General features: G+C 43.2%; 2 protein-coding genes across 4 annotated transcripts; both read left to right on the top strand.

The window, feature by feature from the left end:
• Nucleotides 1–14665: 14665 nt before the first annotated feature.
• Nucleotides 14666–37305, top strand: hspbp1 (HSPA (heat shock 70kDa) binding protein, cytoplasmic cochaperone 1). Of its 3 annotated transcripts, none has more exons than XM_060849350.1 (8): nucleotides 14666–14807; nucleotides 20093–20236; nucleotides 21768–21954; nucleotides 22191–22415; nucleotides 25273–25428; nucleotides 30127–30223; nucleotides 32532–32643; nucleotides 35906–37305. In XM_060849350.1, exons 2-8 carry the CDS (start codon nucleotides 20111–20113, stop codon nucleotides 35978–35980), a joined length of 978 nt encoding a protein of 325 aa, XP_060705333.1. In that variant the 5' UTR covers nucleotides 14666–14807; nucleotides 20093–20110; the 3' UTR covers nucleotides 35981–37305. The 3 variants fall into 3 exon arrangements, with proteins under 3 accessions (XP_060705333.1, XP_060705334.1, XP_060705335.1); XM_060849351.1 differs by having other exon boundaries at nucleotides 14671–14731; XM_060849352.1 differs by having other exon boundaries at nucleotides 14672–14711.
• Nucleotides 37306–43853: 6548 nt separating this feature from the next.
• LOC132831473 (serine/threonine-protein phosphatase 6 regulatory subunit 3-like) lies at nucleotides 43854–136824 on the top strand. The gene is made up of 23 exons (XM_060849636.1): nucleotides 43854–44017; nucleotides 62884–63116; nucleotides 74888–75074; nucleotides 80996–81133; nucleotides 81969–82034; nucleotides 89528–89640; nucleotides 91302–91415; nucleotides 93545–93710; nucleotides 95537–95689; nucleotides 97556–97723; nucleotides 99741–99805; nucleotides 103384–103499; nucleotides 104209–104294; nucleotides 105620–105709; nucleotides 106455–106552; nucleotides 107793–107850; nucleotides 108674–108807; nucleotides 111010–111128; nucleotides 114145–114310; nucleotides 115872–115984; nucleotides 123603–123792; nucleotides 126057–126179; nucleotides 136609–136824. The coding sequence occupies exons 2-23, from the start codon at nucleotides 62890–62892 to the stop codon at nucleotides 136610–136612; spliced, it is 2694 nt and encodes an 897-aa protein (XP_060705619.1). The 5' UTR covers nucleotides 43854–44017; nucleotides 62884–62889; the 3' UTR covers nucleotides 136613–136824.
• Nucleotides 136825–139596: the final 2772 nt, after the last annotated feature.

Raw genomic sequence — 139596 nt, 5'->3', positions numbered from 1 at the left:
AAATTATTCTTCTTTGTTTAGTTGCTGCAAAGCAATTTTGATGTTTTACATTGTTAAAAATGTTGAGTAAATGCACAGTGTCTGTTATGCAAGTTAATCTTGTTGCATGTGTGTATCAATCCTTTCTCAGTTGAGTTCAGGAATCTAAAAGCACTGATATCTAGGAATAAATATTGGAATAATTGCATTTCCTGCTATAAGTAAATCTGCAATAACCCCTTTTTTTACAAAAAAGGATGTTATTATATTTCTTTTCTAATTTATCCAATCAATATGAGAATATTGATCCCGGCTATCAGATTCTGTGGCATTCTCAGAGTGGAATGGAATTGTAGATTGGATACAGCCCAGGAAGAGGTCATTCTGTTTGAGGTACTCACAGCAAGTGCAACTCAGCGAGTCCCACATGCCTGCCTTTTCCAGGAACCTCTGAAATGTATTTCCTGTTCAGCTAATTATCTAAATTGGTGCTGCCTTGAAAGCCAAGATTGAATCTGCCTTTGCCACGTTCTCAGTGCATTTAGATCCTAACCCACTTGCTGCATAGATATAATTTTCCTCATCTCACCTTTTTGATTCTTTTGCCGTTCACCTTAAATTGGTATTCTCTGGTTCCTGACCCTCTTACCGATGAGAAAGGTTTTTCCCTGTCTACTCTGTCCAGACTCATCCTAGCTTTGAATGAAAGGCTCCAGCTTTTTCTGTCCATCTACAAAACTGAAGTCCCGCATCCCCTAAAACCATTATGTTATTCTTTGTTTTGCATCTTCTGTAATTCTTTCACATCCTCCTTAATGTGTGGTGGGCAGCTTGCTAGTTTTGAGCACTTCATCAAGCATTTGTTGTTTGGATAAGTGTATATACACACACGTACACAGACACACTGTTCTTTATTTTAAAAAAAAATTACAGTTCAATCACTGGTTTTGGTTCAAGACCAATGTGGGAATGTTTATCCCATATATCAGATTTAGCATCCTTTTGCTTTTGTATCCATTGTTGTTGATGTTTTAACATTTATATCACATACCCGTTGGCTTCATAATCAAGTGGTTTGAAGGGAACAAACTTATTGCACACATCTAAACATAATGTTTTTAATTGTCAAGCTGTTCTGATCTTTGTCTTCTCCCCTGTTGCGGCCTGCCTACATGCTACACACCATTCCATGGAGAAAATACTTTAGAAATTAAAAATTAGGGCCAACAAATATTTATGAATCAATCCAGTCGGAAATTCAGGAGAAATGTCTTTATTGAGAAGCTGATATGAACATGGAACTTGCCGCCACAGGGAGTAGTGAGGTAAGTTGAATTGATCTGCTTTAGTGGCTAGCACTGCCTCACAGCGCCAGGGACCCGAGTTAGATTCCGATCTGGACGACTGTTTGTGTGCAATTTGCACGTTCTCCCTGTGTCTGCGTGGGTTTCCTCTGGGTGCTCCAATTTCCTCCCACAATCCAAACATGTGCAGCTTAGGTGAATTGGCCATGCTAAATTGCCCATAGTGTCCAGGGATGCATAGGTTAGGTACATTAGTTGGGGAAATAAAGGGTAGGGGAATCGGTCTGAGTGGGATACTCTTCGGAGGGTCGGTGTGGACAAGTTAGGCCAAAAGGCCTGTTTCCACACTGTGGGGTTTTCGATGAAACTAAGTGGAAGTTAGATCAGTTCTCCTGTGTGGTGCTGTCGAAGGAGACTTTCTGAAGTTATACAAGATGCACTACAGAAATTCACCAAGGCTGCTTAGACTGCACCTTTCCAACCTATGACCACTATCATCTAGAAAGACAAGGGCAGCAAGTACAGTGGAACACCACCAGCAGCAAGTCCCATTCCAAGTCACTCCTCATCCTGATTTGGAAATACATCATTGTTCTTCATTGTCACTGAGTCAAAATGGTGGAACTCCCTAGTGTGGGTCTACCTACAACACATGGACTGCAGCAATTCAAGAAATCAGGGATGAGTAATAAATGAGGGGAGATACATGACTTTTGAAAAAAAGAATAGAGAGATTTTCTGGTCTGATTTATGGAGAGAAACAGATAATATCTCAGGATTGTGACATTATAACAGATCTGAAAATGAACTCTCTTCTCTCTGCATATGCTGCTACTGCTCCCTGCTGTGTACTTCCAGCAGTTTCTGTCTTTTATTTCAGATTTCCAGTATGTGCAATCCTGTGTTTTGAATTCTGGTAATAATCAGTAAAGTAATGAAAGGAAGCATGTGTGGATTTAAGCATATAGCGGACCACTGAGTGTCCTGTTTCAGTTTGTTAAATTCTATGCAGTCACTTATTTGGGAGAAGTCTTTTTTTTCTCACCAGCATAGCTGCTATTTGAGGGGAAAAACAAACTCTATCCTCAGTTAGTTAACTGACCAGGAGTCAGTAGTATCCAAGCCAGATGTCAGTCTCTGTTTCACCTTGGAGTACGATGACAAAAAGGCATGACATTATAGAGTTTTGGGGAAGAGAAAATTGAGCAGGAGTTCACATCCTGGATAAATGGATACAAAAGAGTAGATAGAACTTGAGGATATAAAACTTAAAGTGGGACCCTTTAGTGAAATTAGGAAACTTCTAACTTCAAAATATGGTTCAAGTTTAGAACTTTATTCTGCAAATTGTACTTAAAACTAAAACAAAAGCGAGATACTGCAGAAGCTGGAAATCAAATAAAATAGCCTCCAAATGAAAGGTGTAGATATGGATACCCACACAGGCCTGGTTCTGCCTGTTTGTTTTTGTGCAACACCTTGATCCAATCCTACGTGAGGACCTCCTTCCACAACACACACTCCGGTTTAATTGATGATTGTTGCTTTCTGATCTCATCTGGAACTTGAAAAGGAAACAAGCAGTTTGCTTCCAATTCCCATCCCTCTCACTTTTCTTTTATCTGGTCAGAAGCGAGAGTGTGGTGCTGGAAAAGCGCAGCCGGTGAGGTAGCATCCAAGGAGCAGGAGAATCAACATTCGAGCATAAGCCCTTCATCAGGAATGAGGTATGTGGGCTGGGTGCCTGAGATATAAATGGGAGAAGGTTGGAGCTTGGGGGGGAAGGTAGCTGTGAATACAATAGATAGATGAACGTGGAGGGTGAAGGTGATAGGTCGAAGAGGAGGGTGGAGCAGATAGATGGGAACGATGATGGACAGGTCAAAAGGGCAGTGATGAGTTTGAGGTTTGGGACTGGTGTAAGGTGGGGGGTGGGGAACTGAGGAAACTGGTGAAATCCACATTAATCCTGTGTGGTTGTAGGGTCCCAAGGAGAAAGATGTGGTGTTCTTCCTCCAGGCGTCAGGTGGTTAGAGTTTGTCAATGGAGGAGGCCCAGGACCTCATGTTCTTGGCAGAGTGGGAGGGAGAGTTGAAGTGTTCAGGCACGGGGCAGTGGGGTTGGTGGATGCAGGTGTCCCAGGGGTGTTCTCTGAATGGATCTGCATATTGGCATCCAGCCTTCCCATTGTAGAGGACACTACGTTGGGTGAAACAGATACAGTAGATGACATTGGTGGAGGTGCAGGTAAATTTCTGTTGGATGTGGAAGGGTCCTTTGGAGCCTTGGACGGAGGTGAGTACAGATTTTGTACTTCCTGTGGTGGCAGGGGAACGTGCCAGGAGTAGGGTGTGGGCTGGTGTGGATCTGACGAGGGAGTCACTGAAGGAATGGACTCTCCGGAAAGCTTTTAGGGGTCGGGAGGGAAATATATCCCTACTGGTGGGGTCTGTAGGTGGCAAAAGTGGCGGAGGATGATGCGATGGTTACAAAGGCTACTGGGGTGGAAGGTGAGGACTGGGGTGGGGGAGTTCTGTCCTTGTTGTATTGGGAGGGGTGGGGTTCAAGGGCGGAAGTGCAACAAGTGGAGGAGATGCACTGGAGGGCATCAACCACCACGTGAGAGGAGAATTTGCGATCTTTGAAGAAGGAAACCATTTGGGATTTTCTAAGGTGGAATTGGTCATCCTGGGAACAGATGCAATGGAGGGGGAGGAATTGGGAATAAGAAGATGTCGTTTTTACAGGAGGCAGGGTCGGAGAAGGTGTAATCCAGGTACCTGTGGGAATTGGTGGGTTTGTAGAGGAAATTCCTTCTTCAGAGATTGCGATTTCCCCTCTCACGGGATTGATGATGCCCTCCAGCGCATCTCCTCCACTTCCCACACCTCTGCCCTTTATCCCCACCCCTCCCAATGCAACAAACCAGAACTCCCCAATCCCACTCCTCACCTTCCACTCCACCAACCTCTGTATACATCACATCATCCTCTGCCATTTCTGCTACCTACAAATAGACCCTACCACTAGGGATATATTGCTCTTCTGCCCCCCCCCCCCAATCCCCAAAGTACCATAGAGACCATTCTCTCTGTGACTCTCGTCAGATCCACACACACACACACACCCCACCAGTTCACACCCCACTCTGGCACCTTCCCCTGCCACCACAGGAAGTGCAAAACCTGCACCCACACCTTCCCCTTCACCTCCGTCCAAGGTCCCAAAGGATTCTTCCACATCTGACACCTCCACCGATGTCATCTACTGTATCTATTGCACCCGACGAGGTCTCCTCTACATCGGGGAGACTAGACGCCAACTTGCGGATCATTTCATAGAACATCTCTGGGATACCCGCACCAGCCAAACCCACTGCCCTGTGGCTGAACGCTTTCAACTTCCCCTCTCACTCTGCCAAGGACATGAAGATCCTGGGCTTCTTCCATCGATGAACCCTAAAACCTTGCTGTCAATGATGTCCACTACACTTACTGCATTTCTGCCCTCCCCCTTCCTCTCCTTCCCAGAAGCAGGAAGTAGGGTTTCCCTTGTCCGTTTAATTTACATCCCACCAACCTTTGCATTCAAAGAATCATCCTTTGCATTTCAATCACCCCAGTATGATACCACCACTAAACTCATCACCTTCCCCTCTCCCCATCTGTAGGGATTTCTTCCACTGTGACATCCTGGTCCACTCCTCCATTGACCCCAATATCTCATTTCCGTTTTGTGACACCTCGTGCAATTACTGGAAGTGTAAAATTTTCCTCTCTGTCGAAGGCTCCAAACACGACTTCCAGATGAAGCAGTCTTTTGGGACCCTGCAACTACATGGGATTAATGTGGATTTCACCAGTTTCCTCCTTCCCCCCCCCCCCCCCCCCAACGTCACCTAACGTCTGCCTTCATCTAACTACCACATTCTCAGCTACCTTCCCCTGCCCTGCACCACTCGCATTTATCTGTCAGCCCACAAGCCTCATTCGTGATGAAGGGCTTATGCCAAAAACCTCGATTCTCCTGCTCCTTGGATGCTGCCTGACTTGCTGTGCTTTTCTAGCACCACACTCAACTCTGATCTCCAGCATCTACCATCCTCACTTTCTCTTTTATCTGGTCTGCCTCTGATTCTTCCCTTCCTTAACTTCTGTACCTTCATTTGCCATGAATGATTGTCAGCTGATATTCATTACAATTTCCCATCTCCAACAGATACATTGACTACACTTCCTCATACAGTGCTTCATGTAAGCATTCCAGTCTCTCAGTTTTTCCATTGCATCTGTGCCCATGATGCCACCTTCCACAAGAGTCCTTCCAACATGTACACATTTTCCCTCAGTTAAGGAGTCCTCCATTGTCCTCTTTCCCCCACCTGAACTCTGGGCAGGGCCTTCAACAAGATCCACCACATTTATTGCATTTCTGCCCTCACCCCATCCACTGCTTCCCAGAAGCAGGAAGTAGGGTTTCCCTTGTCCATTTAATTTTCATCCCACCAACCTTTGCATTCAAAGAATCATCCTTTGCCATTTCAATCACCCCAGTATGATGTCACAAATAAACTCGTCATCTTCCCCTCTCCCCTGTCAGCATCTGCTGGGGTTTCTTCCACTGTGACATCCTGGTCCACTCCTCCATTGACCCCAACACCTCATTTCCTTCTCATGACACCTCATGCAATTACTTTTTTTTTATTTCAAAAATATACTTTATTCATAAAATATTCATAAAATATTAGATACACTGTACATTTGGTAATGCCATACATATGTAAACATTTACATACACAGCTCAGAATTTTCATTATTACATACAGATCTGTGCATTTCTCACTCACATATTGAGCTGAGGCGTCAGCAGAGCCCAAATGACTGCAGGGCCCCCTGATCTTCTTTAGACAGGCAGATGTTACCCGGTGGTCTTTCCCCACCGCGCCTTGGCGGCAGCTGCCCCAAGCTTCAGCGCGTCCCTCAACACGTAGTCCTGGACCTTGGAATGTGCCAGTCTGCAACACTCAGTCGGGGTCAACTCCTTCAGCTGGAAGATCAACAGGTTTCGGATCGCCCAGAGAGCGTCCTTCACCGAGTTGATGATCCTCAAGGCGCAGTTGATGTTCGTCTCAGTGTGCGTCCCGGGGAACAGGCCGTAGAGCACGGAGTCCCGCGTCACGGCGCTGCTCGGGACGAACCTCGACAAATACCACTGCATTCCTCTCCAGACTTCCTCTGCATAGGCACATTCCAGAAGGAGGTGTGTGACAGTCTCTTCCCCCCCGCAGCCGCTTCGAGGGCAGCGTGCGGTGCGGCTGAGAGTCTGGGCGTGCATAAATGATCTCACAGGTAGAGCCCTTCTCACCACCAGCCAAGCCATGTCTTGGTGCTTGTTGGACAGTTCTGGCGATGAGGCGTTCTGCCAAATTGCTTTGACAGTCTGCTCAGGGAACCACTTGACAGGATCCACCCTCTCCTTTTCCCGAAGGGTCTCAAGGATGCTACGTGCTGACCACTTCCTGATGGACTTGTGGTCAAAGGTGTTTTTCTTCAAAAATTTCTCCACGAAGGACAGGTGGTACGGAACGGTCCAACTACTCGGAGCGTTCCGCGGCAGCGAGGCCAGGCCCATCCTTCGCAACACCGGGGACAGGTAGAACCTCAGTACGTAGTGACACTTGGTGTTTGCGTACCGGGGATCCACGCACAGCTTGATGCAGCCACACACAAAGGTGGCCATCAGGGTGAGGGTGGCATTGGGTGTATTTTTTCCCCCGTTTCCCAGATCTTTGTACAGCGAGTCCCTTCGGACCTGGTCCATCTTTGAACTCCATATGAACTGGAAGATGGCCCGGGTGACTGCAGCGGCGCAGGTTCTGGGAATAGGCCAGACCTGTGCCACGTACAACAGCAATGACAGTGCCTCACACCTGATGACCAGGTTTTTTTTTCTGTGATGGAGAGCGACCGTAGCCTCCATCTGCCCAGTTTCTGCCTCACTTTACTGATACGCTCCTCCCAAGACCTGGCGCACGCCCCAGCCCCCCCGAACCAAATACCCAGCACCTTCAGGTGGTCGGTCCTGACGGTGAAGGGGATCGAGGATTGGTCGGCCCAGTTCCCGAAGAGCATGGCCTCGCTCTTGCCTCGGTTTACCTTGGCCCCCGAGGCCCGTTCGAACTGGTCACAAATGCACATGAGTCTGCGCACGGACAGCGGATCCGAGCAGAAAACGGCGACGTCATCCATGTACAGGGAGGCCTTGACCTGCAGGCCCCCGCTGCCCGGAATAGTCACCCCTCTCAGGCTCGCATCCTTCCCGATGGACTCGGCAAATGGCTCTATGCAGCACACAAACAAGGCAGGAGAGAGAGTGCAGCCCTGCCTGACTCCAGATCTGACTGGGAAGCTATCTGATTCCCACCCATTGATTGAGACTGCACTGACGATGTTGGTGTAGAGCAGTCTGATCCAATTGCAGATACCCTCCCCAAAGCCCATTTTGGAGAGAACATCTCTCATATAGATGTGTGATATCCTGTCAAAGGCTTTCTCTTGGTCCAGGCTGATCAGGCAGGCGTCCAACCCTCTGTCCTGCACGTAGGCGATCGTATCTCTGAGGAGTGCGAGACTCTCAGCGATCTTCCTTTCCTGCCCAGCACAGCACAGGTTTGGTCAGGGTGAATCACCGACCCCAGAGCAGACCTGACCCGGTTGGCGATTACCTTTGACAGGATTTTGTAATCCGCATTCAACAGTGTGATCAGTCTCCAATTTTTTGAGTTCCTCCCTCTTCCCCTTCCGCTTGTAGATGAGGGTGATGATGCCTTTCCTCATGGATTCGCTCATGGTACCCGCCTGAAGCATACTGACATAGACCTCCGGCAGGTCCTGGCCAATCAAGTCCCACAGAGCGGAATAGAGCTCGACCGGTAAGCCGTCGCTTCCGGGAGTTTTATTCTTTTTGAAGGACTCGAGGGCCTTGGTCAGCTCGTCCAGAGATAGCGGCTGGTCCAGCCTCTCTCGTGTTCTGTTGTCTAAGACCTCCGTGATAGACGACAGGAACGACTGGGAGGCCGCGCTGTCGGTCGGCTTCGCGTCATACAGACTGGCATAGAAGGATTTACTGATCCTCATGACGTCAGCCTGAGGTGACGTTATCGAGCCATCTTCTTCCTTCAGGCTGCTGAGCACAGAGCTCATGCAATTACAGACAGTGTAAAATTTTCCTAACTATCAAAGGCTTCAAACACAACTTCCAGATGAAGCAGTCTTTTGCTTGCACTTCTTTCAAGTCTAGGTTACTGTATTCACTGCTCCTAATGTGGCCTTTTCGATATCATGAAGACAAAACACGAACTGCGCAACCGTTTGGTGGAAAACTACTGCTTGGTCTGTAAATGTGACCCTGACCTTCTGGTCACTTGCCATTTCAATAAACTTGCTCTCATCCAAACAAATATATGCCCCAGGTCTGCGGCAGAGTTGCCCAACATAAGCTGCAGCAGCAACAACAGCGCTTAAATCACGATTTCGCAATTTACGGCCTTTAGGACTCACCACTGAACTCTAATCATGTTTCTCCTCCCCCGCTCTTTGGTTTTCTTGGTTTTGCCTTTTTCAGCAGAGGTCACGTATATTCTGTCATTAACACCTACGCTGGACCTCACTCACTACCCGCCAACTGTTACCTCTCCCATGGTGATCTCTACTTTCACTTATCCTCTGATCTTCCCTTTCATTCCACTTGCTGTTTCTGCCTTTTTCAACGGCATATTACCACTCACTTCTCTACCTGGCTTCAGTTCTGAAGAATTCATCATGGTCTCAACATTTGTTCTGTTTCCCTCTTTGATACTGCCTGGCCTGCTGAGTTTTTAATATATAGCATAGGTTTGAGCTAAGAGGACAGTTGAGAATTATTTTCACTCTGAAGGTTGAGAGAATGTGAAACTCAGTGCCTGAAAGGGTAGTTGATTAAGGTCTCCTATAATATTTAAGCAGCATTCATACATTCACTATTCACAATCACTTCCATTCTAGAAGGGCAAGAACAGCAGATACTTAGGAATACCACTCACGGTCCTGACTTGGAACTATACTGCATTCCCAACCATGTCAGTAATAGTTTTGTGGGCTTCTACCTTAGTTAACACTCATTCTCCATGCCAAAACATGCCTTCTCTACACAGACTGCCGATGTTCAAGAAGACAATTCATCATATTAGAATAGATTCCCTACCGTGTGGAAACAGGCCTTTCAGCCCAACAAGTCCACATCAACCCTCTGAAGAGTAACCCACCCTCTTCTGACAATGAAGAAGGGCTTATGCCTGAAACGTTGAATCTCCTGCTCCTTGGATGCTGCCTGACCTGCTGCACTTTTCCAGCAACACATTTTCAGCTCTGATCTCCAGCATCTGCAATCCTCACTTTCACCTCTTCTGACAATGGACAATTAACCTTGGCCAATTCACCTGACTTGCACATCCTTGGAATGTGGGAGGAAACGGAGAACCCGGAGGAAACCCATGCGGACACGGGGAGAATGTACAAACTCCACACAGACGATCGCCGAGGCTGGAATTGAACCTGGGACTCTGGTGCTGTGAGGCAGCAGTGCTAACCACTGAGCCACCTCAAAATGCAGAAATAGTGATTTGTATTTCACCTGAACGAGGCAGGTTTTTACAGTAAACAACAATGGTCACTATTTCATTAGCTTTTAATCCCAGATTTTTATTCATTCGAAGTTTACCATCAGATATGGTGGGATTTGAACCCTTGCCCCAAGAGCATCAGCTTGGGGTTTTTGCCCTGTGTCATTACCATTACACTACCACTATTCTATTCATTTACAGGACACGGGTATTACTGGCCAAACCAAAATTTATTGCCCATCCGTAATTAGTCATGAAAGATGAAGAGAGATTGAGTATATTGGGCCGCTACCCATTGGAATTTAGAATAATGACCCATGTCTTATAAATAAATAAATAAACAAAAGAAAAGGTTTATAACATGGCAAAGACCATAATGCATGGGAGCAGAAGTAGAATATTTGACTCTTCAGACTATTGCACCATTTAATGAGATTGTAATTGATCTGATATTCCTCAAATCCACTTTCCTGCTTTATACCGTAACCTTTGATTCCCTTCCTGATTAAAAATCTGTTAACCTCAACTTTGAACGTACCAACCCTTTGGGGGAAATAATTCCACAGATTCAATACTGTCTGAGAGAAGAAGTTCCTCTTCAAGTCTGTCTTCAATTGATCTCTTACTCTGAGATTTATCCCTTCAGTCCGAGATTGTCACACAAGGAGATACAACCTCTCAGCATCCACTCTATCCAATCTCTTCAGAATCCTATATTTTTCAATAAGGTTTTTGTCATTATTCTAAATTCCAATGGATAGCAGCCCAACATACTCAATCTCTCTTCATAAGATTAATCTTACCATATCCAGAATCAATTATCAAAGTAATTGCTCTGCAAACTCAATTCTTTTTATCTTTAAGTTCATGTATTCCATCCCCTCCCACTTAATTCTAAGCCTACCAAATGAAGGATTCCGACCCCACACCACAACTCACCAATAGAATAAACAACACACTAAGGAATCTACAAAACAACGGACAGATAACCAAAGCGGACCAGCAAAGAATGAAACCTGAAAGCAACAGCACCCCGAGATTCTATGGACTACCCAAAGTACACAAACCAGATATCCCACTCAGACCCATAGTATCACTACCAGGGACAGCAGCATACAAACTAGCTAAAGAACTACAACAAAAACTGAAACACCTAGTCAGCGGATCCAAACACTCCATACAATCAACACAAGAATTCTTGGACGTCATCAGGAATACACACATAGACAAAGAAGAAACCATGGTATCATTCGACGTGACGGCACTGTTCACTTCAATTGACAAAACCCTAGCCAGAGAAACAATAGCCAACCTACTGGACATACATAACAGAACACAGGAGGCCGAACCTATCAACAAGGACGGCATACTTAAACTACTGGACCTGTGCCTCACCACACACTTTACATTCAACAATCAGATATACGAACAAATCAACGGAACACCCATGGGATCACCAATCTCGGGACTCATAGCAGAGGCAGTTATGCAAAGGTTAGAACATACAGCCATACCACAAAATCCAACCCAAACTCTGGATCAGATATGTGGATGACACCTTTGTAATCATCAAAAACACAGATATAGAAAAAAAACACACAGAATCATCAATGCCACACTCACAGGAATCCAATTCACACGAGAAGAGGAAAAGGATAGCCAACTCCCATTCCTAGACGTGTTAGTAGAGAGAACACCCAACGGAGAATTCACCACAAGGGTACACAGGAAACCAACACACACAGACCAAGTCTTAAACTATGAAAGTAACCACCCCAACACACACAAACAAAGCTGCATCAGGACACTATTCAAAAGGGCCACAACACACTGCAGTACACCAGAACTGCGAAAAGAGGAAGAGGAACATCTATACAAAGTATTCGCCAAAAACGGATACCCACGCAACTTTATCACCAGATGCCTAAGAGATAGACCGAGGAATGAGGACATGCCACAACCAAAAGGACTAGCCACTCTACCATATGTCAGGAGTGTCTCAGAACTGACAGCCAGACTACTGCGACCCCTAGGACTCATAACAGCACACAAGCCAATATCCACGCTCGGACAACAACTCACTAGAACAAAGGACCCAATACCCAGCATGAGCCAAACTAACGTAGTTTACAAAATACCATGCAAGGACTGCACAAAACACTATATAGGACAAACAGGAAGACAGCTAACAATCCGCATCCATGAACATCAGCTAGCCACAAAACGACACGATCAGCTATCTCTAGTAGCCATACACTCAGACAACCAGCAACATGAATTTGACTGGGAAAACACCACTATCATAGGACAAGCCAGACAGAGAACAGCCAGAGAATTCCTAGAAGCATGGCATTCATCCACAAACTCCATTAACAGACACATTGACCTGGACACCATATACAAACCACTACAGCTGAAACTGACACCCGGAAACGGCAAGAACGTCCATCAACAGACACATCGACCTGGACCCCACATACAAATCACTGCAGCTGAAACTGACACCCGGAAGCGGCAAGAACAAACCAATATAAATACCGGAAGAAACATCAAAGCAGCGCTTCACACGAGGCTCCAACAGCACTGATGATGTTCCCTAGCCAGGGAACAAAACGTTTGCAGCAAAAACTTCCAGCTCGGCGAGCAGAACCACAATAATTCTAAGCCAGCTAAAGTTATGCGTAAGAAATCTGATTGAACTTTTCAAGGCAGTGACTAGATGTCAGTTGAGGGTAGTGCAATTGATATAATTTGTGAACTCCACTAAGGCTTTTGACCAAGGTCTTACATTTCAGTCAGTTTAAGAAATTAAGAGCCCATGATATATAGGGAATTTTGACAAATGGGATCTGAAAGCAGAAACAGAGAGTTTTGTGACTGGAAGCCCATGTCAAGTGGCATACCACAAGGTTTGGTGCTGGATCCTGTGCTGTTCATATGCATGTTAATGATGTAGATATGAATTTAGGAGAATGAATCATTATGTTTACAGATGACATGAAAACTGGTGTTGCAAATAAAAAGGAGGAAAACCTTAGGCTACAGGACAATATAGATGGGCTGATCAGATGATCTGAAAAGTGATAAAAGGAATTTAATCCTGAAAAGTGTGAGGTGATGCGTTTTGAGAGGGCTAACAAGGTGAGAAAGTACATATTAAATGGTAGGATCCTCGGAAGTACAGAGGTGTCTTGGGTGAGCATGTCCAAGAATCTTTGAAAAGCAGTGCCACAGGTTGATGAGGTGGTTAAGAAGGCAAATGAGATTGTTGATCAAGAAGAGCAAAGCAATTATGATGGAGCTTTTGTCCAACATTAATTAGTCCACAACAAGCCAGGCAGCCTCAGAAGGTGGAGAAGTTGACATTTCGGGTATAACCCTTCTTCAGGAATACCCCAACCTCCATTTTAGGTATAACCCTTCTTCAGGAATACCCCAACCTCCATTCCTGAAGAAGGGTTATACCTAAAATGTCGACTTCTCCACCTCTTGATGCAGCTTGTCGACTTTGGATTCCAGCATCTGCAGTCTTTTTGTCTCTAATTAATCAGTCCTCAGCTGAAGTTTTTTTTTGCCGTTCTGGTCACTGTACTATAAGATGTAATTGTACTAGAAAAGGTTCAGAGGAGATAAGCCTTGGTGTTTCCTGGGCTGGTGCAACTCAATTATGAAGAGAGATGAGATCAGCCAGGATTGTTTTCCTTAGAACAGAAATGTCTGAGGGACAGATCTGATTGAAATGTGCAATTGTTCTGATATACATAGGGTAGATATTGAGAGCCTTTTTCCCCTTAGTAGAGGGGTCAATAAAGAGGGGGCATAGTCTTAAAGTAAGGAATAGGAGGTTTAAGGGGGAACTGAGGAAAGAATTTTTCACCTGGAGTGATGGGAATTCGGAACTCACTGCCTAAATGTATGATAGAGGCAGTAAGCATTCAGACATTTTGAACAAAATAAAACAAAGAACTGTGAATGCTGGAAATCTGAAACAATTCATATTACTGGAGAGAGAGAGAGAGTTTATGTTTTGAGTCCAGTGACCTTCAAGCATTTGAAGGAATTTCTGTTCTTGTTTCTGAAGAAGTCACTGGACTCAGAACATTAACTCTCCCCTGTCCACAGATGCTGCCAGGCCTGCAATGTGTCTCCAACAATTGTTTTTGATTTTGGTTTGAGATGTTCGGTATTTGCAGTTCTTTTGTTCATACCCTAATCCGGGACTGGACTCATAATATTAACTCTGTTTTCTCCCCACAAAATATTTACCAAGTATTTTGATGACCACTTGGCCACACACAGGCCAAGTGCTGGAAAATGGGACTAGAATAGATATAAACGATGGACTGAAGGGCCTTTATTTGTATTGTTAAAAACTCTTTGGCTCTGTTGATTTGAAGCATCAAAGTCCAGTGTCACCCTAATGGTTTATATTAAAAAACTGCTGATGATTTGAAACAAAAACAGAAATTGTCGATGAAAATAAACAGGGTCTGGCAACCTTTATGGGGAGAAAGCAGAGTTAACGTTTTTAGATTCAATGATCCTGCCTCCCCTCTCTGGCTTCACTGAGATAAAGGCCTCAAGGATGGAGAGGCTGAGGGGGGCAGCTGGCTTTCAAAGATGGCGGGTGCTCAGGCGGCAACATACGCGGACAGTTGCCCCGCAGTGGCGTCACGTCCGGCCCACTGACGCAACAAGGCAACCGCGACGCGACATCCGGCAAGATGGTGGCGCCCATTGGGCTGAATGCGCTGGAAGAATCTGGAAAGGTGGAGAAGCTTCGGTCGCGGTAGGGAGTGGCCGCACGGCCGGGAACGCTGACCGGGCCAAGAGGTCGTGTTGGGAGGGGGGGGGAAGAGATTGGGGTAAGTGACCTTCTCCTCCCCGGTAACGGGGTGTTGAAATGGGAATGGGATCCCGTGGAGGTTTTTGGGTGGCGACCATTTTGAAGCGTCTTGTTGATGGCGGAGGAGGAGGTGGGGTAGGGGCTCAGGGTAAGTGTGGGCGGCCGGGATTTTAGCTCCCGATTGGCAGGCGATCCCTCTCACTAATGGGTATGGCTGTTGGAGTGAGGGGTGGGGAGAAGAAGGCCATTTCTGCAGATCATGTTTTTGTAGCTTTAGGTCACAAACTGAAGCCAGGACAATGTGCCCACTATCATATCACCCTCAGTCTCGTTAAGTGGCAGTGCAGGTTTGAGTGACCCACTTGTCTGTCTTGCACAGCTTCCAGGAATAGGAAAGCTGCCTATAACAACTGGCTGAGTGAAGTGCACATGTGCTGCAGTTGCAGTATGCCTACTTCTGGACCAGGAAGCATGAGTTCAAGGCTCTCCCATTCTAGAGATGTGTAATAACACCACCTGTTGAAAATGTGTTGCTGGTTAAAGCACAGCAGGTTAGGCAGCATCCAAGGAATAGGAAATTCGACGTTTTGGGCATAAGCCCTTCATCAGGAATGCCCGAAACATCGAATTTCCTATTCCTTGGATGCTGCCTAACCTGCTGTGCTTTAACCAGCAACACATTTTCAACTGTGATCTCCAGCATCTGCAGACCTCACTTTTTACCCTAATAACACCACCTGAACAAGTTGATTTGAAATTATATAATAATTGGTTGAGACTGGTCTGTACAGATGAATTTTTTTTAAATCAAGTACTTTTTTTTTAAATCCCCATATTCTCCTGGCTACGATCTATCATTGAGACGCTAAAGACCCAGCCAAAACCGATGAAACTTACAATGGATTTGAACAAAGAGGATGTAAAAAGACAGGTTCAGTGTCAAGTGTTTGCAACCGAACTGGGAAGAACCAGTTGCATAGAATGAATTCTGAGAAATAAGAGTTTTGCATTTGAAAATTGAAGGATGTTCTGTTCGAGGTGTTTAAAATGGTAAAAATAGTTTAAATAGATAGAGAGCAAATGTATTTGGGGGAAGACAAGGACAAAGCTTAAGTAATTTCAGAGAAAGCTCAGCAGTTGAAATTTCCTTATGAAATCACTGTCTGTACTTCCACCACACTCGTTTCTTTCTTAAATCTGCTTTGCATCTCTTGCCTAAAACCTTTAATTGGTGTTCCTGCGTCTTTGTACAATCAGCTTTGCCTACCTTATTTAAATCAGGTTATAATTTTGTACTCTTCCATCAAAATTTCCCTTGATCATCTTTGATAATTCTTTCAACTTAGTATGGCACAAAAAGCTATTAAAATCATTTCAATTCCACCATTGGAGCAAATCTTTATTTGATGTTTCCTGTAGCTTGTGCAACCCTGAGTTATGTCTTGCCTCCTGACGATACATTTTTCTCCTGCAGCATTCCATGTGTATGTTACAAGGAGGAAACAAAATGTAGGCCAGATGACATCTTTTTTTAAAATTGAGGGATATGGGTGTTGCTGATAAGGTCACCATTTATTAACCATTCTTAATTTCCTTTAAGTTAGTGAGCTGCTGCCTTCAACTGTCGTAATTCCATTGGGTATTGGGAAGAGAGTTCCATGATTTTGACCCTGCCACAGTGAAGAATTGCTAAGTCAGGATGATGTGTGAGCTTGTAGGTTACGGTGTTCCTATGCCTCAGCTGCCTCTGTTGTGCAGGGTGGTGGAGATTGTGGTTTAGATGACTGAAGTCATCTTGTAGAGGGTTAGTGGTTAAACTGATGGATGGGGTGGATGATGAGCTTCTCAAGTGTAATTAGAATGACATTTGTGTTCGATAGGATGAAATAGATTTTATTGCTACATATATTCAATTAAAGTTTGTGAGAAGATTTGTAGCTCGGGTGCTCGTTGTTGTGGTTCTGCTCGCCGAGCTGTGCGAATATATTCACAACAATATATTCAATTAGTATAGTCACAGTTTTTTTTTGTCGCCAACTACAGCACTGCCTTAGATACAAAAGTACCTAGGCATAGATGCTCTTATTACAAGATTTCAGACAATACGGAAACAAAATATGCAGCATTACAGGAAAGACTTCAGTACAGCAGACCATGGTGTCACTTAGCTGCCAGTCTGCACCAGGCCCTGACTGCACATTGTGCTGGCGACTAGCCGCAGCAGGGGGCCGGAAGGTTGCCACAGCATGCTGGGTGACCCCTATGAGAGGAGGCTGGAATGTCACTATGCCATGCTGAGAGGAGGTCACAGTGCCAGGCCAGGAGGTTGCCATACCATGACAAGAGGCTGCTGGTAGATTCCCACGCCAACACCAGGGGGTTGCTATGTGCCAGGCCAAAGTTCATCGTCAGAGGCCAGGAGTCAAAGCAAAAAAAAGCACTAGGGAGAAGGAAAGAAGGGCAGGTGGACCGGACCAGCTCTGGCTGGCACATCCTACTCTGCCATCTTGCAACAACAAAAGTAAGTGGAGAGTATTCTGGTACACAAGCTTTGAGGAGTTGAGAGATGTATTATTTAGTTAGATATCTTTGAATCCATTGCTGTTGTAGTCACAGTATTTGAATGGCTGGTCCAATCCAGACTCTGGTCAGTGGTTAATTCCCCACCATCACCATGCCCTCTTCTGCCTGGTGTTCAAAATGGATGTTGACGACGTGGGATACAGCAATCACAATGCCAGTGAACAGGATGCACCTTGTTGGAGGTGGTCATTACCTGGCACTCCTGGTTGTGATGTTGCAAATGCAGTCAACATGTATAAAGCCTTTCTCCTTCATGTTTACTGACTGACCTACGATGTATTTCTTTAGCATGTGCAATGAGAGCCTGAATGTTTGTGAATCCGGGCATGGGAAAGTAAAGATGTGATAAGACCACTAAGTCTGTCTACGGTTACTGCATCCACATGACAGTACAACCCTACTCTGCCTGTCTTTTTTTTAATTATTCATTTGTGGGATTTGGGCTAGCCAGAATTGATAGCCCATCCCTATTTGCCCATGAGATGCTGGTGATGAGCTACCTTCTTGACCCGCTGCAGTCCAGTTGCTGTGAGTTGACTCACAATACCAGTAGGGAGGGAATTTCAGGATTTTGACCCAATGACTGTGAAGGAACAGCGGTATATTTCCAAGTCAGGATGGTGAGTGCGTTGGAGGGGAACTTGCAGGTGGTAGTGTTCCCAAGTACCTGCTGCCCTTGTCCTTCTGGGTGGAAGTGGCATGGGTTTGGAAGGTGCTGCCTAAGGATCTTGTGAATTTCTGCAGTGCATCTTGTAAATAGTACGCACTGCTGCTACTGAGCACCGGAGATTGAATGTTTGGAGATGTGGTGCCAATCAAGTGGGTTGCTTTGTCCTGGATGGTGTCAGGCTTCTTGAGTGTTGTTGGAGCTGCACCCATCCTGGCAAGTGGGGAGTATTCCATCAAACTCCTGACTTGTGCCTTGTGGATGGTGGATAGACTTTGAGATGTCAAGGAGGTGAGTTATTCGCTGCAGTATCCCTAGCCTCTGACCTGCTCTTGTAGCCACTGTGTTTATGTGGTAAGTCCAGTTGAGTTTCTGGTCAATGGTATCCCCCAATGATGTTGACAGTGGGGGATTCAATGATGATAATACCATTGAATGTCAAGGGGCAGTGGTTAGAGTGTCTCTTATTTGTGATGGTCATTGACGAGAATTTGTCTGGTGCGAACGTTATTTGCCACTTGTCAGCCCAAGTCTGGATATGGTCTAGATCTTGTTGTATTTGAGCACAGACTGCTTCAGTATCTGAGGAGTCACGAATGGTGCTGAACACTGTGCAATCATCAAACATCCCCACTTCTCATCTTCTGATAGAGGGAAGGTCATTGATGAAACAGATGAAGGTTGTTGGCCCTAGGACACTACCCTGAGGGACTCCTGCAGGGATGTCCTGGAGCTGAGATCACTGACCCTCCACAACCACAACCATCTTCCTTTGTACCAGGTATGACTATAACCAGTGGAGTGTTTGCCCCCTGATACCCATTGATTCCAGTTTTGCCAAGGCTCCTTGATACCATACTCGTCAAATGTGGCCTTGATGTTGATGGCTGTCTCTCTCCCCTCCTCTCTGGAATTCAGCTCTTTTGTCCATGTTTGAACCAAGGCTGTAATGAGGTCAGGAGCTGAGTGGTCCTGGCGAAACCCAAACTGGGCATCGCTGAGCAGATGCTGTTTGATAGCGCTGTTGATGACCCCTTCCATCACTTTACTGATGATGGAGAGTCCACTGATTGGCTGGGGTTGGATCTGTTCTGTTTTTTTTGTACAGGGCATACCTGGATAGTTACTGGCTGCCAGTAATCAAAATTCTGAGAGAATTCATGTACAACAGTGTCCTTCAGGGAAAGAAATCTGCCACCCTTACCTGTTCTGGCTTAGGTGTGACCCCAAACCAATGGAACGTTTAAGACTGAGATTAGAGAAGTGTTTTTCTCTGAATGCCACTAATGTAGAACTTTGTTCTCCAGGCTGTAGTGAAGTCTGGGACTTCAAAATCTAACTTTGCTTTGAGTAAGTTCCGATGGAGAGCAGACGGGAAAATGGAACCGATACCACAACCATATTAGCCGTGCTCTTCTAGCACATACAGCTGGGTCAAAACAGCCTACACCTATGTTGCTACATAGCTAACTCTTAACTGTCCTCTGAAAGAGCCAAGCAAGTCGTTTTCTCAAGTGCTGTTAGAGATGGTAACAAATGCTGACCTTGCCAGTGACACCCACGTCTCGTGAAGAATAGAGAGAAAAATCCCGACACAATGATACTAATGCACTCTGTCTCAATGGAGTGGTGGAAAGAATGAGAAGGTTTTCCTCCCATTCCTTGCTTGAAAGAAAGACACAAGTGAAACATTTCCGAATGTCAGCACCCTAAATAAAAATCAGAAAATGGTGGAAATACTCAGCCAGTCTGGCAGCATCTTTGAAAAGAGAAGCAGAGTTATGAGTTCAAGCAAATGAACTTTTGCTAAGAGGTATAACCAGTTTTGGGTAAGCACTGAGGCAGAAAAAGTGGGTATGAGGAGAGGGAAAGAACCAAAGGCAAGGTTTACGATCAGGTGGAAGGCAAGGGAGATGAATAGCTGTGTGAAGTAAAATCAGATAGTTGTGCAAGTGACTAAACCAGACTGCAGTCTGCTTTTCCCATTCGTTAAGTATTTCTGGCATTTTCCATTTTGCTTTAACAGGTTGCTCTTTGGTTTTCCTTTCTTCCAGATTGAGGCTTTTTTAAAAATGGCGGACGGTGGACCTGAGAGAAACAGGCAACATCCCAACAATCTGCAGGGGCTGCTAAGGCTTGCCGTGGAAGCTGGGTCAGTGGGGGATACAGCTCCTGAATTGCATCCCATGCCAGAGGAAGTATGTGTGAATTATTTGTTATTTAACCCACCTCCTGTTCCACACCCGACCCGATGGCCTACTGTTTAAGAGGCATTACAAAGTTAGACAGGTTAGCTGACTTGGTACTCAAATACTGGCATTTACCAAGTTTGCTGTTGAGTGTCTGGGTAGCAATAAAACTATAACAGAACATGTTGCAAATACACGAAAAGCAAGCACCATATCTATGGAGAGAAATGGCAAGTCAACCTTTGACTAATAGCACATCACTTGAACCATGCCCTACCCAATATTTCCAAAGCTTATTTAAAATTTTGGGAGAATAACGATTAGCTTCAATTGTAACAGCAAGTTCTTGTGAAGAATGCATGCACGATGTGGACATGATCATAACTGAAATGAAAAGAAATTCTTACGTTTTATATTGTTTTGCAGTCAATGAAACACTTTTAAATTTGCCCTCTTGTAAAGCTTGAAATGCAGCAGACAATTTGCAACCAACCCAGCTCTGAGATACAACAATGTGCTAATGGTCACACCATTGGCTTTTTGTGATGAAGGATAGATATTGACCAGGACTTTGGGGATAACTCCCTTGCTCTGAACCATGGCCGTGAAATTGTTTCATCCCACTTCAGGAAGCTGACAGGGCTTTAGTTTAAAGACATTACTTGTGACTTCATGACAAACCCTCAGTACTGTGCTGGAAGTGTCAGCTGAGGTTTTTGTCCATGTCTCTCGAGTGGCACTTGAACCCATGTCCTTCTAATTCCGAATGCTATAGCTGACACCAAAACCAGTTGCCAATTTGTGGCAGATAATAGAATCCCTGAAGTGGAGAAGCAGGCCATTTTGGCCCATCAAGTCCACACTGTCCTTCTGAAGAGCATCCCACCAAGATTTCCCCCCCCCCCCCCCACCACCACCACCACCACCACCAAAACTATCCTGTCACTGTAACTCTGCATTTCCCAAAGCTAATCCACCTAGCCTGCACATCCCAGGATACTGTGGGTGCTTTAATATGGCCAATCCATCTAACCTGCACATCTTCAGACTGTGGGAGGAAACCCATAAAGGCACTGGGAGAACTTGCAAACTCCACACAGAAATCTCCCGAGGCTAGAATTGAACCCAGGTCCTTGGCTCTGTGAGGCAGCAATACTAACCACTGAGACACCACGCAGATATTCAGTTTAGTGATCTACTCAAAAATTGGGAAGAAAGGTGATGTATGGCATGACCTGCAAGGATTGTTGTCTCCTGTAACTTAAAAGTTGTCTGTCTGCATTAAATATCTTTGCAGACTCACTTCTCACTTCAACTTTCTAAATTTCATATCTCCCACCTAAATTTTATCTTCACCTGAATACATCAAAATCCAGGAATCAGGCTGGGGAGTGTCAGGTTAATGTTCAATGAAATCCAGCTGTGCTAATTAAACTGAAGTAGTCCAATGATGCAGAGCCTGACATCTGTCCTGTACGTGTGTTACTGCTGTCTGACCTCTTATTTCTTGCTCACACTCTCTTCCTTTTTCCACCCAAAGCGAAGACAGTGGCTGCAGGATGCACTATCGGATGTGTTTAATGGACACCTTGATGAACTGAAACAGATCAAGGATTGTCTTCAAATTTTGAGTGATGCTTCTGAAGATGACCTGAACGAGGATGGAAGGAGGAGCAATGCCCTCGATACCGTGGCTGATCTGTGTGAAAACCTAGACAATGCAGGAGGTAATTAATGTTGCCTTTGAACCCTGGGAATCTTTTCCAATTTCTAAAGACTTGAGGAGAGTGTTGGCTTTTGTTTAATAACTTTCACACTCTCATTATGTCCAAAGTACTTTATCACCAATGACGTTCTTCAGTGTGTAACTGGTATTATGGAGACTGGAAACCATGACTGATTTTTTTTTTAGCCTTATGTTCAACAAAGGGAGGTTTATTAATGCTCTTTTTGCTTTATTTAGATTTCTGTAAGCTGGGTGGCATGCAGATTGTGGTCCAGAACTTCCTGGAATGCCCGGACCCGGAGCTCCGATGGCGAGCGGCGCACCTCATTGGCACCTGTAGCCAGAATAACCCCTTTGTCCAGGAGCACGTGTTGAACCTGGGCACCATGTCCAAACTTCTGGAGCTTCTGAACAGTGACAGCAATGACATGGTGCGAATCAAGGCCCTCTTTGCTGTATCCTGTAAGTGATGCCAGTTTTCCCTGGATGTAGTGGAGAAAGGGATAGGAGTAGCCATGGTAACATCAGGCTTCTCTCCGTGCTAGCTCCATGACTATAAGAATGACTGGTGTTAATTTACCATCTTTCATGACTTCAGAATGTCCTAAAGTGCTGCAGAGATATCCAAGTACCTTTTGAAGTAAAAACCCTGTTGTGATTAGGGAGAAAAGCAGCAGTCAATTTGTACACAGCAAACTACCACAAACAGCAACCAGACATTTTGTTTCTTAATCGATTGAATTACAATATAATTAGACTTAGCTTTATTGTTACGTACTCACGTAAGTACAGTGAAAAGTTTACAATTTGCCACTTACGGCACCATTTAAATACAAAGGTATCTTGGTACAGATTCTCCAGTACAGTTTCTTCGGGGGAAAAAAAATCAGCAAGTGAAGAAATTAAAGTGTCCAGCAACATAGACCTTCAAAAGTACAAAATCATAGGAATAAATTAGAAAAGTGAAGAGATAAAAAGTTCAGAATACCAGTACTTCCACGATAATATAGTAAAGAAAAAATAAATTTAGAAGGAGATTTTTGACAAAGTTTACAGTCTGTTTCACAGCTCTGAGCTTGAGGATCCACCTCCCAATGTCCAGAATTCCCGCGCTCCTCTTCAAAACAGCATGGAGTCCTTTGTGTGCATCTGAGGATGTTCAGGCCATATTAGAATGCACAGTGTGGAAAACTGGGTGGGGCTGTCAATAACAAGCATTTATGGAGCACCTTTACTGTAGAAAGAGGCTCCCAAGGAAGATATGTACACTGAGAGACGTACAAGAAAAAGCTTTATTGATGGCATGGGTCTCTCTCTACACTGCTGTCTTAAAGGTGGAGACAAGGTTTAGAGAATTAATATCCAATGGATGGACCTTAACAGCTGCTGGTATGGCCAGAGCCCAGGCCCACAGGGAGGGATGTGCACTTGAGGAGACAATGTTGCAGTGGTAATATCAGTGAGCTAGTAATCCAGAGCTGAGCCTTTTTTATTATTGCAAAAGGATACTTTATTCATCAAAATTATCAATAAGTATATAGGTCCTAAAAATAACATTGGAATTTGACATTCCTCTAGAGTTTTCCTGCAGTTGCAAAACAAGATCATTTTCTACTCTTGCAAAGGTGTCTTGGACCTGAATACACTCTTGTTATACTTTTTCTCTTTACCTGTAGTTCACCTTACTCCTAATGAAGAGCTCATGCTCGAACCGTTGATTTTCCCGCTCCTCGGATGCTGCCTGACTGGCTGTGCTTTTCCAGCACCATACTCTTGAGTACCCCCACCTCCAGTCCTGAAGAAGGGTTGTTTCTGAAACATGAACTTCACCACCACCTGATGCTGCCTGGGTTGCTGTGTTCTTCCAGCCTCCTGTTTGGCAGAAAGACCGAAGACAGACAGTGGTCTTTTCCCACTGCGCTGTAGTGGCAGCTGTCTTTAGTGTGCCCCTCAGCACGTGGTCCTGGACTTTGGAACGTGCAACTCTGCAACACTCAGTCACCTCTTTACCCTGCAAGACCAACTGTTTTAGACAGACTGAGAAACATCTTTCACTGAGTTAATGGTCCTTCAGGCGCAATCAACGCTAGAGGTTCAGGCTAATGCTTTGGGGGCAGGAGTTCAGTTCTTACCATGGCAACTTTAAATTCAGTTAGTTAATTAGGAATTGAAAGCTAACCACAGTGATGGTGACCGTGACCAGTATCATTGTCCAATAAGTCGATGTGGGTCAGTAATGTCCTTTAGGGAAGGAAATTGACAGCCCTTCACCTCATCTGACCTACACATGACTCCAGATGCACAGCAATGTAGTTGAGCCCCTCACTACCCTCTCCAATGGCATAGTATGCCACTCAGTTCAGGAGCCGTTATGGGATGGGCAGCAAGTGCTCTTGGCAGCAACATCCCCATTGCAGGCAGGCATTTGACTGGGAGTTTGGGCAGAAAGTATAAATGGTCGTTTGTCTTTTTTTAAAAATTTCTTCATGGAGTGCGGGCATCGCTGGCAAGGCAAGCATATTTTTAGCCATCTCTGTTCACCCTTGAGATGATGTTGGTGAATTGCCGCCTTGGTTGCTGTAGTTCATATGGTGAAGTTATACCTGTGTTGTACAATGTCCAGGTCTGATTTCTTGGGGAGGGATAAAGATTTTGCATTTACAATACACGCCGTCATCAGATATCACCTTATCCTTGCAGATGAAGAACTGGACTGTGCTTTTGAATTAATACCTGTTGTGCTTTGTTCATTGTTTCACCAACAGTAGGTGTTGGATATCGTTTGCTCACTGAGCTGGAAGGTTCATTTTCAGCCGTTTTGTCACCATACTGGGTAACATCTTCAGTGAATCTCCGGACAAAGCACTGCTGGTGTTTCCTGCTTTCTGTTTGTGTTTGGGTTACTTTGGGGTGGTGATGCCGTTTCCTGTTCTTTTTTGCGGGGGAGGTGAGGGTGGTAAATGGGGTCCAAGTCAATGTGCTTGTTGATAGAGTTCCGGTTGGCCCCCATTTACTACCCACAAGAAAAAGAACAGGAAATGACATTGCCACAGGAAATGGCATCACGAACCCAAGGAAACCCAAACACACAAATAGAAACAGGAGACACCCAACAGTGCTTCGTCCGGAGGCTCACTGAAGATTGTGCCTAGTATGTTGACGAAACGTCTGAAAATGAATCTTGCAGCTCATCAAGCAAACTTACATCCAGAACCTCAACCTGAGCTACCAGTCTTCTCAAGACTTGCTGACAGTTTGTCATACATTGGAAGGTTGACCTAGATACTAATGCAACCCCCTCTCCTCCCACTTCTTTTAGGTTTGGTGCGTGAGCAGGCGGCTGGTTTACTGGAGTTTGTCGACCGCGATGGTTTCTCCGTGCTGATGAGAGCCATGCAGAGCGGCATTGAGAAGTTGAAGGTGAAAGCTGCATTCCTGCTGCAGAACCTGCTCATCAGCAACCCTGAGCACAAAGGTCAGAATTTGCCTTAATCAGGGTGTAGATAGATGGGTGATCCCACATCATCCTAGCCCAGACTGAAATTGTGGTGCAATTGGGTTTGAAGTTTTATTTCTTCATGTTCTTCCCCCCTCTTTATCTCCCCTCTTCTACTGAAGGTGCTGACTCATGCTAGGAGGCAGTTCCACATTGGTCGTTTATCCCCAGTAAGTATTGGCAGGCAGTTTGATTTTGCCCTCCTGCATGAACACACAGTGACAGAAAGAGTTGGGGAGTACTAGTGTAGGAGGCTTGTTTATGACTTCTTGCATCAGTCAGGTTTGTTGTGGTTGAGGCTTGTTTTGGAATCTGGAATCAACTGAAACATCAAAGTCCAGGTTTTATATTTGGCCACTCCAGTTGGTATACTTGTCCCCACAGCTTGCACTTAGTGTAACAACAAAGCTTGTATTCATATGGTGGCCATAAGGGGGCAGGAGAAGTTGGCAGGTAGGATCAAGGAAAACCCTAAAGCTTTTTATAGATATATCAGAAATAAAAGAATGACTAGAGAGATACTAGGGCCAATCAAGGATAGTAGTGGGAAGTTGTGCATGGAGTCCGAGGATATAGGGAGAGCACTAAATGAATATTTTTCATCAGTATTTACGCTGGAAAAAGACAATGATATCGAGGAGAATACTGAGATACAGATTACTAGACTAGTTGGGATTAACGATCACAAAAAAGAGATGTTAGCAATTCTGGAAAGCGTGAAAATAGATAAGTCATCTGGGCCGGATGTGATTTATCCTAGGATTCTCTGGGAAGCCAGGGAGGAGATTGTAGAGCCTTTGGCTTTGATCTTTGTCATCACTGTCAACAGGAATAGTGCCAGAAGACTGGAGGATAGCAAATGTTGTCCCCTTGTTCCAGACGGGGACTAGAGACAACCCTGGTAATTATAGACCAGTAAGCCTTACTTCTGTTGTGGTTCTGTTCGCCGAGCTGGGAATTTGTGTTGCAGACGTTTCGTCCCCTGTCTAGTTGACATCCTCAGTGCTTGGGAGCCTCCTGTGAAGCTTCACAGGAGGCTCCCAAGCACTGAGGATGTCACCTAGACAGGAGACGCAACGTCTGCAACACAAATTCCCAGCTCGGCGAACAGAACCACAACAACGAGCACCCGAGCTACAAATCTTCTCACAAACTTTGAAAGCCTTACTTCTGTTATGGATAAACTATTGGAAAACGTTATAAGAGATAGGATTTATAATCATCTAGAGAGGATTAAGTTGATTCGGGATAGCCAACACGGTTTTGTGAAGGGTAGGTAGTGTCTCTCAAACCTTATTGAGTTCTTTGAGAAGGTGAGCAAATAGATGGATGAAAGTAAAGCGGTTGATGTGGTGTACATGGATTTCATTAAGGCGTTTGATAAGGTTCCACACGGTAGGCTATTGCACTAAATATGGAGCCCTTGGATTGAGGGTGATTTAGTGGTTTCCATCAGAAATTGGCTAGCTGAAAGAAGACAGCGGATGGTGGTTGATGGGAAATGTTTATCCTGGAGTTTAGTTACTAGTGGTGAACTGCAAGGATCTGTTTTGGGGCCATTGCTGTTTGTTATTTTTTATAAATGACCTAGATGAGGGCATTGAAGGCTGGGTTAGTAAATTTGCAGATGACACATAGGTCAGTGGAGTTATGGATACTGCTGAAGAATGTTGCAGGTTACAGAAGGGCATATAAACGCTGCAGAGAGGTGGCAAATGGATTTTAATGCAGAAAAATGTGAGATGATTCACTTTGAAAGGAACAACGGGAATAAAGAATACTGGGCTAATGGTAAGATTCTTAGTGGTGTAGATGAGCAGAGAGATCTCTGTGTCCACGTACTTAGATTCATAAAGGTTGTTAGGGTTGTTAAGGTAAATGGTGTGTTAGCTTTTATTGGTAGAGGAATTGAGTTTCGGAGCCACGAGATCATGCTGCAGCTGTACAAAACTCTGGTACAGCCACATTTGGAGTATTGTGTACAGTTCTGGTCACTGCATTATAGGAAAGATGTGGAAACTTCGAAAAGGATACAGAGGAGATTTACTAGGATATTGCCTGGTCTGGAGGGAAGGCCTTATGAGGAAAGGCTGAGGGACTTGAGGCTGTTTTCATTAGAGAGAAGAAGGTTGAGAGATTACTTAATTGAGACATATAAGATAATCAGAGTTAGGTACTGTGGACAGTAAGATCGCTTTTCCTTGGATGGTGATGGCTAGCATGAGGGGACATGGCTTTAAATTGAGGGGTGATGGATATAGAACCGATGTCAGAGGTAGTTTCTTTACTCACAGGAGTAGGAGCATGGAACGCACTGCCTGCAACAGTAGTAGAACTCGCCAACTTTAAGGGCATTTAAATGGTCATTAGATAAACATATGGATGAAAGTGGAATAATGTAGGATAGATGAGCTTCAGATTGGTTCCACAGGTCAGCGCCACTTCGAGGGTTAAAGGGCCTGTACTGCTCTCTGTTCACGTTCTTAACATAACACAATGGTGAAACGCCTCATTGTATAATGAAACAACGTGCGATGCCAAGTGGCATGAGGAAATTTTAGAACAGTTTGCTTATTTAAAAGAAAATAAAACAAAGAACTGCAGATGCTGGAGATCTGAATCAAAATCTAAAGGTGCTAGAAAAAAGCAGAGTGAACGTTTTGAGTCCAGAGACTATTTGTCGGAACTCTTATTTAAAGGTTTGGGCTTTGAAGAGCAGCTTAAAGGAGGAAAGAAAGCCAAAAGATATAGAGGAAGAGATTTCCACCTCCATTCACGGGACAGTCAGGTTTCACCAGAGGCCAGAATTACAGGAGGCCTGACAATTCAGAGATTATTGGGGCTGTCAGATGTTATAAAGATGGGAAGGGTGAGGCCTAAAAATGAGGTTGGGAATTTTAATGTTGCTTAATAGGGCGGTTAATGTAGTTCATCATGTGCAGCAGCAATGGATGGTCTGGGCTTGAGACCATTTGGAACATGGGCAGTGAAGGTTTGGGTGGCATCATGTTACTGGCGAGTAAATTTGGAAGGCCACCTAGGAATGTGTTAGAATAGTCTGGAAGTAGCAAAGCTTTCCTGAAGCAGTGGGAAGTGTAGACAGACTCGATGGAAAGAAGGTTTGAGTTTTGTGATAGATTGAGCTGCATTCACAATTCTGTAATTTCTTGCAGTCACGGGTGGAGCAGATATCTGTAATGCATCCGGATAGGAGATGCATGTGTAAAAATTGTTAAGACTCATTGTGGCCATGCCGAAGTTCCTTAGCCTTCTGAGGAAGTAAACTTTGAACTGAATGTTCAAGCCATCTCAAAGGGCATTTAAGAGTCAACCACATGACTGTGGGTGGGAGTGGAATGTGGCCAGACCAGATAAGGCAGATGTACTTCTTTAAACTATGTTGGTGACTTCCTTTTGATAAAAATCATTGATCATTTCTTGACCACTATTACTACTACAGATTTTGCTAATTGAATTTAAATTTCACCAGCTGTAGTGGTGTGCTTGAAACCATATCAGGGCATTAGCCTGAGCCTTGGAATTGGTGATCTAGTGACGTTACCACTATGCCAGCGTCTCCCTTAGACAGGCAATGTTACAAAGGTAGAAATAGGAATCTGCACAGAACTGTTTTATTCTGCAGCCACTCTAACTCTGGTAAAATGCGACCAAATGTGACCTGATGCAGGAGCGGTTTAGGCTTAAACACTCGGTTTACACACCAGAGCTTTCACATTAGTACAGAGCCTTAGTATTGTAGTGGATTTAGGGTCAGTATGGGAGCTGGGTATGGTGGTGTTTGATGCTGCCTAGATTTGTTCTCGTACCATTAATATGTGACGTTATCTTGGATAAGGATTGCATAGAGAGCATGTAATTTAATTCCTTGTGTGGCGTTGAAGGCACGGATCTCGAATTGCTCATCAAGGTCCTCATTAACATGGCTGCTGATAATGGCAGATCCCACTGATTTTCTGCTTCGTAGACCAGGAAGTTCCACATTACAACTCCAGTGTGTGCTGACTGAGTTTTTTTTATGTGGAAATGACACTTAACTGTAGCGTTTTCTAACCCCTCCCCCCAAAAAGTCCCTCAAATCTTTACTGGAGGTACCTTTGCAAAGTAGATAGGATTGGGCTTGTTTGTGATGCTGTGTTTGAATAGCCCACTGACTCTTGGATGGGATTTTTGTCAAATTGGGATAGAGCTGACACAGCTGGAACTGGAAGCCAGCACTTCATAAAGGGAGGGGTGAAACTTGGGTCATATTGAGAGAGCAACACTATAGGAACTGTTAAAAATGTGTTGCTGGTTAAAGCACAGCAGGTTAGGCAGCATCCAAGGAATAGGAAATTCGACGTTTCGGGCATAAGCCCTTCATCAGGAATTCCTGATGAAGGGCTTATGCCCGAAACGTCGAATTTCCTATTCCTTGGATGCTGCCTAACCTGCTGTGCTTTAACCAGCAACACATTTTCAGCTGTGATCTCCAGCATCTGCAGACCTCATTTTTTACCCTTATAGGAACTGTTAACCCTGCTTCAAGCAGTATTTTAGGGGTTTGCAGATCCTTCATACATAATTTAAAATAGATCAAGAAGAATATTTCTTACAATGCCATTGAAATCATTGTCACAAGGCCGTTGGATTACAAGTTTGCATTTTTCCTTCCTACAGATGTTCTCTGCTCAATGGGGATGGTACAGCAATTAGTGGCACTCATACAGACAGAACATGATTCCTTTCATGAGCATGTTCTGGGTGCACTTTGCAGGTGAGTGAGATAAGCCTTCTTTCCCTCTCACAGTATCATTACTACTGTTTACTGTCCTTGCAGTTACCCACTTGTGCATCTATTCCTCTGAGTGAGCATTGGTGGACTGTTTACCCGTGGGGACTTTATAGCTGAGCTGGATCCTATTCAGGCTCAATCGTGCACTTTCCTGCTGTGATTCCTTTAGTTAGCAGGTGGAGACAAATGAGTTCAAATAGCTAACTAATTGAAGTTTCAGGATGGAGCAGATCTGTTTGATGTTATGTTTGGGGAGCTTTGATAAAACTGTGGAAGATTGTGACAGGTTTACAGAGGCTGACAAAAGCAGTTACAGTTAGCTGATCACCCAAGGACTCGGGGACACGGATTTGAGCATTTGGGCCATGGAAGGAAGGTGGAGTTTGAAAAGAACTTGCCTGATGCAGCAAGTGTTAATGGCCTGGTGCTTGTGGCTCATAACGTAGTGGAAATGGAAACGAAGAATAATTTCAGAAGGAAGTGAGCAAAATAAATTTGTCGAACAAGATTGCTCTGCAGTGAGCTGGTGTGAACTCGATGAGCTGAATCACTGCTCAGCAAGTTGTCATTATTCTTTAAGTTGGAACATTGGAGGCATAAAAGGAGACAGGAAGTGCTCACCTTTGACATTTACCTTCAGTCTGTGGGAGGAAAGAGTGGGTCCAAATTGGTATTTTAAGCTTAAAGAACATCAGTTATGAGCACAAGGAGGTAGGGCTGGCTGGTAAATTAGAATGAGAAAGAGGTGAATAGAGATGCAGTGCAGACTCAGAAGAAATGCATTCCAATGAGAAACAAAAATTCCAAGGGGAGGTCCCACTAACTTTAAAAAAAGCTAAAGACAGTTTCCAACTTGAAGGAAAAACACATAAATAGAGAAGGCTGGTGAATGGGAGTAGATTAATCCCTCCTTCCTTAATTATTTTTAGTCACTCTTTAAACAAAATAAAACAGAAAGAATGACAAAAAAGCTGCAAGGGTTTGTTTAGATACTTAAAAAGAAAAGAGATAGCTGAGTGAGTGTAGATCCTGTAGGAAGTGTGACTGTAGAGTTAATAAGGGTAAGTAGCAAAATGGCAAATGAATTAAACAGATATGTTTCATCAGCCTTCACTGTGCAAGGTACACAGGTAATATCCCAAAAATAGCTATAAGTCAGGAAATGGAAAGGAGAGAGGAGCTCACAATCACCAGGGAAGTGGTATTGAGCAAATGAATGGAGCTGCAGACTGCCAAGTCCCCACATTCTGATGAACTTCTTCCTAGGGTCTTTGAAATAGTGTGTCGTGCGATAGATGATGCAGGTCTTTCTGCTGTAACAACGTGTTTCTCTAGCACAAATTCACTGTAACATGATTGGCAAATTGGGCAAGCTGTTTCTAAAGTGCCAGCTTTTTGAAGTGTGCTGGCTGTGATGCAATTACATCGCCAACACTTTAAGTGCTGCATCTAAAGTGTGATTTTTTTAATATATAATGCGGGGGGGGGGGGCTGTTTGTATTAGAACACAACCGTTGCATTGTAGAGCTGCCCATGTGTCGGTTTTCATTTTCTAAAATTCTCTAGATTTGGGAAAGGTTCCATTTAATTGGAAAGTAACAAATGTAGCTCCTTTTTTGTTATTGATAAAGGAATGGAGACAGGAAGCAGCAAACTGTAGCCGAGAGTGTGATGTTGGAAAGGCACAACTGGTCAGGCAGTATCCGAGGAGCAGGAGAATCGCCATTTTGGGCGTGAGCTCCTGCTCGAAGCGTGAACTCTCCCGCTGCTCAGGTGCTGCCAAACTGGCTGTGCTTTTCCAGCTTTTCAGCTCTGATTTCCAGCATCTGCGGTCCTAACTTTCTCCTGCTCTGGTTGTTAACCCATGATGTGCTGTTTTCTGAGATGGAGAAAGTGAGGACTGCCGATGCTGAAGATCAGAGCTGAAAATGTGTTGCTGGAAAAGCCCAGCAGGTCAGGCAGCATCCAAAGAGCAGGAGAATCGACATTTCGGGCATAAGCCCTTCTTCAGGAAGGGCTTATGCCCGAAACGTCAATTCTCCTGCTCTTTGGATGCTGCCTGACCTGCTGCACTTTTCCAGCAACACATTTTCAGCTATTTTCTGAGATGCACAGGATCAGTGTGTTTTTTTTAATTTAAAAGTATGCTTTCTGTTGTACCTTCCCTCGTTTTTATATGTGTGCGTGTGGGGGAAGGAGAAGCAAGCGCAGAGGTTGTTGTATGTGATAGGCCCTGACCAGGTTTCTCTGCTTGAATGGCTCTGTGTTTTTTTCTCTTTCCCCTCTGCAGCCTTGTGACAGACTTTCCTCGTGGCGTGAGGCAGTGCCAAGAACTGGAACTGGGTCTGGAGGACATTCTGCTTGAGAGATCACAGATGCTGAAAGATCAAGAAGAATTTCGGGTGCGCAGGAGGTTTTACATATGGCTTGACATTGGAAACCCAAGCTGGTTGCTATTGTATTATTGTTAGAATTATTATTGCACACTTATTCTCCCAGAAGCCACTCGGCTGAATCAGTCTATGCTTTTTTTTTGAAGGAGTCATAGGCGTTGTTGGCGAGGCCAGCATTTGTTGCCCAGAAGAGGCAATGGCCTAGTGCTATGATCACTGGACTATTAACCCAGAGACCCAGGTAATGTTCTGGGACCTGGGTTTGAATTCTGCCGTGGCAGATAGTGGAAGTTGAGCTCAATAAAAATCTGGAAGCAAAAGTCTAAGGATGACCACAAATCCATTGTCGATTGTTAGAAACTCCCATCTCGTTCACTGATGTCCTTTTAAGAAGGAAATCTGCCATCCTTTCCTGGTCTGGCCAACATGTGACTCCAGATCCACGGCAATGTGGGTGACTCTTAACTGCAGTTAGGAATGGGCAATAACTGCTGGCTTGGCCAACTACATCGTCATCCCGTGAAAGAGTTTTTTTAAAGACCATAAGACATAGGAGTGGAAGTAAGGCCATTCAGCCCATCGAGTCCACTCCGCCATTCAATCATGGCTGATGGGCATTTCAACTCCACTTACCAGCGTTCTCCCCGTAGCCCTTAATTCCTCGAGACAACAAGAATCTATCAATCTCGACCTTGAAGACATTTAGCGTCCCGGCCTCCACTGCACTCCGCGGCAATGAATTTTTAAGCAATCCCTAATTGCCCTTCAGCTGAGTGACTCACTTGGCCATCAATTAAGAGTCAATTACATTGCTTTGGATCTGAACTCACAAGTAGACTAGACCAGACAAGGACTGTCGATTCATTCTTTAAAGGGCATTAGTGAGAAAAATTGAGTTGTTGACACTTGGGCATAATTGTCAGTTTTACCATTATTGATTATTGTTAGTCATTAAGACTAGATTTATATTCCAGATTTATCTTTTAATAATTGAATTCAAGTTCCATCCCCTGTTGGAGTCATCTCCATGACCCAGGCTCACCTGGCCAGTGACAATAACACTACGTCATCCTCTATCACGAGGATCCACATGAGCCTTCTCTCTCCCTTTGTATTCTTTTCTCTCCTGTGTCGCATGTAAGCAATAGCAACCGTTTCCATGCTACAGAGTATAGAGGTTCCTGGTGAACCCTTTGTTGCTTTTATTAGAATCATGCATTTATGGCCCCTACTTGAAAATATCTGTACGTCCAGCTTGACCTACCCTCTGCAATCTTAACCTCTCCCAGAATCTACCTTCAGCCATCTCATTTATAGGGAAAAGAGCCTCAACCTGTTTAAACTTTTCTGATGCTTGTAACCTCTCAGTCCTACCGTTCAAACCATTTGCACTTCCTCTGCTGCCTCTATATTAGATTCCTTACAGTGTGGAAACAGGCCCTTCGGCCCAACAAGTCCACACCGACCCACCAAAGCACAACCCACCTAACCGGCACTTTTTTTTTGGACTGTGGGAGGAAACTGGAGTACCCAGAGGAAACCCACAACATTGACACAAATTGAAGGTGTAGTGAACAGCGAAGAGGGTTACCTCCGATTACAACAGGATCTTGATCAAATGGGCAAATGGGCTGAAGAGTGGCAGATGGAGTTTACTTCAGATATATGCAAGGCGCTGCATTTTGGAAAAGCAAATCTTAGCAGGACTTGTATACTTAATGGCAAGGTCCTAGGGAGTGTTGCTGAACAAAGAGACCTTGGAGTGCTGGTTCATAACTCTTTGAAAGTGGAGTCGCAGGTAGACAGGATAGTGAAGAAGGTGTTTGGTATGCTTTCCTTTATCAGTTAGAGTATTGAGTACAGGAGTTGGGAGGTCATGTTGTGGCTGTACAGGACATTGGTTAGGCCACCTTTGGAATTGTGCGTGCAATTCTGGTCTCCTTCCTATTGGAAGGTTGTTGTGAAACTTGAAAGGGTTCAGAAAATATTTACAAGCGTGTTGCCAGAGTTGGAGGATCTGAGCTATAGGGAGAGGCTGAACAGGCTGTGGCTGTTTTCCCTGGAGTGTCTGAGGCTGAGGGGTGACCTTATAGAGGTTTACAAAATCATGAGGGGCATGGATAGAATAAACAGTAGTTTCTCTGGGGTGGAAGAGTCCAGAATTAGAGGGCATAGGTTTAGGGTGAGAGGGGAAAGATATAAAAGGGACCTAAGTGGCAACGTTTTCACACAGAGGGTGGTAAGTGTATGGAATGAGCTGCCAGAGGAAGTGATGGAGGCAGGTACAATTGCAACATTTAAAGGCATTTGGATGGGTATATGAATAGGAAGGGTTTGGAGGGATATGGGCCGGGTGCTGGCAAATGGGACTAAATTGGGTTGGGATATTGGGTCTATTTCTGTGCTGTACATCTGTATGGCATCAATTTTAAAGGTGATGGTTCTGACCATTTATTTAAAAATTGGTGAATTAAATGCTGGCATCTTTGCAGCCATCTGTAGTACCACAACGCTCCTGTTGACAATGCTGTACTCAATCAACAGATTGCTCAGCATCTCACAGGTTCAGGAAAAAACAGGTGAAAGTTTCAGATGTGTAGGTTATGTCAAGTATCTTCCATCATACCTGACTAACTGACTGTAATTCAAAACCCAAAAGTACTGCACATTGAGTTGTGGACAAGAAGATAACTTTGTTTTATTATAATCCATTTCCTTTGTCATTTGTTGAAGTGCAAGAATTTATAATAATTGAAGAGCCGTGGATGCTGGAAATCTGAAATAAAAAGGATTATGAATTACAAAAATACTACTATTAGTGCTTTAGTTTTCTCTCACAGTTCAAAGATGTGCAGGTTAGATGGATTGGTCATGATAAATTGCCCATAGCGTCCAGGGATGTACATATTAGGTTGATTAGTCATGGGAAATGTAGGGTTACAGGATAGGGTAAGGGGCTGGGTCTAGGTGGGCTGCTGTTTGGAGAGTCGATGTGGACTTGATGGGCCGTATGGCCTGCTTCCACACTATAGGCATTCTTTGAAACATAAGCTGTAACCCCTTTATCCTAAATACGCACGCGTTTACAAATAGGTCAAAAGACAGTTTTGGGTGGAGGAGAAAACATATTTGGGACAATACTGTTTTGTAACACAAGGGCAGACCACTAAAGTAGAATGGGTTGTTCTCAATTTTTATGGATGATTAGAGCATGAGGAGATAGCAGAGATGCTAAAAGAATGTAATCTGTCTGATTTTAATCTTTCAACAGGAAGAGTTGGAGTTCTGCGAGCATCTCCTGCAAACTTGCTTCAGCCAGCCAGAGGAGCATGGGATGGATCGGTGATGTGCCACAGCCCGTTTCCTACTGCTGCTGCACTGTCAGAGAAAAGTGCTTTGATTTTTCAAATGGCTTCCCACCATTGGAATCTGTAAAGACTCCAAAGCCTAGAGTGTTTTGAATGAGCCTACATATTACACGTATTTAAAAATGTGGACTGTTTAAAAAACTTTTTATTTGATCTTTTAATGTCGGTTCCAGGTAGAAATGTACAAAACTCCCAAAAGGAGCTTTTCCCGGTTACCCTTTATAATGAATTCCTGTTCGGCGTTCAATTTGTTTCCAACCACCCTAATTTTCCTTTAGTCAACTGTAGGATAAATACAGTCAGCAAGTTGTGATTGGTGTTACTTATACTTTGTCACTTGCTGTCTAAAACCTTTAGCTGCAAATGTTTTATTTCAGGTATTAAGTTGCTGACAGACTGCTAGATAGAGACTGTCCTCAGTTATGTTGTGTACAGTTGCTGGCCTGATAGTACCAAGAGCCACTCTTGTGGTGCTGTAGTAGTGTCCCTACTCCTGGACCAGGAAGCCTGGGTTCAAGTCCCAGAGATACATGAATAAGTTGATTTAAAAAGTACCTTTAGTGCAGCAATGAAAAGACACAGTTGCAATTTGCATCAGTTACCCCTCTCTAGCCTCTGCTTGGCAGCTTTCCTGCAGCCAGCCCAGGGACGCACGATTTGCTTCTGACTGTCTGTCTGTCTGTCTGTCTGTCTGTGTTCTCGGGCTGCTGTGACGCACAAACCCAGACAAGTGACTTCAATCTGGTGAAGTTGCAGAGAACGCTACCCTAGTCTCTGATCTCGGGACACCTTTCCCCACACACTGGTCTATAATTTGAAGTGCTCGCTTTAGCAGTTCAAATGAAAACATTAGTTGAATTTTAAGCAGCGAGGGGCATTTTTAAACTGTCATCTAATGCAAGCATTTTAAGTTACCTCCTTAGTCTGGAAACATTAATCAAGCACTGTGTGCAGAATGACAGGGGTGTGATTCATTAGTGTGTTGATGACCACAAGGGTTGCTGACTCTGACTAGGCTGTGAGTTAATGCTTAACCTGCAGCTCGAAGGATTAGCTGCAGCTCTGCTGAGAGCCTTACGTGTCTCCAGCTGTCAGGTGGCCTCTGTGCATCTTCCAGGATCTACACGATGCCCAATGTGTTACTGATCACTCCACAGTTCAGTCAAGCAATGTTGTATGTTGATTTAAAAACTGAAGCAAAGATATGACTGTAGTAACCCAGCTGTATTTGAAGTCTTTATTTTGTTTTTCTGCAAAACGTTATGATTCAGTTTCTGTGAAAAAAATATACTTTTTGAATACATTCCAATCTACATTTTTCTTTGACTCTGGCAGTCATCAAATTGACACGATCTCCCTTCTGTGTTTTTTAAAAACATAATCTTCACCTGTCTCCAAAATGGCTCAGTGTCAGTCATGATATTGGTCCCACTGTTCAACAGACTATCATCAGTAAACAACAACTTTCATTTATATGGCTCTTCTAAGTAAAACGTATTGCTGAGAAAAGACACAGTTTGTCAAAAACTTTTTGTCTTGCACTCATCAGGACCCTTTGCAAGAATGCCAATTCAGGATGTAGGTTTGCTCACTGAGCTGGAAGGCTTGTTTTCAGACGTTTCGTTACCATAACTAGATAATATCTTCACTGAGCCTCTGGACAAAGCACTGCTGGTGTTTCCCGTTTTCTATTTATATGTTTGGGTTTCCTTGGGTTGGTGATGTCATTTCCTGTTCTTTTTCTCGGGCCATAGTAAATAGGATCCACGTCAATGTGTTTATTGATAGAATGCCAATCCATTGTGAAATCCAGCATTTTCACAATTTGAGAGAAGAATGCTAATTGGTTGACACGTGGACTTTGGTAAAATTGCCGTGATGATGTTTGATAATTAAGTGCCTGGCTTTGTTTCAGTTTCTCACAGATTGATGATAAATCAGAGTCAACATTTTAAACCCTCCAAGTGACCTCCTCAACCAGTGAATGACTATTACTTATTCATTGACTTGAAACAGGTGCAGTGCGTGGATGTGCTCTTTCTTTCGGCAAAGAACAGGGTCCTGTGCATTAAGATACATATCTTCCAGTACACACTGAGAGATTGTTGTAGTGGTTCTGTTCGCCGAGCTGGAAGTTTTTGTTGCAAACGTTTCGTCCCCTGGCTAGGAGAACAGAACCACTACAACAAGCACCCGAGCTACAAATCTTCGCACAAATTTTGAACACTGAGAGATCAATTGACAATCTGAACTTTGTCAGCATAACTCTCAGGAGTCTCCAGCAAATGAATTCGCTTTATTGTCACATGTACTCAAATGAGTACAGTGAAAAGTTTACGAACCACCACTTATGGTACCCATCTTAGGTACATATATGCAGATTCTTGAGTACAAATTCTTCAGAAAGAAATTAGAAAAAAAAGAAATAAAAAGTCCCGCATTAAAATACAAAATCATAGCAAAAAAAATTAAAAGATCAGAAATAAGTCTTTCCATGATAATATCATCAAACAAAAAGTTTGAAAAGAGTATAAGACAACACCCAATTGGTCTGTTTCTGGGATTGAGGGCATGACCTTTGTCTGTGTTGGAAGTCTGAACTGGACCCACCCTGCTGCCAAAGAAAATGCTGCATGGAGTCACAGACCAACCCTGATGAAAGCAACCACACAATGCTGCTAAAAGTTTGTCAGTTATCTCCAATGTTGCACACTATTTCATGTTTTGCAAATGTAGGCTGGTTGGTTGTTTTCAATCCCTTGCTTTTCGTGAATAGGTCAAGGAATATGTTGTTTGGTACAACATGCCTGTGTGTGGGTTGCAGGACATACATACCTGATATCAGACCAAGACTGAAATTTATATACCACAATACTCATTTGTGCGATGGACTGAATATCTTTTGGCATTATGGCAGCATCCTGTAAGAGGCGAGTACCACTTGTTCCTAGTATATATCAGAATGAACAACCAAGCTTCACTTTTTTTGCTGAAACCTTTGAGATACCTTGCCCTGCCTCAGTAATCTGAGGTAGACCCAGAGTCTTGAGATCTTTTATGCATTTATGAGCTATGCAGCAAGAAGTGCTCTGATCAGGATAACCATATTACTGAAGGTGGCATGAACACATGGTCTTTCTGATCATTAGTTGGTACATTTTTCATGGCAACACGTCTACAAATCAGAATCCAATTCTCAACCAGTTGGCACATTCAGACATTATAACTCAAAGTATTCTTGTGAATTGTTCTGATGGGTGTTGATGAAAAAAAAAATACATCACCCTTGCTAAAGGTGCACATGGTACGCAGGACAAGTCTTGTGAATATGGCTGTATGTGATGCATCCAGGTCAATGATTGATTTCACCCAAGTTAATAGCAATCTACCTTCCTCCAATTTCCAAGTACTTGTCAACACCCCATGGGATCTCGGTATCTCCCCACTCAGACCCATTTAAGCTGCCTTCCTGTCTCCATTTCTCTTTCCACACACTTACGGTCAATCTATCAATGCAACTTTGTGGCCATCAGCCATCAAGTCCTGGAGTGGTACTTGAATCTAGAAGTCTGACTCTGAGGCAGAGACATTACCCACTCCTCTCTGAGACTGTTATATATTTTGCAGAAGTTTGAACTCCAAAATTACAGGAAGCACAATAAAATTCAACTTGACACCATACTGGAGCTCAAAATGTTTCTGCTTTTGTCTCACTAACCCCTTCGTTAGGTGTTGTAATTGCTTAGTAACATTACCTTCTGTGGTTAGTACTGCTGCCTCACAGTGCAAGGGACCCGGGTTCGATTCCAGCCTCCGGCAACTGTCTGTGTGGAGTTTGCACATGCTCCAAGTGTCTACATGGGTTTCCTCTGGGTGCTCCAGTATCCTCCCACAATCCAAAGATGTGTAGGTTAGGTGGATTGGTCATGCTAAATTGCCCATAGTTTTCAGGGATGTGTAGGTTAGGTGCATTAGTCAAGGGTAAATGCAGAGTAATAGGGTAGGGAAATGGGTTTTGGTGGGATACTATTCAGCGAGTCGGTATGGACTTGTTGGGCCAAAGGGCCTGTTTCCACACTATAGGGATTTGATGATTTGTGTTAATGTTTGGGGTATTTTGACTCTGTCATCAGTATCCCCAATAATTATCACTGCTCCCTTAATGTACTAGGTAAGCATAATTTCCCTAATACTACAGTATTTAAATCAGCATCACACATAGGTATAAATTGGCAACATTTAAAAAAAATACATATTTCAAAACATCATAAGCCATCATTCTAAACACACTTCTCATTGACTGGTGGGATAACCGCTAAACCATTGCATGTCTTTCTCTAACAGCCAGATCTCGAGTAATTCACAGTATGTAAGGTGTTTTGACCTATACCATGTAAATGCAAATATTTAAAATCATAGAAATGTACAGCATGGAAACAGGTCCTTTTGATCCAACTCATCCATGCCGACCAAATGTCCTAAATTAATCAAGTCCCTTTTTCCAGCTTTTGGCCTATATCCCTCTCAACCCTTCCTATACATATACCCATCCAGATGCCTTTAAAAGTTGTAATTGTACCAGCCTCCACCACTTCCTCTGGTAGCCCATTCCATACATGCACCATCCTCTGTGTGAAAACGTTACCCCTTAGATCCCTTTTAAATCTTTCCCCTCTGACCCTAAACCTATGCCATCTAGTTCTGGCCTTCCCCACCCCAGGGAAAGGATCTTGTCTGTTTATGAATTGAAACAATTGTACAATTGACATTGTTCATTAAAATAGCACCCATTTCATTTCCCCATATATTGATTCATGTAAGCATAGGAGAGAATAAACCTGTGACTGAGGGAGTAGCTTCTCACCATTTCCATCCATTCTATTTATGGGGGTGTTTTTATTCAATTGAGGTCTCGAGGTGAAATTTAGGCACAATTTGCCAAATATCCCTTCCAACAATCGGTGCATTTTGAACATTTTTCACTCTCAAAATTCCTCACTACAATTGTAATCGTAATACTTGAGGGGGAATGTTCTGATGGCAAACATTTCAAACTGAAAACTGGTGTCAAGTGAATTAAAATGCGGCTTTCTTTGACATTGAAAGTTCCACTCTAGTGTCTTGATACAGGAGTAATGTTCTTAATATTTATGATATACATTGTGTGTCTGCACTGCATGTTATTCGCTGGTTTGCATGTATAGATATATTTAACTGACTTGTTCATACGTCTATTGATATATGTCTGGGGTAGGTGGGACTCGAACATGGATTTTCTGGTGCAGAGTTAGGGACACTATTAATGCACCACAAGACCCTCAAAACAATGGCAAATATGTGTCTTGAACCAGTGCCCCTGAGATTAAGGTGCTTGAACCATACCAACTGAGCCAGACTGCATACAATTGAAAAGCTGTGGATGACACTTCTGTAATGGACAGATGGTATTCAAGTGATCATGAGCCAGGAGACCTTCTCAAGAGGTGTGATAGAGCATCCATGTGCAGGTTGACAAAAAAAAACTCCAATCAATCTGCTCAGGGATATTATTAAACAACTCTGGAGAAGATGGAACTTGAATGCAGATGTTCTGGCCTAGAGGTAAGGGCATTACCACAGTGTCACAAGACCTGCCACAACCCAGCTCTTTTACTGAACCATTCTGTTCAAACAGATTACGACAAAACACAGGAGCAGTTGGGACTTGTATCTAGGTCATTTGGCTTAGAGTAAAGACACTATTGCTGCACCAGATATTTTTTGATTGGAAGTTGCTGGAGAAATTCAATAGGTCTGCAATCTAGTGAGAAAGCAGTTAACTGCTTCACTGAAGAACTGAATAAGGGTTACTGGATCCAGAATGTTAACTCTGTTTTCTCACCACAGATGCTGCCAGATGTGCTGAGTATTTCCAGCGATTTCTAATTTTGTTTCAGATTTCCAACATTCACAGTTCTTTGCTTTATTTTGTGAGCAGAGATGATATGACTTTTCTCTGGGGCAGGTGGAATTTGAAACTAGACCTCCTGGTATACTGGTAGGGACACTTCCACTGCGTCAAATATCTTTCTGATCAATCTGTTCAGTGGTGTTATAGTGTAACCCTGGAGCAGGTGAGAGTTGGGGCACCTGGCCCAGATGTAGGGGCAGTACCACTATGCCATATATTTTTCTGATCAACCTGTTTGGAGATGGGTTACGGCACACCTCTGGAGCAGGTGAGATTTGAGCCTGAGGCTGATGGCTCAGAGTTAGGGACATACCACAGCAATATATTTTTCTGATCAGAAAACAAAAAATGTCGGAGATCACAGCAGATCAGGCAGCATCCCATGGAGCTGAAAATGTGTTGCTGGAAAAGCACAGCAGGTCAGGCAGCATCCAAGGAGCAGGAGGATCGACGTTTCGGGCATAAGCTCCTACTCCTTGGATGCTGCCTGACCTGCTGCATTTTTCCAGCAACACATTTTCAGCTCTGATCTCCAGCATCTGCAGTCCTCACTTTCTCCTGGTGAAGTGAAGCTTCGGCTCTGATGAAGAGTCATCTTGAGTCGAAACATTAGCTTGCTCTCTCTCCATGGGATGCTCTTTGAGGAGAAAGTGAGGACTGCAGATGCTGGAGATCAGAGCTGAAAATGTGTTGCTGGCAAAAGCACAGCAGGTCGGGCAGCATCTGAGGAGTAGGAGAATCAATGTTTCGGGCACCACATTCCTGATAAAGGGCTTATGCCTGAAATATCAACTCTCTGCTCCTCAGATGCTGCCTGACTCGCTGTGACCTCCAGCACTTTTTTTGTCTCCAGCACAGATTCGAACATCTGCAGTAATTTGCCCCTATTTTCCTGATCAACCTGGCACGCCTCTGGACCTGATGAGACTTGAGTCTGGGGCTGCTAGCCCAGAGGTAAGGGGCACTGCCACAGTGCTACAACCCAGCTCTTTTATTAAACCACTCTGAACTAAAAACGTGGGCGGCACGGTGGTTAGCACTGCTGCCTCATAGCGCCAGAGACCCGGGTTCAATTCCCGCCTGTGGAGTTTGCACGTTCTCCCTGTGTCTGCGTGGGTTTCCTCCCACAGTCCAAAGATGTGCGGGTCAGGTGAATTGGCCATTCTAAGTTGCCCGTAGTGTGAGGTAAGAGGTAATGTAGGGGTATGGGTGGGTTGTGCTTCGGCGGGTCGGTGTGGACTTGTTGGGCCGAAGGGCCTGTTTCCACACTGTAAGTAATCTAATCTAAATTTCTGGAAGAGATCAGTCATTATTAGTGGAGAGAGAAAAGGAAAAGAGAATTAAGGTTTTGAGTCTTCCTCAGCTCTTTGGCACTTCCCACTGCTCTGGGCACATGGTCTCCCAGGCCATGTCCCAGCTAACGAGGGTGCAGGGGGGTGTAAGATGGTCAGCCTCTCCCTCCCCCACGCAACCGGCTGGCGAGGCACCGCGGTGCATGTCGGGATACTGGAGGACCGGGTCGGGCGGACATGTTGTGTGAAGGGAACCGGAGCGAGTGAGCGATAGTAAATAGCAACGGGCGAGCGGGAGTGAGTGAGGGAGACGGACACACACACACACACAGCCACCTTTCCAAACTACCCCCACCCTCAGCCTTCCCCCCCCCCCAACCCAAACCCCGTTTTAATCTTTTTTTAAAAAAAAGATATTCGCTCTTGGTCTTTCACCATCTCCGACCGACACAGGGGGGAGAGAGAGAGAGAAAAGAAGTTGGTCGCCGAGGCCTAGCGGAAATAGGTCAATCCCCGGGCTTTCCTGGCGAGCGGGGCCGGGCTGCGGGTGAAGGAAGGCGGGCGGGGAAGGGAGGGACGCGCGGGGCGGGTTGGGGGGGGTGGGGGGATAAGCCGGAGGGCGAGTTGCCGTCAGGTTTGGGAAGTGGACCAGACGGGCGCCCAATGCAGCTTCTCGGCGGACGACTGCTTCGCATTTCACCGTCTCCATCCAACCAGCAGCACCTCCATTACCGTCTGGCGGCGGGGACCTACCCGCTCACCCTGATTTAAAAGTAAGTGTCTCCCTCTCACAGCTTGGAGCCTCTTCACTCCTTCTGTTTGTTTGTTTTTTTTGGGGGGGGGGAGGGAGTGGGGGTGATGTGCCTGTTCAACCTGTGGATACTTTTACATTCACTTTCTCCTCCTATGTGTCCTCCCTCCCTCTCCCTCTCTCTCTTCCTGGTACCACTGGGGGAGGGGGCGGCTGGCCAGATTATCTTTCAAACGTGAAAAATCATTGCACGAAGCATTTCAGGACACATCATGTTTTGCTGATTTACTGAGCAGTGCAGATTGCAGGGTTCTGAAAGGAATGCATCATTTGTTGGGAGTGCAGAGGGCACTACTCAGTTGAGGTGCACAGAATTATGAGGGGCCGAAGTGGAGGTGCATTTCCCTCGGCAGCAAACGCATATAAACTGGAGGTGGAAGGTTTCGGTGAAAGTTGGGGTTCTGTTAGCCAGAGTATGGTACAGTCTGGAGCCCGACCTGAAAGTGGCAGAACCCCTGTGCTGGAAATGCTGGAACCAACATGATTATGGACCAAGATCAAACAGTGGGGTAACGTGGATGGTTCTTCCTCGGCTGTCATTGAGGTGATGGGCTGAATAGCCTAATCCACGCTTTAAATTTCTTAATTGTTAGCTCAGTCTGAGTTCTATAAGACAAGTGCAGAATTAGGCCCATATTGGGTCTGCTCCGCCAATGTAGATGCTCTTCAGGAAAATAAATCAACTTGACATCTTTTTCCAGTTCACTATTCAAAGGCCAAAGCAGTTTTATAGAAAAAAATTGATGTTCAGCGTCAGTTGAGAGGGAAATGAGGCTCAACTGTGATGCAGTTCACAGTTAAATAGTTGTCGATAGCTTTTGTTAAAATCTATGCAGAAAGAACAAAATTTGGATGAGGTACTTGAGAAGCTGGTGGCTGTGGATTTCAATGTTAGTGGAAGTTAGTGTGTTCATTGAGTGGCCCTCACTTGACTATATCCTATTTCTGCGAAGGATGTGAAGGCATTAGAGACAGCGTATAGGGCTGCACGGTGGCTTAATGGATAGCACTGCTGCCTCGCAGAACCATGGTCCCAGGTTTGAGATAAAAACAATGACTGCAGATGCTTTTGCCTGAAACGTTGATTTTGCTGCTCCTTGGATGCTGCCTGAACCGCTGTGCTCTCCCCGGTTTGATTCCAGTCTCAGGCAACTGCCTGTGTGGAGTTTACACATTCTCCCCATGTCTGCGTAGGTTTCCTCTGGGTGCTCCAGTTTCCTCCCACAGTCCAAAGATGCGCAGGTCAGGTGGATTGGCCATGCTAAATTGACCATAGTGTTAGGTGCATTAGTCAGAGGGAAATGGGTCTGGGTGGCTTACTCTTTGAAGGGTCAGTGTGGACTGGTTGGGCTGAACAGCCTGTTTCCACACTGTTGGGAATCTAATCTAATTGAATCATAAAATGTTTACAAGAATGATTTCAGGGATGTGGGGTGTGGATTGAGTGCAGATGCTGGGGCAGTTGAGAGTAAACAAAGCACGTGGAATTTTTTTTGTTGAAGGGCCAAAAACCAGAGCAGGCCAATTGAAGGTCAGTGGCAACAATACTGACAGCAACATGAAGGAAATAACTTTGAGAAATAGTTTTTCTTCGTGGTGAGTGGACTAGGATTCTGAATGCTCTACCAGAGTGTGTGGTAAAAATGTGTTCAATCTTTTTTTTAAGGGAGTTAGATAATTGTTTCAAATAATTTGTGGCCTGTGGGTGGGGAGAAAAGAGTTGGACTAGCAGAGTTGTGCTTGCAGTGAGCTGGGCTGGAGATGATGGACCGAGTGGCAGTCATATCCGTTATGATGATAGAGTTGATCTAAACATTGGGTTAGAAAGAATGTTTTTTGAAAAATCAAAATAGTCATTTAATCCATCAGAACCTTATTTTTGGAGATTGGCTCATCCATCCTGAAATCTGGTTGGATTTTAAATAGACTTCGTGCTTTTCTTTTTCTTTTATCCCCCAGCAAATTATTCCAAACAATTGCTGGTGAGGATGAAAGATCTTTCTCATGTAAGCTTTTCTATGATTTGTCAGTCTGCTGTGCTGCTGAGGAGGCAGTTCACAGCCTGTTTCGAGTTCCCATAATTTAAAAGGTGTAGACTTCAATGTGTAATTTCCTTTAGTTGCTGGATCTTGGTTGTTCAGTGGAATGGAATTTGGTTTATTTAAAGTGTTGATAGTGAGGGGGAAAGGAGTATATCATTGCCAATGTGTGTTTTATGTTCATTTTCTTAACCACTATTCAATGATTTCTGCTGGGAAACTGTCTGCCTTGGATTAGAATAGGTTCTACTTAGTCTTGGGCCCCAAAAGGCTCACAAGAACAGAGCAGCATAGGGGTGACAGCTGAATTGATAGGTCATCACCTGCAGGAGATGAGTGTTCCTGAACAACTGAATTTAGAATACCTGCAGTAAGTTCCCTGCCTGCTGAAGCAACTGGTCCCACACAGAGGTTGCAGGATAGGAGGTTGTAATCTATCTTGAATTGATAACTTAGGCACACAACAATTACTGGAGACCACTGAGGTTGATGGGAATAATTCCTTGCAAAGATTTAATATCACAGGAGAAAATCAGAGGACAGAGGGGCAAAAGCAATTGGAGAAATTTAGAATTACATGTGCTGAATAATGTGTTCTACATAGCAATGAAGCTTCACAGTTAGTCAGGTTGTTTGGACTTGAGTGATGTAATGTGACAGATTGTTTCAAGCATTTCAAAATTGTTTTATATCTCTCCATTATCATGTCATAGTATGCACCATGAAGAATGTCAAGATGATTTAATATTGGAAGATACGTGCAACATAATGGGAGGATTTTTTTTGTTTGTGCTCCGAGTGGCTTCCCGGTGTTTACCCAAGTGGATTGTACAAGACTTGTGCATTCCTGATGCAGGCATGTAAAGTGGTACTGAGGGAATGCTGTATAGTCTGAACTACTGTCCTTTGTTTGAAACTTCAAACTATTGTCCTGCCTGTTTAGTCCAGTAGATATTCCATGTCAATGTTTGAGCAAGCATATAAGGGAGTATTCTTATTTAATCAGCACCACAGTAAACAAATGAACTAGTCGTTTATATTATTGCCGATATATCGCCAATGTAGAATGGCTACCAAGTTTGCACTATAAAGAAGATTGTGAATTTTGGAGAGATTTAATCCAAACTGTATAAAGGTTCATTTGTCTTATTTACACTGGTTCAGTTTTGGTTATGGTATGTGATGTGGTGAATTTGCTGATTTGTGATGAGAAAGATAAGGCTCTTATCGCTTAACTGAGTCATCGGGTGTAAAGTATTCCATATTGTTTATTTGACAAGTATAGTTCAACTGAAATGACATTCTCAGTCACAAAGGTCCATGCCTGATGTGATTCTGTGTATATTTAATCTAGAATTATGAACTATTAAAATGCCAGTGACTAAGATGTGTCCTCACCTGTGATACTTTGCTGATATGGGCAGGGAATAAGTGCATTATCTTAAGTGCTCTGATCTGGAAGAGAGGGAGATAGGTTTGTGATGAAGGAAAGGTTTGATTTGGGAACAGTGGTAGTGTAATAGCTGGGCTGATTAATTACATGGTTTGACCAGGGTGTAGTTTCTGCAGGTTAACTTGCAACTCTGAAGAGAGATTTAAGGTTAAAGTTTGCTCCCAATGTTCTAGAATCACTGACCATTATCGACGAGGAAGCTGCTTTAGTTAGGCTGCCTCTTAGTTTTAATTGCCTTAACAATGTCAAACAATAACCCTTACTTTGGCAAATATTATACAACTCATTCAGTGTGTTCTATATCCTAAGTTGGATTGGTTTACAAAGGGACTTCGATTATCTGAAGGACACGGGCGGGGAGTATTTTGTTCAGTTAATCGAATGTCGGATAATCGAATTCTGGATACATGGTTTAGCTGAGCATCGGGACATTGCGATCCTGCCAGATAATCCGATACTCGGATAATCAAATTCCAGATAATCGAGGTTCCTCTGTACTTCACTAAGGAAAGTTTTCTGATGGGGCTAATTTAATTTTGTATGTTGAATTATTTTTAATTGTTAGGCACTTTTCTATCTTTCTCTTACTGTCAGTGTTGGTTGAAAGATTGGAACAACCGAACTGGTCAGCAAAGTAATAGATGCTAGTCTTTTGCTAATGGAGCGTTGTTTGGGGATGTTGCGTTTGAACCCAGAACCTAAAATGAATTCCACTGCTGATCACTTTGGAAAATGTGCACGAGGCTGTTGGAAGGAGATAATTGAGTTTGGCTCTAATGTCATGTAAAGTCGGACTGTGGGCTGATGCTTTCTGCAGGTAAATGCACAAAGGATGAATGATTGCTTGAGGTTGAAGGGGTACTTGTGGCTATGTAACTTTATCCCACTGGAGTGGGAGATGGGAATATCGCATGAGATTTCATGATTCCCTAGCCTACCTCGATCAATGTCTCTTTTTTTTTAATCAAGTGCTTAAAACATGTTGCTGTTTAACTAATTCACAGTGACCTAGTTACACCACCTGCAATAATGGCAGCTGGAAAAGGAATTAATTCGATCTGAAATCTTACTAGAAACGACTAAGAATAGCTTTTAACAGTCATCTGAATGGTAAACCAAGTGCTGCCTAAACTGCTTTCCCTAGTTCAGCCTTCATTGCTGTGCCTTGTTCTGTACCTTAAGAAAGACTGTTTATCATTACTGCTTAACAAACTCACATGAACTTTCAGGAAGAAAAGATTAGCTCTACAAAGCTTATTCCATTTGGGAAACTGTCAACCCTATGTAACCTCCATCTTGTACCACTTAATCCCTGGTCTGAATGTCTCCTGAACCTGTTTATATTGTTTTGGAAGATTTTCTTTGGCAATTCGTTTTGCAACACACACATCCCTTTCTGAGCATCAAAAGAAATTACCCAAACTTCCCTTGGCTGAGTTGTAGCCCTGGTGCTTGGAACTTTTATATATTTTGTTTAAACATTTGCCCAGAATCTTGCTTTCACTGGCAGCTCAACTGAGATTGGAAACTCGCCATGTTTGAGACAGTACATCTCAATGACTCATAACGTCACTGTGAACCTAGGCCCAACCATCCCATAGTGAACTTGTTTGTACTCTGACCTGCCCCATCCTCTTACGAAGCTTTAGCTATATCCCCACCTTCGGTGATGCTGGAGGGAGTAGTTGAAGGGTTGAAGAGATGTGCAGCTTTGCAGGGTGGTGCATGTTCTCCTAAAACTTGGCTCTTTCTGTTGCACATAACAGTACGTTTTAATTTGAACCATGCACATGAGAAAACCACGGGTTTAACATTCTCACCTTACGTTGAGTTATCTGATCTCTGAATGTATGGCTGTAAAAATGGTATATTCAGCGTCTCTGGCAAGTGATCGCACTGGATTCTTGCAGTCTTGTCCACTGATTTTGTAGTGAAATGGTGCGTGTGCAGCATTGGATGAGTTTGTGGTTCAAAGTGGTATAATTAACCTGTGCGTAAACACTTGGACAATATGACTACACTCTGGCCAGTGTCAGCACACAACAGGAGAGCAAGGAAGAAAACAGCTGAAAGAAATCTTTCCTTACCTGCTTCACAGGCTATCCACTGGTTTGGTTCCAGAAACTCTGAATAATTCTCTCCCCTCCCCCCTCTTGCTGGTTTTGTTTATGAAATGTTACAATAAAATCACCTTGGTAACAATACATAACCATGTAGTTCTTGCAACATCCACTATATCTAAAGTAGAGCATTCTTGGCACGCTGCACTGCTGTTGTAAGGCCCACTGCCAGACTTGGTAACAATATTAAAGTACATGTGTTTCCTGAGCTGCTGAACTATTTGGGCCAGCAACATACCCCCGTATTGTGTGTTGTCTGAGCAGACCTGTTGGGGGAGGTGTTGATCTGAGGTTAGGCACTGTTCTTCCAGATAGGGCCGAATGGGAGGGGCTGCTGCTTCTGCTGCTAACGTGCTGAGCTGGTTACATTTGTCAATGACGCAATGTTAGAGGAGTGACTTTTCCAGGAAGAAGGATGCAGCATAAAATTTGCAAAGAAACTCCAATTACATATTCAACTGGGCAAACATTAAACAATCGTGACTTCTTCCGTGTAAGTTAAAAAGAGCAACCACTGCATGAAATGAGATTGGCACATGGAGAAAGAAATTGAGAGTAACTACCTGTATAAAGCTGACATCTTCAGGATAAAAGACAAATACAATGAACTAGTTTAAGAAGCTTTAAATAAAAATTGTTATATAGTCAGGAAAGAGAAGGGGCTCTTGTGGCTCTTATGTCCAGTCATAGTGTCTGGGCCAGAAAGGTTGGGTACAGGTCTCACCTGCCCTGGAGGTGTATAGTCAGGAGAGCTAGCAGTTATAGAATGCACTGGTTAGCTATGCTTAGAGTGCAGTTCAGTGGTAATACCCCACACAAGCTAAATTTACACCAGAGAAAAGAAACGGTACAGGCCCCAGGTGAAAATGCAGTGAGCTACAAGTTAAGGTTAATGAAGCTTAACCTTTGCAGTTAATAACAAAATCAGCTAAGTAGATCCATCAATGTATCTAAATATTAAAATATCTAAAGTTCGACAATACTTCAGGCCACTGGAAAGGTATAAATTGAAATTGGTGAATTGAATTTTCAAGGAGTTAACAGAAATATTGCCTACACAGATTGTATATTTGGAATAATTTAACTCCTACGTAATATGGTGATTGTTCACAGCCAAAATGTATGAATGAATGTGTTAAGAATATGTGGCATCAGATGTTTGATTGCACCCTGACATTTCTTTTTTTCGTTAGCTACAAGAAATTGTCCTGAGCAGATGTCTTGGAGCATAATGCATGGCTGCTTTCTTGTCTGTGCTTGCACTCAACACAGAAATCTAAGATAGCTCAGGAAAAAAAATGCGTGAGTGGCTGAAAATTTTGGTTACTCATATAGTTGACATTTGCAAGGCACTTGTGAGCAAGTTATCCTTGTTATAGATTGCTCTGGTCATATTTCTTGAAAGGAACATTGCCAACTACCTATAAATAGGACTTGGATAAATAGTGACTTTTAACTGTGGAGGAATCCGTCACAAACTCTTGTGGTTGAGTTGACACATTCAAACTTCTTCCTCTCAGCTTTTGCCAATGGTGAGCAGTTTGATGAGGAAACAGTGTTGGTTTTACTTATTTCTCGTATCCGGTGTCCCTTACGTATACCTCCAAAATGTCTGTCCTCTCAGACAAATCAAAATCGGCATCTTTTCCTTTGCATTTTCCTGATAATCAGTGCTCCCTTGGCTAGTTATGCTTTCTGTAATTGCAGCATTATTGGAGAGGCATTGATGTTATCAATGTTGCAGAGACTTAAACATTGCTAAAAGGAGGCGGGAGGTCAAAGCTATTTGTCTTGCAGTGATCAGGACTAAGATGCAAAATGATAAGCATCAACTTCTTGTCTCCTTTTTGTAATGCAGAGACCTCAACTCTTTCAGTTATGCTTATGTAACTTTAGCTTCTGTGCTACTTATCTCCATGGTTGCGCTCTCTTCTTGGTACCCCTTCTTAGTATTCGAAGTGAGAGTCTTTGTTTAAAATCAAGGCCACTCATAGTTTTATATATAGAACATAGAACAATACAGCACAGAACAGGCCCTTCGGCCCACGATGTTGTGCCGAACATCTATCCTAGATTAAGCACCCATCCATGTACCTATCCAATTGCCGCTTCAAGGTCGCCAATGATTCTGACTCTACCACTCCCACGGGCAGCGCATTCCATGCCCCCACCACTGTCTGGGTAAAGAACCCACCCCTGACATCTCCCCTATACCTTCCACCCTTCACCTTAAATTTATGTCCCCTTGTAACACTCTGTTGTACCCGGGGAAAAAGTTTCTGACTGTCTACTCTATCTATTCCTCTGATCATCTTATAAACCTCTATCAAGTCACCCCTCATCCTTCGCCGTTCCAACGAGAAAAGGCCGAGAACACTCAACCTATCCTCGTACGACCTATTCTTCATTCCAGGCAACATCCTGGTAAATCTTCTCTGCACCCTCTCCAAAGCTTCCACGTCTTTCCTAAAGTGAGGCGACCAGAACTGCACACAGTACTCCAAATGTGGCCTAACCAAAGTCCTGTACAGCTGCAACATCACTTCACGACTCTTGAATTCAATCCCTCTGCTAATGAACGCTAATACACATAGGCCTTCTTACAAGCTCTATCCACCTGAGTGGCAACTTTCAAAGATCTATGTACATAGACCCCAAGATCCCTCTGTTCCTCCACCTGACTAAGAACCCTACCGTTAACCCTGTATTCCGCATTCTTATTTGTTCTTCCAAAATGGACAACCTCACACTTGGCAGGGTTGAACTCCATCTGCCACTCCTCAGCCCAGCTCTGCATCATATCTAAATCCCTTTGCAGCCGACAACAGCCCTCCTCACTGTCCACAACTCCACCAATCTTCATATCATCTGCAAATTTACTGACCCACCCTTCGACTCCCTCATCCAAGTCATTAATAAAAATTACAAACAGCAGAGGACCCAGAACTGATTCCCGCGGAACTCCACTTGTAACTGGGCTCCAGGCTGAATATTTACCATTTACCACCACTCTCTGACTTCGACGGTTAGCCAGTTTTCTATCCAATTGGCCAAATTTCCCTCTATCCCATGCCTCCTGACTTTCCACATAAGCCTACCATGGGGAACCTTATCAAATGCCTGACTAAAATCCATGTACACTACATCCACTGCTCTACCCTCATCCACATGCTTGGTCACCTCCTCAAAGAACTCAATAAGACTGGTAAGGCAAGACCTACCCTTCACAAATCCGTGCTGGCTGTCCCTAATCAATCAATATATGTTACTACTCCCTGAATCTAACTCCTCCCTTCTCCTGTTTCTTCCTCTCCTGTTGTATTTTGTCAATTAAACTCCTACTCCCCCTGATCTGGAGGTGAGGTTATAAAACTATCTTTCTTAAAATCCTTACTTCTGTCAAACCAAATAACTTAAAATCATGCTTAAACCATCTTTTTCAGTTATTGCTCTATCTCTCCTGCATTTCTCATGTTTCAGATCTATTTTTGCCTTGCATCTAGGTACCCAGCCCTCTCATTGTCTATTTGGGATTCTGCAGCATTGTCTCTTTCCCCATAAGACACAGATGTGATGATTAGAGTCACACGTGACCTTGTGTTTGGTCACCTTGGCTATTTTTATAATCCCTTTATCATCCACAATCTCTTGCTTTGATCTTTCTAGCCCTATTCAATGTCTTGACAGCATGTCTCTACGAGTCTGTTCACCATTTGGTCCAGTCGATACTCAAGGCTGCCTTAAATAACTTCCAGTGAATTCCCTCAATAAGTGTACCAGGGATAAATCCTAGTTTCTTTCCTTTTTCAGCATTTGTATGTTACCATTATATCAATTAAATACACCATTCTGCTACCTCTTGACTCCAAGACTTACTTCACTTTAACTATCTGTTCCAATTTTTAAATTCATCATAATTTCTGGCAGCATTAAAGATGTAATTTTGAAATCTCATCAGCTCCTGCCTTCCACTTCGTCTTGGGTTAAATCCAGTGGTATCAAAATCTTGATGTCTTCCTTTCTGACAGTCAGGTTTCTATCCTATGTCATTTGTAATAATACTGTCTTTCATGATTAGACCAACTTCTACATCTTCCCTTTCTCCTATAGTGTTGATGAGATTCTTAACTTGAAGTGACAAAGATGGGTCTTAAAGTATCTGCAAAAATGTTTGTGTGTCACTTCCCTAATGGTGATTCAGAGCAAGTTCTCTAGCCTCAACCCAACATACTTCCATCATCCTGATCTCTGCTTGAGTTCCTATCTCATTGTTAGTTTCAACATCCTTGTCCCTTTATTTCTGAGTACCTGCACAGGCTTAGCACATGTCCTGAAGAAGGGCTTATGCCTGAAACATCGATTCTCTTGCTCCTCGGATGCTGCCTGGCCTGCTGTGTTTTTCCAACACCACATTTTTCAAAATTAAATAAGTGTATACATCTATGCCTCCAGGACCACTAGCCCATGTTCTACTGGGTGCCTCCTGGCAATTTGTGGTTCTGTCTTAAAAGCTTGCCTAATACTGTTTTGTGAGATTGTAATGGTGTCAACAGTCTCCTGCTCAGTGAAATATTCACGTATTCCTGTAGTCGTCCAAGGCATTCCTTAGGCAAACATATTTGGGGAGGGGTGATTGTGTGAATCACTTAAACTTCTGCTTGGTGGTTAATGACTGTGATGGGAGTGTGTCTGTTTGGATATGAATTGAAAGCAGGATTTTAACACTTAAAATACTGTTTTCCTCTCCCTCTGTCTGCCCCTTTCTGTCTCCTCCTATTTGAAATTCATTATGTCAGTTCACTAATGATGAATGGACATTAAATTGATACACCAGAAGACTGGCTCTTTCTTACTTGATTCACCACTTTCAGCAGAGATGTGGCTGAGAGAGAAATGTTGGTGGAGACCAGGATCAGAAGTAAACTTGAAAGTAATGCATGTGTCTTTCAGTCTTACTTCTATATGTTTCAGAGAATATAGAACATGTCTACAGTTGGCCTATTGGGCCAGGGTAGATCGGAACATCATCATAGTTGCTGCTTGCAGTGGAAATGCGAGAATGTGCTTTGATTTTTTTTGTTGAAATGTTTGTACTGTGCCCGAAGATCAGTGCATAAGTTGGACTGGACATTTATTTCTCTCCTCATTGTTCCACACTCGAGCAAATGCTTTAATGGTTTGCAATTCTATGGGAAAGCTGTTAGTCTAATACTATTGAGAGCCTAGTGATGGGTCTTTTCAAATCACTTAACACTGCACCAATCAATACCTACAAATCCCTGTCTAGTCAGCTATTATGGAGGAAGAAACTTTAAATTTAAAGTTTGTCAAAAACAAATAATTATTAGGAACAGGTTACAGTTGAATTTGGGCCCTTAATAACTTTCTTTCAGCACCTGGTTGAGGAAAAGAAACCGAAGCAGAGCTAAATAGCAGCCAGTAAAATTCACTTTTTTTTCTTTATTTATTTATTCATGATATGTAGGTAGTGTTAACAAGTTCAGCATTTGCCCATCTCTAAATGCCCTTACATTAAGTAAATTGCAAGATCCATTTCAGATGGCTGTTAGGAGTCAACCACATTGCTATGGGTCTAGATTCACATGTAGGTCAGATCTTGCAAGGGTGAACCAGATGGGTTATTACAGCAATCCATGATAGTTTTCTGGTCACCATCACTGAGTCTAGCTTGAAAGGTATTTCCTAAACCACTTACTTGGAGGTGTTATTGTTCACTTCTGGAAGAGCTGGGACTTGAACCTGGCCTCCTGGTTCAGAGATGGGGATAAAACACACCACCACAAGACCACTGAGATTATCCTTAAATTCCAGATTTGTTAATTGAATTCCTATTCCACCAGTTCCTGTGGTGTTTTTGAACTCATGTCCCAGAAGCATCAGCTAACTTTAGTTCAAGCCAGTAGTAAAGTGCAGGCAAGGAGTTTATAGGTATTTCAGTCAGCCTTTTCAGACATGTTATGACACACCTCTGGAGCAGGTGGGACTTGAACCCAGATCTTCTGGCTCAGATGTAGTGACAATATCACTCTGCCACATGAGCCCAAAGTATCTGCGACTTGGTCAGGAAGTGACAATTCAGCAAGGCTCACTTGGAATTTGAACCCAAGTACTTTCATGTACTCAGTCACTGATCATTACAAAGTGAGAATTAAACTCCTAGATCAACAGGTCAGCTATACAAGGAATTATAAAACTCCTGACCAGAAATTGTGGCATGTCATTTGGCTGGGGTGAAGGTGAATTGTTGCACCAGCACCGGCAGGGACAGGCAAGTATCAAAGCCATGACAGTCTGGGAGCATGGATGTCACTGATATCTAAATAACAATTTTAAGAGGAAAGTGCGTCCATAAGAGAGAATTGTCATTTCATCTGGATGCCAGTGATTGTCGTTTAGATTAAAGCTTGCCATGCTGTCTTTATTTTGCAGCCTTCCAATGTAAGAAATAAATGGCAAATGATGGTGGGCTCTTCATCTGCGATGGGCATCACGCCAGCATGTGCATTTTCATTTGGTCATGGGAATGTGATCTAAAAGATAGAAAGCTTGAGATTTTATTTCCTTCTTGCCTAGCATCTGTGTTCTTAACTGCTAACCAAATTGAATTAGCTAAACCAATATATCATAAACTGAGCTTGGGACCTAGTGATCTATGTACCTCAGCACTGCAACTTCAGTGTAACTGTTTCCCTTTGCTTTAAAATTAAGTGCAACTTCAATTAATCTGATGCAGCACGTAAACCAGTCCCACATCAGAATGCCTGATCTCACACCAAGCTTTCAGTTAACTGAGATTTCTAAACCTTTGTGGCGGCAAATGAACATACAAATGCTTGATTGGAGAAAGATAGGAGCTTGGAGTTGAAGTCCTCTGTCGTATCTGACCTGCCTGTAGTCGACATTTCGATTATACTGAGTTGCACCACTTGCAAGCGATGGCCCGTCAAATAGTCAGCTTTTTCAGGATAGGATGTACAATGGCAAAAATAGGAAGGAGCATCAGAAGCTTGTTTTAACATGCCCATCAATAAATGGGCCTTCAGGGATTGCATTCATTTTCTCATTTAATAAGGCAAACTAAATTCCATCTTTAAAAGAACTCCAGGGAATGCTCCCAAATACTGTAGCTGTGACCTCACCCTCCCTCTCGTCACCTTGCCTCTTAAAATAAAGCACAGCAGGTCAGGCAGCATCCAAGGAATAGGAAATTCGACGTTTCGGGCATAAGCCCTTCATCAGGAATGAGGAGAGTGTGCCAGGCAGGTTAAGATAAAAGGTAGGGAGGAGGGACTTGGGGGAGGGGCGATGGAGATGTGATAGGTGGAAGGAGGTCAAGGTGAGGGTGATAGGCCGGAGTGGGGTGGGGGCGGAGAGGTTAGGTTTCTTCCTAACCTCTCCGCCCCCACCCCACTCCGGCCTATCACCCTCACCTTGACCTCCTTCCACCTATCACATCTCCATCGCCCCTCCTCCCTACCTTTTATCTTAACCTGCCTGGCACCCTCTCCTCATTCCTGATGAAGGGCTTATGCCCGAAACGTCGAATTTCCTATTCCTTGGATGCTGCCTGACCTGCTGTGCTTTAACCAGCAACACATTTTCAACTGTGATCTCCAGCATCTGCAGACCTCATTTTTCACTCTTAAAATAAAGGCCTTTTTATATATTGTTTGGAAAAGCTCCTCCAACAGAGACCTGTACACCTATATAGAATGATGAAGAGTATCCACTTTGCGCACAATGTCTGGAGACTTCTAAAGGGTAAGTATCTGTTTTTCTCTCCATTTTACCAGTTTAATGATGTGAGGGAATTATTGGGAGTGCAGAGGTTTTTAATGACATGTCTGCCAGAAAAGGAAATCTTCATTCAACCTTGATTCTGCTTGTTGGCTTTAGATGTGGCAGATGGTGGTGAGTGCAATGTGTAAATCATGGCATGCCGGAAGAGCAGGATACTGCTTTATCACAAAATCATCAAAGGATTGCTGGCTTCGAGATGTTTTCCTGGCCCGTTCACATATAAAGTATAACAGCACCAAGCAGTATGATTTGTTTATAGATTTGTCTGCTTCCAAACTTGGATTGGATCTTGAGTGTATTTTTAGCTCCAATAAAGTCCTGCTGATGCTAATAGGGAGCTGATTTAGCAAAGAAACCTCAATAAAAATGGCAATCTCTGCTAGGATTAATGTTAAAATACGTCAACTCGAGCACTGTTTCTTCCTCCTGCGCTGACTTTGATTTCCTGTGCAACAATTTGGTATAAAACTGCTGAATGGGTTTGCAGTGCAAACGTGTTTTCCATCAGGGCTGCTTAATGAATTGGGTGCCATTTCTGAATTGAAATATGTGGGTGGCCCAAGTGTGAGTGGATGTAGATGGTTGAGGTCATTAAAGTGCTGCAGCAGTTTGATTGCAGGAAATGTCTGAATGAATTTACTCCCCCAATAAGCAGAATGGTGTTTACTGAACAAAATGAAAATAGTTAATATTTGGGCACGTTGGCCGCCAATAAGAGGAAGCCTGGGCTGTAACTTGTGTGGGCTTTCCCTGGGTACTTTTATTTGAAGCTATGAAAAAGATAGTGCAGGTGTGACGCTTTGTAAGTTGCTGAAGGAAATGACTTGAGTTCCATGCCTACTAATCATTCATAGGCCTCAAAGGAAGGTTCTTGCTGTCTTGTTCAATGAGATGCAGAAAACAGAAAGGATGTGCAATTTAATATCACTGGAATAAAGCTGAGGTTAAGGGTGAAAGCCCCAAACACATGCCAGAACATGAGAGAAGCCCCTTCAGTAACTGTGACCTTAGAGCCTTGCTAGGTGACAGACCAGTTGCCATTCTCATCTGAGTTAGCTGGGATAGGTAACATTGAGAGTTTAGGAGATCGTTGAAGCCTGCTGATTCACTGCACAGCAGACAACAGGTAAGAGGATAAAGTTTGAACTCAGTTATGCTCCGAGACCAACAGTCAATGTAACTAGTCACCTTCAGAAGACTGACAATTAAAATGTACTGACGTAGAGAAGGGGAAGGGAAGAGATGTTAGGTAAATTAGCACTTGAATTAAAATCCTGTCTATTTTGGTTCAAGGAGTTGCAGCAAGTGAGATGGAACTTGGAGGTGATATGGCTGAAAATGGATGCACTGTGGTGCAATTTTCAGTTTTGAATGGCTGACCTATTCCAGTGGGCTATACGATCTATCACATCTGCCATGAAACTGGAGAACGCAATCTTTTTAGACTTGTTCATATCCACCTCTAACTTGAATCCATCTTCATATGTTCTGCAGCACAGCTAACATGTTTCAGAACGGACATTACTTTCAGATGTCTTGCACAGTTGTTAATCATGGAATCTGGCTTATAGAATACTAGCTGCAAATGGTAGAATTTCATCTTGAGTCTCCTGCCCAGTGTGGTCACCTGTTGAGCTTGATGCTTCAATTTGTCCATTTACCTTTGGCTCATACTGTAATCGATATGTTGCCAACTACTGGTAGCTCTTGCCAGTTAACTTTTTTTAAAGCAGCTTAGGTATTGAGGATTAAGTTTCAGCAAACCTAAACTCGGTATTTATTTCATTTTGTGTGCGTGTGTGTGTCACTCGCATGGTTTTAATCTCCTCTTTTCCTTTCTTTGACCCAACATTTGTGGTTTCCCTAATTATATTTTTATATGTCTCTTCTGTCAATCTATGATGTAGTTTTTTTTTTCTTGTGCTATATCTTTGAAGGCAGTGACTCATCCTGACATGCATTTCCGCCACTCCCTGGAGCACTTAACTACCTAGCTTGATTGTCTATTCTTATTACGTTAATTCGGCAGAGAATACGGAAGTTTATTGATTATTGGATGGGAGGAAGTTACAGCTGAACTTCATTTAGGTCTTACCCAGTAGCCAGATGTGTACTTTGCAGCAGGAAGAAAGGATTTGTGTTTAAATAAAGTACAACTTTTTGGGTGCTTCCAGTCTTTTTCCAATAGTGTGTTTTGTACTGTAGTCACTGTTGGGTACATGGCAGCCAGTTTATACACAGCAAGATCCCACGAACAACGGTATGGTTGTGAGCAGGCAAATAATTTGTCCTGTTGTTAGTGAAAGAATAAATATTGGCTCAGAACACCAGGGAAAACCCCCCTACATTTCTCTGAAACAGCACATCAGATTTCTTCACATCCAACAGAGAGCAGAATTGGCCTCAGTTTAACATCAAGATTATATTTTTGTGTTGAACTTTCTTGATACAAGACCTAAACCCATCACTGCCTTCTGATTTGGGAAAGATCAGGTGCAGGAGCTTTATCTGACTCTCTTCTATACTTTCCTCAAACCCACTGGTTCTAAGACCTATTTTAGCACCACTCTGCTCCCTGAAATGATGCCAGCCAATGCAGGTTTATGATCAGCACTTCCTGGTTGTGCGATATGTTTTCAAATTGAGAGGTTGGCTAACTGAGATGGTAGAAGTAGAAGTGAGGATTCAGTTGCAATGTAGTTTGTAACCAGGTCTGGACTGAAACTCTTAGTTCACTGAAAATGGAGTTCCACTGTAGCTGGGTGTTTCAAGTTTGAACTTGGTCCTCCCAATGTGTGGTGAGATAAAAATAGGAATGATATGTTTATTAAAACCACGACTTATCAAGAAGATGAAAATATTTGTTGTGTTTTGATAATTTGTTGAGAAGGTTTTCTGCAAAGGATTCTGAACTGATTAGATGTGTTTCTTTGACATTGCTCCTGATCAGTGTAACAGTGGTGAAATAATTGCATTGATTTAATAACATTTGAGAGCAAATTGAGTGTAGGGAAATGGGACAGAGAGAAATATCCACAAGAATTGCTAACTTAATTTTCTTGCTTTAAGTTAATAGAACATTGGGTGAGTGTGTAAGGGCCTGTGTTCCTTCTAGCCTGGCACTCAAATTTTTATACATGTGCAAACCAATGCCTCAGATGTACAGACAGGAAAAAAAATTACTGCACAATATGTAATGTATGTAAACTGGTGTTTTGCTGAATAAACAACTATAATTAAAGTAGTACATATATGCATGCATACATTCTGCTCTGTTTGCTGATGAATGGGTTGTCTAACTAGACCAATAGAAAGCATTCAGGCTCCCCCATTTTCCCCCCATGTATTGTTGGATGTTCATTTATTTTTCAGATAAGCTATTTTCAGGCAAAGAAATTTAACTCTGTCTCTATATTGTTTGGGTTTTCTTCCCCCTTTAATTTTGTTCATCTGATGTACGTATTTTAAAATCTGGTCTAGCTTTTAGTTAGAAATTAACAAAGGGACCACCATTAAACAGGACATTGTTAGTGAGGTCCTTATGTGTGCTACTTAAAATGATACTTCAATATGACATTCTAAAACATCTCGTGAGTCCTTCCGGACAGTGATTGCTGTTTGGGTGGGAGGTCAAATGGGGCAGCAGCATCACATCTGGCCATGGATTGAGTGACCATGATTGAGTATATCCCTTGCAGCAGATTCCTTCCACCTGCAAGCAAGGACGTCCTCTTTTTTCAGTTCTCTTTCTCAAATGCTTTTCCTTTTGCTTATAAGGATGCAATGTATTTTCTTTGTTTCAGGTGAAGGAAAGGCACTGGAGTCTGTGCCTTACCCAGGTTAGCGATTTCACTTAATGTGGACTTGGTGTGCTTAACCAAGGATTTCTTTGAAAAACTAATACCATCTTTGCCTTGCTCGCTAGATATATCCATCCAAAACATTGGGAATTCTAGCCCAAGGGTGGATGTGTGGGGCTTAGTTAATGACTTTAATTTACCAAGTGAGTTATTACGAGAGCGCCACTAGTTTCCAAATTGCCTTCTCCAAAAAGGATATCTTCCTGATGCTGATGCTCTGTCCCTAACTCTCTCATATCCTCTTTCTGCTCTATACAGCTGATACAGTTTGATTCCTCCCTGCTTGTGTTTTGCTCATTCTTAAGGTAAGGCTGTGTTGGCAAAGTTAGGCTTACCTGTCTCTGGTTGCCATGCGTAAAGATGGTAGTGAGCTATCTTCAGCCATTGCAGTCTGTGTGGCAAAAATAATTTGGATTGCTGTTAAATAGGAAATTCTAGACATTGACTTAGAGGTCAGCAGTTTACAGCCCTGATCACCAAGTTTGTGGGTTTGGGAGCTGCCTGTCAAACAAACCTGAGATACAGTATTGTGGGTAAAGCCCAATCACAATACTCATGGTCTGTTATATTTCATATCTGATTGCTTATGCACTGCAACCTCACGTTCAGAAATCTACTGTTTGGAAGTTAAGCAGACTTGGCGTTTTTTGAGTACAGTACTTCGTATGGTAACTGTCACTTATTTTGTTGAGTTAAAATAGATGCAGTGCTTGTATATATTCTTTCTGTCTGCAGCAGTCAGATTCCTGAGTATTAACATATGTAACTGCCAGGGTATGCAAGTGCATCACACTGCAAATCCTGAATTGATTGTCGGTGTAATTCTTTGTACACACAGGATTATCCAGCAAATGCTGTCCAATTATGAAACATGACACTGGACATTGAATTGAGAGATTTGTAAGCAGAATCTGCTAGGAACCTTGCCTTCTGCAAACAGCCAAAGGATTGTGCTGTTTGATACCATCCACCAATCTTCAGGATGTACGTCCTACACACCTGATGTTATACCAGCCAGCACAGAAGTTTATATATCCCATTCATCGTTTATGTACTCTTAAACATACATGACAGCCATTTGCTGGTTCACTTCTCAGTACTGGGCTTTGACCAATGGAAGTCAACCTGCCTGGTTTGAAGTTTCAACAAAGCTGTGCACTTATATGTCAGTCATCATTGACTGGTGCATTCTCCCAAGCATTGCCTCTATCATCACCGTCTACTTGCCAACTAATTAGTGCTTTCCTCTCAGAGCATGTGGTGGTTTACCCCTTACATTGGTATTCTTGAGAATTGTTCTGACAAGTCCAAGGCAAAATGTTTTGATACTGTTTGTTTTGTATTTTGAATAAATATTTATATCTATGGTATTTTCCAGCTTAGACTTGTGGTTCGGCATTCTAATGTCTTTCTACAATCCAGAAAGTTCTGAAACCCGGGGTGGCTCAGTCCTGGGCATTCCAGGCTGGATATAGTGTGACTGCATTTAGGGTTTGCTGAAGTTCCTGATTTTATTGTTTCTTGGTTTTCTACAGCGCATCATGTTTTGGAAGTTTGACCTACACACAACATCACACATTGACACGCTCCTGGAACGTGAGGATGTTACGCTCTTTGAGCTCATGGACGAGGAGGATGTCCTACAAGAATGCAAAGCCAATAATCGCAAGCTGGTGGAATTCCTGACACGGCCAAGTAGTATGGAAGCTCTTGTCACTTGCATCACGATGGAGCCATCTGAAGATATGGATGAGAAAGTTCGATACAAGTAAGGGGTTGTTCCAAACACTTGATTGCAATGGGAAAAGCATTTGATTTTGTAAAATTTGGCTCTGGATTAAATTCATTTTAAAATTTTTTTCCTTGATTTGTAAAGTTTTTAAGACATTGGCATGCAGTCCTGAAGTATTAGATATATTCTTGCATCTCATTCATGTGAGCTTTTATTAATTTATTAGCCTAGGTAGAATATGATGCAAGGCTATATAATTGTATTATGATGGAACTGTCCCTATTAATCCAGTGTGCACCCTGGATTTTCTGGCAACTATGGAGGGCTGATAACAGGGATGGAGAAACATTTTCCTCTCCCATCCCCACAATTGTGCCACTATCTGTCGAGTCAGCAGATCCCACTTCAGGATAGGGATCAGAATTTGGACGATGCTTGTCTTCCATGCTAGGCAGTATATCCACCAACCGAGTGAACAAGTGAAGAGTACAGCTATTATTCTTCCAAATACAGGGTTTATTTTCCCATTCAAACTGAATGAGACAACTCAGCAACCCTATTGATAGGAGTTCAATGCATAAATCTTTATATCAAGAAAACTTAATATGAGATCTAGTTTCATTTCCATATAGTTTTGGAGTTGAACTTTGCATCATTTCCATCTTCAGTTGTAGAGTCTGCTTCGCTTCTTATCTTCTGTCACTCTGTTCCCAACTTTATGCAGCCTTTAAATCCAGAGCTTGGTATCGCTGTTCATCAGAATTTTATTTTACTACCAATTTTCTCCACTGCACCTTCACGAGCAGCTTTCAGTTTCCTGCTTGTTAAACTTCCCAGCAGATCATGCAGCTCGATGGCTCAGTGGTTAGCACTGCTGCCTCATAGTGCCAAGGACCCAGGGTCGATTCCAGCCTCTGGCGACTGTCTGTGTGGGTTTTGCACGTTCTTCCTGTATTTGTATGGGTTTCCTCTCGGTTCTCTGGTTTCCTCTCGCAGTCCAAAGAAGTGCAGGCTAGGTGGATTAGCGATGGGAAATTGCCCATACTGTCCAGGCATGTGCAGGCTAGGTGGATGAGCCATGGGAAATGTGAGGTTTCAGGGAAACGGTAAAGGGTTGGGCCTGGGTAGGGTGCTGTTTGGAAGGTAGGTGTGGACTTGATGAGCTAAAGGGCCTCCATCCACAATGTAAGCATTGTGATGATCCTTTAAACTCACCTTGCTTTAACTAAGACCCGACCTTCCATAGATTCTAACTCTTTTGAATCTAGTATGTGCAATTGCAAAGTAGATCCTGGTATTAAGTCTCAGAAACAAAAGTTTGTGTCTGCCCATGATTTGTGTATATGCAAATATTAGACCTTCAGCATTAGCACAAGGAAGCATGACGTGGCCGGTAGTGAGGCAGCATGAAATTCATGTCGAGTCAAACTGACGTGAATTGCTCTGTGATTAGCCTTGTCCCCTCTTTCTTAAAAAAAAGGTTACATAACTGTATTGTATGGTGGGCAGTGAATTCTTCTCTAACTGTTTCTTAAAATAGCCCAAAGTCTTGCGAGCTCAACGTATGGCAGTAAGCACCAGTATCAGTAGTTATGCAATATTTTTCAAGGAAACACCAGAACCTACTAGTGGATTGTAGATAGTAAAGAAGCCTTAAATTTTTGCCTTGATCGTCCAAGCAATTTTAATATTTTTCTACCTTTGTTTATATCCTCTTTCTCCTGCAGTAACTATTTTTTGCTAAGTTTGACTTCACATGTGCTAAGCATACAATGATATCTGATCCATGTGTCTATTATTTCACATGCAATCCTGGGCCATCAGCATCAGGAAGGTGCTGGACTATAAAAGCACCAGAGCTTGGTTCAAGCCCAACTTTTCACACCTGTGGTTTCGAGCAGGAAACTGACATTCTATGTAGTTCCTGTTCCTTAGTCACTATCTAGCTATTTTTCAAAATACCAGCCATTAATTTACCCAACGTCCTCCCTGGAAAAAAGCTTGTCTTTTGATCCCCTTGCCTTATTAACGTCCGGCCTGTGTCCAATTATCTTTTGTCTCGCAGGTCCTTCAACAAGTTGTCATTTCCAGATCAATACCCATCTTTCTTGTTTTCCATGCTTCCATCAAATTGACAGCTTTCACCAGAACCATGAACAACATTTATTTCTTGCTTTATAATGAATTTTCTCTTCTTGAACGTCTTCGCTCACCATTTTGTTTACCAAATACAAAGTACTTTGAGTAAACAAGATTGTTTTGTTACTGTGAAATGTAGTTTAAATGCAACGTGTGATCTAAGATTCTATTTGCATGATATTTCTAATCAAAGATACGATTGATACCTGTTAGATATTTACCATTTATTCATTGAATGGGCTGATTTAAATAGCACTGGAAAAGAGAGATTGTGTTATGTTATCAGGTTGTATTGTAATTTCAAGGAAATTGACTGGTTGGCGCTTTAGGTGGGGAAGAGGGTGAATACAGCTAAAGATTTGCCTCATGCAAGATGAACTTAAGAGGGCGGCACATTGGCTCAGTGGCTAGTACTGCTAACTCTCAGCGCCAGGGACCCTGTTTCAATTCCCACCTTGGGCGACTGTCTGTGTGGAGTTTACACATTACCCCCGTGTTTGCTTGGGTTTCCTCCCAATGCTCCAGTTTCCCCCCTCAGTCCAGAGATGTACAGGTTAGATGGATTGACCATGCCACATTGCCCATCGTGTCCAGGGATGTGTAATTTGGATGGATTAGCCATGGGAAGCGATAGGGTGGGTGGGAGGGCATGTGACTCTTGGAGGGATGCTTCTTGGAGAGTCGGTGTGGACTTTTTGGGCCTGTTTCCCCACCATAGGGATTCCATGGATCTGTGGATTCTACGGAGGTATTTGGACAGAGTTCCATAGATAAGACTCACATAGTCCTCATCTGCCATTGTGGACATATAGTCATTGCTCCCAGGAGCCAAAAATGTCAGCCAAGAGATTACCTCCTAAACTTTTGCAACATCAACAAATGCAGCATCTGGCATTTACAAGGATAACCAGGTCATCTGTTCTTGGCATTTTACCTTTGCTTTGTCTCAGTTGGCTGGACAGCTGGTTTGTAATACAGGGTGACACCAGCAGTGTAGGTTCAGTTCCCGCACCAGCTCAGGTTGCCATGAAGGACACTCCATCTCAGCCCCTCTCATCTCTTAAGGCGCAGGACGCTCATGTTAAACCACAATCAGTTGTGTCTCACTGATGAGAGAGCAGCCCTCTGGGACTATGGTGACTTTACCTTCATCTTTGCCTATGATGTTGGTGCATTGAGCAATGTTGATAGAACATTTAGAAGCTTCCCTGCTGCTCAACAAATAGATCTCTAGAGTCTTACCTGAGCAGGTAGATGCTGCCTTGGTTTTATATATTGCATCCATAAAACACATCTGTAATAGCTCAGTAGTCTGTCCTTGCCATATAGTTGACAGTGCAACAGAACCTGTCTAAATTGTGAGCTGGGTCAGCAATGACTCAAAGTGCTGTTAGTCGTTTGAAGTTGGTGGTAATTGTATAACAGTGCCTTTACATCAGATTTTGAAATGCACAAACCATGAAATATGAAATAAAACACAGAATTGCAAATGCTGGAAGTCTGAAACAAAAGCAAACAGTTGGAGGAACACACCTGGTCTAGCAGCATCTATGAGGAGTAAGTAGAGTCAATGTTTTGGATCCAGTGACCCTTCTTCAGAATTCTGTCACTGGATCCAAAACACTGACTCTCTGTTTTCTCCTTTGATACTGCCAGACCTGTTGAGTTTCTGTAGCTGTTTGTTTTTGCTTCATGAAATATTAAGCTCTGTTGCAAGGAAGTTGTGATCTGCTTTGTTGCTGAGATTGAGACTCTCCATTCAGCTGCTCCCCTGCCTTGAAGTGCCTTCAACTTGCACCGTTTCCTGGTTTCTCTCCTTTCTTCTAAATTTGACCCCTCTCACCTCATCTTGCACATGAGACAAATGTTTGGCTGTACTAACCCTCTCCTCCACCTAAAGCGCTGACTAGTCAATTTCCCTTGAAATTACAATACAATCTGATACCAAAATCTGTATTATGTCTTTTCATGTAGTTCCTCTTTCTTTCAATTCTGTTAGCACCCCACCAGAAAGCCTTCATGATCCTTTGGTCATCATCAATTTGCATTTACTTAGTAGGTAGACATTTGCGTTATTGCCAGGACTGTCACCGACCTCATTACCTTCGGAAATTTCTCCACTCCCGACCTCCAACATAGTTGTCTCTCGACCCTGAACAGCCGCTTCTACCTCCTTCCCAAAATCCGCAAACCAGACTGCCCTGGTAGGCCCATCGTATCAGCCTGTTCCTGACCCACCAAGCTCATTTCCTCCTACCATGCCTCAATCCACTCCCCACTTGTCCAGAACCTGCCCACCTATATCTGCTGATATAGGCTCCTCTGATGCCCTCCACCGTATTGACAATTTCCAGTTCCCTGGCCCTAACTACCTCCTCTTCACCAGGGGTGTCCAATCTCTATATACCTCTGTTCCCCACCAGGATGGTCTGAGAGCTCCCGGCCGCTTCAACCGGAGGCCTGAACAATCCCCATCTACTGCTGCTGCTCCTGATTGAACTTGTTCGCTCACTGAACAATTTCTCCTTTAATTCATTTCACTTTTGCCAAGTCAAAGGAGTGGCTGTGGGCACCCGTATGTGTCCAGTTATGCCTGGCTCTTTATAGGGTATGGGGAACAGTCCTTGTTCCAGTCTTACAAAAAACCCCTTCCACAAGTCTTTTTATCAATGTATCGATTTGGTGCTGCTTCATGCTTCTGCCGAGACCTTGAAAACTTCATTTGTTTTGTCTCCAATTTTCATGCCTGTATAACCTTCGCATCGTCCATTTCTGACACTTCCCTTCCTTTCCTTGATCTCTCTGTCTCTATTTCAGAGAATAAGCTGTCCACTGCAAAGCCTCTGTCTCCCATAGCTATCTTCGCTACAGGTTATCACACCCCACATCCTCAAGAACTTCATCACTTTCTCCCAGTTCCTTTGCCAACATCGTATCTGTTTGGATGATGCCGCCTTCCAAAACAGCGCTAGTGACAGGGCTTGCTTCTTCCATGTCCATGGTGTCCCACCTACTGTGGTTGATAGGGCCGTCATCCTGTCACCCGTGCTTCCACCCTTGCCCCTTCCCATCACACTCAACAGCGTGATCGGCCCCCCTGTCCTCACTTTTCATTCCACCAGCCTCTGCATTCAAAGGATCATTCTCCACCATTTCAGACGACTCCAGCAGAACACCACCAGCAAACTCATCTTCCCGTCATTCCCCCGTCTGCATTTTGTGGGGATTGTTCCCTCTGGCAAGCACTAGGCCATTCCACAACCACCATCCACCACCATCTCACACACACACACACACAACACCAGGTTATAGTCCAGTAGGTTTAGTTGAAAGCATTAGCTTCCGGACAACCACCTGATGAAGGCGCAGTGCTTCCAACTAAACCTGTTGGACTATATCCTGATAGTGTGATTTTCTTTTTAACTTTGGCCACCCCAGTCCAATCCTAGCACCTCCAACTCATGAAGACTAATGGAATGAGACTTGGCTTGACTTGGGATGCAAGTTTCCTCTTAAAACTCCCATTCTTTAATTGTTTCAATTGAACAACAGAGCAGAGTTGTATTTATATTAAATCTTCTTCAGCCAGGAGAACATTGCAAGATGTTTTACAGCTGAAGAAATACTGTGTGGTGTAGTCACTGTGGTAATGCAGAAAGCATGGTAGCCAATTTACACATAGCAAAGAGCAATGTGATAATGCCCAGTTGATCTGTTTTTAGTGGCCTTGGCTGATTGATAAATATTAGCCAGGATTAAGGAAATTCCTGCTTGCCTTTGAAATAGTGTTGTGGGATCTTTGTACATCCCCTTGAAAGGACAAATGGAATAAAAGCAAAGTATTGCAGATGCTGGAAAACAGAATTTTCTTCTAAAAGCAGAAATTAGTAAAGAAACCTGTATCTGGCAGCATCTGTGGAGTGAGAAGCAGTTTAGGTTTCAAGTCTAATATAACTCCTGAGCATTTGACCTCCTGAGTATTTCCAGCACTTTCTGTTTTTATTAGGACAAACAGAATCTAAGTTTAACTTCTCATCTGAAAAGTGGCATCTCTGACGTCTGGTAATCTTTCACTACAATGCTGGAGTGCCAGCCTTATTTTGTCAAATCTTGGAATGGAAGTTAAACCTGTAGCCCTCTGACTTGGGGCGAATGTTCTTCCCACAAAACGGTAGCTGATACTGAGGAGAATCTAATGTTAAAAAAATTTATTTGGACCATTTGAACCATGGCTTTAAATCAAGTGTTGTAGTACATTGTCTGTAAGTAGTTAAAGGGAGGGTGAATTTTAATTCAACTAATTTTGCCTTCCTCTCTCTTTATTTTTAAACTCATTTGAATGCAAACCCTGGTGAGTGATATTAAAATTGGGAATGGGCCACTGGCCAATTCAGAAACAGAGTGACATTATCCAGCATTCTGAGATCAGATGTATCACTGCTGTACATGGAGTAAAGCCCTCCTTCCTGTGTTCTACTATCTCTGTCCCACCATTGCAGAAATCCTTACAGGACTCGCGTATTTTTTTCATTTCTCACAGACCAGTCAAAGTGAAGTTACAAGATTTTTAACATCAAAATTTGGCATATGCTTTTAATGATGAACTGGCATCACTACCACTGAAATTGCTGCCTCCCCCAGCAATGTTCCTTTCATTACCTGCTATTATGTGTCTAACTCGATATTTAAATTCATAATGTTAATGAGAAGATGAAAAATGATAAGGATAAGATGTTATCATTGGCCTGAGTGTTGTTATGGCCTCCGTTGTATTTGTTAAGTTATCTCACATGATCAGCTCTGCTAATTTGCACTTTCTGCACGGAGGGATGGAACTGCAGCTTAAAATCCTCAAACCATGAGTAAAAATACTAAGTCCCTGGCAATAAAAACTGAATTTACTTATTCAAGCACCATAAACTACTGGAATCTAATTATAAATGGGCAGAATTTCGGAATGAGATCACAAAATGGTCGTAAAATTCCTGTAATAAAAGTGCAATTTTAGTCATTTGGTCATGCAAAAGCTGTAATCCTGACAATTGAAGCTTTTACTCCTACATTTACATTTCATTTCTTTCTTCTCTTCCCACCTCTAAATTTTCGGTATGCACCACAGCAAGTTATAAAATATCATCAGTCTGGTGCTTCTGGTGTTGGTTCTTATGAAGTTTATTACTTTGTATGTCAATTGACATACAATCGTGCATCTGGGTCAGAAGATTATGGATTCGTGCAGCACAAGGGGTTTCAGTTCATAATCTCAATTGATATTCCGAAGCTGCACCGAGGGAGAGCTAAATTGTTCAAAAATGCCATCCGTCAGATGAAACCTAAAACCTGAGGTTCTTTGTGTCTGTTCCTCTGAATCAGGAAGACATTACTGCCTCTGACAGTATTGCTCACAGAGCTGCAGGCTTTCTATGTCCTTGCCAACATTCCTCCCGCAATTAACACCACCAAAAAAAAACACACTGGTCAATTTTGGTGCTGCTCCAGATACAGAAGTTTCAATTCGTAACCTTTATATAAATAAAACCGTGTTCCTAATAATTGTTTATCTCAAGTACCCTGAATCTTATTAACAAGTCAGAGCTTATGAAATAAACGCTTCTGATCACAACAGAGTTTAAATAAAAGTCCATGCCCTCTTGAAAGAAGGACTTGCATTGAGAGAGCTCTAGACATCACCTTGAAACTTCTAAGTGCTTTTTGAATGTAGCCACTGATGCAATGTAGGAAGTACATTTGTAAATTTGTGCACAGCTAGGTCCCATGAACAATGATGAAAGATTTTCTTTTCATAATTGAGCGATAAATATTAGCCAGAATACTGATTGGGGTGAACATTCCTCCTCCCCTTTGCTTAATGCTGTGGGATGTATTACATTTGTCTGAAAGAGCAGGCGTGGCCTTAGTTTAGCATCTTGCCGGAAAGGCTTTACTTAGTGCATTTCTCCATTAGTACTGTTTCAGGTAAGCTCAAGTACTCCTGTTTCTGGATTAGCTTGAACCCATAGTCTTTTGACTCTGGTGAGAGTGCTACTTATTGAGCCACAGCTCAGTTGTGAGATTTGCTTTGCCTGTATGTTTAAATAAGTGAGTATTATGTTGGTAGTGTGCAAATTTGGGCTCAACTTGCATAAAAGCAACTTCCACTTGAGTATCATCAGCATTCACTCAGTCCATTATCAATGCACAGTGGCAATAGTGTTGACCAGTTATAGGTGTACTGCACGACTTACCAAGGCTCTTCCAGCAGGAACTCCCAAACTAAAGTCCTTTACTATCTTGCAGGAGAACGGCAGCAGGCACATGACAATATCACCATCTGTAAATTTCCCTCCAACTCAATTACTATCCAGATTTGGGATTGATATTGCCACAACCTTCAATGTTCCTTATTCAAGACTGTGGACTCCCTTTCTAACAGTTTTGAGACAGTACCAGCACCACATGGGCTGCAGCGTTCCAAGGACGCTGCTCGCTACCTTTCTAAAGGGCAATAAATGCTGGCTTAACCATTGAAACTTTTTTTTTCAAAAATGTCCTATCTTCTGCAGAAACAGGCATGTATTGAAACACTTGAGACTGAAACTATCCCCAAGACAGGAACATTTGTTCACTTGGACTTCCTTATAATCAATGAATTGCTTTTGAAGTGTAGTTACTATGGACCAACCAGTCTGAACACAGCAGCATCTGGAATGCAGCAGTAAACTGTCCAACCAGGGATTAATGTCCAGATTAGTGAGCAGGCTCTTGCAGTTCTTCAAATATTCCCATTGATCATTTGCATCCACCTGAACCAGTAGGTTGTGCCTTGGGTTTATTGTGTCTTCTGAGAGATGTACTTCCAATAATGCAGCACTTCCTCTGTGAAGCACTGAAGTGTTGCCAATAAACGAGGAGATGAGTGCGTGACCATGTGACTCAAATCAAACTTTAGCTAATGAACAGTAATGACGCGTCAGGAACAATTTTTGCTCGCTGCTGTGACAGTTCTCGAACATGATGCTATCTGCTGAAAGTGTGGTGTAGGTCATATTCGTTATCGCAGTTGTGGTATATGGGAGGGTCTGTGGGTAGCAGGCTCCTCCCTAATTCAGGGGAGAGGAGGAAGTGTAGATGTCACTCGCCATGGTGGTTATTGGAGCTGTTCCTGTGTCTCCCATAAATGGGAATGTCAGGGAGGGTGGCACTTGTAAAGAAAGGAGAAAATTGTTTTTTAACTAGAATGAGTACATTGATGTGGCCTGAAATGGAGAAGTTTCAGAACACACTGTGCATTTGTATTCTTGGGGTGAAAACTGTTGATCTACAGCCCAGACTCTGCTTGTATTCTAATGATCCAGAGTCATTTGCAACAGTGGCTCATCAAAGCAATCTTTAACTAATAATGTTGTGCAATGAAGTGTTTCCCCAGAATTGTCATAGAGAACAGCAAAATTAAGATTCTGTGGGTGTAGAAAATCTAAAGTAAAGGCACAGTGCTGGAAATAGTCAGCAAGCCTGCCAGTACCTGTGGAGGGAAAAACGGCCCTTGTTTGTGAGAGAGTGAAGAAAATGACTTCCTCAGAACCATCTGGAATGAACAGATTGAAAGGCTAGTAGAAAACTGTCAAAGCGCATCAGTATTTGAAAATGAAGGGTTCCGAGTAAAAAGGTGAAGAGTAAGACTAATTGGATCATCATTCAAAAATCTGTCATGACATGAGGGATCTGACTGGATTTTCTGGCATCGTTTGTAAGGATCGTGACAAGGAAGAGGGATAGCTGCAGGCTGATAACTTGTGCCACGCGGCACGTGCACACACCCTCCATGTTTGTTCTTCTCTTAACTGCATCCTCCCACCCGCTAGGAATTTGCTTGTCTGTTTGAAGTTAGAAACCTCAGGATTGAACAGCAATCAAGCCCTGGATCCTCCCAGTCTGTATTCCTCAGTATGAGTGAAACTTTTAGCCACTAAACCATCAGGGAGGTTGTGGGAGGAAAGTTAGCTCCTGAACTTAATTTTAATCTGATCTGCTGCAAACAGGCTTCTGCTTTTTTTGCAACCGTTTAATGTAATTGAGTGGAAAGATACTTGCTTTCAACTAGCTGTATTCAGTTGGTGCTCCAGTGGGTATAGTTGTGGTTAAAATAGGCCACTAGAACTATGAGGAAGCTTTGCATGCATCTGGTATCCAAGTGCTGCATGGAGTAAGAGCAAGGTTAACTCTGCATTTAATCAAAACAAGTGGGTTAGGAGGAGTCCAGTTGTCTGTCAGGTCTGCTCTGCCATTTGATAAGATTGAGACTAATAGAATTGTGGCCTCAACTCCAGGTTTCTGCAAATCCTTGATACCCTTTGTTAATCAAAACTGCATCAACTTCTGCCTGAGAAATATTCAACAACTTCACCTTCACCATTCTCTGGGCAGAGAATCAGAAAAAAAAATTCTCTCTATCTCCGTCTTGTCTGGGACACCCCTTATTTTTAAACTGTGTTTTTCCAGCATCCACCCAGTGAACTCCCTTCAGAGCATTGAAACAGACCCCTTGGGTCTCCGATGGGTATTGGCCCATCCTGCCCAACAGTTCCTCAAACGTAATTCCTTTGTGCCAGGAATCGGTTGAATGAACGTTCTTTCCTAATACTCCTTATGCAATTATGTCATTTTCCAAAAACAACCCTCTACAAAGGTACACTGTTCTCATCAATGACCTGTGCAACTGTCGCAAAATATCCCTTTATGGAATAATATTCCATTTCCCTTCCAGTAAACAACAACAACATTCCATTTGCCTTCCTAATCCCATGCCTATCCTGACAATGCTTAATGGACTGGTACAAATACAATGTGATGTTTCATGTATTTTCTTTAAACTTGCGCCGAATCAAAGTGAGAATCGTCTCATTGTCGTCCCAAATGGGACTCTTGGGCTTTCTCTCTGACTCTCTCATTCTCTCGCTCTCTCTCGCTCTCTCTCGCTCTCTCTCGCTCTCTCTGTCTGTCTCTCTCTCTCTCTCGCCCCCATTCTCTCTCTCTCTCTGTCCCTCTCACTCTTTCTGTCGCGTGCTGTCTCATTCTCTCTTTCTTGTGACAGAGTGAGTGTGCTCCCCCTCTCTGTCTGTCTCTCTCACACAGGCTTGTACCTCTTGCACTGCTCAACAGAAAATTTGCTAATTTTTCCATAACTGTTACATTGATTGTATTGAATGTTCCAAGCCATCTTGTATTTTTGTGCAGCGCTTATATGGAGAATATGGAGATCCTTATATGCTGTTGGATTTATCGGAGCCATTAGTGTTGTTGCCAATATATTCTGAGGGCTGGGAAAGTTGTCCTCAAGCCAGTGCACTTAATTTTTTTTTAATGCACTTTTGTCCTGATCTTTTACACTACTAATTCTTCTATCTCTGCGACTACTAATTACAGACTTTTAATCACCCTAATGTTATGTAGCTGAAACTGCTCCCACCCAGACAGAACGAAGTTAGCCAGGATGAAACATATAATTGTGCTGTTGGGTCTGCTTAGTATGAAAATTCCCCACACCCTGTACTGTGCCTGAAAGCTCAGTAATGCGAATGAACTAGTTTTCCTGAAAAGGCCTTTTTATAATGCAGAAAATAGCTTTCACTTGGAATGTTTAATCTACAAATTAAACTATCTTAATCCAGGTACCCTAATATATCCTGTGAGATCCTGACTGCTGATGTGACACAGGTTAATGATGCACTGGGCGAGGATGAGTCACTGCTGAGCCGTCTCTATGCCTTCCTGCAAAATGACAGTATACTTAACCCTTTGTTGGCAAGCTTCTTCAGTAAAGTAATGGGCATCCTCATCAACAGGAAGAGCGAACAGGTATGTGACTGGATTTGATTATTTTAAACTGGGTGTCCTTAAGCCAGTGCACTTAATTTTTATTTAATGCGCTTCTGTCCAGATCTTTTACACTACTGAATTCTTCCTGTCACTGCCACTACCAATTTCAGACTTCGCTGAGGGCTGCAGGGTTTGAAACAACAACAACAAATAATAGCATTTGTATAGCACCTCTTAATGCAGTAGAATATCACAGGCTAGGGTTCAAAAGAGCATAATCAAAGAAAAGTTGCTGTTGAGCCAAAGAGAGCAGCCCTGGGACATATGACCGAAGGATTGGTCAGTGAGTTAGAGTTGACTGTGAGCTAGATAATTAAATGCTTTTGAAAAGATGGTCCTGGGGATAAATGACTGGAGCTAATTGTGGGGATGAAGGAAGCATAATAGTCCGGAGTTAGAGGAAGCTGCAGTTCTTGGTGAGTGGAGGAGAGTTCAATGATGGGGAAGAATTTAAATGCTGCTATAAAATCTTAAAATGGCGGCCTGAAAACGTTTAGTAGATTTGGGAATAGGGAAATGTTGAGTGAAAGGGACAGTGTGACTTAGAATTTAGTCGACGAAGTAAATGGAGATAGAAAATAGGAGGCCAGCAGAGAAGAATTGGAATACTCAGTTGTGCTGGGAGTAGTGTAATTTGAAGCCAGTTAAAATATTAAATTGATTTTGTTTCCTTTCATAATTTCCCAGTGGGAGAGGGAATTTTGGGCAGATGGGTAGGAACTGGAGCTACATTCCAGACTGAGATGACGTGGGTCTGCTGACTAGTGATCCTTTGTGTTTCCTTTTCACCGACGTTCCTAACAGGCAACGGATCATACAACCAAATGATGCCTAACAGGATGATAAATGCAAGAAATGGAAAAATTTCAGTCCTCCACAGTGGAGATTCTCTTCTCTGATGATGACTGGGGGTGATTGAAGCAGCATCTATAAGCATGCAGATCTCCATTTCCTGACCTAGACTTGCAGCTTCCTCTAATGGAATACACCACCATTTCTTTCTACTGATCTTAAATTGTGATGCTTGCTGTGGAGAGGCTGCAGAGAAGAGTAACAGTGTAGCTTGGATTCTCAGACTGATCTGTAGAAGTTTGAAGTAGATCATCCATCCTCATTCCTGGCTAGTGATTATATGTAATTCACTAAGCGTCCAGGGCACTGAGATGATCACTGAGAACAGAGGGAAGTGAAGAGGGCTCAAGATAAAAGAGTGCCAGCTCTTTTTCTCATTCCTTGCAGAACAATGTATTCCTGAACAGTAGTTCCACCAGTGCCTCACTCAAGTGGAAATGGATCTGGGTGGGTTACTCTTCAGAGGGTCAGTGTGGACTTGTTGGGCCAAAGGGCCTGTTTCCACACTGTAGAGAATCTAATCTCATCGTTTTTTGTTAACTAATTACAGAGAGGGGTTTTGTTTGTCTCTGATTACTAAAGTTTTACAGAAAAGCCTGATTTGTTCTCTGACACAATTCACACACAATTCTATAACTCACACGTAGCACCTTTAAAAATTGGGACCAGTCTGAACAAACACCAAGTCCTTTGTTGCTGCACAGGTGGAGTGGTGGTAGCCTACCACCTCCATAGGGTCATAGTTGTAGAGCACAGCAATAGATCCTTCAGTCCATCTCGTCTATGCTGACCAGATATCCTAAACTGATTTAGTCCCATTTGCCAGCATTTGGCCCATTTCCCTCTTAAACCTTTCCTAGTCATATAGCCATCCACATGCCTTCTAACTGTTGTAATTGTACCAGCCTCCACTACTTCCTCTGACATCTCATTCCATACACGCACCACTCTCTGTGTGAAAAAGTTGTTCCTCGCCTCCTTCCCCTCCCGCCCCCCCCCCCCACCCCCTCCTCCCCCAGGTCCTTTAAATCTTTGTCGCCTCTTCAAATGACTCAGTGACTATTGGAAGGCGTAGAATACAATCCTAATTCCTTTCTTATTCCTCAGTTCCACCCATGTAACTTCACTGAATGTTCTCCCAGGTATATCCTACCTAAGTACAACTGTACTGGGTTATCTTTCACTAAGCCACCACTCCCTTCCTCTCTCGCCCCCCTTTCTGTTCTTCCTATAGCATCTCATCTTAAGGGTTTTGATTAGGCTGAGCCAGAAATTGGGATTGTAGTTGGTAGGTTGTGACTGAGAAACATCCATATGAATGTGGGATTGAGACAGTGGAATGAAACAATGATAATAATCTGCTACTTTCGCCTGTCTGGACTGTTTAGACAGTTTAAGAGATGCTTCACTTGGTGGGTTTGTACATTCTGAGTACCCAAATGCCACAGTAAAGTTATCAAAGATCAGATTAACTAACCACCATCCCACTGGTGCAGATTGCCAGTTATACTAAATTACCGTGCAAGACACGAAGCACTCTGCTGCAAAGGAGGCAAGGCATAGTGTGGGGGGGAGGAGGAGGAGGAGGAGGGTAGCGGCAAGGGGTGGTTGGAATAACAATACCTAGGACGAAGGGAAAAGATGGGAATGAAGTGAGGGGAATGAAAGCAACAGGATGAATATGATGTGGGAAAGGTGCAATGGGAACTTGAAGTGCTGTTGTGAAAAATAAACATAGTACCTGCACCACTGATCCTTTCCTGCCAGTTAATCTAAATTAGGAAGCTGGGAAAGTTATGCTGACTCGTGTGTGTTTAGTAACTTTTGACACGTGCGGAGGTTTTGCTTGGCATTAATGAATGGCAGGTGTTTTGTGATTAAATATAAATCCACCATGTAAACTGACCACTGGTGTCAACATGGACAGATTTTGTCATCTCTTGTTCTCTGGATGGATGAACATGTCTTTAACCCAAATGGACAGGGTTACGATATAGCAAATGCCCAAGAGCTGATGGAAAACAGTTCCTGTCTGTTTACTTTTCTGGTTCCTGATGAGTACCCTGTGCTCTCAAGATGTATGTATGGTGCAATGTTGTGCTTCTAATTCAAGACTCTGGTTTTAATAAAAAAAAATACATCAGAAGGTGTGCTTAAAAATTAGTAGTTAGAATTAAAATCCCTTTCTCATTTTTGCAGATTTTACAATTCTTCAATGAATTAAGAGAACTGTTTGTAAATTGTTACAGTTTGATAATCAGTTTATAACAGTATAAAACCAGTCTATATCAGCTTTGTGGGCAAACGTAGCTTCACGAGCCTCGTCAATGCTAATATTTGGTTCTGATTTGGAGATGCCGGTGTTGGACTGGGGTGTACAAAGTTAAAAATCACACAACACCAGGTTATAGTCCAACAGGTTTAATTGGAAGCACACTAGCTTTCGGAGTGACGCTCCTTAATCATCTGATGAAGGAGTGTCACTCCGAAAACCAGTGCTTCCAATTAAACCTGTTGGACTACAACCTGGTGTTGTGTGATTTTTAATATTTGGTTCAGTAGTGAATGTGAAGGGAAATACAAAGAAATGTATGAATAGATTAAGAAGATATCAATTTAATCAGCAAAGAAAGCTGTTTCATTTGAATCCAAACGGTGGAGGTAATCACCGACAGCACTCAACAGTTGGAGAGTTTTAATGGAACATGCCCTTACGTTGTACTTCAGGGGGTCACACCAAGGAAGCTTTCAGCGCCACAACAAGCCCGTCTATCATGGCAGAGCTGCATGTCAAACCCTCAGTGGAGGAGCTCAGCAAAACTATTGACTCGCTTGCTATAGGCAAAGCTCCAGGTGATGGTGCTATACCACCTGAACTTGTGAAGCGCAGGAAGCCAGCACTTTGTCAGCACCTGCACAAAATCCTCTGGAAGGTGGAGGATGCGCTTGATTGTGACCCTGTACAAAACAAGGGTGACACCTAGAGATTGCAACTATGGAGTTATTTCCTTGCTGAAAGCTGCAGGAAAATTATTTGCCAGTGTTGTGCCTTTTGAGCTATTCTTCTCTTTGCTGCATATACCTTCAGGTTATCTTTAGAGAGGGTCCACTGATATATCAAAACTGACTAGAAGGTGTTCAGCCTTGTTCACGAGATATTCAACTTCAAGGTGCATCAAGTTCTCTTTGAATTGCTTTCGGATGATAGCGCCGTGGTAGCATTCCGTGAAAAAAGTGCCTTCACTAGCAACAAAACAGACTTCCTCACATCTGTGGAGTTCAGTTTGTCCATCAGGAAGACAAATGTCATTGTCCAGGATGTCACCATGCTACCATCTGTCAGGGGGTGGAGATGCCAGTGTTTGACTGGGGTGGACAAAGTTAAAAATCTCTCAACGCCAGGTTATAGACCAACAGGTTTATTCGAAAGTACAAGCTGTCAGAGCACTGCTCCTTTGTCGGGTAGCTGCCTCACAAAGGAGCAGCTCTCCAAAGGCTTGTACTTTCAAATATACCTGCCGGTCTATAACCTGGTGTTGTGAGATTTTTAACTTTGACCATCTGTCAGTATTGAAAATGCAACATTGGAGGATTGTTGCTAGGTTCACAAGCTATCCAAGCTGCATGATTATCCATCCGATAAATGATGCTAAAGTCAGCACACAAATCGCAAATGCTGCAACTGTTAGGTTGAAACTGAGTGAGAGTATGTAGAACAACAGCAACCAAACTGTAAATCTACCAAGTTTGTTCCCTCAGTGTTGTACTGTATGGCTGAAACCTGGGTAACACATGCGAGATAGAGAAGACTTTCCATCTTTCCTGTCTTAGACATGTCCTGCTAGGAGATTCTGTGGATAAGGTTACCAACCCTATAGTCCTGTAATATGTAAATTCCATCTGCATACTCTTGTTGCTAATCCACCAACCTCTGTGGTGGCTTCGTTGTGTTCTTCGGTGTTCATCCAAAGACCTGCTGCACGCTGAGCTCGTTATTTTGCCTTGACCTCCTGGCATCCATAACTTTGCGGAAAAAGTGAGGACTGCAGATGCTGGAGACAGAGCTGAAAATGTGTTTCTGGAAAAGTGCAGCAGGTCAGGCAGCATCCAAAGAGCAAGAGAATCGACGTTTCAGGCATGAGCCCTTCTTCCTGAAGAAGGGTTCATGCCCGAAACGTCGATTCTCCTGCTCTTTGGATGCATCCATAACTTTGCTACAAGCATACCAAGTGAAATAGGAAGATCACAGAGATTGATGCTGACAAGTAGGAGGGAGTTGCTGATAGTCATGACCTCTGAAGCCTAACTGTCGAAACGGCAATCCAAGAGGTAAGCAGAAATGGAGAGCTCAGCTGGCCTGGAGGAGGGCCCAGAGAGGAAAGAAACCAGCGAGTCAAGCACCTTCTCAACCCAAAACCTTGGTCTATCAAATGCAGCAGAGACCTCAATGTCAGAATGGACTCCTGAATCCCAAAGGATAATGCTTACAATATATTAAGAGTTAACAACCACCACACAAACAGTTGTTTTATGAGATGAAGGCCTGCCATTATCACTGATTATGAAAGACCTCTTCGACAGCACACCTTCCCCCATTCATGACCTCTGCAACCAGAAGACTAAGAGCAACAAATAGCTTTGAAAATGACAATCTAAAACTTCCCCTCCAAGTTGCATATTATCCTTACTCGGAACTATATTGCTGTTGCTTCATTGTCATTTTGGCTAAACTCCTGGGCATCCCACAGAACACAGCGATTCAAGAAGATTGCTCATCACCAACTCTTCCATTGTGAGTTGATGGAACTAAATGGTAGCTTAACTAGCAGCTTCCACACACTCTTAACACATTTTTAAAAAGGTAACTTCCAATTTCTATGCAGGAAAAGTTTCACCTTTGACCAGTGCATTAGGGAGAGAGAAAAACTGTTCTACTTGTGATAAATTCCATGCAGGTAGGGTGTCGAAACACACGTAGAACACTAACTAAATAGTAATGCACTTGCTAGGCTGCATTTTCTCATGTGTTTAAACTTTTTATTTTGCAGATAGTGGATTTTCTACGAAACAAGGTTGATTTTGTAAACTTATTGTTAAAGCACATAGGAACCTCGGCCATTATGGACCTCCTACTCCGGCTGCTCACGTGTGTGGAGCAGCCTCACCTCAGGCAGGATGTGTTGAATGTAAGTAGTCTTTAGTGTGCTTCATTTTGGAATGCAGGGTAATTTTGAAATATTGCTGGAATGAAAGCAATGAAAGAGGGCCAGGGATTCAAGTCAATGCACAGATAGCCTCCAGAAGCTAAGTATTGAGAGACATCTATAATGTGAAAGCATCCTTTTGAAGGAGGGACTGAAACACTGGTAATTGTGCACATTTTTTTTGGAAAGGGGATACTGAGATACTGTATTATTATTACATCTTGCACTTTATCATAATTTGGTTAAATGCATTTGCTGATTAGGCTTGGAATCATGTTAGGAGGAGGGGAATGGAATGGCAAGGGTGAATGAGGTAATGGGAGTTGATGAAGTGTACTAATTTGACCGTAGATATTTTACAGGGTTATGCTTATGAACTGCCTGATTCAGTCAACTAATTTTTAAAAAAACAAGAAGTTAAATTAACAAGAATAAGCACACACTGGCTCAGGTTTACTCACCCTTTCTAACTCTTGAGAGATAATCAGGGTTTCAATTTGAGAAAGGATAATGGACATACTTGCAGTGGTGGCTTTCAAAAGGGTTGGATAAATATTTGAAGAAGGGGATAAAATACACAGTTATGGGGATAGATTTTGGGAAACAGTACTAATCTTTATCCCTTTTAAAGAGCTGGCAGTGACGCAAGGGGATGAATTGCCTCCCCGCGGTGTTTGACTCTGTGTCCATGAGCATTTAGGTTTATGTATTCCATGGCACACTCCTCTTTGGGGTGGCCCATCAGAAGAGTTTGTTTTTGTCCTGCACTGAGTGCTGTACTTGTCTTTCCTCTGTAACCATTTCTGTAACCCAACAGTGGCTGAACGAAGAGAAAATCATCCAGAGACTCATCGAGATGATCCACCGTTCCAAAGATGAGGATGTAAGTGCAAATGTCCCATAAAATCCAGGAAATGGCGAACAAACTGATCAGTTAATTCCTTTAATTGATTTAATGCACGTTGACTTGCTGATAAATTGCTCAGAACCGTTTTACTGCTAAGCCCATTATATCATCAATATTTTGAAGAGTTTTCCCTTCGATTGCACTTTAGAAAAGCTGTCTGTTTCCTGTCTAACTAGGAATTAATCATTTAGGCCCAGAAATGCTGCCTATCTCAAAAGGTAGGCCTTCAGCTCAACTTGAAGATAGTCATATTCGAATCATTCTGTGGGAATATCTTTGGACATTGCTTTCTGTTTTGGCATCATGGCTACGTAGAAAGATGAGAGTCATACTGTTTGGAAATAGACCCTCTGATGCAAGCAGAACATAATGCCAGTCTGACCTAGTTCCATTTGCTGCATTTGCACCAAGTCCTGTTATACCCTTCCCACTCATTTGCCTATCAGGTGTCTTTTTAAATGTCGTCTTTGTACCCGCCTCCACTTTCTCTTGCAGCTCGTTCCATACACAGACCACACTCTATATGAAAAAGTTACCCCTCGGGTCCTTTATAAACCCCCCACCCCTGGCCAAAACCTATGCCTTCTAGTTTTGGGCTCCCCATTCAGGGAAAATGCCCTTGGCTATTCACCCTACCTATGCCCCTCGCATTTTTTAAAACCTCTATGATGTCATCCCTCAGCCTCCTACTCTTCAGAAGGAAAAATAGCCCCAGACTAGTCAGCCTCCCGCTGTAGCTCAAACCCTCCAGCCCCAGCAGCATCTTTGTAAATCTGTTTTGCCCCCTTTCAAGTATAACAGCATCTTACCTGTAGAAGGACAACCAGAACTGTACGCAGAATTCTAAAAGTGGCCTCACCAATGTCCTGTACATCTGCAACGTGTCATCCCAACGTCTATCCGCAATGCTCTGACCAATGAAAGCAAGCATGCCAAACACCTTGTGCACCTGCACTCCTAGGTCTTTCATTCAGCAACACTCCCTCAGGCCCTCCCATTAACTGCATGAATCCTGCCCTGGTTTGCCTTACCAAAGTACAGCATCTCCCATTTATCTAAATTGAAGTCCACCTGCCACTCCTTGGTCCATTGGCCCATCTGATCACGGTCCAGTTGTACTCAGATAATTTTCTTCACTGTCCATTACACCACCTATTTTGGTGTTATCTGCAAACTTAATCATACCTCACATTATCATATCCAAATCATTTCTATAAATGATGAAAAGCAATGGACCCTGTACTGATCCTTCTGGCGCACTACTGATCACAGGCTCTAGTCCGAAAAACAGCCCTCTGCTACCATCCTCTGTCTCCCACCTTCAGGCCAACTTTATATCCAATTGGCTAGCCTCCCCTGGATCCCATGGGATCTAAGCAGTCTTCCACACGGAACCTTGTCTAACGCTTTACTGAAGTCCATATAGTCGATGTGTACCATGTCACCGCTTCAAAAAACTCAGTCAAGTTAGCGAGACACGACTTCCCATGCCCAAAGCACTGTTGACTATCGCTAATCAGTCCTTGCCTTTTCAAATAAATTCTGTCCCTCAAAATCCCCTGCAACAACTTTCCCACCATGAAACCTGAAATTGTCTGCTCATTTTTTTTTGTTTGTAATCTAAGGCAGAGCTAACGCTACAAACTGGAAAACTGAAACAAAGAACAAATCCCAAACGTGTACAAAATGACTGGTTCTTGTTAAAACTAGCATGAAATCTCCCACAAAGATGCCAGCAGGTTCGCAGATGTCGAAGCCATTTTCATGAAAGTAGTAGATTAAAAATCTTACCTGTCACATTTTCCAGTCGTAAATCTAGATGTTTTCCAGCATGATTTAAGTACCCTCACTTTAAAGAAATGTAGGGATCCTGTTTAAATAAAAGATTGAGTTTTCTACAACTCATGTTCTCAGCTTTCAAATAGTCATGTCTTGCTCATTTGATTAAAAACCATGTAGTGCCCACATTTGATTGCTGATCTGTTCTGAGTTAACTGTTCGCTATCAGGATTACAGTTCATCATGCAAGTATGCATTTGTATTGATGTCAAATCAGGATGGGTGGACTTCATTATGATGTCTTCTAAAATTGAATAATGTTGAAGCTTACTGACAGCAAATTGCCATTTGCTTTAATGTACAGAAGGAATGGAATGCCTTCAGCTGTAGAAGGAAGGAGAAAGAAACAGATGTCTTTAAAGTGGTGAATAGCTTTGTATCAAGTTTTTTCAACTGTCCTCCTTTCTCCTCTACTGAAGGCATAAACTTTGCCTTAAGTTCAGTTACACAAATGCGGTTGCAATCCTTTATGTTACTTATGTGACTACTCTTCAGTCTTACCCCAGGCTATCTGATTTGAAGGCTTGGCATTCACAAGCTGCAGAATGGAATCACAAGAATTCTAGCTACTTCAGTGCCATTTTTACAGTTGTGCGCTTTCCCCTGTGTTTATCCAGGTGAAGTTGCCAACTTGAGCCTGAACATAAAGCTGCAGCAAGCAGTGCAGTCCGTCTAATCTATGGACAGCAACCTTGTTGGAACATTGTGTGCAGATATTACATCAATCTTTAAGATTGGCAAGCTTCTCCCTTTAAAACAAATCCAAAGTAACCTGAGGTTCTGGAAGTGGTTTAAATGTTGCAGGAAGGTAAGGGTGTCAAACCTGAGGTGTTCGGGCCACCTAAAGCCCTGGTTCAGCCCTGAAGCCTGTTTTACTCCTAGCCTGTTTGGAAAAACTGGTGTTAGTGCTTCTACTTCATTGAACACCAAGATGTGTTGTTATCAGTAACTTGAGACACATGTGGATTAATGGGAACAGGAAGGTAAACTCCCAAATCTTCATTGTATCTAAAAGGTAGATAGTTGACAGCCCTTCCTTAACACCAAAGTTGATCCTAAACTGGATTTCTGGCTTCCCACAAAATTTGCTGGATGTTAACCAGCAAACTCTTAATGGTCTTTTTACCAACTCCACATAGGAATAACTCCTGGTCAGCTTTGAAATAGTGCCTTGCTTTATCAGAGCCAACTGTGAGGTCCTTGAATCTTGTCTGAAACATGCTGCCTCTGAGTGCAGCACTTCCTAAATTGAGTCTTATTTTTGTATTGGTTCATGAGATGTGGGTATTGCTGGCTGGACCAGCATTTACTGCCCATACTGAATTGCTGCAGAGGAAGTGAAGGTGTCAGCCTAAGTTTCTCTGCGCGAGTCAGTCGATTATTTTTCCTTCTGTCAACGTCAGTAAACAGGCCTTATCATGGTGCTTTTGTGGAATCCTGCATGGTGTAAGGTGGCTTGCAAAGTAACAATCGTTTTTTTTCTACATTGCAGAAGTAGCTAATTCAAACCTTTGTCATTGTTTCAGAAGTACTTTTGGACATTCTGAAGTCACGAAAGGTGTTATGTAAATGTGTGTCCTTTTTCTTTCAACTGAATTTAAGGAACTCAACTCAGTACTGAACTGGATTTTGTTCATCAAGGACTATACTGATGTTAAAATGCAGTGAAAAAAGCCATATTTTGCATCAATTCTGGTGACCTACTAATGTTGTGGTGCTCTATTTCTGCCTGAAATTTCTCATTTCCTGCTTCATTAGTATGCCTGTTCACACGTGTAAGTGTGATCTGGGAGGTGGAGTGGCGATTATCGCAATCTTTTCAGCAGGTAATAAGGAAGGCAAATGGAATATTGGCCTTTATTACAAAGATATAAAGGTAGGGAGGTCTTGCTAAAACTATACAAGATGCTAGTGGGACCATACCTATTATCTTATATAGTGTGTGTGTGTATAAAATCTGTATATATTTAGTTAAAAAAAGGAAGCAATCAAAGAATGTTCACTAGATTGATCCTGCATATGGAGGGATTTTTTTTATGAGGAAAGGTTGAGAAGATTGGTTCTGCGCTTGAGTTTAGAAGAATGGGAGGAGACTTCATTGAAGCATATAGAATTCTTAGAGGCCTGTCAGGGTAGAAGCTGAAAAGTCGTTTCTCCTTGTGGGTTAACCTAGGACTAGTGAGCATAATCTGAGGAAGGAATCGATGAGAAATGAGGGCAAACTTCTTCGAGGGTAGTCAATCTGCGGTATTTTATTGCAGAGAGCTGTCGAGGATTACTAGAGTAAGATTAGGAGCAATCAAGCTTTGTAGTGGGAAGTTGTGTGTGGAATCAGAGGATATAGGGGAAGCGCTAAATGAATACTTTTTGTCTTTTTCTAGTGTGAATACTGACAATGTGGCTGAGGAGAATACTGAGCTATAGGCTACTAGATTAGTTGAGATTGAGGTGCATAAGGAGGACGTGTGAGCAATTCTGGAAATTGTAAAAATAGATAAGTCCCCTGGGCTGGGTGGGAGTTATCAATAGGATTCTCTGAGAAGCCAGGGAGGAGATTGCCAAGCCTTTGGCTTTGATTTTTATGTTGTCATTGTCTACAGGAATAGTGCCAGAAGAATGGAGGATAGAAAATGTTGTTCCCTTGCTCAAGAAGGGTAGTAGACAACTCTGGTCATTATAGACCAGTGAGCCTTATTTCTGGTGTAGGTAAAGTATTGGAAAAGATTATAAGAGATAGGACTTATAATCATCTAGAAAGGAATAAGTTGATTAGGGATAGTCAGCACAGTTTTATGAAGGGTAGGTCATGCCTCAGAAACCTTATTGAGTTCTTTGAGATGGTGACGGTAAAGCAGTTGATGTGGTGTATATGGATTTCAGTAAGGTATTTGATAAGGTTCCCCATGGTAGGCTATTGCAGAAGATACATTGGCATGGGATTGAGGGTGATTTAGTGGTTTGGATCAGAAATTGGCTAGCTGAAAGAAGATACAGGGTGGTGGTTGATGGAGTATATTCATCCTTGAGTTCAGTTACTAGTAGGGTATCGCAAGTATCTGTTTTGGGTCCACTGTTGTTTGTCATTTTTATAAATGACCTGGATGAGGGCATAGAAGGATAGATTAGTAAATTTATGGATGACACTAAGGTCTGTACAGTTGTGGATAGTGACAAAGGATGTTGTAGGTTACAGAGAGACATAGATAAGCTGCAGAGTTGGGCTGAGAGGTGGCAAGTGGAGTTTAATGCAGAAAAGCGTGAGGTGATTCACTTTGGAAGGGATAACAGGAATGCAGAGTACTGGCCTAATGGTAAGATTCTTGGCAATGTAGATGAGCAGAGAGATCTTGGTGTGCAGGTACATCGATCCTTGAAAGTTGCCACCCAGGTTGGTAGGGTTGTTAAGAAGATGTACGGTGTGTTAGCTTTTATTGTTAGAGGGTTTGAGTTTCGGAACCTTGAAATCATACTGCAGCTGTACAAAACTCTGGTGTGTCCACACTTGGAGTATTACATACAGTTCTAGTCACAGCATTATAGGAAGGATGTGGAAGTTTGGAAAGGGTTCAGAGGATATTTACTAGGATTGTTTCCTGGTCTGGAGGGAAGGTCTTATGAGGAAAGGCTGAGGGACTTGAGGCTGTTTTCATTAGAGAGAAGGAGGTTGAGAGGTGACTTAATAGAGATGTATAAGATAATCAGAGTTAGATAGGGTGGATGTTAAGAGTCTTTTTCCTCAGATGGCGATAGCTAGCACATGGGGACATAGCTTTAAATTGGGGGATGATAGATATAAGACAGATGTCAAAGATTGCTTTACTCAGTAGTAAGGGCGTGGAACGCACTGCCTGCAATAGTAGTAGACTCACCAAGTTTAAGGGCTTTAAAATGGTCATTGGATAGACATGGATGAAAATGGAATAATGTAGAATAGATGGGCTTCAGATTGGTTCCACAGGTCTGTGCAATACTGAGGGCCGATGGGCCTGTACTGCACTGTTATGTTCTATGAGGCTGGCTCACTAAGTGTATTCAGGGTTGAGATCGCCAGTTAATCAGTAAGTCATGAGGAAAAGGTAACTAAGTGGCGATGATGGTTGTCAGATCAGCTGTGCTCTCATTAAATGGTGTAGCAGACCCGATGGACCGAATGACCTATTTCTGCTTCTGTGTCACGTGGTCTTACCTTATCTGTAGATACATTATTGATTCTATCCAGCTTTGTGTCTTGCCCAGAGTTTCCGGTCAAAGAAGTTCACTCGAGAGGACTGTCAAGGAAAATGTCCTATGGGCTGTGCTCAAGCCCCCTTTGTTCTGAGGCCTGAGACCAGGGATATTTGAGAATTAAAAGCGAATCCAGCAATATCATCTTGGCAACAACCTATCACTCAGACCTCTGTTCTGAAATTTGCTCTTTGATTTTGGGACTAATTATTATTTTTCATGATCAAATTGCATTCTTGTTCCATTCGAAAGAACAGTCATTGGACTCGAACCTTAGCCCTGTTTCTCTCTCCAAAGATGCTGTCAGACTTGCTGAGTTTCTTCAGTACTACTTGTTTTCATTACACTGTACATTGTGCCTTGTGATTCATTGTAATTTTGTTCTTTTCATTGTCCCAGTTTTGCAGTGTTACCAAGGTGTATCCATTATGTGATGATTTTATATTTGTTTCTTTCAACAGTGGGGAGACATTTAATTTTATTTAGAACTTAAGCAGATTAGAGAAATATTTGAGCGATGTAACTCTGAGTTCAGTACTTATTGAGTAGCCCTTTGGAATGATGCAAGTCGTCTAACTTAGCTACCCTTACCACTAAATAAGGTCATATCAAGGTTTTTATTTTATTCGTTTTGGATGACGCAGGCTAGGCAGCATTTACCGCCCATCCCTACTTACCCAGAGGGCAGTTCAGAGTCAGCCAGTTGCTGTGGGTCTGGAGTCCCATGTAGACCAGAAGAGGTGCAAATGGCTGTTTCCTTTCCTAAAGAATATTAGTCAACCTGATTTGTTTTTTTTTCTCTCTCTAACAACTGACCATGGATTCATGGTCATCATTAGATTCTTAATTCAAGATATTTTTATTGGATTCAAATTCAATCATCTGCTCTAGTGGGATTTGAGCCCGGATCCCCGGAACATGACCTGGGTCTCTGGATTAACAGTCCAGCAATAATACCACTAAGCCATCACTTCCCCAAAGGAAGGAGGCCATATCGAGATTTGAGCACATAATTCGGACTTGCACTCAAGTGCACTGCTAAAGAAAAACTACCCTGTCAGAGTTGCCACCTTTAGTACTAGATGTTCAATTGAAACCAGAAAGTCTTCTGGATCTGGTTTTGTGAATATTAAAAGATGCCCTTGTACTATTGGAAAGTGAGCTGGCAATTCTCCCATTGTACTGACCCGAATTTTTTCAATATTCATCAAATGTTAAAATATATAATTTAGCTGGTCCATTCATCCTTTGCGCAAATTGGTGAATGTTCCATTTGCTGTGCAACCCTTTGGGGAATCTTCAGGATAAGACGGGACAATATAAATGAGACTTTGATAATAGATAATGTCATGAAAATTGCGGTCTTAATAGCTTTGTTTTTCTCCCTTCCCATTCCTTTATCTTAGCAACACTCTAATGCGTCTCAGTCTCTGTGTGATATTATCCGGCTAAGCAGAGAACAAATGATTCAGATTCAGGACAGTCCCGAACCAGACCAGTTGTTGGCCACACTTGAGAAGTAAGTTTAGTGATTTCTTCTTTTGAATTTCTGGTATGTAATTGTCTTTGAAAGGATGGCTGTCCTGTGCTTGCTTAGTTCCAAAGTAAGGATGGCTGAATTTGATTGTGAAAGCTCAGTAACTGGGGTCTTTAGCAATGGCTATTACTTCACCATCTTGACTTTGATATTGTAGAGGCAGCTACTGTCCCTGGCATGTCTGTAACTCTTCGACTACCTCGCCAAATGCCCATGCTTCATATCTGAACCCAGGCTATCCATGTCAGCAATCTGCAAATAATCAAGATTGATTCCTGCTCTGGCTTATTGCTACATCTGTTGACAATATTTAACCTTTGCTCCATCAATATATCTTCCTCAGCCTCTTACCTCACTCGGTCTGTCAGCCACTTTTGACTAATGCTTCTCATCATGCTTGTATTAACAGGTCTTTAGTCTGCAATTTTTTCTTTACCTTGACTTGTCTGTTGCAAAACCTTGGCCAGCAGATGTGTTGCACCATGAACTGTAACGGCATTAGGACCCTGATACATCCTTGCACTCATGTTGAAGAGCTGCTGTTCACTGGGTATAAATAGCACAATGTGCGCAGATTTGTGAAGAGAAAAACACATGGAGAGCTGGATTGAAGCCTGAAGTCTAGCCATGTCAATGTTAGAATCTCGTGCAGAGAAACATGTGGTGTAGACTAACTAGCATTAAGCAGTAGAATATATAGAATAGTTTATCAATTATGTAACAAGATCAGAGCCTGGAATGTCTTTGAGTATCAAGTATTGTAATATTTAGTCTTTATGAATAATAAATAGCGTTACAAAGAAACCCAAGCCTTAGACCCGTCCTTGACCTTGCTTTCTCTTGACCAGTCTGCCTTGATCCCCAAAACTGTGATGGCATGTCTCTGTTAATTGGTGCATGATTATGTATTGATGAATTTTACAATAAGTTATATTGCAGCTGTCAGCTGTGTGTAACTCCAAAATGTCACAATGTGACTGCAATTGCACACACTGAAACTTTAAGCAGCGTTTTTAATTGTACCAAGAGGCTGTAGTGCATTGGTAAAACTACTGTTTTGGGAATAATGGTGTATGAGAAAATAATTCCTGCAGAGAAGTGAGGAGTGTGCACTTTTGGGACTTGAATCCTCTGCTGTCTGTCCTTGTTGCTCTCCTCTTGTTCATTGTTCTTCTGTCTGCACCCTCACCTTCTGTAAGAATGTGGGTGTACTCCTCTCCTATCTAAACAAAAAATTCAGTTTCACAACTCCCAAAAGTTGCTATCCTATTTCCCAGTCCTCTGCCTGCCATCTGTATCATGGATAATTTGGTTTGCAAGAAGTTTAATTCTTCTGCTTTAACCTGCTTGAAACATAATCAAATATGTCGCGGTGGGCTTTGAACGTTTCGCCCCTTGGGCCTATTCCAGCTTTCAGTGAAAATGTGATTAATCTGTGATATAAGACAACAAACAATTGATCCAGCATCAGTTGTTGCTTGCGGCAAGAATTTCAACTTATAGCACCCTTTACTTCCTAGTAATTGAGAACTAAGTACTTTAGGGCATACAGTCGATTGACAACATACTTTTAGGATGCAACTAGGTTTTTGCTCATATATTTGCTTTTTGATCATGATCTCCACTGAATTTTCTTCTCCTAGACAGGAGACCATTGAGCAGCTTCTTAATAACATGTTTGATGTCGAGAAGGACGAGTCAGTGATCATTAATGGGATCCAGGTACTGCTGACACTGTTGGAGACACGTAGGCCTCGGTAAGTGTGTAAAAAATGGAAGGCATGGCACGTGACTACTTGTGAGCATTTTCACTGCCTCTGGGGTTTTTTTGCTGCAGCAGCAAGTTACATCACATACAAAAATGTGTGGAATGCGTCGGCAGACTAAATCACTGGATCAGGTTATTTAATCAGGAGGGAGAGCCCTTGTTGGTCATTCCTCTGCCTAACCTGGGATGGAGGGTGAGAACAGTTTACAGAACTTGCATTGTCTTTACTGATGTAACAGGTTGCTGCTTAACTCTGAGAGATTCTAAAGTGGGTGTCCCACTTGGTTTGTGTGACAATGGATTGCAGGGCTTCCTGGCTTGATTTACAGTTTGATTGAAAGACTTTGCTTTATTTTTTTACTGCGTAAAGTCTCCAAGCATTTCACATTTAGTGAATTAATTGTCAAAGTGAAGTGATGGCAGTTAACTCTAAAACCAAACTCTATTTTTCCCGATTAGTGTCATGTGGTTTTGTGTTTGACAGAAATTGGATTTAATTTAGCATCTGTTTATCTGAGTTGAGCCTCACCAGAAAGGCAGCTAATGGAATTTCCCTTTCTCTGGTAATTTTATGACTGAGCATGAGCACCGTGTAGGTATCTTTGTCAAAGAGAAAACAATGTGCAAGTTTAGTTAGATTTTGTCGTACTATTGTGAATGTTCTGATTCAAGTGCTAAAATAACTGTTACAGGGTGTAGGATGGGACATTTCATTTCCTTGCATGTTGGGACTCTGTTTTCAGTCCTTTTGCTACTCTTAGGAGATTAGGTATGCCCCCTTAAATCATGATGGGGATGGTTGTCTGTACTTCAGAAGCTTATGCACCTCTAGGAGCCAATTTGCTAATGCATTGGAGGAGTGCAGTTGAGAGCATGTTTGCTCAAAGAAGTGTAAGGCCTGGGTAGCCTGGAAAGAAGAGGAGAGCAGATATTTTTGGAAAAATATAATTAGAAAACATGTCAGTGGAGACGGTGTCTTCAAATCCTGCTTTACAGGTTTCAGTATCATACTCTGTATCGTTGACTGCAGGCTCTACAGTGTTTCTGAATACAGGAACTTGCTTTCTCTTGGTTCAAACTAGATTTTTAAAAAATAAATCTACCTTCAATTCCAAAAATAAACCAGGTCAGCTTTGGAACTGGCAGATTTCTTCAGCAGAGTTATCCATGTGATCACTTTGAGTCTACACCATCTATAGTAATTGTCTATAATCTACACTTTCTTCTGTACCGCATCCTCCTGAAATGCAAATGAGGTAAGGTAGCATAGCACTTATGTTACCTGCTGGGTGATTCCAAAACCTGGACTGACTATTTGAGAGAGAAATTCAAATCCCAGCACAGCCCTTGAGAAGTTTAAATTCAACTGAATTAATAAATTTGGAATGAAAACTTAGCATTAGAAGTCTTGACTATGCAAGCACCAGATTAGGTTAAAAGCCCATCTGGTTCACTAATGCTCTTCGGGATGGGGATTTGGCATAAACATGACTGCCATGTGCTTGATTCTCAGCTGCCCTCTGAACCTGTCAGGCAAGCCACTTAGTTGTATTCGTGAAGGTGATAACCTCAAGGGCAATGAAGGGTCTACAATAATGCCCACCTTCCATGAATGAATAAACATAGGTGCAACCTTGGTGACTGTTATCAAATTAGATCAAATGGGAGCATGAAACACTTACTGTGCATATCTTGTGAGTGAAGCCTGCATTTCTGTAACTCAGCCATTGGGAAAATACCAACAGAAGGCAAGATATTCGCTCCTTTTGCCCATCTGCCTTAAGGCCATATCCTTTAAACTTCTTGGATAACAAAAATCTATCAATCTCGGGTTTACCAACAGTTGAAAACTAATTGAGACATCTGTTTCTTTTTGCCCCCCAAATGCCCATCATAATCACTGTGTTTAGTTGAAAGCCAGATGTGTGCTCACCCAATAGTTTTGTACCCAAACAGATTTCACATCCATCTCTTAATAGTGGAGTACCATCCCCTCAGGATTTTTATTAGCATTTTCTGTTTTACATTTGTTGATGACCCAGCCAATAATTCTGTTTCATAAATTGTCACTGCTAATGACAGTGCAGTTCACTCGGACTTGTGTATGTTTTGGTCCAGGTCTGATCTGGGTGGTATGGGTGGCCTTTTCTGTAACCTCGATGGCCAGTTGGATCTGTGCCCCCCTGGAATGGACCACGCGTGCAGTCAGGTCAGCGCCGGGACACTACTCGCCATCAAATTAAGACTACGGGATTTCCATCAACTCCTCCTCGACCCACCAAAGGCAAGTCTGATATGAAGTGCATTCAGTTATCATTACTTCCTGATGTCAGCTCCATGGGTGGAGTGTGATGGTGGCATGATGGTTATGTCATTAGACTAATATTCAAGAGGCCCAAACGATTTCTGTGAGGTTGTGGGTTCAGATCTCACTATGGTGGCTGGTGGAATTTAAATTAATTCATTGTTTTTTTTTTAAGAAAGCTTGTAACAATGACCTTGTAATTATCATTGTAAAAATCCATTTGGTTTATCATTACTATTTAAATAAAGAAATTTGCCATCCTTATTTGGTCTAACCTTAAGAGTATTTAATGACTCTTAACTTCCCTTGGAAATGGCTAAGCAAACCATTTTCAGTTTAAGGGCAATTAGAGACTGCTGGCCTTGCCTGTGATATACATCTGCCGTGTATGAATAGGTTAAGTAGTCTGGAAAGGGTACAGGAGATTTTTATTAACCTTTCTGCTTGGGGGGAACATCTGCGGATTGTTGGGAAGGGGTGAAATCATTTGGTGTGAATTTGTAATAAAATGAGTAAGTGGATGTAGGTTTGCTCACTGAGCTGGGAGGTTCATTTCCAGACGCTTCTGGGCAAACAAAGACCCGCAAGAGAATTCCTAGAAGCATAGCATTCCAACCCGAACTCTCTCAACAAACACATCTACCACTCCCTGAGAAAAAGAACAGGAAATGGCATCACCGCAGGCAATGACATCACCACAGGAAATAACATCACCAACCCAAAGATATAAATAGAAAGCAGGACTCATGTGCACTGCTTCGCTTGAGGCCCACTGAAGATATTACCTAGTGGTGTGACGAAATGTCCGGAAATGAACTTCCCAGCTCAGTGAGCAAACCTACATCCAGAACCTCAACCTGAGCTACAAATCTTCTCAAAAGTTGCTAAAATGAGTAAGTGCTGTTGAAATGTAATAAGGCATTGAGCATTCAATAGACAAAATGGAAGTTAAAGCTCAGATGGGATTCATCAGCTCTATTTATATCCCTGAGGATGAGTTACAGATTAGGTTTTAATTAAGGGTTTCAGACAGGCTATATCTAAAATAATGGTTTACTGAGAATGAATTATAGGTTGGAAATAAATGAAGGTGTTCAGATGGTTTATATATAACATAAGAGGTATCCAAGAGCAAGTTATTGGTTAGAATTTACACAAGGATTTTGGATAGTTGGTCTACAGATTAACTGATTGCTCGGATCGAGGATTAGGTTAGGCAATAATTGAGTTTGGATTTTTGTTATATTTTGTTGACGTCTTAACTTGGTACAGTGGAATGATTATAAGGCTATTGCTAGCTCTTTGCAGTTTGCGGTTTAGATGTTGTGCTTTCGGTGAGATTTTGTGTTCAGTGATTTCATGCAATTGTGCCCTAATTAATCTGAGTTGCTGCAAAGCAGTTTCTCCTATGTAGAGAGTCTTGCACGAGGTATTGTTAGTTTGAGGGCATTATTAGTGCTGAGATAAGGGGAAATTTCATGGTTCAAGGTAGTGCATCTTTGAAATGTTCTGTCCAATAGGCCATGGTTCTAATCAATGATCATAGTCAAGACTCTCAAGTTTGGTACTGAGGGGTTAGGGAGAGAAAGTAGAGTTGATGTAGAAGGTCAGCCATGATCATCTTGGATGGAAAGTAAGCTTGAAGGGAGAGAGGAACTACTTCTAGTTCTGGTACTTGTGACTTAATCCAAGGATTCTGTTAACAAGTACCTTCTAATAGTTCCAGGACTCTAGAAATTACCTACATTTGAAGTTGATGTTCATTTAATTTACCCTCCAATTAGTTTTTCTTTCTTTTTCTACAGAAGAATAAAATGGTGACTACCTGGGGTACCCTGGACCCACCTTTAGGGAACACACGGGTTCATGTTGTCAAACTCATCACCAGTGTCTTGCAAGTGAACAATAGTGAAGTGAACCAGGAGTTGATGGAGTTGAACACGCTGGATGTTCTTCTTGTAAGTGTGGGGCAAGCTACCTATTAGAGAAGGAAACAAGCTAAGTGAAACTAATCCGTTATTCTTACCTCATGCCGTGTGTGTACTAAAAAGGCTACACTGAGGCATTAGTTGGTTACACTGCCTGAATGGGTGATGGAAGCAAATCCAGTGGTAACTTTGAGAAAAAAGCAATTGAATAATTGCTTGAGGGGGAAGGGCTAGGGACTGGGACTAATGGGTGTCTTCTCTAAAGAGCCATCATGCTCTTGGTGAGCCAAATGGCCGCCTCCTATATCGCATCATTCTGGAATATTTGATCATCTGTTGTGTTGGATTCTGGAAATCTGTTTCTTCTTCAGAAGCCATCTGGTGTCGTATAACACTATACTGTCGCACCTCTGACGCCTCAGTAGACAAGGGTATTGAGCAGACGTGGATCTGTGTTAGTTCCCACTCGGTGTTGCAAACTGGTATTAACTGTGGTTGGCTTATTGTTGTCGACCTCTAGACCTTGGATAGAGGAGGAACAGCCAAATATCCCCCCTCTTGTTGCAACCTGATAATTTTTATAGAAACATTGCATACATAGCCTCAAGTCATAGAACCAAAGAATCCCTGCAGTGCAGAAAGAATCTATTCAGCCCAGCCTATCCCTGTAACCCCACATTTCCCATGGCTAACCCATCTAGTCTGCACAGGCAGGTTAGCATAGCCAATCCACCTAACCTGTACATCTTTGGACTGAGAGAGAAAACCAGAGCTCCCAGCAGAAATTCACACTGACCTGGGGAGAATGTGCAAACTCCACACAGGCAGCCACCCAAAGCTGGGATTGAACCTGTGAAGCAGCAGTGCTAACCACTGAGCCACCATGCCACCCATCAAGAGTCAGCTATAGTGCACACTGTATCTGAATGGAATAATTAGAAAAATATGGCTGCCAGTGTCTTTGTACAAAGTTAAAAATCGCACAACACCAGGTTATAGTCCAACAGGCTCAATTGGAAGCACACTAGCTTTCGGAGCGACGCTCCTTCAGGTGATTGCAGAGGGCTCGATTACATGCACACGTATATTTTGTGGGGTGAATTTGTACTTGCAGAGTTACATTGTACTTTGCTCAAAAACTGCATACATTCATGTTGAACTCTGAGCTCAAAAACTGCATGAATTTTTGTAAAACTCTGTTATCTCACTTCTTAGATTAGAATCAATCTAAACATCAGGTCATAGACAGAGAACACAGGGGGCCAACACCTTCAACATATTGTCTAGCTATCACCATTGTTAACAGCTAATCCGAGAATGCAACTTTAAAAAAAAGGATTTTGTGATTTACACATGAAAGAAGTGAGACTATCACTGTATTCTAACAGATGAAAGACTTAACAGACAATCAATTTTTCAATGTATAATTTCAGTTACATCACACTGCAAATTTTTGCTATAAATTCTGTTACGATCGAGCCCTCCACTATCACCTGATGAAGGAGCGTCGCTCCGAAAGCTAGTGTGCTTCCAATTAAACCTGTTGGACTATAATCTGGTGTTGTGTGATTTTTAACTTTGTACACCCCAGTCCAACACCGCATCTCCAAATAGTGTCTTTGTAATTACATTTCAGAAAGCATTTCATAAGAATGTGAAGAGGATCAGTGATTATATTTGAGGTAATGGGAGAAATGTGTGTGGCACACATGTATGTATGATTCATCATAAACCTATTGTCGTCTTGTATAATAGCAACAATTACTAGCAGGTCAAGTCTGTTATTTTTGTAAAAAGAGTGACCAGTTGATGAGTTGTCACCATCCTGCTTAGTTTGTATTTTCTTATAATTCCACTCTAATCTCCATTTTTTTTAAATTGGGTCTGCCTCCCCAGGATCTCTACTTCAAGTATGTGTGGAATAACTTCCTCCATTTGCAAGTGGAGCTGTGTATTAGCACAGCATTGGGGAACCCGCCAGCAGAAGATTGCACTGAAACCAATGTGGAAAATCACACCGAAAACAGCACTGAGTCCCCCCGCCAGAATCCACTCATCAAACATGTATGTAACCTTATGCCCTTGGTGAAGGGATAAGCATTTTAGTTTTGGAGTGCATCAAGGAAACTTAGTGCAGTGGGTTCAACACTGACATTTAATTTCTGAAGCTTGTATTCAAATCTTGTCCAAACTGAAGGGGATAAAATCTTCCTTTTCCTGTTGCCTGTAAAGGGTCCTAATGTGAAATAATTTTGAGTGATCAGTTTAACCAAGTAAGAAGTTTTGAATAGAATGCAAATGTAACATGTACCAGCAAATAGGTACTTTCCACAATTTTTTTCATGATTATTTGTGGGGCATGACATCATTGGCTAGCAGCATTTATAAGACATAGGAGTGGAAGTAAGGCCATTCGGCCCATCGAGTCCACTCCGATCCCTAATCACCCATCCCTAATTGCCCCTGAAACCGTGGTGGTGAGCTACTTTTATGAATCATCTCAGTCATGCTAAATGTGAGGCCAGAGCTGGAGGAGCTAATCTGTAGCATTTAGAGTAGAAAATGGTTGTGGAGAGAGGGAATGCTGAATCTATGGGGAGGGTTTGTGTACAAATGAGAATTTTAATATTTATATGTCGCTGACAGGAGCCACCGCCTGAATAGCAGTTATGAGCAGGAGGTTGCTCTTCTGTCCTAAGAGCCAGCTTCGCTATTCACCCAGGTCTTGCCTTTCTACATCAGTGTCATTTTCCTGCCCCATCCCCATATATCTTAATATCTACAAATCATTCGATTTCTGTCTTGAATATACTTGATGACTGGGCCTCTACCCATCTGGATAGAGACTACAAAAAATTCCTCACCAGTGCTCCCTCTAAGCTGTGCATCTATACTGCTGCCCATTGGTGGGCCAGTACATTGGCTTCCTCTTGCCAGAAGCAACTGCTGCGCGCAAGATTTGAACAGCAGAGAAAATATTTAGAGGGAGGGTTGTTTACTTCTCTTTGAGTGAGGAAATTCTTCCTCATCTCGGTCCTAAATGGTCCCAGTCTCATTGTGAGACCATTTCTGGTTTCTAGACCCTTCTCAGCCAGGAGAAACATCCTCCTTGTGTCCACCCTGTAAGAATTTTTAGTTTCTGAACTCTTGTGAAAGGAAGCCCAATTTCCCCTCTTGACAACGTAAGCCAGAAATAATGGCTACAAGGACTTTGTACTAATTAGAGTAAGCAGTTACAGATATAGGCCATAGGTCAGCTACATTGTCATTAAATGACAGAACAGACTTGAGGGGCTGATTGGCCTACTCCTGTTCTTATGTTCACTGTAGTGTAGTTTATGGAGGGTCGATGCTGGGCAATCAGCCAGGAGTTCATTATAGTATTCAAGTCTGACTGTAATTGCATGAATGAAGGTCTCTGCAGCAGTTTAAGAAGCGTGCTGAGACAGCTGATGTTGTGCAGGTCAAAGTTGATACTCGTGACAGAGAGGATATGGGCTGGTAGCTCAATTAAGGGTCAGGTCGGATGCTGATGTTGGCACTGTTCTGGTTCACCTTTGTTAAAAATATCATTCATGAGCTGTGGGCATTGCTGGCTTAGTCAGCATTCATTGCCCATCCATAGTTGCTCTTGAGGTGGTGGTGAACTGCCACCTTGAACTGCTGCACTCCATTTGGAGTAAGAGCTCAAACAACACTGGTCAGGAGAGAGTTTAGGATTTTGAATTAATGAAAGGAAGTAGGTTGTTTGGAGAAGTAGTGTATCAGCTGCATGTATCCTGAGGTGACGGTCAGGGAGAGAGGGTCGGATTCAATAGTGAGGGAATGTTTTTATAGCAGAATGATGGCTTCATTCTTGGCTTATGCTCGAAACGTCGAATTCTCTATTCCTGAGATGCTGCCTAACCTGCTGTGCTTTGACCAGCAACACATTTGCAGCAAGTTTAATGCAGTAAAATTGCAGCTCATTCCACACTTGGTTGTTGAACAAGCTGGTAAACTACAACTGGCTATTATCGGTGTACAGTGGAACCTGAAATCACATATTCAGTCTGATTTTTGTATTTTTCTCTTTACTCAGCTGTTTCAGAAGTGCCGGTTGTTGCACCGAGTGGTGTCGGCCTGGGAAGAAAATGAACGAGTGCAGTAAGTATCCAACCAACCTGAGGGATAGATGGGAGCAGCAGAAATGGCAAGCCATGTCAAAGGAGCAGCATGGCGTTGTCTGCAATGCCCCTTCAATCGAGTCTTGACTCCAGACCTGATCTGTCATATACCTTCTGCCTGTACAACGCACTTGCCTAATGAAACACTGCCGGGGAGTTACTATATGCATTTTGTAGTGTTTACTTTTTTCATCCAGGTAGCATTCTTAATTATTCAGGAGTTGCCAAATCACTCATAGAGTCATAGAGATGTACAGCATGGAAACAGACCCTTCGGTCCAACCCGTCCATGCCGACCAGATATCCCAACCCAATCTAGTCCCACCTGCCAGCACCCGGCCCATGTCCCTCCAAACCCTTCCTATTCATATACCCATCCAAATGCTTTTTAAATGTTGCAATTGTACCAGCTTCCACCACTTCCTCTGGCAGCTCATTCCATACCCGTACCACCCTCTGTGTGAAAAAGTTGCCATTAGGTCCCTTTTGTATCTTTCCCCCTCACCCTAAATATATGCCCTCTACTCCTTAAGGTGTGGTTTTACTATGGGATACAGCAAGAAGGCATGCACAAAGTGTACCTAGGCTGGGACAGGGATCGATCTGGGCTTGGGGATCAGCACTGTTGATGGTGTGCTGAAGCACACACGAGCCACCCAGGTGGCTGAGCTCATCAGCAATTCCTCTGGCCACTTCAGTTCAGCTGTTTTGGAGAGCTGTGACCAGAAAGGTCACTTGTTTCTGGGCTGTCATGTTCTCTCTGCTGTTTCCATGAGGCACACCATAGAGTGGGTGCTGGAATTAGAATCATAGAATACTTGCAGTGTGTAAAGAGGTCATTTGGCCCGTTGAGTTTACATTGACTCTCCAAAGAGCATCGTTCCCCGGCCTCCCAATCCCCGTAGTCCCATACATTGCTATGGCTAACCCACCTAGCCTGCATATCTGTGGACACTAGAGGACAATTTAGCATGGTCATTCCACCTAACCTGCGCATCTTTGGATTCTGGGAGGAAGCCCATGCAGCCGCAGGGAGAATGTGCAGACGCCACACAGACTGTCATCAGAGGCTGGAATCGAACCCGGGTCCCTGGCACTGTGAGGCAGCAGTGCTAACCATTGAGCTATGTTGCTGTCTGCAATTAAAGGAGAGTCCGGATGAAGGCAGCTTTGTCCTTGCCTCTGGCAGAATAAGGAACTGTGTACCTCTCTTACCACACGTTGTGTATGTGATCTCATTATGATTTTCCTGACTGAGTTCCATTAAATCAGTGAAAACTATAGGTCAAATCAGGAACCTGGGGACCTGCTGCATCCAAGGATGCCCTTGCCCTCTAGCCCGTTGACTCAGCACTTTACTTCTATGTTTAAGTTCTCACCCATCCAAAAGGATCAAAAACAAGAGGCACAGATTTACAGTGACTTGCAACAGAAGAAAAGGGATAAAACGTTTTCACACAACCAGTGGTTCGGGTCTGGAAAGCACTGCTTGGATGTATAGTACAGGCAGGTTCAGTTGTGGCATCCAAAGGACGTTGGCCAATAGAAGCAATGTGCAAGAGTACAAGGAAAAGGAGGGCATATGGCATTAAATCATGATGCTCCTTTGGCAAGTTGGTGTAGACCAAATGGCCATCACCCATGCTGTAATACTTCTGTGATTTGGTGTTCCTCCTAGTAACATTAATACCACCCTGATGGAGCCTGTAAATTTATTTGTTTAGAACGCCGTTTGCCTCTTCATCAGCCAGGAAAAGGAATAGCCGTTTTGAGCTTTTGCTTGTTTCCTAGCTTCTGGTCATGGAGCCTGGCAAACGACATGGTCGACCCCTCAGCACAGGAGAGATCTGAGGAATGGAGAAAAGTTAAACTCAACGATGTACTTTCTAGATGTTGAAGTCAAGTAAAACCAGCAGTGAAGATGCAAATTCTGTGAAAAAATAATAATCCATTGCTTTTGCATGTGTTTTGGAAGGAAAGCTAAAAGTAGAGCCTTGGAGAAACATTATCTCAGTCACACCTCAGCATACAGATGGAATCGAGCTTAAACAATGCAAATCTACAAAGCTCTTATTTTTATTAGGTCATTAGTAAAGCAGTGCCTGTTATTTTCAATAACAAAAGCAAAGTATTGAGGCTGCTAGAGATCTGGACTAAAAACAAAGTGCTGGAGAAACTCAGCAGATGTGGCAGATTCTATGGAGAAAGTAGGAGAGTTAATGGTCCAACATGACAACTCTTAGGAGCCTGTTACTTCGAGACCCGTGACAGATGGATAAGCTGTTTTAATCTGAATTTCCACAACCTGTTTGTCTGCTCAGGATTCTTCAGTTATTGCTCCACAAGTTTTCTCTATCCATGCAGTGGTGCAGCATGAGGAGGAGATCTGCTTCTGAGCTTTCAGGCAGTGCTTTTCAGATTGCCCTATCTATCATAGAACCATAAAGAAGTACAGCATGGAAACAGACCCTTCAGTCCAACTTGTCCATGCAGACCCGATATCCTAAATTAATCTAGTCCCATTTGTTAGCACTTGGCTCATATCCCTCCAAACCCTTCCTATTCATTTACCCATCCAGATGTGTTTAAATGTTGTCATTGTACCAACCTCCACCACTTCCTCTGGCAGTTCATTCCATACACGTACCACCCTCTGCATGAAAAAGTTGCCACTTAGATCCCTTTAATGCCTTTCCCCTCTCACCCTAAACTTATGCCCTCTAGGTCTGGACCCCCCCACCCCAGGGGTTTGTCTATATATTCTAACCATGCCCCTCATGATTTTATAAACCTCTATAAGGTCGCCCCTCAGCCTCTGACGCTCCAGGGAAAACAGCCCTAGCCTATTCAACCTTTGCCTATAGTTCAAACCCTCCGACCCTAGCAACATCCTTGTAAATCTTTTCTGAACCCTTTCAAGTTTCACAACATCCTTTCAATATAAAGGAGGCCAGAATTGCATGCAATATTCCAAAAATGGCCTAACCAATGCCCTGTACAGCTGCAATATGACCTTCCAACTCAATGCTCTGACAAATAAAGGAAACCATTCCAAATGCCACCTTCACAATCCTATCTACCTGCGATTCTACTTTCAGGGAACTATGAGCCTGCACTCCAAGGTCTCTTTGTTCAGCAACGCTCCCTTGGACCTTACCATTAAGTGTACAAGTCCTACTCTGATTTGCTTTGCCAAAATGCAGCATCTCACATTTATCTAAATTAAACTCCATCTGCACTCCTCAGCCCATTTGCCCATCTGATCAGGATCCCGTTGTACTCGGAGGTGACCTTAGGGAACACCTCTGTCAGCAGGTAAGTGTCAAGTGTGGAGACCTAAGCTGCTTTCTCCTTTCAGTGTCAAGGAGCAGTGAGAGAAATCGGAGCCATCCCAGCTTGAGATCAGCTACCCCTGGTTTGGACTGACCTTGGATTTTGTGTTCTGTGTGTGTTTGACACTATATACCTTTCCCGCTACAAATTTTTGTTGCTTAATGCAAGTGTTTATGACGTGAGAGTCTGATCTAGTCCAGTGCTAAATGATTCTTTTTAATTTAGGTCGGAAGGTGGCAGGCGGAAAGGCTACATGGGCCATTTAACAAGAATAGCAAACGCCATGGCACAAAATGCAGAAAACGGTCCTAACCACACTTCAATAGCACAGATGATCAAAGGTAACTTGTTACTTAGCCAGTAGGATGTGAAAGACAATGATTCAGTATTGATATCAGACTGTGAATTCATCGTGGTGAATAATACCCACTGTGTGTTTCGTTCAAAAATGTCTTGTGTCAACTAAGTTAGAGTCACTTTTAAAGAATTCCAATTTGAGAGCAACTCTCAATATGCACCCTGGTGTTAACATCCCCTGGAAATATCAGACAGTGATTGTTTCTATCAGACAATGATGTGCTCCTCATGGGCAACATGACCAGTGAAAGGAGACCTTTGGGTATTTGTGATGAGGTGATGTTGGTGTTGGACTGAGCTGGACAAAGTCAGAAGTCACACGACACCAGGTTGTAGTCCCACCAGGTTTATTTGAAATCAGAAGCTTTCAGAGCAGTGCTCCAAGAACTTGTGATTTCAAATAAACCTATTGGACAATAACCTGGTGTCGTGTGACTTTGGATATTTGAGCATTGAATGCTCATGTGGCTGGCAGTGTGGGTGGGTAATGATCTTTGCATTGGTAGAAACTACAAATTGCTCATGATTCTCAAGTGGTTAAATACCACATTGCACAAGGGTGATGTCAGGTATTAATGGCTAATGAGCTTCTTAAGAGAGGACAAATTGAATTGGCTATATTTCCCTGACCCTGAAGCTTGTGACAGATAATGGTGTGCAGAGTTTACACAACGGACTTCTGTCTTTATTCAGAACTGCCAGATGAAGAGAGGGAGCGATGGGACAAGTTTGTTCTGGGATCACTCTCTGAAATGAACAAGAAAAACACTGTTGATCTGGTAAGTTTGCATTGTGACTGAGAGCGACTGGCCAGCCTTCAAGGGCTACTGCCGCTTCTGGCTGACAGTGATCAAGCGTTTCATTTTTGTTTAGGATGCCTTGATGTTCGACAGGAATTGCTCTTCTGTCCCACCTTGCCAACTGGCAGGGAAACAGTGCACCTTCCAGCTTGCACTTGGAGCAGGAGCATAACACAAGCTGGAGGAATAATGTCACTGTACATATGCACATTTTCCATTTATGCAGTTTGCAGCCTTTTGGAGTCATTATTGAATTTCACAACCTCAGAGCCAGACTGCATGTTGTCTGTCCTCCATTCCTCTTACATTAACCTCACCCCCCCCCCCCCCCCCCGACCCCACCACCCACCTCCTTCCTTGTCGTGTTTGTGTCTTGTTTACTTCATTGGCAGCAGAAAGGATCCCTTTTCTTCTTTCCTCACTTTGATGTGCACCCATCCTACATCTCTTTCTCTTTCCCCACAATTAACAACTCTATTGTACTGGGACCTCCACACCATATGTTTCCCTACTTGTCAAAAGTATAATAAAGCACCATTTTTTGTTTCTTTTTGATCTGAAGGAGAGTCCTGTCAGATTAGAAACATTAACATTGCTTCTCTCTGCACACACCTGAGTTTCTCCAGCACTTTGTATCGGGCCAGGAACCCGATACAAATCTTCAGCTGATATTAGAGTGTAACATCGACAGAAATTAATTTTGACCTGCTTTCAGGGCTGAACTAGAGCACGTTGACTATGTTCATCAGAGGGGAAATGAAAGTAGACTTCAGGCATTATAAGTAGATAGCCAGTGAGCTAGAGATGCTGATCATGTGTCTAGAAGCAAGTCACTGGCTCAGTGAGGGCATTGTTGTACTGGCTGTTCTTCTGTCTATTGACTGCGGGGAGCATTGGGAGTGAGAAGAGAGGTTTGAGGAGCGAGGGACCAACAACAGAGCCTTTACCAATAAACATGTGCACACCACCCACTGTGTTAAACAGGCAACATGTCAAGAAATTGCTATGCCTTTTTTTTTAAAAGGTCCAATTTTGCTGTTTTCTATTATAGCTTGGGGGTGTAACATCCCCTCCAATATTGTCAGTACTTCCTTTTAACTTCTGTATCCAGTGGTTAAGGTGTCCTTCTCGCTGAAATTGGGAAAAGCTTGCGATGTTCACTACCTTCTGGAAGTCTCATACTGAGTCATTATGATAGTGTGTTTTTAGAATGATTGACTAATATGCATATATTTTTGAGGTGTCTTATAAAGCTTTGACTTATTGTTTTCTGCAGTAAGCAATAATTAATGTTTGTGGCTCAGGTAAATATGCGGAACCTGCACTCCTCGAGTGACGACGATGAGAATGATCTAAAAGAGTTCAGCTTCCCGCAAGAGGCTGTTCTTCAGCAGGTATGACTAGGAGTAGCATGGAGCGGCCAACTTGATCTTTCTTTCTCATTGTTCTTTTTCTGTGAACTTTACTTACTTTATATGATGCTTTTATATCCTTTATCTCCAGGTCAGAAGAGTGGTTTGAAAAAAAGTGGGGTGATAAGAAAAGTACTTTGTCGTACAAATATGTTGAACTCTGGGTGAATTATTGTCAGCTGTTAACTGACCAATTTCCTGAAACTCTGTCTGTTCTTCAAGATTGTATAAGTGCTACCTAGTGAGGTGTACTTTTTTGGTGGGGAGGTGTTCCAGTTAGCTTAGTTGGTAGACAGCTGGTTGGTGACGCAGAGTGATGCTGATGGCATGAGTTCAGTTCCTGCACTGGCTGAGATTACCATTGAATGATTCTCCTGCTGAACCTCTCCCCTTGCCTGAGGCACGGTGACCCTCAGGTTAAACCAGTTGTGTCTTTCTAATGAGAGACCAGCCCTTTAGTCTGGTAGGTCTCAGGCACCTTTGCGTTTACTGATTGTATAGGTAGCCTCATTATTAAATTTAACACTGTGGAGACCGTTGGGGCAAATTTGGAATTGGTCCTACAGTAATTTCCGTGTAACATTAGCAGCAGGATTTACCATTACTTTCCTCTGTTCTGTCGATCACTTTGGTGATCCCTTATATTTTGGAGTTCAGATTTGTCTCTATGCTTGGCACCTGCCCTTTGCTCTGGTTGATTGATGTGTCGTTTGTGGTATATTTTCAGGCATTCTCAGACTACCAGATCCAGCAAATGACTTCCACCTTCATCGATCAGTTTGGCTTTAACGATGAGGAATTTGCCGAACAGGAGGAAAGTGTGAAGTAAGTTCTGTTCGCTGGTGACGCAACCACTTCCACAAGGGAAACCTGGGTTCAGCATCAAGCAGATTATCACTGGAGAAGGTTAAGTGTGAGCACTGTGGGCTATTGTTAGAAGTATCTTGGAAGCCTAAACCCTCTGAACGACCAAGCCTGGAAGAATGACAGGCAAGCTATAATAGCAAGTTAGGATTTTGAGGATTGGGTCAATTCAGCTTGCTCTACATTCAATAAAATCACACCTTTATCAGGTTGTGATAAACTGCCCCCAAACTTCCAAACTGCTCCCCCAAACACTACTTTTATTTAACCACAAATACAAATGGGGAAAATGCAACAGCTACCACATACTTCAAAGCTCCTCCAGCCTATGAATGCTAGAAATCAGAAATAAAAACAGAAATTGCTGGAAAAACTGGACCCAAAACGTGAAAACTCTGCTTTCTGTCCACAGATGCTTCCAGATCTGTTGAGTTTTTTTCAGCAATTTCGGTTTTTGTTAATTATGCTTTTCACCCTGACAAACATTATAAAGTAACTGGAGTTCTTCTATTAATATAAAAAACATTGAAGACTAATGAATCCCTCACACACAGGAGGGATTTAACAAGGTAAACTGGAAAGAATTGTTCCCAATTACTCATGACATAGCTGCACACTTTACCATGTCATTGTCTGAGTGTTCTTGGTCATTCTTACACCATTATATTATATGGGGTAAGGCGAGGAATTAGGCCTGAAGAGCTACTTCAGATGGTATGGGGATTGAACCTACACAGTTGGGGATATTCTGCACCAAGTCTAGCCAATAGTGACTAGAGGCATCATTTTAAGATGAAAAGGGAGATTGAGAAGATTGTGTGGTGTTACAAGGACATGGAGGACCCTTGTATAGGGGGAATCGCGTTGAGAAGGAAATGGGGAAATATTTTGAAAAAGGAAATTGTGAAAGTAGGATTTGGGCAAAGGGCCGGTCTCTAACCTCTGACCTTGATACATAGTGCACTATTCCTCTATAAGATACTGTGGCTTTCCAAAGGTGCCGATACGGAATCACCAGTGAGGAATTGCCAGCAGTCGCAAGGTTTCACATGCACACGTGCAAATAGGCACATCTCGTTACATGCAGAAGTTGTGTAAAGGAGTAACTTTTACCTGAGTTAACTTGATTTGCAGGGTGAGTAGAGCTATTTCCCCTTTCAAAAGATGAATGTTGACATTTTGCTTCCCATTTAATTAACAGTTCCCCATTTGAGAGGGCAGCTAACATCAGCTTTGTTTTTGACGCCAACAGTGACAGTGTGAGTACAACTTATGCTTTTTACTACTTTGTGATACTGCAAAATTAAGTTGCACCATTCTTTGGCTCAGATAAGCCACACAGACATGCAGGTGAATTGGACTGTTTGTTCCACTGCCATGGAAGAATGACAGAATTTGCAATGAGATCTGCCCCTAATTGTGCTCACCTGACATTTGTACTTCTGTGATTTAACATGGCCTGCATCTCCTAATATTTTATCCCTATGTTTCCGCTGAAGTGTGGTTCTGGAGATGCCAATAACCCTTCTGTCGCTGAGGCAGCTCACCACTCTTTCCCTGTACAGTGGCTGGCACTAAGACCATTCAACCACAGGGGCATGGCAGTCAGGCCAAACGTTTGTATTACTTATGTTTTCCAGTGGCTGTCACTGGGTGGCAATTGCAAACATGAACCAGGGTGATTTATCTCTGATCCTTTTCATCCAAGCGGCCCCCAGGCTAGCTTTGGCAACTCTTGTGTTGCTCTAGCTTTGAGATTAAAACAGAAACATTCTTGGCCTGTGCAGCAACTCGTAGGCGATGGTTTTACATTCTGATTCATCAGCGGAGTAAGCCAGAAATGTTATAATCTCTGAATGGCCTGCACTGAAGATGTGACTCATAGGTTGTGGTACAGTCTTTCGCTTAACAGCAAATCTGCTTGTTTAAAAGAGACCCTGACAGAGGCGGATTTCTGTTTTCAAACTTATCACAGAAACTACAGATGCTCGTTGCTCATCTCTCAATTTAAAGATTAGAATTTCACAATAAGCATGATTTTGAAACTTGAGTGCATGCATAATTTTCTTTCTTCCTTTTCAGCCCAACACAAATCTGTTTGAGGAGTGTTGGAAGGAGCGGATACGGCAGTTTAACGATGATGAAGGCTCAGACGAAGATGACGTTTGGCAAGAAAAGGATCTGCGTTTTGCAACAGATGCACCACGTGCGCCACGGTACGCACTGTTAGAGAGCAGTTTCTTACCCTCTGCTTTCAAGCATGGTACAGTTCCGCCAGCTGCAATTGATAAACTCTCCTAACCCTATTTGTGAACTTAGGTAGCAAGTGGGGAATCTGTAACGTAGCAGTCATGTCATTCAGCAGATAATCCAGCGCTTGGGCCCCTACCCAGGGAACGGGTTCAAATACTACCATGCCAGCTGACAGAATTCAAATTAAATTAATCAGTCATAGAGATGTACAGCATGGAAACAGAGCCTTCAGTCCAACTTTTCCTGCCGACCAGATATTCTAAATTAATCTAGCCCCATTTGCCAATATTTGATCCATATCACACTTGACCCTTCCTATTCATGTACCCATCCAGATGCCTTTTAAATGTTGTAATTGTACCAGCCTACACCACTTCCTCTGTACCATCCTCTGTGTAAAAAAGTTGCCCCTTCGGTCGTATTTAAGTCTTTCCCCTCTCACCTTAAATCTGTGCCCCCTAGTTTTAGACTCTGCCACCCTGGGGAAAAGACCTTGCGTTTTCACAGCTATCTGTGCCTCTCATGATTTGAATCTCTCAGGTCACCCCTAAGTCTCTGACGCTCCAGGTGAAGAAAGTCCCAGCCTATTCAGCCTCTCTCTATAGCTCAAATCCTCCAACCCTGGCCACATTCTTGTAAATCTTTTCTGAACCCTTTCAAGTTTCACAACGTCCTTCCTATAGTAGGGAGAACAGAATTGCACGCAGTGTTTCCAACAGTGGCCTAACCGGTGTTCTATACAGCCTTAACATGACCTCCCATCTCCTTTTACTCAATGTACTGACCAATAAAGGCAAGCATATCAAATGCCACCTTCACTATCCTGTCTACCTGTGACTCTACTTTCAAGGAACTATGAACCTACACCTCAAAGTCTCTTTGTTCAGCAACACTCCCCAGGACCATACCATTAACTGTATAGGTCCTGTCCTGATTTGCCTTTCCAAAATGTAGCACCTCACATTTATCTAAACGGCACGGTGGCACAGTGGTTAGCACTGCTGCCTCACAGCGCCAGGGACCTGGGTTCAATTCCCGCCTCAGGCGACTGACTGTGTGGAGTTTGCACGTTCTCCCCGTGTCTGCGTGGGTTTCCTCCGGGTGCTCCGGTTTCCTCCCACAGTCACAAAGATGTGCGGGTCAGGTGAATTGGCCATGCTAAATTGCCCGTAGTGTTAGGTAAGGGGTATATGTATGGGTGGGTTGCGCTTCGGCGGGTCGGTGTGGACTTGTTGGGCCGAAGGGCCTGTTTCCACACTGTAAGTAATCTAATCTAATCTAAACTCCATATGCCATTTCTCAGCCCATCTGATCAACATCCCATTGTACTTTTGAGGTAACCTTGGTTGGCCACTACACCTCCAATTTTGGTGTCACCTGCGAACTTGCTAACCATACCTCTGATGTTCACATCTGAATCATTTGTATAAATTGATAAACTCAATTGATTTCTATAAAAAGCTGAAATTGAAAAACCAAGGACATGTAACTGTCTTTGACTGCAGTGCCTAAATGACCTTTAGGGAAAGAAATCTGCCATCTTTACCCAATGTGGCCGACATGTGGCGTCAGACCGACATGTGGCGTCAGACCGACATGTGGCGTCAGACCGACATGTGGCGTCAGACCGACATGTGGCGTCAGACCGACATGTGGCGTCAGACCGACATGTGGCGTCAGACCGACATGTGGCGTCAGACCGACAGAAATGTGTTTGACCTGAACTGTCCTCTGAAATGACCCAGCGAGCAATTGGTTCAAGTGCATTTGGAGATGGACAACATATTCTTGCCTAGCCAATTATTCCCAACTCCCATGAGAGAATTTTTTTAAAAAAAAGATTATTTTGCGTTGGACGAGCATCTTGGCTAAGCAAATACTCATTCCTGATCCATTTCTGACGTGGTATTATTAGGAAACTGATTTTTCTTTCTGCACCACAGACACTGCAGAACTGACATCTCTCCTGAGACCACTTAGCCCAGCACAGATAGCAAGCATCTTTGGGCCTGTCTGGTCAGCTTTGTCCTCCCATGCAGAGCTTGAACCACCTGGACAGCTGAGATTCCAAATTTATCAGTGGTTAATCTGTCACTGTTACAACTTGCAACACAGAAGTGGGTTGCACAAACATTACAGCTTAACCTTGTGTGTGTGTGTTGCAGAAGCTCTGGCAGTACAGACAGTGAAGGAAGCAGAGACTCCGAAGAGGAGGATGATGAGGATGGGGGGCAGAGCACCACAAAGCCCACAGAAGAGAAGGCAGACTTGGATCCTCATAAAGGTGGGTGAATGCTGAGGTTTCATCCTGGTTACTCTCAAGGTACTCAAACTATTGTTACCAGTGGCAGCTTCTCATTGTGCTCCTGGGTCAGAGGCTTTGTTGTGGAAGTTACAGCTGGTGCAAGGAAACCATTGCAAGTTAGAAAGTCATTACTGATTTTGTTGATCACTTTCGGCCATTGATGTAAAGAAATAAATGAGCAAGACTGAGTGATTTCTTTTCTGTAGGAAATATTCTACTGAAGCAATGAGGGATGGTGGGACACTTCCAGCCAGTTTAGACATTTCTTCATTGAACGGAAGTTGTCCCGTCCTGCCAGAACGGTTGTGCATTCTGCTTAATGTTTTTGCACCTCTCCAGATAAGGAGTGTTTATGTAGTGAATGGAATCCTTTCGTTTCAAGGGGCCTAATGTCTGCTTCAAAATCTCCCAGAGCAGGTAGAAATAAAAAAAGTGCAGAATTGATTTATAGATTGTTGTGGTTTATTTCTTTAAATAAACCACAACAATCCCTTGGTACTTAAAGGGTATGAAATATGTGTGGACTAACCAAACTTTGATATACATTGATCATAACCTCTTAAGTACAGTTGTCTGTCATATAGCACTCCTGATGTCTGTCTTATTTTAAAAACAAGACACTGAACTACAAGAAAACCTTTAGTCAGTGTTATGTTGCCGATGTCATTTTTGGAACATAATTTATTCAAAAATCTTCTTCCAATTTCTTAAAATCTTAATTTCCTTTGCATACCGACTATGAATAACACCTTCAACTTCACTTCGTCTTGCCAATAGCTGCTGTCCGTTCACCACAGCTCCTGGCTAGCCTGCCTCACTGACCATCCGGTCACCACAGCTGCTGGTTAGCCTGCCTCACTGACCATCCGGTCACCACAGCTCCTGGCTAACCTGCCTCACTGACCATCCGGTCACCACAGCTCCTGGCTAGCCTGCCTCACTGACCATCCGGTCACCACAGCTCCTGGCTAGCCTGCCTCACTGACCATCCGGTCACCACAGCTCCTGGCTAGCCTGCCTCACTGACCATCCGTTCACCACAGCTCCTGGCTAGCCTGCCTCACTGACCATCCGATCACCACAGCTGCTGGTTAGCCTGCCTCACTGACCATCCGTTCACCACAGCTCCTGGCTAGCCTGCCTCACTGACCATCCGATCACCACAGCTCCTGGCTAGCCTGCCTCACTGACCATCCGGTCACCACAGCTCCTGGCTAGCCTGCCTCACTGACCATCCGTTCACCACAGCTCCTGGCTAGCCTGCCTAACTGACCATCCGGTCACCACAGCTCCTGGCTAGCCTGCCTCACTGACCATCCGTTCACCACAGCTCCTGGCTAGCCTGCCTAACTGACCATCCGGTCACCACCGCTCTTGGCTAGCCTGCCTAACTGACCATCCGGTCACCACAGCTCCTGGCTAGCCTGCCTCACTGACCATCCGTTCACCACAGCTCCTGGCTAGCCTGCCTCACTGACCATCCGTTCACCACAGCTCCTGGCTAGCCTGCCTCACTGACCATCCGGTCACCACCGCTCTTGGCTAGCCTGCCTCACTGACCATCCGGTCACCACAGCTCCTGGCTAGCCTGCCTCACTGACCATCCGGTCACCACAGCTCCTGGCTAGCCTGCCTCACTGACCATCCGGTCACCACCGCTCCTGGCTAGCCTGCCTCACTGACCGTCCGGTCACCACCGCTCTTGGCTAGCCTGCCTCACTGACCATCCGGTCACCACCGCTCCTGGCTAGCCTGCCTCACTGACCATCCGTTCACCACAGCTCCTGGCTAGCCTGCCTCACTGACCATCCGGTCACCACCGCTCCTGGCTAGCCTGCCTCACTGACCATCCGGTCACCACAGCTCCTGGCTAGCCTGCCTCACTGACCATCCGGTCACCACCGCTCCTGGCTAGCCTGCCTCACTGACCATCCGGTCACCACAGCTCCTGGCTAGCCTGCCTCACTGACCATTCTGCTCGCTGATTCACTTTGCCAGGCCTTACACTTATCCCTTGTCTCTTTGACCTTCCTGTATGCTCAACACCCCCCCACCCCCCCCTCAATTAACTTAACCGCCCTGGGGATGGAAGAGGCTAGCAGGTGGGAGGGATTGGGAAGGGAAAAGGCGAACAGGACATTCTGTGCAAGCCACAGGGAAGACAAGTAAGGATCTTATAATTAATGTTGGTGATCGAAGTTGACATTTCAATGCCATTGGAGAGAGAGCTATGTAATTCGAACAGACCATTTACTAGAACCAGAACTGACGCCAGTGTGCCCTTGACTGGTTTGGGCATGCACACGTGCTCTTTAAATTAGATTCTTGACAAAGTCCAAGTTCTTACACAAGTGTGCAATTATGTATGTAATTCATGAACCAATTGTGTATATACTGTAGGTGTGTATTCATGCGTTTCTTTAATTTAAGTATTATGCATATATTGGGAAGTTCTGTGATGCCATTTTGGGGTGATGTGCTATATGACAGACAACTGTACTTAAGAGGTTATGATCAATGTATATCAAAGTTTGGTTAGTTCACACATATTTCATACCCTTAAGTACCAAGATATCCTTTAAAGAAATAAATCACAACAATCTATAAATCAATTCTGCACTTTTTTATTTTTACCTGCTCTGGGAGATTTTGAAGCAGACATTAGACCCCTTGAAAGGATTCCATTCACTACATAAACATTCCCTATCTGGAGAGGTGCAAAAACATTAACCAGAATGCACAACCGTTCTGGCAAGATGGGCTTGAGACTGTTAATCTACCTTTGCTACTGGGAATGAGGAATTGAATCTGGAAAATTCTGGCTCAGTCAGACGATGATTTTCATTGAAGAATCTGTTTTTAATATAATTCTTACTGTTCCCTATTAATGCAGTAGTATGTTATTATGTGTAAAATTTTTTGAGATGTGCAATGTTCACAAAAAGCACAATATGAATATACTTCCTTTTTATAGAAGTTTTAATTTGACTTTCAGAAGCTGGTTGGACAGCGAACTTTGATGCTGTGCCTATGGCAAATACAGATGCCAGTCAGAGTGTTGCAGATGCTGGATTTAGTGCGTGGGACAACACTGAGCCAGCTACGTCACCACCCCCGATAGAAGGATGGGCAGTGTTTGCCAGTTTTGCCTCCCAAGCAGGGTAGGAAATACAACTACCAGAATAAACTATTATTTCCTCTTAACAAAGGAAGGGAACTGCAGATGCTGGAAATCTGAAACAAAAACGGAAATTGCTGGAGAAACTCAGTGGGTCTGGTAGCATTCTCTCTGATATATCACCTACACCCCCTACTTTGCCTACCTATCGCATTCCCAGCTACCTTCCGCCCCCCGCCCCCTCTCATTTATCTCTCAGCACCCTTGAGCCATCCCCTAATTCCTGATGAAAGGCTTATGCCTTGAAACGTCGATTCTCCTGCTCCTCGGATGCTGCCTGACTGGCTGTGCTTTTCCAGCACCACACTCTTCGACTCATGAAGAGAAAGCACAGTCTACATTTCAGGTCCAGTGCGAGGGTTTATTAATTCTCATTCAGTTCGTCCGTGGAAGGACTGACTGATTCATGCTAAGGCAGGTTTAGGGTTAGTAACTCTTGTATTAATGATCTTTCATTGTCTACCTGGTGTCTTGTATACTCTTTGAAGAAATTTAAAACCAGATAAACAAGTTAGCAAATTAACAGTTCCTTAAAAGATCACCCAAGTTATTTAACGTATAAGTCTACATCGCACTGATACCATCGTCTGGTACAACAGTTCCACATTCTGCTCTCCCCCAGTGTCTTCCCTTTTCTGTTCCCAACTGGATAAAAACTGAATGCATCATTTCACTTTACCTTTCACCCCATCAGCTGCTAAGGTGAGCACAGATTGGCAATCTTGCCCTGTCCTGTAGCAGGAATGTCTCATTTTTTACTCCTCCCCTCTAATCGTTCTGCCAATCACCTTAAGTCAATCTTTATGCCTTTAGCCGAGTCCCCGAATACAAACCTTTCTCATGAATGACAGTGTGGTACAGTGCATTGCACAGGAATTGAGCAGGATTTCCGATCACCCATCTTCTCCATTATCAAGATGGCTGACTTCCATCTGTACCCTGCTAATTCCTGCGTTTGTACTTTTGGTATCTCTCTATTCAAGTACTCCCAATATTTCCTGGGCTGACTCCCATCATCCACTCTCCATAAACTTGAGCTCATCCAAACCTCTGCTTGTGGTTCACCTCAAGTTGCCCCTTTTACCCATCATGCCTGTGGTCTCTAAACCTATCTTGGCTCCTGACCCACCAAACTTTCAACAGTCTAATATTGTCCCTGCTGTCTTGGATTTGCACATGTCCATTTTAGTGAGGGTGAAGGGGGGTGGGGGGGCCTACCCTTGGCATGTTGCCTGGTATATGCCTGTCTTTAGCGTGAGGTGGGGGTGGGTAGGGGCAAATGATGTATGGGCAAAAAGGAGGAAAAGATCCTTCAAGATGAGTCTCGAATTAACTGCCTGGCTTGGATCTGGGCTTGAGACCCTGCTGTTTTTGAGCTAATTGTGCCATTACCTTGTGATAGCTCAGGGCTGTGTTCACTGTCTCTGAAGAAGGAATAACAGCCTAATAAAACAGCACTGGAAGCCCCAAGAACAATTTTGAGGCGAATTGGCAGCAGTCATCCCCAGCCGAGCTTCAGTTAATCAGAATATTATTTCTTTCAGGCCCTCTGGACGTTTGCGAACAAACTCTCCCGTATCTATGGAAACAAATTCTGCTCCTATGGATGAGCTCCAGAGTAGTGGTGATGGACACAGCAAAACAGCAGTTGAAACAAGTGAGTTTTGTACAGAGATCTTCTGTGCTGTGAGATTGACGATTGCAGATTAATCTAGAATTCTAATAAACGGATTAGGATCTTTAATCATTGTGGATAGAATTTCAATTGAACAAGTTCCTCTTCCTATGGTATGTTAGATTCCAGTGTTCACATTTTCATTTGGTTATCTTCAATACAACAGCAACTGACCACACTTCCTCGGAACATGTCGGATGTCAAGTAGAAATGGTGTGAGGTGGCCATTCAGACCCTCAAACCTGTTCCTTTGTTCATTTAAATCATGGCTGAACTATGTCTTCCACTTGCCCAGCTGGATTCTACAACCCTTGCCCAGCAACCGGTTTCAAAAATTTTACATGACCCCATAGTCCTCACCAGTTCTTCTGTGAGGAAAAGACTTCCAATGGATCTTGTATGAAGAAGCTCTTCTTGATCAGCCTAGTCTCATATTAAGGTGATGCCGGCCCTTGTTCTGAGTTTTGCTCCGAAAGGAACTTGTTTCCCTGTGTTTACGCCATCAACTTTTTGTACAGCTCAAATAGGTCGTCCAACATCAGGAAATACAATCATTTTTAAAGTTTCTTTGATGAAGCAAGGTCATTGGGGACATTTAAGAGACTACTGGACATGCATATGGTCACAGAAATTTGAGGGTGCATATATGAGGATCAGTGGTCGGCACAACATTGTGGGCTGAAGGGCCTGTTCTGTGCTGTACTGTTCTATGTTCTAGATATGGATGTTACAGGCAGGGCCCTTTTTTCTTTGTCCACCCCTAATTGCCCTTGGGAAGGTAATGCTTACGCAGGCAGTCCTAACATAACCATTTTAGCCCAGTTTGTGCAGTTACATTTTACTTTCTTTACAAACTTGTTTGTGTTGCCAAGTCCGTTGCCAAATGCTCATTCCTTTGACTGAACTATTAATTGTCCTTGGCCACACGTCTATGGGTGTTTCTGTGCCTTAAGTCAGAAATATTCTTATTTAATTTCCGCAGTGGGTTCCTTAAACTGCTATGAGAGCCTCTGAGTGTCAGTGTGGTAAAAATGATGTTTTTGTTCTGCTTTAATTGTCTTAACTTTCCTGCCTTGAGGCAGTAGCTTTAAAAATGTGCTACTGATTGCTGTGCATGAGATAATGTAACAAATAGTTGACTGCTTGTGCTAAAGTATGCAAATACCAGCTCAGGATTGGGTGGTGCTTTGTGTATTTTACTCACAGCCTAAAAAAACATATAATACAGTACAATTGTACACAATTTAAATACTCCACCTGTAGGCAGTGGGGCTCTTCCAGTGCCAGTCCATACTCTCCTATAGGTCGTCTAACTGTGACAACTCCTGGCATTATTCCACTCTGATCTTTGCATCACAATCTCTCAGGTTCTTTTAACCTATCCTTTCTTTATCTGTCTTTCCCAACACAAGTAAGCTTATATTCAAATGTTACTCTCTTTGCCAAAGGGTTTTTTTTTGATGTCTGCATCTCTGGTTGGGCCAGCATTTGTTACTCATCCCTAATTGCGCTGGTGGTGGTGAACCACCTTCTGAGATCTGTTGCAGTCCGTCTGGGATAGGTACACTCTCAGTAATGTTAGGATGGGCGTTGCAGGATTTTGATCAGACACATTAGTCTAGTTGCCTAACAGCTTGGTGCACGGCTGGGAGAAGAACTTTTTTTCAATAGAGGTGAGAGTCACTAACTAGGCCAGCATTTATTGCCTATCTGTAATTGCCCAGAGGGCAGTTAAGACTCAACCATATTGAATCCTGAGTCATATATCAGCTAGACCAAGTAAGGGTGGCAGTTCCCTTTGCTGAAGGGCATTAGTGAACCAGATAGCTTTTTCCAACAACGTTTCCATGATCATTAGATTTCCAGATTTCCTTTTTAATCCAAATTCCACCATCTGTCATGGGCTCCCACAGCATCACCTGGGTCTCTGGATTAACAGTCTAACGATAATACCATAGGCCATTGCTTCCTCTTGTCAGTTCCCCTGTGTCAGCTGCTCTTAGTCCTTCTAGGTGATAGAGGTCACAGTTTTGAAGTTTCTGTTGAAGCAGCTTTGGTGGTTTGTTGAAGTGCATCTTACAGATAGTAGATATTGCTGTTACTAAATATATATTGATGGTGTATGAAATTGAGCGAGTTGCTTTTGCCTGGAATTTATAATCATGAAAACAGAGAGCTGAAGCTATAGAGGTTTGAGAATGATATTGAAGCGTACAGGCGAGATGCTGTCATGCACCAAGTAAGCTCTGTTTTACATGTGAAAATTTCAAAGTATTCTGCTTGGGCATGTATTCAGATCTTGCGTACAACAAGAGATATAATTTATATATGCCTAGGACTAGTAGGGTGAGACCTAGATATGGAGTGATATTTATACATGGATTACGTAGTTATTTGCAGCATTGTTTTATTCCAAAACAAGAAGTAGTGGCACAATTTTCTAGCTTTTGCCTGGGGATGACGAAATTAAGATACAATTAAAAGTAATAAAGCAATTACGTCTTGTGCTCCAATCTCGCACAGCTTCTTCCACAGTCGTTTAATTAGATCACTGTGGAAATCAAATCAAAACACTGAGTTGATTTGCCAACTCTCAGCGCTGTTAGCAGCCAAGTCCGCCTCTTCTGCCTTTTCAGATGATGAACTGTTCTTGTCGGCAAAGCAGAACAAGGCAGTAGTTTCTCTGCAAACCTTTTAACTCTTGAGACAATTTTGTACATTTTTCTTCTACTGTTTCCAAGTTGAGCATTTCTGAAGAGTAGGGTTAGTTGCAGCCCTTCACCTCGGGCTCAGCTTCAAACTGAGTACAAACGCCGACCACCTTATTAACATCTTTGTTCAAAGGGGGTTTGATTTGGTCTGAGTTGCTCCCTTTCTTTACAGAACCTTCAGACTTTCACAAACCAAATTTGTTGTCACTTCCATGCCTTACCTCAGCCCCTCTAATCTTTGGCATTTATGCAGAACAAGCAAGACTGTGGAATTAAGGACACAGACAATAGCCATGGTCAGGCTACCCCTTCCTAATTCTTCTTCTTGTCCTGTTTATGGGTTTTGATATTTCATGTACCTTTCTCCATTTTAAAAAAAAGAAAATGTATATGTGATGACTGCTGGTGTCGGAGATTATTTGCTCTTTGGCGTTGTCTTGTTTTAAAACCTAGTTCCAATTCTGCAGCTATGACTGGGTCTCCATCTGTGTTCATAGTCATAGAGTCATAGAGATGTACAGCACCGAAATAGACCCTTCAGTCCAACTCGTCCATACCAACCAGATATCCCAACCCAATCTAGTCCTACCTGCCAGCACCCGGCCCATATCCCTCTTAAACCCTTCCCATTCGTATATGCATCCAGATGCCTTTTAAATGTTGCAATTTTACGAGCCTCCACCACTTCCTCTGGCAGCTCATTCCACGTACCACCCTCTGCGTGAAAACTTTGCTCCTTACGTCCCTTTTATATCTTTTCCCTCTCACCCTAAACCTATGCCCTCTAGTTCTGGACACCCCCACCCCAGGGAAAAGATCTTGTCTATTTACCCTATCCATACCCCTCATAATTTTATCAACCTCTGTAAGGTCACCCCTCAGCCTCTGAATTTCCAGGGAAAACAGCCCCAGCCTGTTCAACCTCCCTATAGCTCAAATCCTCCAACCGTGGCAACATCCTTCTAAATCTTTTCTGAACCCTTTCAAGCTTCACAACATCCTTCTGATAGGGAGGAGACCAGAATTGCACACAGTATTCCAAAAGTGGCCTAACCAACGTCCTGTACAGCCGCAACATGACCTCCTAACTCCTGTACTCAATACTCTGACCAATAAAGGAATGCATGCCAATCGCCACCTTCACTATCCTATCTACCTGTGACTTTACTTTCAAGGAGCTATGAACCTGCACTCCAAGGTGTCTTTGTTCAGCAATACCCCTGGGGACCTTACCATTAAGTGTATAAGTCCTGCTAAGATTTGCTTTCCCAAAATGCAGTACCTTGCATTCATCTAAATTAAATTCCATCTGCCACTCCCATTGGCCCATCTGATTAAGATCCCGTTGTAATCCGAGGTAACCTTCTTCGTTGTCCACTACACCTCCAATTTTGGTGTCATCTGCAAAGTTACTAACTATACGTCTTATGCTCACATCCAAATCACTTATATAAGTGATGAAAATTAGTGAGCCCAGCACCGATCCTTGTGGCGCTCCACTGGTCACAGGCCTCCAGTCTGGAAAAACAACCCTCCACCACCACTTTCTGTCTTCTATCTTTGAGCCAGTTCTGTATCCAAATGGCTAGTTCTCCCTGTATTCCATGAGATCTAACCTTGCTAACCAGTCTGCCATGGGGATCCTTGTTGAATACCTTAAGTCAGGTTCCAAGAGATTGATTGTGTTGGGGGACTCTCGAGTCCAAGGCACAGACAGACGTTTCTGTGGCCAGCAGCGAAAAATCAGAATGATATGTTGCCTCCCTGGTGCCAGGATCAAGGATGTCTCCGAGAGGGTGCAGAATGTTCTCAAGGAGGAGAGGGCCCAGCAGGAGGTCATTGTACACATTGGAACCAATGACATAGGAAGGGAAAAGATTGAGATTCTGAAGGGGGACTATAGAGAGTTAGGCAGGAATTTAAAAAAGGAGGTCCTTGAGAGTAATAATATCTGGATTACTCCTTATGCTACGAGCTAGTAAGGGTAGAAATAGGAGGATAAAGCAGATGAATTCATGGCTGAGGAGCTGGTGTATGGGAGAAGGATTCACTTTTTGGATCATTGGAATCTCTTCTGGGATAGAGGTGTCCTGTACAAGAAGGATGGATTGCACTTGATTTGGAAGGGGACTAATATACTGGCAGAGAGATTTGCTAAAGCTGCTTGGGAGGATTTAAACTAGTAAGGTGGGGGGAGGGGGATGGAACCCAGAGAGATAGTGAGGAAAGAAATCAATCTGAGACTGGTACAGGTGAGAAAAGAAGTGAGCCAAACAGTCAGGGCAGGCAGGGACAGAGCAGAGAACAAGGTAGGATTGATAAATTAAACATTTGTTTCATTACAAGACATCTAACAGGGAAGGCAGATGAACTCAGGGCATGGTTAGCATCATGGGAATGAAATAGCAATTTCATAAACATGGCTCAGGGATTGACAGGACTAACAGCTTAATGTTCCAGGATACAAATGCTACAGGAAGGATAGAAAGGGAGGCAAGAGTGGAGGGGGAATGGTGTTTTTGATCAGGGATAGTTTTACAGCTGTACTTAGGGAGGATATTTCGGGAAATACATCCAGGGAAGTTATTTGGGTTGAACTGAGAAATAAGAAAGTGATGATTACCTTATTGGGATTGTGTTATAGACCCCCTAATAGTCAGAGGGAATTTGAAAAACAAATTTGTAAAGAGATCTCAGCTATCTGTAAGAATAATAGGGTGGTTATGGTAGGGGATTTTAACTTTGCAAACATAAAGGGTTTAGGTGCAGAGGAATTTGTTAAGCATGTACAAGAAAAGCTTTCTGATTCAGTATGTGGATATACCTCCTAGAGAAAGTGCAAAACTTAACCTATTTTTGGGAAATAAGGTAGGGCAAGTGACTGAGGTGTCAGTGGGGGAGCACTTTGTGGCCAGTGACCATAATTCTATTAGTTTTAAAATAGTGATGGAAAAGGATAGACCAGATCTAAAAGTTGAAGTTCTAAATGGGGGGGCTAATTTTGATGGTATTAGGCTAGAACTTTCAAATACCGATTGGGGGCAGATGTTCGCAGGTAAAGGGACGGCTAGAAAATGGGAAGCCTTCAGAAATGAGATACCGAGAGTCCAGAGGCAGTTTATTCTTGTTAGGGTGAAAGGAAAGGCTGATAGATACGGGGAATGCTGGATGACTAAAGAAATTGAGATTTTGGTTAAGAAAAAGAAGGAAGCATATGTCAGGTACAGACAGGATAGATCGAGTGAGTCCTTAGAAGGGTATAAAGGCAGTAGGAGTGTATTTAAGAGGGAAATCAGGAAGGCAAAAAGGGACCACAAGAGAGCTTTGGTAAATAGGGTTAAGGAGAATCCAAAGGGATTTTACAAATAATTTAGGACAAAATGGTAACTAGGGAGAGAATAGGGCCCCTCAAAGATCAACAAGGTGGTCTTTGTGTGAAGCCGTAGGAGATGGGGAGAAACTAAACGAGTATTTTGCATCAGTGTTTGCTGTGGAAAAGGACACGAAAGATATAGACTGTAGGGAAATAGATGGTGACGTCTTGAAAAATGTCCATATTACAGAGGACGTCTTGAAACACATCAAAGTGGATAAATCCCCAGGACCTGATCAGGTGTACCCTAGAACTCTTTGGGAAGCTAGGGAAGTGATTGCTGGGCCTTTTGCTGAGATATTTGTATTATCGATAGTCATAGGTGAGGTGCAGGAAGACTGGAGGTTGACAAACGTGGTGCCACTGTTTAAGAAGAGCGGTAAAGACAAGCCAGGGAACTATAGACCAGTGAGCCTGATGTCAGTGATGGGCAAGTTGTTGGAGGGAATCCTGAGGGACAGGATGTACATGTATTTGGAAAGACAAGGACTGATTCGGGATAGTCAACATGGCTTTGTGCATGGGAAATCATGTCTCACAAACTTGATTGAGTTTTTTGAAGAAGTAGCAAAGAGGATTGATGAGAGCGGAGCGGTAGGCGTGATCTATATGGACTTCTGGGGGGGACAAATGTGGAGGAACACCTTTACAACTATGTCATATGTATTAAGATTTAGAAACATTATTCCCTGGGACATAAGAACAAATACAAAGGATGAATAATGTGCCTTGAAGTCTTAACAGGATTAAATATTCTGACTCTTAAAAGCAGAGCTCTGTTTTTTGGTCAGTTTCATAGCAAGGTCTTTTGACCAGTGAGATGAGATTGGTTGGAGTGATTGTAGATTTTTTTAACCCTCAACGTCCTAGGTTAGGAAATTGGTAAATCTACCATTGTCCCTGTTCTTGCCTTGTATCTACTTACTCCCACTTGAATGTGCATTTGTGTAGCAGAATTGTCACAGTGCAGGTGGAGTTGGTACTGGCTCTCCTAATTTCCCTTGGCGCCATTCTCCTCCCTTCTCTCTGTGACCTTGCACGTGTATTTCTTTTCAGACAGCAGTCTGATTCCTTTTTGAATGCACCAATTGACCCAACCTCTGCCGCACTACCACAAAGTGCATTCCAGACCTTAACCACTCGTGTGAGAAAAAGCTTATTGTCACGTCACTTTTGCTTCTTTTGCTGATTATTTTAAGGTTGTGCTATCTCGTTCTCCTTTTGAGTAGGAGCAAGTGTTTCCCAGTTTGATCTTGTCCTCATCCCTCAATGATCTCGTCTGTGGACTCTGATGAGGAAACTGGGTTCAACAGTTAAACATTGCACTATCAAGTAACATTGTTAGTACATGCTGCTAGGTACTCAAATAAAAATGGCTGAATTATGCTGGGGAGCGTGTTCCTAAGACCTAGCGCTAGCAAACCAATGGTGATGCAGAGAAAATTGGAGAGTAGGTGAAAAAGAGATACACAATGTCCAGCATTAGTAAAAATCCATTTCTTCAATGGCTTTGCAGAGGCTCCAGTTGCACCAAGCAGCGAAGAGAGCGAAAAGGTGCCAGATGCCAATGCAAAGACGCATACAACATCGCATGTGGGTACAGAGAAAGCTGATATGGTGGACAATGTGATGGTTCTGAATGGCTCCATGCCCGAAGCTGTCCGTCCCTCTGACGTGAAAAGTCCGGAAGTTAAAACACGCACAAGGTATTTATCAAAGATGTTGTGTCTGAGTGGTTGTTACGAAGAAGTTGAGCAGTGGGTTTGTCTTGATTGTAATCTGCTGATCACAAGGCAGCCTTTGCTCATGTTTAGCAAGGTTGAACAGTTAATTGATGCCATCAGAGCATGTTGGATTTGGTTCCAGAGTTGTAACCGATCGACAGAACTAACCCTGGCACCATCTCAAATGTTTGTCAATGCCATTACAGCCTGAGGTCATTCACACTTTTAGTTGCAAGAGCCAGTTCAAACTTTTTGGGGCTGTGGCTGGTGAGTGGAGTTATAAATGGAAGCTGTATTTTGAGGAGGCAGTGTGATGAGGTGTTTGACATTTTGATGAGTTGAACTGCAGAATGATAGAGTGTACGCTCAGCTATCCAGAGCCAGTGTTGCTATGGGGCATTCAGTGCATCTGCTGGAAAACGAGGATGTTAGAGTGTAGTCCAGTTACCTGGTAGCTGTTACTCTGCATCTGTCTTAAAAGTCAATGTAGAGTTACATCTTTTTAATTAAAAACCTGCAAGAAACTGCCATGTAAAAGCAAGGCATTCATAATACAAGTCGAAAGTGAAGACTGCAGATGCTGGAGATCAGAGTCGAGACTATTGTCCTGGAAAAGCACGACAAGTCAGGGCAGCATCTGAGGAGCAGGAGAATCGACATTTCGGGCATAAGCCCTTTATTAGAAATGAGCTCATTCCTGCTGAAGGACTTATGCCTGAAACATTGACTCTCCTCCTCGGATACTGCCTGACCTGCCGTGCTTTTCCAGCATCACACTCTCGACTTCATAATACAAATCTGGAAGGTACTTAATTTTTCTCACATCTGTGACAGATTCACACCTTGTCTTTTGATTGCATTCTTAAGGGGCTTCCAGGCAGAATATTCAAAATATTTGTCCTTGCATGTGTGGTGCACGGAAATGAATTAGTCATTTGACCTCTGTGTTGGGGATTGATCAGATGGTCACTGTATTCTGAGAGTTACAATGTGGTGTGATGGGATAGGGATTCGTTGGTATAATCCCCTTGCTGGGACCTGGTGCTAAGACCCTAGAAATTCAACAACAAAAAATAAACACAGCCAGAAACAAAATAAAACTCAACATACTGATAAGCAACTCAAAGTTAGTTCAAACCAATACCCTGATCATTGCAGTCAGGATTCACACCGTAGTATTTGTGAATGTATATGTAAAACTAGCACTGGTTCTGATAGCATTTGAAAGGGAAATGCTGTGGTTGAAGGCAGGGCTTCAATCCATTTGTGGGGGTGGGGGAGCGGAGTGAATACATGTTCACAACCACTAGACACCCCAAGGCACTTTGCAGCCTAATAACTATTATTCAAAGTGTAGTCACTGTAATGTTGGAACCACTGCAGCCACTTTGTACATACTGTATTCCCACTTGCAGCAATGTGACAATGACCAGTTAATCTATCTTTCATTTTCTATTTCTTTCATTCATGGAATTTGGGTGTCTTTGGCTAACCAAACATTTATTAATTGCCCTTGAGAGGGTGGTGGTGAGCATGTGCTAGAGGTACACCCAATCTTGCTGGTAGAGGGGCAATTCACGGATTTTGACCCATTGGGAGCCAGAGGAGAACTTGCATGTGGTTGCAGCTGTTGAGCTTGACATTTTACTCTGCGCCTTGTGTTGCTGGTGGAGGGAGTGAATGTTTAAGGTGCTCGATGTGATGCTGAATATTGTTGGGTCTCTCGCTTATCCAGACGAGTGGGGAATATTCTCTAGCACTCCTGGTTTTGCCTTGTAGATGGTGACATAGGCGAAAGCGAGGACTGCAGATGCTGGAGATCAGAGTCTAGATTAGAGTGGTGCTGGAAACACACAGCAGGTCAAGCAGCCTTCAGGAAAATCGACGTTTTGGGCAGGATCCCTTCATCAGGAATGGTGGACAGGAACTGCATATCTTGTTTCCAAGTTCATAACCTCTGATCTGCTGTTGTGGGCACTACCTATGTTCTTTTGTTGATTGAAGAAATAATTTTATACCAGAACGTCAGGAAAATCTACTCGATTGTTCAAAATAGCACCACCGAATGTTTTACATCCACTCTGGGGCCTCAGGAATGCAAACTTTCCTTTCCTTTTGAGTTTTGGCAGTGCTAATGTTTTTTCCATTGATAAAATTAACATTTAATGAACTTTGCTTTCTACAAGGGATTGGAGAGATGCTACACCCTTACTAATGAAACGCTATTGCTTAAATTTCTGATGTAGCGAGGAAGCATCCTTAACTACCTCTGAAGTTGGACCTACAGCAGGACATGTACAGGAAGGCTCTGAAGCTCCAAAAGCCAGTCCAGTTCCCCAAGCTTCAGAATCTGTACGGCAAGAACAGAGGTATGAATTTCCCGGGGGAAAGATCATGGCACACATGCCAGGTTGCTGAAGGAAGTCAGAGGAGATTGCAGAGACTCAAGTTACAACCTTTCAGTCTTCCGTAAAAATGGGATATGGGTTGCCCAGATACCATGCAGCACTGTTAAACAAGAAAGGGATGTAGATACTCATGAAAAGAATAAAGGATTATAGACTAACTAGTCTGTCTGTCTGTTCTGGGCGAACATAATTTCAGAAAGTGAGTGTTTAGGTTAATCTAGGGCAGCTGACATGGTGTTAAAGGCAGTGCATCTTCAGCTAATTTTAATGGCTCTTCGTTTTGGCAATATGACCTGATAGGTTAGGACTTAACATTAGGTGTGCAGTTATAAATTTTAAGATATGATTTGATGCTAAAATATTTCAGGCAAGTTGTTTAAAAAGAACCTCCATCAGCACAAATAAAAAATCGTCTAACGAACAGAAAACAAAAAATGAGGGTGCTGTTACTACTCAGACAGAAGAAAGGTTGGAAGAAATATTACCAGGGATTGATGCCAGGGAATTTATAAAATCGTAGTCATGCACCACGGAAACTGACCCTTTGGTCCAACCAGTCCCGGCCAAGCATGATCCCAAACTAAGCTAGTCCCACCTGCCTGTTCCTGGCCCACATCCCTCCAAACTTTTTCTATTCATGTACTTACCTAAATGTCTCTTAAACGTTGTAACTGTGCCCACATCCACCGCTTTCTCAGGAAGTTCATTCCACATGCAAACCACCCTCTGTGTAAACAAAATTTGTCCTTCGTCTTTTTTAAATCTCTCTCCTCTCACCTTAAAAATGTGCCCCTAATCTTGAAAGCCCCCTTCTTAGGGAAAAGACAACTACCATTAAGTCTATTTATTTTATAAACTTTTATCAAATTGCCCCTCAACTGCCTACATTCCAGTGAAGAAAGTCCCAGCCAATCCAACCTTTTCTTAATATCTCAAACCTTCCCTACCTGGCAACATCTGGTAAATCTCTTGAACCCTCTCCAGCTTAATGATATCCTTCCTATAACTGCGTGACCAGAATTGGACACAGTACTCCAGAAGAGGCCTCACCAATGTCCTGTACAACTGCAACATGACTTCCCAACTCCTATACTCAAAGGACTGAGCAATGAAGGCAAGTGTGCCAAACACCGTTTTAACCACCCTGTCTATATGTCCTTGAGCAACATAGAACTTCAATATGTTCCACATGAACGTATCTTTTATAAAATTTTATGGTAATGTCGTTTTGAATTTCTGGGCTTCAACATAACCACAACGTTTAAGATATGTAGTCATCTAATTTCTCAACTCGTTAAGGATATTATCTTGTTATGGTTGACATGAATAAAATCGCAGAATTATTATGGCACAGAACAAGGCCATTCAGTCCATCGTGTTTGCACTGGTTATTCAAATGAGCATTGTTATATAGTGCCAACCTTCTACTGTTCTCCCATACCCTTGCATATTATTTCTGTCCAAATAACCATCCAGTGTGCTCTGGAATTTCTCAATTGAACCTGCCTCCACCATACTTTGAGGTAATGCATTTCAGACACTAACCACTCACTGCGAAAAAGATTTTCCTTTTGTCACATTTGCTCTTTTTGTAAATCATTTTAAATCTCCGTTGTCTTGTTCTCGTTCCTTTTTGCAAGCAGGTATTTATCCACTGTATCCAACCGGCTCATGATTTTGACAACCTCTGCCAGATCTCATGGCCTTCTCTCCAAAGAGATAAGTCCCAATTCCTTCAATCCATGCTCAACTGAAGTTTCTCATCCCTGGGACAATACTTGCAAACTGCTTCCCCACTTTTTCCAATGCACACTCATCTTCCTGTAATGTGCCCAAAACTGCACAGAAACTCTACCAATATCACACTTAGCTTATTTTTATATTTCCTTCTACTGCTGGCATTTTTTGGTGTTCCCACTATGCAAAGAGTACTCGTTTAACAGTTCTGACATTTCCTTATTTAAAAATAGGAGTTATTCAGACTTTATTATCCATTCTATTATCATCATCTTGGACCCATACTCACCAGAACACAATGTTTCTTGATATACTTGGAAAATCTCTGAAGAGATAGCAATGCCAACAGTAGAAATTTTGAGGTTGCACTGATGTTGTATTGCAACATATACTACTTGAATATTGCCTACTGTGTAGGTTTAGCTCTTGTGTCTCAGCCCTGTTTAAGGGGGTCCAGTTATTTCTCATCCTTTTGAGGTTTACCTTTGTTAATCATGATTCTCCCCCTCAAACCCAACTTGATTGCATCCATCTGTCTCTGGAGGTGATGACTTCTGCTGGCTGTATGTCATTTCTGGATTCAGTCTGTGTTCGAGCTGGAGAAATCAATTCATGAATGGCAGTCCCTTTAATACCCAGTGCAGAGGAATAGTATTGACCTATGATTGTCCAAGTTTTTTTTGCCTTTTGCCGATTCTCTCTTCCATCATTCATTCATTTCTTTTGTCTTCTGCTTATTCCAAGCTATTCTTGATCTCTTGTTCCAAGCACTCTAGTTAGCAGCGAAGACTTCGTATGTATCAACTCTGACCATGGTCAACTTGTGGTCCTGCTTGGGGACATCCTTGCATCCTAGGCGTGAGCAACCAGTTGACCTTATGCCAATGGCAAGCTCACCATGTCACTCATCTTTCGTGGTGAGACCATCGTTTACTCAGTTCTTGTGACCCAGCCAATGGAGTCGCTGCTGATCCTGGGGCATTCCTGGGATTCCTGCTCATTGTTGGACTTTCCTGTTTGGTACCCTGTTCTTCCAGAAGATGCCCAAAATTGGTTGGAGGCAGCAGAGTTGCTTTCCTTGCCTTGCAGAGGTGTGCTGTTGTTTCACACTCAACGCCTGAGCTTTGCCATGATAACTGCAGTCTTGACAAGCCTGCTGCTGATTTTGTGATCAAAGGAAATGTTTCTGGTAGTTGTTCCAAGATATGCGAGGATGCCGATTTTGTGAGGTGGTCAATTTTGACAGAAGGTGGGGTCACTACCTCCTGGCCTTAACTTTGGTCTAAGGTTAATTGTCAGTCCAAATGCCTTACAGGCCAGGCCCAGTCTGTTGCAGATGAATCTCCGTACAGGATGCCACCACAGTGTCATCTGCACACAACAGCTCACACATTGGGATGATATATGCTTTGGCCTTGATGTGTAGTCTTGCAAAGTTGAAACACTCAAACGTAATACCAAATTTATTCATATTATCATCGCTATTTTCAATAATATTCCTTTACCATGAGGTTGTTAATTCAACCTGATTCATATCTCTGTGTAGGACTAAGTTTATCCCTTTCCACATATTGGACAGTGAACTCCTTCTAATAATTTGCAAGAGCTTTCAGATTAATCTGCTTTTGCCAGTCTCCAAAAAAATTCAGAACTTCTGTTATAACCTCATCTCTTGCACTTGTTTCCCCCCCCCCCCCCGCCCCCGATCTCTGTAGTTTCTGCACATCCTTGAGTCAGATCTGTAGTCAACTGTCCACAGAGTGTTGTAGCTTTTCCTGTCCTCTTGTTCTACCTAAACTCTTGCTCCTGTACATTCATTCTTCCTATGAAGCCCTATCTCCTCACAGCTGTCACAGTGCCTTTCAAACAATATTGCTATTCTTCCTCCTTTCCTGATTCAGTCCTGTAGCCTGGAACATTTAATTCCCTGTCAAGCCAAGCTTCTAACCAGGTGTTTATAATGGCTACCTTTATGCTAAAATACGAACCCATTTCTTTATTTCTTATGCTACATACTTTGTGTACTTTTATTTGGGGTAACTGTTTCCCCACACCCATTCATTCCGTCAGTTTCTGGTGGTATGCTTCTCTCACTGCCTGACCTGTCTAATGTTATTCCAGCTGTTTAATGTGTTTTTGTGTTTTGCAATGCCTATAATTGGCATTTTACCATGACTTCCTCTCATGTTCCCAGGCTATTTATAAGCTTTACCTCTTTTTATATTCTGAGTTTTGTCCCTGATCTTCATAAGTCTTTCATTAGGTTGCATGCAGCGTTGTTGTTTAATCTCTGGGACCCTAATTGAACTCAGTGCAGAGGGAGGAGGCCATGAAGGACCCCTCGCTGTGTGCTTTTCTGTCTCCTCAGCAAAGCCATTTTGTGCAGTCTGGACATTGAGGCTTTGCTGGCGCTGATTCATCAATCTCTTTCAAAGCGCCACCAAGAGGCACAGGAGAGTAGGAATGGAGCTCTTGGCTGACCGCGCCTGAATGAGTTAAATTCCAATTTTATTACACAGGATTTGAGGCTCTTTACCAGAGCTTTGAGGATTGCGTTGTATTCATTCATGATGGGGTCATTGGTGACTGAATAAGTGGCACTCTGCTTTCACAGCCTGGGATTGACATTTTGTTGGTAGTTTTTTGTCTGGAGGTGGAGTGGAGTTATATTCTGAGATTCCACCTTTTATTTTTGGTGAACTTCAAGTTGAAGATGTCAGGACTGCTACCTCGCTCTCTCTACTGCCACTACTAAGGAAGGAGGTGGTATCTCGTCAGAGCAGTGTTTGAGTCCTGTACCTGCATCATGCCTGGCCCTTGAGAGCTTCAGACCTTTTGTGGAGGTGTTTTAGGTAGAGGCTATTATGCTGCTTAACCACATTAGCAAAGGAATGATTCGCCTGTCAAATAAAAACCAAGTGTTGTGACTGCTGGAGATCTAAAATAAAAACAGTGGTGTAGAAACACAACACGGTGGCACAGTGGTTAGCATTGCTGCCTCACACCGCCTGAGACCCGGGTTCAATTCCCGACTCGGGCGACTGACTGTGTGGAGTTTTCACGTTCACCCCGTGTCTGCGTGGGTTTCCTCCGGGTGCTCCGGTTTCCTCCCACAGTCCAAAGATGTGCGGGTCAGGTGAATTGGCCATGCTAAATTGCCCATAGTGTTAGGTAAGGGGTAAATGTAGGGGTATGGGTGGGTTGCACTTCGGCGGGTCGGTGTGGACTTGTTGGGCCGAAAGGCCTGTTTCCACACTGTAAGTAATCTAATCTAATCACTTTGAGTCAGTCAGCACGGAAACAGACCCTTCAGTCCAACCAGTCCATGCTGACCACAGTCCCAAACTAAACTGGCAGTATCTTTGGAGGAAGAAACAAAATTAAGGTTTCTAATCTGATATAACTCTTCTTTGGAACTCCGAATGGATACTGTTCAACTTGCTGGGTTTATCCAGCACTTAATTTTTATTAAGTAAAAGGAACAGGAGTTGGACTTTGAGCCCCTTGAGCCTTATTCTTTTAGGATTTGTCAGGCTATGGTATTCACATTGTTTTCTGCTTTCTCGCGCAAGACCAGCTCCTATTGGCCCATCTCAAAGTGCCCTTGTCATGAGCTTAGTCACAATGCTGATCAAGGTTCAATATCTTTCTAATACTTATCGCCTCATCTTCTAGCGGAGGAGTGACCATGTGTACACGTCAAAATGGCAGAAGCACAGCATTTGATTTGCCTTAATTTCCTGAGCGAGCTGAGATCCACTTATTGTCAGCTGCTCACATTTTCAATGCTGGAGCATTTACAAACAAATTCCAAAGATTCTCAACTCTCCAACTGAGGAAATTTCTCCTCACTTCCATTCTAAATCATCAGCCCCTATCCTCGTGCTCCACTCTAGGTGTCTATCCTTTAGAATCCTCTCTTTCCAGTATGATCACTTGAAGGCACATCGCTGCAATGATATAAGACTAACCCAGCAGGTAGAGGAATAGTTTGAAACTTCTTCCTCCTCTCTGTTTGCCTTGCACAGTTCACCATTCTGTCTCCAAATGGTGGTCTATTCCTGGCTGCTTTGTTGCTTCAGTAAACTACCCAGAGGTTTATACTGACAACCGCTGTTGATCAAACTGCAGTCCCTTCCAGATGACTGATTGCCCTCCACACTTCAAGGCTCAGTCCAGTGACATTGAGGATGAATTAATCAGTTAATGCAGTGCATTTTATACCTGGAGAGTGATGTTGGTCCTTCAGTAAGAGACTGCGTTTATTCTTCTGCTCCCTTTCAAAACTATCCATCTACCCTGGCCGAGAAGTGGTAAATGGTTTCTGGTGGCTGGCCATAAAAGGATGAGTGAGAGAGACATGTCCTCCTTGACCTAGAATAGGTGCCCTTCCTTTGTGAGTCAGCTTTGTCTGACTGGTAGCAGGCCTGCCCTGAGCCAGCAGGCTGTGGTGGTTCAAACCTCACTCTAGAACGCTCGAACACAAACATCCAGGCAGGTGCTGCTCCGATGGAGGTGCGAACTTTGAGATGAGATGGTAAACTGAACGCTTCCCCGTCGGGTGGATTTAAAAACAGCCCTGGCACTATTTTGAAGCAGTACAGCTGTGTTCTCTCACTGGTGCCCTGGTTAATTTGTCGCACAATCAACGTCACTGCAGACAAATTATCTGCTGTTTTCACATGCTATTGAAGCTCAATGCATGCAAATTGACTGCTGTATTTCCTACAGCACTTCCGTTGACTGTGGGAATGTTTTAGGACGTCTGTGGTGATGAAAACCTCTGTATAAATGTAAGTTCAATCTTTCACGCTTCATGAATCCCTGCATGGCATGGCTGTGATTGAGAAAAGTGAACTTCAGCCCTACAGCCTCCGACTGTACATGTTGCAGCTTTTGTTTCTAACTTCTGCAGAGTAAACATATGACAGCCCTTGCAGTACAGGCAAGGTCCGTGTCCCCACCCACCCTCTCCAGTGCAGTGGAACATCATCAGAGCATTAATGGTTAAATAAAGACGTAGTAGTCCATCTTGCCTCTCCCAAGCAATGGGAGTAACTGATGTCATGTATTTTGCTCTTCACCTCACTAAAAATGCCATGCTGTCCTGGAGTTAGTGAAAAACTGGTCTAAAAGCACAGATCGATTTGATGGGAAGCATTTGGGAGAGTTTTCTATGTCCCAACCACGCAGTTGCAGAAAATCACAATGACCCTTAATTTCCTGAGTACCTCTTTGTAAAAGGTAAAGTCCACCCCAAGCAAGGACATTCTATCTCTCGTTTGAAGTGATTTGGTGAACTGGTGGCCCCCGTACAAATTGCATGGTGTCCACTGTTTCCCGGTTTAGGGAACCACTACTTGGTCTTTAAACTGGGTCTGACTGTATGTAATGTTGAAATTGTGAACCCTCACCTCACCTCACCTCACCCCACCCCACCCCCCATTCCTCCTCATCCATCTAACTGGAACAAGCTACCGGCTGGAGCACGGTACACATCCACTGTCACTTTATGAACCTAATTGATTCATCAAATTGATTAATCGGTGTGGTTTGCAATAGTCAGGGTGAGGAGAGAACCTGATTATGTCACTCCCGGCTGGCTCTTTGGAGCGGCTGCAGGGAATGGTCTTCAGATTGATGGGTTTTTTTAAAAAAAATCACCTGCTGGAATATTGGAATCGCAGCTCCCTCTGATGGTTGTTAGTAAAAACCGAACCTTAATGAGCTGTGCAGACCAGCAAATCAGAGCGGCAGGTTCCAGTCTGCGTTAGGTTTGTATTCTCATCCCGGGGTTATAGTAAAGATACAATTCTCTTTGCTGACTATGTGCTAAGGCATGAAATACGCCATGTTTGTGTTCAATATAATGGAAAATATGTCTGCGTATCTAGATGTCAAAAGAGGACACACTGTTGCTGCCACCACAATCAATGGGAAAGGTGGAGGCCATTCAGCTCTTGAGTCTGTTCTGCTATTTATTTACATCATGGTTGATCTCTATCTCAACTCCATCCCACCAACCTAGCTTCCAGACTGTGCCACTCAAGGTCAGGCCATGTCTGTCAACAGAGAAACTGAACTGATATTTCAGGTTGATGGCAAAATCAATGTTCTAACAAAAATTCATTGACCTGAAACCTGAGCACTGTTCCTTTCACAGGGTAATTTTGAGTATTATCCAGTCCTTCAATTTTGAATTTTGCATTGACCTGAGAGTTTTTTTTTGAGGGAAAGTTCAAAATTTTGTTATAACTCTATGAAGAAATGCTTCCTAAATTATGAATTAGGAGCAGGAATAAGCCGATCAGTAAGATTGTGTTTGTGTTTCAAGTTTCACATCCCCATCCACCTTGATGACTTTAATTTCTTGATAAGCATGAGAATTGATCTTCCCGCACCTTAAGAAGAAATGCAATGACCCCCCTCCTCCTCCTCCACCTTCTGAGGCAGAAAGATTCAAAGTTGTGCAAGCTTCAAAGAAAAATGTTCTCCCTATCTGACCTAAAAAGGTGATGTCTAATCTCTAAATATTGCCATCTAGTTCCAAGCAGACTTCCAAGAGGAAACATCCTTTCCTTGCCCACCTTTTTAAAGATTATTCAGAATCCTATATACTTCAATCAATCAATACCTCATTGCTCGTACCTTTGAGTCCAGGAGCTGGTGGGGTCTCTTCTGGAATAACGTCCAGTTCTGGTCGCCCTGTGATAGGAAGGATATCATTAAGCAGGAGAGGGTTCAGAAGAGATTTACCAGGCTGTTGCCAGGAATGGAGGGTTTGAGTTAGAGGAGGAGGCTAGGACATTTCTACATTGAGGGGTGACCTTACCGAGGGATGTAGATAAAGGTGAATGACAGGTGTCTTCCATATGGTGCGGGATTTCAAGACTAGGGGATATGTTTTTAAGGTGAGAAGAGAGAGATTTGAAAAAAAGATATGAAGGGGCAGTTTTTTTTCGCTCAGGATGGTTCATGTGTGAAATGACTCTCCAGTGGAAGTGATTGATGCAGGTACAGTCACAATGGCTAAAAGGCATTTAGTTAAGTCCGTGCATAAGGAATGTGTGCAGGGAAATGGGCCAAGCGCATAGAGGTGGAAGTAGTTTAGTTTGGGATTATGGTCAGCATGGTCTGGTTGGACCGAAGAGACTGTTTGTGCGGTATGACTCTAAATCATTCCTCACCTGAAAAAATTCCAATAAAACAAGCCTGGTTTTAGAATAGATTCCCTACAGTGTGGAAACAGGCCCTTCGGCCCAACCAGTCCACACCGACCCTTCAAAGAGTAAACCACCCAGACCCATTTCCCTCTGACTAATGCACTTAACACTACGGGCAATTTAGCATGGCCAATTCAACTGACCTGCACATCTTTGGACTGTGGGAGGAAATCGGAGCACCCGGAGGAAACCCACGCAGACACGGGGAGAATGTGCAAACTCCACACAGACAGTTGCCCGAGGTGGGCATCGAACCTGTACCTCTGGTGGTTTGTGCACCCTTTCCCCAAGGCAAGCTGCTCGTGCCAGGTATCAACGTAGTAAAGCTTCTCTGAATTGCCTCCAGTGAATACTTTGTTCTGTGCCAGCCAGTCAAATCTCTATCCCTGCTAATACCATCTATAGTATGAGTTCCTGTATTGCTTTCCTTTTATATGGAACTTGGATTTCTTGAAGGCATTTTAAAAATATAATACATCCACAGTCTCCCCTTTATTCACAGTAAATTCCATATCTTTAGCGATCTCTGATAAATTATTAAACATGATTTCCCTTTTACAAAACTATGCTGACTCTTCCTGATTGCCTTGAATGTTTGAAGTGCCTGGCTATAACCTCATTAATCATCGACTCCAGTGGCGAGGTCAAGCTAAATGACTTGTAGTTTCCTGTTTTCTGCCTCTCTATCCCGACCTCGAAGAGGGGAATTATATTTGCCACCTTCCAGTCTGACCAGATCTTTGGAAAATTTACACCCAACCTCAGTGATCATCCATTTTAAAGCAAGGGACCAGGGACATGTCAGCCTGTATCTCTCATCAGCTTGCTCATTACCCCTTCACTGGTGAATGGCATTTCACCAAGATTCCCTCTTCCTTCCACCTCCTGGTTTATAGCTGTTACTGGAATAAATACCGTAATCACACAGTGAAGACAGAAGCAAAAAATTTCCTCATGACCTCTATTAGCAGCATTGTCACTCTCTAGTACAACAATCCTCACTTTATTTACTCCTTTCCTTTCAAATACTTGTAGAATGTCACGCTGGATATTCTACACCAAATGCATTGCCAACATCCTCAGTATAGACTTGGGTGGATTGGCCATGTTAAATTGCTCATCATGTCCAGGGATGTACAGGATTGGTGAATTAGCCATGGGAAATGCAGGGCTACTGCGATTGGGTAGCAGGGTGAGTCTGGATGGGACGCTCTTCAGAGTGCTGGTGTGCACTTGTTGGGCCAAGTGGCCTGTTTTCACACTGGAGTGATTCTAGACTGAAGTTGAAGTAGGATACTGGTACTGAGTGTGAACTGTTCGCATCGACCCACCTTGCAGTGGGAGTCAGTATGTCAAGGAAAGGTTGTTGGGGGTTGAAGCTGTGTCGGAATTTGTGCCTTTCTGTTTAAATCACATTTCTTCTTCTGTAGGTAACACCACAGAGAACGACAAGGAAAGTGCTTCTCGGTGCATCCCTGAATGGAAACCCCCCTCCTCTCCTCCGCCTCCTCCCGGATTGTCCCAGTCCGGGTGCGGGAGCTGGTCTCTTCACTCTCTGCTGATCGGCTGGGCATTGCCGTGAGAGCCATCAAGACTTCACCTTCCCGGGGGAAAATCTCTGGGCTGCACTGATTCGACAAAGATTGAGGGGGTGGGTGGGAGGGAGGGTGGGTGGCATGGAGAGGGAGGGAGGGAGGGGGTGAGGCTTATTATAAACCAGCAATACAATATGTGTAACTCAGCTCATGGAATCCAAGGAGAGAAGTCTGTATAACGAAAGGTATACAGATGAAGCAGCATGCTCCAGTGCTGCACCCATTGTAACAAAGGCGAGTTTGAAAAGAGGGCTTATGTTCTCTCTCTAATACTGGGGGGTGGGGGGGAAGTGGAGAACAAGGGGGGCAGTGGAATTAAATATTTTTCTTTGAATTTATCTTGCAAAGATAAGCTCTTGGTGTAGAGATCTTATGGATTCATGCCTCAACTGCTTCCCCTTCCCACCCCCTGCCCCTCACCCCCAACAAATCACCACAAAAACACACAGTTTGATAAATGAAAACCACATTGAGAATCAGACAACAGTTTTACACCTTCCTTTCAGATCCAAGTCTGAACCGGATTAATGAGGGAGTAGGGATCTCTGTCATCGGTTAAGGGACCCAAAGGTACATCTGCTGGTTGGGTCTCTGGGTCTCGGGGTCTCATGATTAATGGGATAACTTTTCGTTCATTCTTTGGTTCTTGAAGCCATGTGACGAGAAGTTTGGGGGTCTCCATAAGCCACAAAGCACCCCAGCTCTCTTATTTACAGTCAGAGGGGTCTGTTTGGAGCAATTGGCATCAAATGCTGGACAGATTCTCGTTTTCTCGAACTTCCGCAGAATGTAACAGGGACAGAGTTGCACTCACAAAAGGTGAGCATATACGGGCTTCTTAATCTTGCCATAATGTACATTAATTGTAAAGTCAGTAAAACTCACATGAGGGAGCCCAACCACCACCCCCCCCCCGAAAAAAATTCACTTTCTCTATGTGCTACACAATAAGCTTTTGAATTCAATCAGCAAAGCGATTGCGGTTAAAACCTGAGCGTACACGCAGTGTCATCAGGAATTCCTGCCTTGCAAACCCAGAAGTCGCTGCTTGTAAAAGTTTCCAGCTGCCATTGTGTGGATAAGAGTGTGACGCTAAACCAAGGTGTTCCTCTCCTCGTGTTGTACAGTGAGCATCGCAATGATTTCAGTTCAGGAGCCAATCTTAAGTTGGATTTGAGACAGTGAGATCCAGCTGTGTGACTTTTTTTTTAAGCCTTCCTTCTGTTAGCTTGAAGCTCTTCCAACTCCTGTTACATTCAAAGAGCGAAGACGAGGAGCAATAAAAGCTGCTGACATCCTGTGCTGCTCCACCACACTTTCTATGGGAGAGAAGCGGGTGGCTATTAATGTTCGGCGTTTATCTGTCGAATGAGCTGTAACCTCCCCACTGTAATGAGGGTGGGGGTTCTGGACTGTAAATAACATCGGCATGGACCGCTGTAAAACTTTGTTCTTGGACTGATGTGAAATACTTCAGCAAGTAGCAAATACCTTGAAACCCAACCCCAAAGTAGCTGTGATCAAGGCAAATGGTTCACTTTCCTTTTGAAAACTGCTTCACAATATTCAACCAGTTTCTTTCTCGTGCAACTTGTTTCAAAACTTTTGGGGTCTTTGATGCCATGAGCTGATCAGTGTTAAATATTAAATGGTGAGTTATCTATATTTTCATATGGAGAGAAAAAAAAACCTTTTTTTGTGCAAAATGATGTTTTAGGAAGAGATGGGCCTACCTTCCACGGTCCAGGATTGGCTGGATTCCAAAAACAGATCTGGGGTGGGGGGGAGGAGAGAGGATTGGCAGGGTGTCTTTCCAGATGGGCCCAGACATGTTTCGGGTTGGGGGGGGGGGGTTGGTTTGTCCAATTCCAGCTCCATCCTCTGCTCACAATTGATCACCACTGGGAGTGGGTATTGGAATTTCCTGGGTACGCCCCACCAAGGTTTGCCAGCACTTGAACAGGGCAGCATGGGTGAATGCCGCATGTTATCATCTGCCATCTACAGACCTTGTACCATTAATAAGCACAGACAGTCCAATCCTTGCCATCTTGAGTGGGGGGAATGGGAAAACATCCCGCTCAGGACAGGAGAGTCATTAAGAAACTCCCCACCCCCTCCTTGAGGATAAGATGGTCTATCTTTTATCAAACCTCCCTAAAACCACATGGACCTATAGACTGTGGAGAAATTGCACATGTGACCTGTAGTCATTTCTACTGCAGGCCATACATGAACCTCTCCCTGCAAGCGTGCATTAGCAGCTTGTGTTTTGTTGTGAGAGTCAATGAGGAGAAAGTATCTCTTGGAAGCAAGCAGCTTAAAAAAAAACAAGTTTACTTATCATCTAGGTTGTCATCCTAGTAGCCCAACAACTCTGCACTGGTCTTGGGCAGCGGTGGATTTAATGGCATTTATTGTAAATGACTCTGAAAGAGTAGGTCTCTTCTATGATGCAACTTTAGAATATCCTCTCTGTTATTTTGAGTCTTGTATATGAGGATACTTAAAGCCTGTAATATGAGGATATTTTTGATCTTTTGTTGGAATATGCTCGTGAAACGGCATTCTTGAGTTTCGTGTTGACTTGTAGGCGACTGTTTGAAACTCCCAAGGAGCAGGGGTTAGGTGGTCTGCTGCAGAGATTCAGAGAGTGAATGCAGCTCATATCTCTGCCCAAAGAGGAAAATACATTAATTCTCCATGTTAAGTTTTCTGCTCTCGAACCTGGGTGTGATATGTCTGAAGCAGTTCATGCCTAAGTGCCAGTTTAATTGGCTGGTAAGCCACCAGCTCGAGGAGAATCATTCATTGGAATTTTAT

This window comes from Hemiscyllium ocellatum, chromosome 33, assembly GCF_020745735.1.
Source record: "Hemiscyllium ocellatum isolate sHemOce1 chromosome 33, sHemOce1.pat.X.cur, whole genome shotgun sequence".
NCBI lineage: Eukaryota > Metazoa > Chordata > Chondrichthyes > Orectolobiformes > Hemiscylliidae > Hemiscyllium > Hemiscyllium ocellatum.
This window is presented reverse-complemented; position numbering and strand designations above follow the sequence as displayed.

What these genes read in the sequence shown, in the direction of transcription:
- hspbp1 (XM_060849350.1), top strand. Translation starts at nt 20,111, where the DNA reads ATGGCGGACGGTGGACCTGAGAGAAACAGGCAACATCCCAACAATCTG. An exon ending in CAGCAACCCTGAGCACAAAG is followed by an intron (nt 25,429 to 30,126) that starts GTCAGAATTTGC and finishes TCCTTCCTACAG; the next exon opens with ATGTTCTCTGCTCAATGGGG. An exon ending in AAGATCAAGAAGAATTTCGG is followed by an intron (nt 32,644 to 35,905) that starts GTGCGCAGGAGG and finishes ATCTTTCAACAG; the next exon opens with GAAGAGTTGGAGTTCTGCGA.
- LOC132831473 (XM_060849636.1), top strand. Translation starts at nt 62,890, where the DNA reads ATGTTTTGGAAGTTTGACCTACACACAACATCACACATTGACACGCTC. An exon ending in TCCTCCTCGACCCACCAAAG is followed by an intron (nt 93,711 to 95,536) that starts GCAAGTCTGATA and finishes CTTTTTCTACAG; the next exon opens with AAGAATAAAATGGTGACTAC. An exon ending in AGACTTGGATCCTCATAAAG is followed by an intron (nt 111,129 to 114,144) that starts GTGGGTGAATGC and finishes TTTGACTTTCAG; the next exon opens with AAGCTGGTTGGACAGCGAAC.